Source organism: Rhineura floridana, chromosome 19 (genome assembly GCF_030035675.1).
Source record: "Rhineura floridana isolate rRhiFlo1 chromosome 19, rRhiFlo1.hap2, whole genome shotgun sequence".
Taxonomy (NCBI): domain Eukaryota; kingdom Metazoa; phylum Chordata; class Lepidosauria; order Squamata; family Rhineuridae; genus Rhineura; species Rhineura floridana.
Genome location: NC_084498.1, coordinates 21004537 through 21148715, shown reverse-complemented (window position 1 = coordinate 21148715; position 144179 = coordinate 21004537). Strand labels below are relative to the sequence as shown.

Sequence of the window (144179 nt, the reverse complement as noted above, 5' to 3'; positions counted from 1 at the left end):
CTCTGCAAACGTGGCCTATTTAACTATCACAAGCATCCAGGCAGAAGATGAGGCCGTTTATTACTGTGCTGATGCTTACGGCAGTGGTAGCAGCTGGAGGTTAACACGGTGATATGATCAGATGCAGAACTGAGGCAAAATTGTCTTCCTACACTTGCTTCAATGAACAGTTTGACAATTTGGAGAACTGAAATCTTTGCTCAAGATTTTTTTTAATAGCAAGAAATGTTTATGGGTTTCCCCCCCTTTCTCTTAGAGAAGAAAACAAAAGCAGTTCATGCATTATCTTGGGCAGCCAACTTGTATCTATAAAACAGGGCTAGGGGGCCTTTTTGCAGCATGAGGGCCGCAATCCATTCTGGGAAACCTTCTGGAGGGACTCCTGCTGGTGGTGGACAGGATGCGTTTCATAGTGGGCAAAGGAATTGATACAAATTTTACCTTGGTGCAGCAGGCTAGATTCTACTCCCACTTAGACACCCCTCCCTCCTCCATCCAGGCAAGCCAGAAGGATGATCAAAGTTGAAGTACGCACTCCAGCCAGGCAAAAACACTCCAGGAGGGTGCAAAGTAGGGAGAATGTGGGGTGTGGTCTGGGAAGAGTTATTCATTCAGCCCACGGGGTTGAGATTCCCCACCCCTAACAGAGTAGTTCATCCAAATCATCCCAAAGGCAAGTGGGGGTGTGACCCACAGAGGGGCATGGCCTGGACAAAATACCTAGGGCCAGATATAAAGGCCTGGTGTCTTGCATTTGGCCCCAAACCTGAGGTTCCCCACCCCTGGCTTGGATATAAAGGAACACTGTGGATGATAAAGTAATGTTCACACCAGAAATGATGATGGAATTTCTATCAAAGCAGATACAACCATTAGAGGGAACTCTTCAGCTAAGATAGTTCTGCAAACGATATAGTAAACAGAAAGTGAGTGACTTGCCTCTCACCGGCAAATGACTGAGCCACAGAACCTGACTGACTAATGTGGCTCTGGGCATGTTGACACTAAGGATGGAATTTGTTTTTGCAAAAATCGAATCTGATACAGAAATATGCCCCGTTTACATGTTTATGAATATTAGCGAGAGAGAGAAAAGGCCTGAATGACAGTGTGAGAAATGAGATATATAGTTTGGGAACTCTAGTATGCAGTGTTAATATGACACAGCAGAAAATGGATTAACCTGATTTAACTTAGAAATAGAAAAGCAAAATTTCTCTGTGGATACTAAAAGTGCCTGTGAAGGCTAGATGCTCAGTTGCTGTTTGATACTAAATGCTAGTTTGCTCTCCTCATGTAATTGGACGCCATCCAAGTAGATAGTGGAAGGAACAGCGTGAGAAGTGCTGAAGGTTCCATAGCTAGCTCAACGCAGGACAATGCCTCACTGAGAAATGTTGCTAACAAGCAATAAGGGAGGGGCTGTGTGTAAGGAGAACTTGGGAGCCATATATCAATGTAATCTGTGTAGCTATGCTTTCAGACGGGTTTTCAGACGCGAGTCGAATACCTAGCCTCTCTTTTGCAAAAGACAATAAAGGTGTTGTTTTATATTACTGGTTTCACATCTGGTGTGATTATTGGAGCTTCCTCCAGATGAAAAGAGCCTTTTTGCGTAACAACAGTTTCAGGTTTCATTGCCTAACTTTGTTCCGTCAGCTCTGGAAATGTGTGTTCCTTTCAATTATGTGTTATTGAGGTGCTGTTGGAAACAGAACACTAAGATTTAAAATGAGAGGAACAGAGTGCTTCTGCTTGAAGATTGCCTGGTGGCAATTAAGGGCCCCAAAGACCATAAAGAAGCATTCACTACTGGATGCGAAACCAGTTATGAATTCTCAGAAGCTGCAGCATCTAGGGCCAAAATTACTATCCAGATACAAATCCAAACAGCTTATGGAACAGGATTCACAGAAGATCAAACGAAGCAGTGAACCAACGTTGCACAATGGACAGTTAGTTCCCTCGCTCATCCTCTCCAGGACCTTCACTTTTACACACACCCACATTGACAGATAGCAACCAACATTTTCAGTAGGTGCTAGAACCATTAAGCTCATGTCCTTGGCCAGACTTCTTTTTGAGGCTTTCATTGTTGGTATTGTTTTAAAATATTTTTCGTTTAATATAAGAAACCACGGTGGTGATTTTGTGCTATGTCACGCCTCCGCAGCAGCCATGTTGTGACTGGTGCTCACAACACTTTCTCAAAATTGCAAAAAAAATTGGCGACCTCTGGTGCGTTCTCCATTCTAGGAAACATTACTCCAGCATTCTTCAGTCTCCCTGGCTTCCTGAACTGATAAAGGCCAAGGGTTGGTGAGTCCTCCTGGGACGTAACTGAGGTGTGGGTACCCAAGAGGGCTGCAGACAGCAGAGAGGGCATTCTGCAGAATGAATAAAAGGACACTCACAAGCACAGCATAGCTACTTCAAAAGGCAGCCAGGCAGCCAAGAACACTGCAATACACACAGAGAGACACACACAAACGCCTGCACACACCTTAAGCACTTACGCCAAATTTTCTCTCCTCTTTGATAGTTTTCTGAATGCAATTTCTTTTCTTGTTAATAGATTGATGGGGAATGGCTTGGGGGAGAGAATGCAGGAGACTTTTTCAGCACAACACTAGCTATAACTAATTGAGACAGCACATCTTTCTATTTCAAAGTCTTCTTCAGCCATCCTGGAAAGGCAGCCATAAACCAGCTTCATGGACACTGGTAATCCAGATGACGTCTGCCGTTTCCTGCATTCTTGATTATTCTGGAAATGCATTACATCCACCATTGCCAACCTGGTGCACCCAAGTGTTTGGGGCTACACTTCTGAAACTATACCGTGGGTGCTGCATGCAAATTCTTTGGGGAGCAAGTGCGTATATAAAGGGCAAGTGATGTAGGACATTTTCAGTACAAAAGAAATTGTGCCTCCCAGAAGTCTGAGAAGCCCTTATCATGTTGGGAGGAGCATCCCTCATTGTCCTCTTGGGGACATGGTGCACAGGTGAGCAGAGCAGGCCATGCTTCCTTCAAGCTCATCCTTTGGAACAGCCAATCTGTCCACAGAAACTAATGGTACATTCTTTTCCCCAGTCTCCAGAGCCCAGCCTATGCTGACTCAGGGTTCTTCCATGTCAGCAGCCCTTGGACAGACAGTAAAGCTCTCCTGTTCTATGAGCAGTGGAGCACTGACATCCTATTCCCAGTTCTGGTACCAACAAAAACCTGGCAGCCCTCCCAGACACCTATTTTATTACTTCAGCAGTGCATCTGCAGGTTCTGTGGACGTCAGCCGGTTCTCTGCTTCCAAGGAGAGCTCCCGAAATACTTGGTATTTAACCATCAACAATGTGCAGGCAGGAGATGAGGCTGATTATTACTGTGCTGTGTGGTATGAACCAAACAAAGCGTTCCACAGTGAGGCAGATCTAAGAGGAAGTGGGACAAAAACCTACAATGCAGATCAAACCAGACCTTTTTCAACCCTGTGTTTCCATTTGCACCAGCTATATATTTGCAAGGATGCATAGTGAGCTCGTCTCAGAAGCTCAAAGGTAGTCACTGTTTATAGGAATTCCTGCCTGAACATCATGTCTCGCTTTCTGCCATTCTGTTAGTGGCTTCATCAGACCTCCAGGCCAGAGGCTCTCTTGAAGTGTCCCTCAGTGCTCCTGCTATGATTCACTCCCTCTTCACTCTTTGTGGTGCACTCAGGGATATGGGAGAAACCTGCCAATCTCAGCTACCAAAAGCACACTCACCTGATTACATCCAATTGGATCATGATCTGGATTTAATCAAGAGCCCACTTCTGAATCTGGAGCCCTGTGCATTCCTTTACAAGGTGATCTGAGTACTGTGACACTGCACATCTCTTCCTCTGCAGTGTTTTGAAAAGACAATCTGGCTGCCTAGAGCCTTGGAGCGGTCAGCACCGGGGGCTCCTTCCTGCCACACACTTTGTAATGAAATGCTGCAAGCCCGATGGGACTTGGAGATGTGAAGTTGCTCTCAGAGGAAACTGTACAGAAAAATAAAAATGCAAGCAGCCATGCTATTTCTGTTCAACTCTCTCTGTGAGTGAGTGTGTCAATGGCTGATGTGGGTGCCTTCCCCCCATTGATTCAGTAGCTGATGTGGAGAAGCAGGCCTGGGTCCACCAGTAGGCTAGGTGGGGCACTGGCTAAAGGCTCCATGATCTCAGAGGGGGCCCTCACTGGCCCCACCCCAACACAACTGGCAGATCCAGTTTATGGATGTCACTATAATATCCAAATTTATTTATTTATGTACTTTGCCTATGCAAAAATTTTATCTCCAAAAAGGAAGTGTGAACAGCTTTTGTAGTAAAGGGGCCCAAGGGTTAATTTTAGATGTATGAGAACAGTATCTCCGTTCACCACTCATCACTGAAGAAATTGCACTCATCATTTCAATAGTTCAGAGTGTCGTATTGTTTTTGTTTGACAGTAGATGGTTGCCATATTGGTCAAAATTTGTTTTATCTTGAAGAGGTGGAGCCAGGTGGGAGAAGGAATGTGGTTTGAGGAGAAAAGCAATGGGACAAGGAGCCCAGGGGCCCAGAAACATGGAGTCAGCCCTGTAGAGGGAGGTATGCCCACACACGTTTATCACCCTGTCTCTTTTTTTTTTGGTATGTTGCAGCCATTTTGGTGTTATAACATCACCCCCACAGTGGTGATACTGTCTTATGTCACACCCCACTGGAAGCCATTTTGTGACTGGCATCCACAACAGTTTCTTGAAATTCCAAAAAGGTTGGCATCCTCTGGGGCATTCTCCTTTCCAGTAAACATTCCTCCAGCATTCTTCAGCTTCCTGATCTGATAAAGGCCAAGGGGACGAGAGTCCCCCTGAGCTATAATTGAATTGCAGGCACCAAGGAGGGCTGCAGACCACAAAGAGAGCCCTGGTGAGATGGTCTGCAGGATGAATGGACCCTCACAAGCACAGCTCGGCCACTTCAGAAGGCAGATAGGCACCAAAGAATGCTGTAACACATGCGCGCATGTACCCCTTCAGCATTTAAGCAAACTTTCCTCTCCCTTTTTATAGTTTTCTGAATGTAGTTGCATTTCTCATTAATTGATTGATGGGGAATGGGGCAGCCCTCCCATATTTGTAGTGTACTACTACAGCTCTCCTAAGACAGGCTCTGGGGACTTCAGACGGTTCTCTGCTTCCAGGGAGAGCTCCCAAAATACTTGGTATTTAACCATCAGCAACATCCAGGCAGGAGATGAGGCTGATTATTACTGTGCTGTGTAGTATGACTCAAGTAGCATGTTCCACAGTGATGCAGACCTGAGAGGAACTGAGATAGAAACAGGCAGTGCAGATCAAATGCCCTCATCCTTGCAATTAGACTCTCTGCAAAATGGTAAACAAGACTACTGATCCAGTCCTCCAGGCTTGATCTTGGGCATCCTAATCTATCTGTCTGTCTGCCTACCTGTCTGTCTGTTGGAGACAGGTGGCTCTGATGTCAGTTGGGCAGTGCATTCGCTCTGCGTTTTAATCACAACTTTCAAGGAGCTGTCGAAAGCTCCTTGGAAATTCAGACTGAAACCTGGTGCAGACATCAGAGCCACCTCTCTCCTCTAGGTGGCTTCTTCTGCCCCAGATCAAGCGCTGTACAGCAGTGTTGTCATGTCCTGCGTGCAACTGCCCTTTCTATTCATACTCTTCTGAAGTTCTCAGTCTGTACAGAGAAGAGGTGGGGAGCCTCAAGCCCAGGGACTGGATGTGGCCCTCCAGGTCTCTCTGTCTGGCCCTTAGAACTCTCCCCAGGCCACACTCCCTCTCCCTAGGACACACCCCTCACTAGCCCTTCCTTGCACCCTCCTGGAGGGTTTCTACCTGGATGGAATGCACCCCTGGAGTCTGAGAATGCCTCTTGCTTGCCTGGATGGTTTATTGTACTTCTAAACCCCAAGAAGAAAGAGCTCTAGCTGAAGCATAGAGGATTGAAACAAACCATGTCAACTAATGCCACTAGAGGGCAGGCTTGGTCTACCAATAGAGGTGATGAAATGCAGTTTCCCGATAGAGTTGAGCCAAAATGTCTCAAAAAAAGAGTTTTTTCCCCTGAGGGAACATCTGAGAACTTACTTCTTGCCTTGTTCCCGAAAAACACAATCATTTCGCATAATATTTTCTGCCTTTTTTTTCATAGTGTTTATCACACATACACAGAGGGCCCTTCCAGATTGGCAGCAGCGTTTGTGGGTGTATTCTGCTACATGTAATTGATGAGAAAAAAATAGCACCTTAGTAGTGGATTTATACTGGACTGTCCACATCAGTCTGCTTTATTAAATGCTTCCCCAATGTTACCGTACAAACAGCAGCAGGAGGAGGAGGAGGAAGAAGACGAAGACGAAGAAGAAGAAGAAGATCTGCATAATCTCGAGGGGAACAATCCAAAATAATTCAATACTGATTGGCTACCCTTTATCACAATTTTACCCTTTAATCAGTACCCACAATCAGAGGTAACAATGTAGACCAATTCTTTTAATCCAATTGCTGGATAAGAAGGGAACATAAATAGAGCCTGCTGGGTCAAGCCAATGGCCCATCTAGTCCAGCATCCTGTTCTCACAGGGGCCAGCCAGTTGCACATGGGAAACCCTCAAGCATGACCAGAGTGCAAAGAGCACTCTCCCCTCCTGAGGCTTCTGGCAACTGGGATTTGGACGCATACTGTATCTGTTATGCGTTAGTGATTTGTGAGTATGCAGTTCAACGAATTCAGTTTACTTGAAGCAAAGAACCAGAATGTGATATTACGTACCTGGTGCATATAATTGTCACCTTGACCCCAAAAAGAACACCCTATCAAGCAGGTTTGAAACAAAATATTCCAGCACATCCCTCCTGAAATGTAGGTCACAGCTCCAGCAGAAACAAAAGGCAGCCCTTGTTGTAGGTATGGGGGACCTCTGGCCCTGCAGATGTTGTTGGACTACAGCTCCCATCATCCCTGACCGTTGGCCATGCTGGATGGGGCTGATGGGAGATCCAACCACATCAGGAGGACCACATGTTCCCCACCCCTGCCTTATTAAGACAGAGCGAAGTAAAACTGATCAAAGGCTGGCATATCAGCCTTTAAGTAGCACTAAGTTCAGAGCAGAGCTGATTAACATGAAGGGGGAGCACAGACGTTCCACCTGCTCACAAAAAAAAGGATTGATATGCAGGGCAATTGCCATAGGGACTTGCAGTGTCATAATATTCACTTTCTTTTCTTGTGGGAACTTCGGCTCTCTTCACAATGTCCTGGTTTCCCATGGCTAGCTTTTTAGTGATGTGGTGCACAAGTGAGGGCAGGCCGGATGCCCATTATAACTGACAGCAGCGACTGAGTGTGACAATCTATTAAACCTTCTTCCTTTCCAGGTTCAAAGTCCCAGCTCTCTCAGCCACGCTCCGCCTCTGTGTCCTTGGGAGGCACAGTCAGACTCTCCTGCACCTTGCGCCCAGAAGACAGCATCGGTGGCTATCGTGTGTCCTGGTACTAGCAAAAGCCGGGGAGTCCCCCACAATTCCTCTTACATTACATGTCATATTCCAGCCAGTGTCAGGGCTCCGGAGTCCCCCCTCGTTTCTCTGTTTTCAAAGACTCATCCTACACCTGCTACTTAACCATCGCCGGAGCCCAGGCAAAAGATGAGGCTGTTTGTTACTGGGCCACATGGTATTCGCCTTGCCACAGTGATGTCGTCTAATGGGGAAGTGGGAGAAAAAACCTTTGCTTCTGTTCCCTGGGGGGGGGGCTGAACTGGGCACCTTTAGGAGCCCCATCAGAGCAATTGAAAGGCATTAAAACAGGGGTGGGGGACCTTTTTCAGATCAAGAGCCACATTCCCTTCTATGCTAACGTCCACCTGGGCGGGACCAGAAGCAAAAATGGGTGGATCAGAGAATGTAAATTTTACCTTTGTACAGTCAGCCAGTTTCTACACAAACACACACATACTAGTGGAGACTGGTCCAGTGGGGTGTAATTATACAAGTATAATTAATTAATTAATTAATTAATAGCGTGTGTTTTATATCGTTTTAAATTTTTAAATGTGTTTTAAATTGCTTTTTTAAAAGATGTATCTTAAATTGTATTTGTCTTTAGTTACTGTAAACCGCCCAGAGAGCTTCAGCTATGGGGCGGTATACAAGTATAATAAATAAATAAATAAATAAAATATGGAGCACTGCCTCACCTGCCTGATGTACAAAGGAAGAGATCCGTTGCACGGGGTGGTTAAAAGCTCAGCTTGGTGGAATGTACTTATGCAACAGACACTGTGAAATGCGACCCATGTCACAGCATGATGAACCTGCTGTGACTGCTCTTGAAACAAGAAAGAATGTGGCAGCACCCTAAAAGACAAAACAAATTTATGAAGGGAGTAGGCTTTCGTGTACTACAGGCTATTTCATCTGATGCACTGAGTGCAGTAAGAGAAGAACATAATAATGGTTCATCAGATGCACTGAGTGTAGTAAGAGCATAAAAAGAGCCCTGCTGGATCAAGCCAAAGGCCCATCTAGTCCAGCATCGTGTTCTCACAGCGGCCAACCAGATGCCTATTTGAAAAGCCCACAAGCAGGACTGAGCGCAACAGCCTCTCTCCCCACTTGTGAGTCCGGGCAAATAATATACAGTTGCCTGTAAGCCTGTATAACACTGAAAGGACCAATCAGATCACAACAAATTAATATGAAGGCGGAGCACAGATGCTCCGCCTTCACAAACCCCACTGATATATAGGACACCTGTAAGAACATCCAATGTCATGGGATTCATTTTTTTTTCTGGTTGGAACCTCAGACTTCATCAAAATGTCCTGGTTTTCCATTGTTAGTGTTTTTGTGATGTGGTGGTGCGCAGGTGAGAGCACGGTGCAAGCTGCTAAAACTGCTACTGCTGAGGAGCAGAAGGTGACAATTTATTAGGTATTATTTTGTTTTTCCAGGTGCAAACTCTCAGTCAGTGCTGTCCCAGCCACCATCAGCTTCAGTGTCACCGGGGAATACAGTGAAACTCCCCTGCGTCATGAGCAGTGGAATCAGCATCAGTGGCTATGCTGTGCACTGGTTCCAACAGAAGCCTGGGAACCCCCCACGATTCCTCTTGTGGTATAGGTCAGATTCCAGCAAGCAGCAAGGCTCCGGGGTCCCCCCTCGTTTCTCTGGCTCCAAAGAAGCCTCCAGTAACACCTGCTATTTAACCATCGCTGGAGCCCTGGCAGAAGACGAGGCTGACTATTACTGTGCTGTGTGGCACAGCGATGCTTTTCACAGTGACACAGTTCAATGGGGAAATGAGGCAAGAACCTCCGCTTCTATTCCCTAAAGGGGCATGAGGTCATGCTGCATCTGATGCAAAGATCCCTTCAGAGTTACTAAATATTATAGTTAAGGGAGATTCACATTATAATTCTTTTCAACTGAGGAGTGATTTTTTAAAAGGGTGACTTATGTATGATCTATACCAGAGGTGGAGAACCTTTTCCAGAGGAAGGGCCACATTCTTCTCTGGGCAACCTTCTGGGGGCCAAATGCCAGTGGTGGGTGGCGCCAGAGGCAAAAGTGGGTGGAGAAATGAATGTACAGTAGGGTGCAGTAGGGTAGTTTCTACACATGCTCACAGACCCCTCTCTATCATCCATCTAGGCAAGCAAGAGACATTACTGGAGTTCAAGGATGCCAGCCAGCCAGGCAAAAGCACTCAGGAGAACAGCCTTGCTGGATCTGGCCAAAGGCCCATCTAGTCCAACATCCTGTTGCTACAGCAACCAACCAGATACTTCTGGGAAGCCTGCAAGCTGGGCCTGAAGTATTCAGCCATGACTTTTTTGTTACTTTCAGGAGATGTGATTGAGGCAAAAGCACTGCCCCACAAAGATTAGATCGGGGAGAGGAAAAAATTAAGAGCTTTCTGCTGGGAATGGGCTTGCCATTAAAGACAAGGTGGCCAAGGATCCTCAGCTCCATTTTTTTCAACAAAAAAGTTTTGCCACCACTTCAAACTTTGCAGCCCCTCAAAGCAGCCACTTGCCTGCCCTCAGCAATATTGGACAGAATGTCCCATGGGAATGATGGTAGGTCATCATGTTGTGTCATTCCCAAGGCCATTCTTGTGCAGGAAGATGCTTGTCCTCATGGACCTTATTGATGTTCTTCCTAGCAGAGATGGGAGAAGCAAGCTCCCTGTGAGCTGTTCCTTCCTTGGCCAATGAATGGGGTCAGGCTGGTTTTATTCTAGCCATCAGAGACCCAGTGACATGTAATGGCTAGGGTCTCAGACTCGGACCTGGGAGACCAGGGTTCAAACCCCCGCTCGGCCATGAAGCTTCCTAGGGGACCTTAGACCAGTCACTGTCTCTCAGCTTAACCTACCTCACAGGGTTGTTGTGAGGTTAACTTTGGGAGAGGGAGGACCATGTTTGTACGCCACCTTGAGCTCCCTGGAGGAAAAGTGGGATATAACTGTCATCATAACATAAATAATAAATATTCGCTCTGGAACAAATACTAAAGAATCCAGCAATGGCTTATTGATGCTGTTGGTGTTGTTGTTTTTTTCTAAGGCTCCAAGACTGGTTAGAGTTCATACAGAACTGAAGACAAGAAACCTGCAGTGAAGCCAGAGCGAAGCAGAAGCCGGAACTCCGAAGGACCACACACTAAGACATATGGAAAGTTGCTTTAGACCAAGCCAGACCAAGGACCCATCGAGGTCAGCATTGTCCACACTGATTGGCAGTGGCTCCCCAGAGTTTCAGACAAGAGGTCTCTCCCAGACCTACCTGGCAATGCCAGAGATTGAACCTGGGACCTTCTGCATGCAATGCAGATGCCCTTCCATTGACCAATGCCCCCTTGCCCTTAAAAAAAAGTAAGACGATAGTCCTCATGGTTCTAAATACAGGTCTGAATTAAATAGGAACATAGGACGTGGCCTTATACGAATCAGAGCACTGGTCCATCTAGCTCAGTCCAGTCAACACTGACTGGCAGTGGCTCTCCAGGGTTTCAAGTAGGAGAACTTCCCAGCCCTACCTGGAGTTGCTGGGGACTGAACCTGAGAATCTGCACAAGTATGTGCTCTGCCACTCAGCTATGGCCCTTCCCTTCCCTGTCATGACATGCCCTGTCTTTTATGTATCCCTACAGTCCTAAGGGCCAATTGGGTTGAAGTTGATGCACATTAAGGCGGAGCACAGATGTTCCACCTACCCAGTTGGGACTGATTATAAAGGGCAGCCGTTGCAGAGCCTTCCAGCATTGTGAGTTTAATTTCCTCTTCTCCCTGAAAACGCATCATCATGTTCCAGCTTCCCATCCTGACTCTTTTAGTGCTGTGGTGCAGAGGTAGGGGGAGGTTAAATACACGAGAGAGTTACGGTGAAGTGAGAGTAGTTGTTTGGTAGGCTGAGTGTGACCATTTCTCCAATTTTCCCAGGTTCGGATTCTCAGCCGGTGTTGACTCAGCCACTGTCATCCTCAGTGTCACCGGGGGACACGGTGAAACTCTCTTGTGCCATGAGCAGTGGATATGTCATCAGTGGCTACCATTTGTCCTGGTACCAGCAGAAGCCGGGGAATCCCCCACGATACCTCTTACGGTATAAGTCAGATTCCGACAAACACCAAGGCTCCGGGGTCCCCCCTCGTTTCTCTGGCTCCAAAGAAGCCTCCAGTAACACTGGCTATTTAACCATCGCTGGATCCCTGGCAGAAGACGAGGGTGATTATTATTGTTTGACCTATCATGGCAACTCTGCGACTTTCCACAGTGGTGTGGACTGATGGGGAAATGAGACAAAAACCTCTGCTACTATTCCCCAAGGGGGTTCTAAATTGGGCATGTGTACGATGCACAAAGAGGCCTTATCAGAGCTACTAAAACCATCATACTTTGGGTTAGAGTCACCTGTGCATGATCCGGATTTCGAAAGCAAAAACGACACAAGTTGCTCACTGAGGCTCATCTTGTTTGGGGCAGAAACTTTTAGTGCCAAATTTTAGCATTTATGATTTGGAAATGTCCTCCTCTAGGTGAGCTGGATGAAGAGAAGTTGCACACACAGCTGGAAACACTCACTCTGCCACTCATATACAGGGTGGCAGTCTCTGTGGCCAATCAGGAGGGAGTGGATTTGCATAAAGGGAACATTCTGCAGCTTTGGCGGGGTTTAAGAGATTGGAAGGAAGCTGGCTCAGGTAAGGGAGCTCAACACCAATGTCCTCCATGGCCTTGTCTCCTGGTCTCCTTCTCATCCTGGTCCTCTCATATTGCTCAGGTACTGAGATTGGTTTATCCGTTATTTTAGATCACTTTCCCTATTCTACAAAGAAAGAATTGTCATCCCATTGAGCATGTCTCGATGTTTGAGGCTGGAGTCATGTGGTCTGATTAGTGGAGGGGGTGATGGACCTTGCCTTGACCTGGGATGTATGTAGAGAAGATGTTCATTTAGTTCCAAAGTGTCCCAAGTGAGCATGTCCTCTACAGGCATCCCAAGGTAAGGTCATGGACCCATTCGTTCTGTGGTCTTACGATTCTTTTTCTTTGTATATTGCTCCTTTTCCAGATTCTGTTGCTCAGTACGTTCTGAATCAGCCGCCATCAGTATCCGTGCCTCTGGGACAAACTGCAGAATTCACATGCTCAGGAGAGAGGGTTGATAAGCACTATGTTAGGTGGTACCAGCAAAAACCTGGCAATGTCCCAAAGGCAGTTATATATAAGGACAAAGAAAGACCTGCTGGGGTTCTGGACCGATTTTCCGGCAGCAGCGCCGGTAAAACAGCCACCTTAACCATCGCTAATGTCCAACAGGAAGATGAGGCCGATTATTACTGTGAAGGGCGGGATAATGCTACTGCCTCTCAACACTGTGGTACATACAGAGGAGGAAGCGAGACATAAACTCATATCCTCAAAGGGGACTGCATTCGTTGCACCTTCTTACTAGGTGACTGGAGACGCTTCCTGTTTGCTTGCTGGGAACACGCTCCACGCACAGAGGTACAGCCGGGTGTTGCTGCTCCACTGCCTGTGCCATTGCTAAAATCACCCTCTGACCTTGAGATGAGATGAGTCTGCCAGTCACTGGTGGCTGGTGCCCATTGGGACTGGTAAGGCAGAAGGAGACCATCAACAGACGGAGCCAGAGACAATGAATGGGCAGAGCCAATCAGTGATGCAGGCTGATGGGGAAGCAAGGGAAGAACCTCCTCAAGGGTGATTGCGCTGGAGAGACACATGACATTAGGGAAGCTGGCACCTTCCGAGCCACTAGCGCTCTTGGTAGACAGCTGGTGCAGCAGAGAGAGAGATTTATTTATTTAGTTATTTAAAACACTTCTAAACCACCATCCATCCTTTGGGTTCCAAAGCAGTGTCCCGTAGGCATTAAGAAGGTATTCAACTGAAGCGGAAAGTGTCACTATAGTTATTACTTTGCAATCAAATGTGTGTGATTTCCTTTAACTTGGAGATTGCTTTGTATCTGAAGTAGTCTTCCGGTATTTTGGCTTGTTCTTTGGTGCGTAGGTGGGATACACACTTTTAAAACAAACATTTAAAATGTTATGAAATAAGATGCCCCGGGGTTGTAGCCAGTGAACCTTTGCTCAGAACCTTTACTAAGTTATGCATGCCCATTGGTTTCAATGGGTCTACCCTGAGTAGGACTGATCTTGGATACAACCTTCTGCCGTGAACTCCTAAGAACATAAGAAAAGCTTTGCTGGATCACAGTGGCCGACCAGATGACTATAGGATGCCTGCAAGCAGGACTCTAGTACAACAGCACTTTCCCCACTTGTGATTCCCAGCAACTGGAATTCACAGATATACTGCCTCCGACAGTGGAGGAAGAACATAGCCATTGTGGCTAGAACCCACTGATTTATCCTCTATTGTTGTTGTTATGTGCCTTCAAGCCAATTATGACTTATGGCGACCCTTTGAATCAGCGACCTCCAAGAGCATCTGACATGAACCACCCTGCTCAGATCTTGTAAGTTCAGGTCTGTGGCTTTCTTCATGGAATCAATCCATCTCTTGTTTGGCCTTCCTCTTTTTATACTCCCTTCTGTTATTCCCAGCATGATTGTCTTTTCTAGTGAATCATGTCTTCTCATTATGTGTCCTCAGTTTTATCGTTTTAGCTTCTAGTGATTGTTCTGGTTTCATTTGTTCTAACACTGAATTATTTGTCTTTTTCACAGTCCATGGTATGCGCAAAGCTCTCCTCCAACACCACATTTCAAATGAACACTGCATTTCAAATGATTATCCTCTATGAATGTGTCTAATTCTCTTTGAGAGTTATCCAGCGTCCTATCAAGAGGCAAAAAAGTCAAAAATCTAAGACATCCAGACCTCTTTCAGGACCTTGGAGAGCTCCCATTGGCCTGCTGAGGCAGCGATACAGGCTATTGCCTCTACAATTGGAGCAGTCACAGTGGTGCCCATTATATCTTGCCTTTCTTCCATCGTGGGACCCAAGGAGGCATATATTGTACATGGTCCCCAGATGGTCATCCATTCAGGCACTGACCAGGCCCAGGTTTGCTTAGCTTCAGCAAGATGGTGGCCACATGCGCCTTCAGACCATGCGCTGGGAATATATAATGTTCGACCTTAGAAATCATATATGGTTTCCCATGTGCAATACACACACCCTTTTGCATACCTTTACTTCAGAGCTTTTGGTGGGAATATCACGATTTTAAGTGTAGAAGTGTGCACTTTTGTTTGTTAGTTTCAGACAAGGGAAAGGCATCGCTCGGTGGTAGAGCATCTGCTTTCCATGCAGAAGGTCCCAGCTTCAATCCCTAGCATCTCCAAGCAGGGCTGGCTCCAAAGGGCAGCCAGGTGGGGCCCTGGCCAAGGGCGCTGTGGCCCACAGGGGCCCCTGAAGTGCCCCTTGTTATGGTGGTGGAGTAGCTCTCCCCTTCTGTGGTGGATCGCTGGGAGGGTACTGCCCACCCGCTCACTCGCTCTACCCCCCGCCCACCTGCCTGTTCACTCGCTCACCCTCCCCCCACCCGCTCACCCTCTCCCGCCTGCTCACTCGTTCATCCTCCCCCACCCCTCACTCGCTTGCCCTGCCTCCCACCCGCTCGCTCACTTGCTTGCCTGCCATCTCACCCCCCGCTCACCGCCTGTCCGCCCACCCAACCTCCTGCTCCTCCACCCGCCTGGTAGGTAGGTAGGTAGGTGGGGCGTGTGGGTGCCAGGGCCCAGGGTAGGCTGGTACCCAAGGACCCCAGCATACCTGGGGCCAGCCCTGTCTCCAAGTAGAACTGGGAATACCCCCCATCTGAAACCCAGGAAATCTTCTGCCAGTCAGAGTAGAAAATACTGAGCTAGATGGGCCAATGGTCTGATTCACCTTAAGGCAGCTTCCTATATTCTTATATCTTAAGGGAAAGCTCACAGCCCAGTGTTAGAGCATCAGCTTGATCCCAGGTTTAATCTTCAGCTAGGGCTGGGAGAGTCCCTGTCTGAAACCCTGGACAGCCACTGCCAGTCAGTGTAGACAATATTCAGCTAGATGGACCCATGAATCTGACTCAATATAAGACAGCTTCCTGTATTCCTAATATGTGTGGCAAGTGGTAGGACTGCAGAAGGCCATACTTAGGGCTTCAAATAGAACCCTGTCTGAAATCCTGGAGAGTGACAAATCTGGGCATGTTTAAGCACATGGTGGGTGCTTCCAGGTGAATTGGTTGGTTGATGATCAGGAATCAGAGTGAAAATGACACTGGGAGCATGGGTGCCCCTGTTTCATTAACTGGTAGTCCATGGAGACTGATGGGGCTCATGGGCAAAGGAAGTAGAGAATCTGGTGTGCTAAAGCAGCAGTTGGACCTCTAAAGCACATCAAGGGCCTCTTTAAATAAGCTACTTCCTCCTGGATTTCCTGTTTTCTGGCTACTTTCTCGCATCAAAGCCATATATGTAAATGTTGTTCACCCTACAATACTTAAGGCAGGTTGGCAATGGATTTTTAAGGATTTAAGTCTTTCTTTCTAGAGATGACTTAGATAACACAGTCCATTCCTGTGTGCAGGGGTGTAGTCATCCAGGGTCTCGGGGGGTCTTAGGCCCCTTACTTTTTTGGGAACAGGGTCCCAGAAGGGTCCCTGTGTCTCCAGCTTCTTACAAGCCAACCAGCATGAAAGGTGTAGCCACTGAGAAGAATCTTGAGCAAGGGGTTGGATGCGATGGCCTTATAGACTCCTTCCAACTCTACGATTCTATGATTCTGTTCTATGATTCTAACATGCTTCCTTGTCCTTTCTTGCTGATTGGCACCAATCAGAGTGAAAGGAGATGAGTCAGCCACTGAGAAGACTGTTCTCAGTAGCTAACACGGTCCCCTTTCATGCTGATTGGCTTCTGGGGACATCTGTTGTTGTGGGAGAAGGCACACACACGAAGGACTGAGGTGTGTGGAAATGACGGCAGAGAGCAAGCCAGCAAGTGAGCTGGTGTGGCTGTGAGGGGGTGTGGCATCAAGGGAACCTGCACTTCTGAATTTGCCACTACACTACTGCCTATGACATGTGATGTAAGAGCAAAGGATCAGGCATGGCAGGGTTCCACACAAAACAAGTCCCCAAAGCTGCTAAGACTTCTTTAGAGGAATTAAAACCAAGAGTTCTGGCCAATGGCTGCTGATTGGATAGCAGGCATGGGCAGATGTTTGTTTGCTTGATGCATTAAGTGCTGAGCTGACTGGTGGTGAGCCAAGAGCAAACGGTGTTTCAGCATCAGTACCCTGAAAGGCTCACTTCTCAAACTTAAACCAGAGGAAGACCCCGAGGCCCCCCAACCCTGACTGTGATGAGACCAAATCTATGCCTCCACCAGTGAGAGCTGGGAACTAATATGATTTAATGCCACCAACTAGAGATGAAAGGGAGGATTCCGGTTGGGTGACACTCAGAATTCTGCATCAGACCAAGGAAGAGTTGGATTTCAGATATTGTTCCCTTCTAAACATCTTGAGAGGCATTGAAGCACCTTGGGGTTGAAATAATCATGGCACCTGCAATTATGACCACTAGAGGGCAGCTGTGATCTATTAAGCTCTGGAGCTGCTGAAAGATTGGCTCTGTGCAATTTACTGAGCTGGTGCATAACACCCAACAGCATTTTTCTGTTTTGCACAATCCTTCTGCATCTCCCTTGAGGAAGGTGAGTTGGAGAGAAAAAAATGTGGTCTGGGACCAGGTTTTTTAAAGGGGCACCTGCATCCATATGTCCATGCCCTAAGATCTATATTGAGGGTCCTACTCACAGCCCTACTTTTAAGATCATTTATATTGGTGGGCATTGAGGACAGAGCCTTTTCAGTGATGCCCCCAATCTATGGAACTCCTTCCCAAGTGTGGTGCAATTGACCCCATGAATTTTAGCCTTTATAACAGCTTTGAAGATTCACTTGTTTCGACAAGCTTTTCATGGAGATGATTTTATTGATGAGCAGGGTTTTCTTTGTGCTGGCTTGAGCTGTGCTTTAAATGGTTTTATGTCATTGGCCTTTTTGAAATGTTGATATTCATAACTTGGGTTTTTAACTGGATAGTATTTCAGGTGATTGTGTTTTATAATTTAATCTGGTAGACTGCCTTTAGAGGGGCTTCTCCCAAAGGCAACCTAAACATATCCTAAACCAGGGATGGGGAACCTTTTGCAGTCCAAGGGCCATATTATTTCCTGGGCAACTTTCTGAAGGCCACATGCCAATGGTGGGCAGGGCCAGAGGCAAAAGTGGGCAAAGCAAAGAATACAAATTTTCCCTTTGCACAGCAGGCTAGTTTCTACACATATTCACACACCCCTCTCTATCCTCCATCCAAGAAAGCAAGAGGCATTATCAGAGTTGAATCCAGGCGAAAAAACACTTGGAGTGTAAAGAGGGACCAGTAAGGCCTGGGGAGAGTTCTGAGGGCCAGACAGAGTGATCTGGAGGGCCACATTTGCCCCCTAGGCCTTTGGTTCTGCACTCTTATCTTACAAGGTTTTACATCTTTCTAAAACCATAAGACACCTTGCTTTAGAACGTCACATTGGTTATACTAGCTACAGTTCACACATCATCAAGCCAAAATGAAGCACCGCTCAGCCAGGAACGGTACCTCCTGCTTTTAAGGAAGCCCACAGTCATAAAGGCCAATCAGATCACAGCCGATGTCCATGAAGGCAGAGCTCAGATGCTCCGCCTCCACCAAAAAGCACTGACATAAAGGGCAATCCCTGCAGGAAACCTCTACTATGGTGAGAGTTCTTTGTTTTCTCATTGGGGCTCACAATCTCCTCACCATGGTCCGGCCTTCTATATTTTGCCTTTTAGTGATGTGCTGCTCAGGTGAGACCTGCTTCAGTGCATATTAAAATTGCTAGTGTAAACTGCTCACTTTTTTAACTGCTTAGAAGCCTATTTTGGCATCCAGCGGTATATCAATTTAGAAATGATGGGTTGATGCAGAAGCTGGGTAATAGAACACTTTTGCCAATATCCTTTCCTTACAGGTTCAAGCTCTCAGCCCACGCTGTCTCAGCCACCATCAGCATCGGTGTCATTGGGGGAAACAGTGAAAATCTCCTGTGTTGCAAGCAGAGAATTCGTCTTTGACAGCTATGTGAACTGGTATCAGCAAAAGCCTGGGAGCTCCCCACGATACCTTTTAAGATATTTTTCAGAATCCTACAAGAACCACAGCGCTGGGGTCCCCACTCGTTTCTCTGGTTCTAGAGATGCTTCAAGCAAAACTGGATATCTAACCATCGCAGGAGTCTTGGCAGAAGACGAGGCTGATTATTATTGTGCATCGTGGCATAACAAGACGGAGTGCACGGTGCTCTGGTCTGCTGGGGAAATGAGACAAAAACATCTCTTCAGTCCCCACTGGGAACCTCCACTGCACATGCAGAGAGCATGCAGAGTTATTAAAGTTGTGGAAGGGCCATAGCTCTGCGGCAGAGCTTCTGCCTTGCATGCAGAAGGTCCCAGGTTCAATCCTCAGCATCTCCAGGTAGGGCTGGGTTCCCTGTCTGAAATCCTGCAGAGCCACTGCCAGTCAGAGAAGACAATAGTGAGCTAGATGTACCAAGGGTCTGACTCAGGATAAGATAGCTTCCTATGTTTCTGCTGGACCAGAGCAGAGGACTATCTTATCCAGTGGCCATCAAGATGCCTCTGGGAAGCCCACCAATGAGATGTGAGTGCAACAGCTCTCACCCACTGATGTGAGTAGGATTTATGCAGAGGCATATTGTCTTTGACCCTGGAGGGAGCATCGATAGAGCCACCTTACGCTCTATGAGTTTGTGTAATCCCCTCGTAAAGCCCTCTAACATTCGTACTTGGCTTGTGAGTGTTCAAAGCGCTTCACATACATTATGTAGAAATCATCCTTACAACCATCCTCTAAAGTAAGTTGAATCCCCAGCATCTCCAAGTAGGCTGGGAGAGACTCCTGCCTAAAACCTTGGAGACTCGCTGCCAGTCAATGTAGACAAAACTGAACAAGATGGACCAGTGGTTTGGCTCAGAATAAAGCAACTTGCTATGTTCCTAGAGGGTATGAAGCGGTAGTCAGGAGTGGACACGGCAACCTCTTGTAATGCTAGTGGTGAAAGAGTATTGATTCAGCTTCTTCTAACTCATTCAAACTGTTGGAAGTGGGGCAAGAGCAACTCCAGTTTGGGCTCTTTTGTTTGTATTCCAGAAGGAAGATAGAGTTTGGGTCCTCCAACTGGCTAGGCTTGCCTACCTTTCCCTGTGCTCTTCTCTACCTAACTTCCTTCCGTTGTAAACTGATGTTTTCAGGGAAGCTGACCTGCCCCTCCTTCCTTTGTCTTCTTCGACTGTCCAAGAGAGAGGAGACATCTCTGATTTTGCGCTCTCTCCTGAGCCATGAGGGCAATACCCAAGTCTGGGCATTACGCCTCCAACTTAGTTAGAACTAGATATGCCTTTCCTACCTACTATGTATTTCTGTCAATAAAGTCGCTTTTCTTATTTTATTAAGTCTTAAGTCTCAGTGATCTAAATGCAGAGTAAAAGCCTGCTACTTAGGTAAATACACAGGCTGGCACACACACAGCTCAGACTACTGAGGATCTCTGCATATATATATTTCCATAACACAAACTTGGCAGCATTTTCCTGTTGGCGTGTGTGCATTGTTGCGTGAAACAGCATACATTACGTTGGAGTTAAGTTGCTCAAGAAACTGCTCAGATGCATTAGATCAGGCTAAGAGTCTTTTATTAAGACATTATGGCTTAAGGCTTTAAGATCCCCCCCTCAGGAGAGAAGTTCTCAGTTCAAAGACATTACACAGAAGACAAGCTCTCAGTTCAGAGGCAATGCACAGAAGACACAGCTTAACACAGATAGCTGCTAGAACTTTTCCCGGTCTATCGCGATGGTTACCATAGCAACGGCCTTGGCAGTCCGTTCCCAGACTGGGCAAAGACATAACTCCCCCTAGTTACAGTTTTTCAGACTTGATGGAAAACAAACTCAGTGACAGTGCGGTTCAATGGTCAACAATCCCCCCTTTTTCCCATCATGTCTGTAACTCATTACAACAATAACAACAATACATTTCTCCAATACATCTTGCAATACAGCTTACATTTCAGTACAGTTCAAAACATCTCTGTACATTTAGCTAGAACTTTATTCAATCAAACTTTCAACTCATTCCAAGCCTTGTCGCCAGTTTACCAAATTTCTCCTCACACAAAGGCTTGGTCATTATGTCAGCCACCATGTTGTTAGTGTCACAAAATGTCAGGTTAACGAACCCCTGCTGCACACAATCCCTTACGTGAAAGTATCTGACACTAATATGTTTTGTTCTTTTGGTATGAGCTTCTGATCTCTCAGCCCCCCCATCTGTGCTTGTGCTTGGCACAGCCTGCGCAGGAGATTCCATTTCCTCAGCCTTACGTTTAAATGTTTGCGGTTGTGTTTGTGCTTGTGTGTCACTTGATCCTGTGAGAATGACTGTTTGCCTTTGATCCCAAGGCTTTTCTGCAACTTTAATGCTTCTGCTCAGAATTAACTGCTGTGTTTCTGGCATCCAAACAAAACCTTGTGGTGCTCTGGGTGCAAGCCTGCCTCTTCTTTTTCCCTGTGGAATGTGTACCCGGCTGCTTTGCACTCTCTTAGGCATTAATCTGATTGCATTACATGAAGATTCCATGTGAGCAGTAAACACTGACTGTGTGCCTTTTACAGCTGTCTTTTTACGGCTCTGGCGGTCATTCCCTTTCCGCCCCATTAAACTCAAGACATCAGCACACTTCACACCCATGGTCATTCTAAACTGCCCCTGTGTCATGAATCCCTGGCAGACAACTTTGCCTCTTTTCTGCACAAAACATTTTCCTCTGTCAAATGTTACACAATACCCAGAATTCACCAGTTTTTGAACTGACAACATGTTATGATTCAGTTCTGGAACAAACAAACATTCTGACATTATCCCAAGTTTATTAAATCTCACCAGTCCTCGGGCGTCCACCCTTTTATGTGATCCATCCGCAAGTTGCACAAAATCCTGCACTTCTTCTGAAGCATAAAACAAACTTCTGTCTTTAATTAATATATGGCTCGCCCCGCTGTTGACAATCTAGTTAACAGGTCCTAAATCTTGAGACTTCTGTTTACAAACAAAGTTCACACTGCCCTGCTTCAAGCCTCCGTCCCTGGAGTTTTGCTTGATTGCACAGTCTTTTCGGAGATGCCCACGAGCCCCACAGGCATAACAAGACTTCAGCCTTTGATGCTTGTAATCCTGTTTGCTTTCGGCTGCCTCCTCCGGTTCGGCACTTTTCTCCTCCTTGCTTCTGACAGCCTCCATCAGCTCGGCTCTCTGCGCCTTCTGCCTCCGCTGCCATTCCTGGGACAAATCCTGCAACGCGTCCCACATCTGTTTAGCCGACGGCTCATCTCTCACACACATCAGCTGAGAATCCGATAGAGCCAAGATTATAAACGCCTGTGCCCTCTGGTCTCGACGCTTCCAGGCCGCGGTCGGTACCGCTGGGGGGTTTCCATCAACAATGTCCCATAAATCCTCTGTTATCAGCAAAGCCCGCATCCTCGGCTCCCAGCTGCCATAATTCTTTTCATTAAGTCGTTCCATCAGCAAGCCTCCAGACATGTTTATGGTAGCCATCCTGCTCACCTCTGTCTGGCACAATCAGTCAAGCTGCCCTCTCTGGAACTCCGTCTGCCGTTCAGACCAGCAACTTACTCCGGTGTAATGCGCTGTGGATCTGGGCCCATAACCCTATTGGCGTGTGTGCGTTGTTGCGTGAAACAGCATACATTACGTTGGAGTTAAGTTGCTCAAGAAACTGCTCAGATGCATTAGATCAGGCTAAGAGTCTTTTATTAAGACATTATGGCTTAAGGCTTTAAGATCCCCCCCTCAGGAGAGAAGTTCTCAGTTCAAAGACATTACACAGAAGACAAGCTCTCAGTTCAGAGGCAATGCACAGAAGACACAGCTTAACACAGATAGCTGCTAGAACTTTTCCCGGTCTATCGCGATGGTTACCATAGCAACGGCCTTGGCAGTCCGTTCCCAGACTGGGCAAAGACATAACTCCCCCTAGTTACAGTTTTTCAGACTTGATGGAAAACAAACTCAGTGACAGTGCGGTTCAATGGTCAACATTTCCCTGCCCCCACTTTAGCACACTGTCTGGTGTGCTAAAATAGCAGAGGCACCTCTAACCACCTGCAACCTGTCTCAGGCTTCCTTAAATAAAGCAGCTGACTGGTGGATTTCATGTTGTCTGGCTACTATTGCTCATGAGAGCCATATATGCAAACGCTGATGTCATAAGAAGAAAATTCATTTGAGACACAACTCAGGACCTGGATGCCTAAGCCCTTATACACCCAATCAGTCATTGTGCTGTGTATGAGAAAGCGCCCTGTAGATACCTTTTCATCAGGATGTCTGTTTTGTACAATGCAGAAATCAGGCCTTTATTTGTGGCATTCCTAGCTATAGAGCTTTTTTTGTTTAGAGAAAAGGCTAGTAAGCAGTGACAGGATACAAGTGCGTAGAATTGTGCATGACGTGGAGAAAATAGATAGAGAAAAGTTTTCCCCCCTCACTCTTAACCCTAAAACTCATGGACATCCAACGAAGCTGAATGTTGGAAGATTCAAGACAGACAAAAGAAAGGACCTCTTCACACAGTGCAGAGTTAAATTGCAGAATTCACTCCCGCAGGAGGCAGTGATGGCCACCAACTTGGACAGCTTTAAAAAGGGATTAGCCAAATGCATGGAGGAGAAGGCAATCAGTGGCTACTAGCCATGATGGCTGTGCTCTGCCACCATAGTCAGGCAGTATGCCTCTGAATACCAGTTTCCAGAAAATGCAGGAGAGGAGAGTTCTTTTGTTCTCAGGTCCTGTTTGCGGGCCTCCCTTCAGGGCACCTGGTTGGCCACAGTGAGAACAGGATGCTGGATTAGATGGGTCACCGGCCTGATCCTGCAGGCTCTTCTTATGTTCCCTCTACATATCAGACAGACAGCATCTCTATTACTTATTGTTGATTTATGATTCAATTTACGTCCGTCCCTTCCTCCCAAAAGAAGCCCAGTGTGGCAAACAGCAAGCGATGACACCATAAAGGCATCTACTTAAAAGGCTTGTTGAAAGGTGAGATAGCTTTTGCAGTTCCTTTTGAAGGTCTTCCTGTTCCAAAGAGTCTTTTAAGTGGGGATCTTTATCCCAGCTTTTATCCGCATTGGATTAGAAATGACATGTGAATATGTCCTTGCTGCTATTTTTATCGGTAAAATCGCTTCAGGATGTTTCATGGGAAGCGATTCACACATAAATAAGATACGCCTGCACACCAAACAGGATGATGGTGGTGGTGGTGGTGACTGCCATTTCTACGCTGCCGAATACTGTATATAAATATATCTCTGAGCAGTGTACAGGAAAATGTTTCAAAAGTACACAATAAAACCATTAATACAAATTATAAATGTGTACTGATGCAGTGTACTGATGACACACCTTCCCCACTCAGCACCTTACCCAGGACTCCAGCTGTCCCCCTTGGCTGTCCCCCAGGGCCCAAAGAAACTCACCGATTGCCCCACAAATCCCAATGAAAGTCACATCCTGCTTTTAAGCCTCCCTGTGATCATAGGGACCAATGAGATTAAAGCTCATTAACATACAAAGGATAGACACAGATGCTCTACCTGAAGGACTTCTATAAAGGGCAAAAGTTGTAGGGACATCATGTGTGGTGGATTGTCTTTCTTTCTTAGGGCTACAAGTAATCTGCTCACACCATGCAGTGGGCTCCCATTGTTACCTTCCTAGTGATGTGGTGCTCAGGTGAGGGCAGGTCACGCACACTTTAAGATTACTGCTCAGGTGAGTTCAGCTGCAGAGCACGGTGAGGGTGACCACTTCTTCCCTTTTTCTTTTTCCAGGCTCATCTTCTGAGCCCACCGTGTCTCAGCCAACATCGGCGTCCGTGTCACTGGGGAGCACAGTGAAACTCTCCTGTGCCGTGAGCAGTGAAGTCAGCATCAGTGGCAAAGGTGTGTCCTGGTTTCAGCAGAAGCCGGGGAACCCCCCACGATTCGTCTTACGATATGAATCAGATTCCAGCAAGCAGCAAGGCTCCGGGGTGCCCCCTCGTTTCTCTGGCTCCAAAAATAATTCCCGCAACACTGGCTATTTAACCATCGCTGGAGCCTTGGCAGAAGACGAGGCTGATTATTACTGTACTATATGGGGCACAGCGGCTCATCACGGTGATGCTTTCTGACAGGGAAGTGAGACAAGAACTTCTCTTTCCGTCCCCAGAGTCTGTGGTGCACTGTGAGAGGTTGTCATGACGTCTATATGAGGGTTGTCAACTGCAGCCCCCTTCAGATCTTTTCCATGCTAAATGTAAACACATGCAGAAAGGGAAAGTGGACATTGTCCCCTTCCTCAGATGCCATGTTTGCTACTAGCCATGAACCCTTGGAGTACCCACACTCAGCACAAAGTCACCATTCGTGTTGCTGTAGATCGCAAATAAACGTTACTGTTGCTATGAGCATTGGGTTCTGTCCAATGAGAGTCCTACTCAGACTAGACCCATTGGAATGAATGGCCTTGGCTCACTTGATTTCAGTGATTTCTACTCTGAATAAAACTCTCTTGGATACAACCCAACGCGTTCAGCTTTTCAAGCTAGGTGGTCTAGTGTCCTCAGAAGGCCGGCAATTCCCTACATATCATTTTGAACACCACTTCCTATTTCATAATTCTATCCATGGCAAAGGGTGGTCAGGTGCCAAATTGGGGCACACTCCTGCACCTATAATGGTTCTATACGAGAGGGGATTTTGGCAAGTGTAGCTTCTTACGGAAGCCATACTTTTGTGCCTCTAGATGTTGTTGAACTACCTTTGAACTGCCAGATGTGGTTGAACTACAGCTCCCATCATCCCTGGACATTGGCCCTGCTTCCTGGGGCTGATGGGAGTTGTATTTCAGCAAATGTAATTACCTTTGTTTGTTTGTTTGTTTAAACTGTATTTTTATGGTTTTTGCTGTACATTTTTTTATTCATTGCAAACCACGTTGATTTTTAAAAAAATGAAATAGCAGTATACAAATATGTTTATAAATATATAAATAAACAACATCGGGGGGCAGCAAATGTTCCTGACACCTGCAATGAATGCTGAAATCCCCTCTTCTTTTGCATCTGGGCAGAGTCCAGAGTGAAGCATCCCTTGCCAAAGAATGGCGTGTCACCTTGCCTTTAAGTATCCCTACAGTCAGAAGGACCAATCAGATTACAGCTGACTAAAAGGGAGGCAGAGCACAGATGCTCCACCTCCATAAGCAGGAGTGATATGAAGGGAAAGGATTGTATTGGCTTCCAGTATTCTGGATTTTATTTTCTTTCCACATCGGGGCAACACAATTCTGCCATGTGTTTGGCTTGCCTTGTTAGCCTGTTGGCGATTTGGTGCGCAGGTAAGAAAGTTTTCTACAGATTAACATTATTGCTAAGGAAAGGGGGCCTGATCTGACAGACTGATGTGACACTTTCTGCAATATCCTTGTTCCAGGTTCGAATGCTCAGCCTGTGCTGTCTCAGCCAACATCAGCATCCGTGTCACTGGGGAACACAGTGAAACTCGCCTGCACCATGAGCAGTGGATTCAGCATCAGTGGCTATGATGTGTACTGGTACCAGCAGAAGCCGGGGAATCCTCCACGAGTCCTCTTATGGTATTATTCAGATTCCAGGAAGCGCCAAGGCTCCGGGGTCCCCCCTCGTTTCTCTGGCTCCAAAGAAGCCTCCAGCAACACCGGCTATTTAACCATCGCTGGAGCCCTGGCAGAAGACGAGGCTAATTATTACTGTGCAACAGGGCATGGCTACACTTTTCACAGTGACACAGTTCAATGGAGAAATGAGACAAGAACCTCCACTTCTACCCCCCATGGGTTCCTGTGTTGTTCATGTCAATGCAGGGACCCTGTCAGAGCTCTGAAAGCAATTAAACTGTGATAGGAGGAGTTCCAATTCTTTCTCATTGGAAAAATGGAAATGGACTGCCTTCAAGTCGATTCCGACTTATGGCAACCCTACGAATAGGGTTTTCATGATAACCAGTATTCAGAGGTGGTTTATCATTGCCTTCCTCTGAGGCTAAGAGGCAGTGACTGGCCCAAGGCCACCCAGGGAGCTTCATGGCTGTGTGGGGATTCGAATCCTGGTCTCCCAGGTTGTAGTCCAACACTCTAACCACTACATCACACTGGCTCTCATCATTGGAAAGGTGGCTTTTACAGTCAACTCACAACAGATCTACGGAAACATAATGGGGCATGTGTAAAGACTCGCGTATGGTGAGGCGACAAGCAATGCAAATACAGGGAAACCTTATTTTTATGAGTTGATAAAGTCAGTAGGTATGGGCAAGAAATTGGATTCAGTTTGCATTTCAAGCCGAATCGATCAAATTTGCACTTTCTGAAACAATATGAGATCCGAAATTTGGCACTTACTCAAATTTTGCAATGCAGTTTGCCAACCAAACAATGTTTACCCAAATGCATATGTTAGCAAGAGTGTAGTCATCCAGGGTCTCAGGGGGTCTTAGACCCTTTACTTTTTTGGGAGCAGGGTCCCGGCAGGGCAATCAGCATGAAAGGGGAATACGCTAGTCACTGAGAAGAGTCTTCTAACATGCTTCCTTGTCCTTTCCTACTGATTGGAGCCAATCAGAGTGACAGGAGAAGAGTCAGCCACTGAGAAGACTCTTTTCAGTAGCTGACACTCTCCCCATCACGCTGATTGTCTCCTACTGACATCTGTAATTGTGGGGGAGGGCAAGGATCTCATTCTTAACCCAGCAGCAAAAGGGGGAGAGTCTGTGGCTGGGACTATCTTGAAGGGACTCTGCCCTTCTGAATTTGCTACTACACTCCTACATGTTAAGATGAAAGTGTGCATAAAAAAAGAATATGTAAGTGAAAATAGCATACAAAAATGCTTTATATGATGAGAAATTGCATACAAAACTGCGTACATTAGACAAAACTGCCTACAAAAATGTTTATTAGGAGAAATTTGCACTAAAATGTTGGAGAATTTTCATGAGGATTTTTTAAAAAAATTGCATATTGCTGCAGAAATGTGGAGAGCTGAATTTAAGATTGGAAAAATGAGAAACCAAGAGATCCAAAACTGACAGATCTTTCCATCCTCTTGTCACCATGCAGATCCTATCCATCCCTCTCCATCTCTCTCTGTTGAAGGATGATGCCTCAGTACGCCTCAAATTGCGGCTGAAAAATAACCGTGCACTGCAATGTTAATGAATGTTCACAAGGATGTTAACAAAAATTCTAAAGTTATGGAGGCATGTGCAAAACTGAACATAGAAGATCCTGCATCCAGCCAAGGGTGTTAAAGGAGACAAACTACAGTAGTCTTCGACCCTCAAATAAAAATAAGTAAAATGTGCGTTGCAGATTGGAATTGGTAAATCAGAAAACTATCCATTTTACCTTTGTACAGTTGGCTACTTTCATTTCATTTATTTCATTTTTTTCCTTTTTAAACCGCCCATAGCGAATAGCTCTCTGGGTGGTGAACAAAACAAGATTAAAATACAATATTACAATAAAATTACAATAAAATCAGCAACAAGTTAAACGGAAAAAAAAATTAAATGAAACACATTGAACATTAAAATGCCTGGGAGTATAGCCAGGTCTTAACCTGGCGCCTAAAAGAAAGTACCGAAGGCGCCAGGCGTATCTCCACAGGTAGGCTGTTCCACAGTTCGGGGGCCACCACAGAAAAGGCCCTAGATCTAATAACAATCCTCCGGGCATCCTGACGAGTTGGTACCCGGAGGAGGGCCTTGGATATTGAACAAAGTGAACGGGTAGGTTTATAGCGGGAGAGGCGTTCCACAAGGTATTGTGGTCCCACACCGTGTAAGGCTTTATAGGTCAAAACCAGCACCTTGAATCTGGCTCGGAAACAAATAGGCAGCCAGTGCAGGCTACACATACTCATACACCCCTCTCCATCCTTGCCAGCAAGAGGCATGATGAGAGCTCAAGGGGACAGTCCAGTCTGGCAACAACACTTGAGGTGTGATTGAAGCAGGACCAGAGAGAGATGTGGCCAGGGAGAATTCGAGGGCCAGACAGAGAGCTGCATTTGGTCCCCGGGCTTCAGGTTCCCTGTCCTGTTTTGTGGCAATGACTTTGTGTTGCAGGGTGAGATCTCTGAACAGATTTAAGCATGTTGTGGGCACTTCCAGGGAATTAGTTTGCTGATGATCAGGAATCAGAGCACAAAGAACATGGGGGGCACCCCTCTTTCATTTGCTGCTAGTCCTCAGAGACAAACAGGAGTGTAGTGTTCTAGGGTGGTCTTAGACCCTTTCCTTTTTTGGATGCAGGGTCCCAGCAGGGTCCCTATGTCTTCAGCATCCTATGAGACAATCAGCATGAAAGGGGAGTATGTTAGCCACTGGGAAGAGTCTTCTAACATGCTTCCTTGTCCTTTCATGCTGATTGGAGCCAATCAGAGGTGAATCAGCCACCGGGAAGACTCTTTTAGTAGCTAAAACTCTCCCCTTTCATCTTTATTGGATATCTGTTGTTGTGGGAGTAGACATGAACAAGGATCTCATTCTCAACCCAGCAGCAAAGGGGGGGCATGGCTGTGACTACCATGAAGGGATCCTGCACTTCTGAATTTGCCACTATACTACTGGAAACAAACAGAACTCTCTAGCTACAGAATCAGAATGCCTAGTGGGCTAAAGCAGCAAGAGTACCTCTAAACCACCTGCAACATGTCAAGTGCTTCTTTAAACAAACCAACTTCCTTCTGGATTTCCTGTTTTCTGTCTGCTCTCGCTCATCAGAGCAATATATGCAAATGCCGACTTCTTACAAAGTAAATGCATTTCAGATTTGCCTGCAAACCAGGCAAGTCACAGCCACACACACCCTTTTTTGCTCCTGAGCTGAGAATGAGATCCTTGCTAATACCTCCTCCCACAACAACAGACGTCTCTAGGAGCCAATCAGCATGAATAGTAGTGTTATCTTTTCAGTAGTGTTAGCTACTGAAAAGAGTCTTCTCAGTGGCTGACTGACCTTTCACGCTGATCGGCTCCAATCAGCAGGAAAGGACAAGAAAGCATGTTGGAAGACTCTTCCCAGTGATTAACACACTGTTTTCATGCTGATATGTTTCTAGGATGCTGGAGACATAGGGACCCTGCTGGGACCCTGCTCCCCCCAAAAGTAGGACTAAGACCCACAAAGACCCTGGACGACTGCACCCCTGATCTTGCCTTCAAAAGACAACCTCCTAAGCCTTGCCCCAGGTCTCATTAAAAGAAATGCATATAAGAAAACCAGAGTGAAGCACCACTCACCAATGGATGCCACATTCTGCTTTTAAGCCTCCCTGTTATTACAGAGAAGATCCTCTGTGGCGCAGAGTGATAAGCGGCGGTAACGCAGCCAAAGCTCTGCTCACAGCCAGAGTTCAATTCCAACAGAAGGAGGAAGTCCATGTGGAGGTGAAGCGCATGTGGAAAGGGGGAGTGTGACCCCTCCCCTGACATCACGTTTGTGAGTGGCCATGCACACTTCAAGTACACACACTCAGTGCCATGCCACCATTGGAGCTGCTGCAGAACACAGTGTTGCTTTTACTGTTATCATGTACATTGGGTTGTATCCACCATAACTCATGCTCACTTAGGCTCGTTGATTTCCATGGGTCTACTCTGAGTAAGACCCTCCGTGGCACAGAGTGGTAAGCAGTGGTAACGCAGCCGAAGCTCTGCTCACGGCCGGAGTTTGATTCCAATGGAAGGAGGAAGTCGAATCTCCGGTAAAAGGGGTCGAGGTCCACTCAGCCTTCCATCCATCCGTGGTCGGTAAAATGAGTACCCGGCATATGCTGCATGGTAAAGAAAGGCCGGGGACGGAACTGACAATCCCACCCCATATATACGGTCTGCCTAGTAAATGTCGCAAGACATCACCCTAAGAGTTGGAAAGGACTCGCACTATAAGTGCGGGGACACCTTTACCTTTACTCTGAGTAAAACACTGTCGTCTACAATCCAAAGGGTTCCGCTTTGCCAGCTTGGGGATCAAGTGTCAGCAGAAGTCTGGGGATTCCCCCATATCACTTTTAACACCACTGCGTATGATGCCTGGCGCAAACAACTAGAAGCCAGGCTTTCAGTGCAGTGGGCCCAAGTATATTAGACAGGCACCATCTCTGTTATCTTTTGGGCACCTACTGAAGACCGTATTCTTTCAACAAGCCATTTAAGTAGAGACCTTATCCCTTATGCATCTGTGTTGGGATTGCTTTTTAAGATGTTTTAAAGCTTCTTTTAAAAAGATGCTTTGTTTTAATATGTTTTTAAGGATATTTTGTTGTAATATATTTTAAAGTCTGTTTTTATGATGCTTTAGAGTATTTTTAGTGCTTTTGTTTGCTGCCCTGGACTCCTACTGGGAGGAAGAGCCTGATCTAGATCTAAATCTAAATCTAAATGCTTAGAAATAATAATAATAATAATAATAATAATAAAGACTGTGGAACTCACTCCCACTGAGGTTAGACAGGCACTCTCCTTGCTGAATGTAAGATGCATGGCTAAGACTTTCTTGTTCCCACAGGCATTTTAAGGTAGTGTTTGGTGTTCTGATTTTATTGTCTCATTTTTGTATGGCTTGCCTTTAGGTACACTGCTTAGACAAGTGAATGACTAAGTGGTATATAAATGTCTTGAATAAAGAGATAAAATATTCACTGATCCTGCCTGTGGCATAGGGTGGCCAGGTGCAAAAGAGGAGAGAGCTCCTGTACAACAGGGGTTTTCAGCAGGTATATTTTTTTATGGAAACCATACATCAAAACTGGGGACCCTTTGGCCATGCAGATGCTGCTGAACTGCAACCCCATCATCCCTGGCCATTGGCCATGCTTGCTAAGCCTGATGGGTGTTGTAGTCCAGCAACATCTTCCCAAAACCTACTATACAGGATGAAATTCCTGCTTGTCTCCGTTCGCACCTGGGCAAAGTCCAGAATGAGACATCACTCACCAAAAAAATGGCACTCCTTCTTGCCTTTAAGAGTCCCTGTGGCCCAAAGGACCAATAAGATTACAGCTGATTCACACGGAGGCGGAGCACCGATGCTCCACCTCTACAAACAGGAGTGATATAAAGGGCAGACGAATCATCGCATGGATTGCCAATGTGGTTGGGTTTTCTTTCCTCTTTGGGGCTATGCACTTCATCATGATTTGGGCTTGCCTTGTTAGCCTGGTGGCAATTTGGTGCACAGGTGAGAAAGAACATCATCACATTACACATTCTTGTTTAAGTAAGTGTGTCTAATCTGATAGACTATTGTGACAATTTCTCCAATACTGTATTTTTTTTCCAGGTTCAAATTCTCAGTCAGTGCTGTCCCAGCCACCATCAGCTTCAGTGTCACCAGGGAACACAGTGAAACTCTCCTGTGTCATGAGCAGTGGAATCAGCATCAGTGGCTATGCTGTGCACTGGTACCAGCAGAAGTTGGGGAACCCCCCACGATTCCTCTTGTGGTATAGCTCAGATTCCAGCAAGGGCCAAGGCTCCGGGGTTCCCCCTCGTTTCTCTGGCTCCAAAGAAGCCTCCAGCAACACCGGCTATTTAACCATCGCTGGAGCCCTGGCAGAAGATGAGGCTGATTATTACTGTGCTGTCTGGCACAGCAATGCTTGTCACAGTGACACAGTTCAAGGGGGAAATGAGACAAGAACCACCACTTCTATTCCCTATAGGGACCGGTATTGCACATGTCAATTCAGAGACTACATCAGAATTAGCACCTGCTATTTAACCATCGCTGGAGCCCTGGCCGAACACAAGGCTGATTATTACTGTCCAGTCTAGTGTGAAAGTTCTTCACAATCACACTTAGACACAGTTCAATGGGGAAATGAAACAGGACCCTCAACATCTATACCTTATGGGGGCCTGCAGTAGCGTAGCGGCAAATTCAGAAGTGCAGGGTCCCTTCATGATAGTCACAGCCAAGTGCACCCACCTTTTTTTCTTTTTGCTGATGCTGGATTGAAAATGAGATCCTTGTTAATGCCTCCTCCCACAACAGATGTCCCTAGGAGCCAATAAGCATGAAAGGAGAGAGTGTTAGCTACTGCAAAGAGTCTTCTCAGGGACTGACTCACCTCCTTTCACTCTGATTGGCTCTAATCAGCAGGAAAGGACAAGGAAGCAGTTAGAAGACCCTTTGGAAGGGCTAACACTCTCCACTTTCATGTTGCTTGGCTTGTAGGATGCTGGAGACAGGGTTCCTGCTTCTAAAAATGTAAGGGGTCTAAGACCCCCTGAGACCCTGCACTCCTGCACTCCTGGGGGCCTATACTGTATGTGTCAATTGCAGGGACCACATCAGAGCTATGAAAACAATTAAATGTTGGTAAGAGTCATGTTGCAATTATATCCCTTTTGAGATGTGACTTTGGCAAAGAGAGTTTGACACATGTGGCACTGGGCCATGCCCTCATGAGCCCTGGTGGCATGTAACTTTGACACCTAGAATTCTGCCTTGGGTCACAGGTGTTAGAAGATGGGAACTTTGATCCTAAAGAAAAGAAGAAGAAAGGGAGTGAAGAGAGTAAAATATGGTTTGAAAATTGGGAAAAACAGCAGTTTGGCAGCTGCATCAGAACACCTCAGGGCTCAATAATCATGTCACTGGACACCACTAGAGGGCAGCTGAGATCTTTAAAATACCTGTGCTTACATGATCAGTTCTCTGCAGCAATTTGTGAGGGGGGGGAATTCCTCATAAATACTCTTTAGCATTTTAGTGCAGATTTCTCCTAATAAACACATGTTCATATGCAGCTGGGATTAATGCACATGTTTTTGTAAGTCATTTATCCTGATGTAACACATTTTTGTACGTTCTTTTCACTAATATATGCATTTTTGTGAACATTGGTCGGTTGGAGAACTGCATTGCAAAATTTGGATAAGTGCAAATTTCAAAGGATGGTTGTGTCTCAGTTCTCATTGTGTGTTGGAAAGTCTGAAATGGATAGATTCCGCTTTAAATGGGAATGGCATCAAATTTCTCCTCCATCCCTAATGTTTTATGGGGACTAACATGCCCTCATGGTAGCAAACAGACTTATACTTTTCACCTGGAAGGATAAATACCCACCACCTATTATGCAATGGCCTGAAAACCTTAACCATAAATAGTAAAGACAGAGTGAAGGATCTTTCAGTAAATGATGGCACATCTTGCCTTAGAACGACAACGTCTTGATACTTATCCAGGCCACAAACAATAAAAGAAAAATACGTCAGAATGCGGAATGAAACAGCAGTTACCAACGAATGTCGCGTCCAGCGTTTAAGTCACCCTATACTATCGGGACCAATGAGCTTAAAGCTAATGAATATATGAAGGCGGGACATAGATGCTCCACCTCTACAAAGAGGAGTGACATAAAGGGCAGGCCAAGTATTGCGCTGACCACCAGCGTTGCAGGGTTTCCTTCCTTTCCTTGTTGGGGCTTCAGATTTCACCATGTTGTGGGGTTGTCTTGTTAGCCTGTTGGCCGTCTGGTGTACGGGTGAGAGACAGTTATCTGCACATCAGCTGTATTGCTAAGATAAGTGTGTCTGATTTGAAAATCCAGTGTGACAATTTCCCCAACATTCTCTTTTTCAAGGTTCAAATTCTCAGCCTGTGCTGTCCCAGCCACAGTCAGCATCCGTGTCACTGGGGAACACAGTGAAACTCGCCTGCACCATGAGCAGCGGATTCAGCATCAGTGGCTATCATGTGTACTGGTACCAGCAGAAGCCGGGGAATCCCCCACGATACCTCTTACGGTATTATTCAGATTCCAACAAGCACCAAGGCTCCGGGGTCCCCCCTCGTTTCTCTGGATCCAAAGAAGCCTCCAGTAACGCCGGCTATTTAACCATCACTGGAGCCCTGGCAGAAGACGAGGGTGATTATTACTGTTTAACAGGGCACAGCGGTGCTTTTCACAGTGACACAGTTCAAGGGGGAAATGAGACAAGAACCTCCTATTCCCCATGGGGTCCTGTGTTTCATGTCAATGCAAGCACCGCATCAGAGCTAAGGGAAAAAATAAACTTTGTAGGAGTCACGTTAGTTCTTTCCCTTTTGGGAGGTGGCTTTGCCAGTGGGATTTTGCCAGACCTGGCACTTGGCCCTGCCCTCATCTGCTCTACTTGGTGTAACTTTCACACCTAGAATTCTGCATCAGGCCACGGGTATGAGAGGAGATGAACTGCAGGTAGCTTTTGATCCAGAAGAAAAAGAAGTTTGCACATTGGGAAAAAGCCATTTAGCAGCTGAAACTGGATTGTCTCAGGAGTTCAATGGTCATGTTGTTGTTGTTGTTTATGTGCCTTTAAGTCGATTATGACGTATGGTGACCCTATGAATCAGGGACCTCCAAGAGCTCAATGGTCATAGCACTGTCAATTCAGACCAGTAGAAGGCGGCTGAGATCTGTAAAACACTTGAGCTCATAAAAGTGGCTTTCTGTGGAAGAGGGGGCGAGTAGGGATGATCCAGATGACTATCCTGTAGGACACTTAATTCACTGGAGAAAAAATAAACTCTGTATGTGTGCATGCGTGCATGTGCACTCGTATGCACGTGCACAGAAGAGAGAGTAACTTTGTGTCACGTGTCACCCTTTAAGTGACAGACACACAGCTACGGCCCATTATGCAATGCAGAGGCAGCGCAATCACTCATCCATCGAAGATATGCCTGCAGACCAGTCCAGAGGAACATACACATTCCATGACACTTAATCCCCATGACCCAGTGGGCAGAACAATCCAAATCTGATGCACTGCATGGGGTTACCATATAAGAAGGATCTGCCGCCCTCCGCTGAGCTCAGGCAGGATCAGCTGACAGAGGACCTCTGCCATTATGGAGGTCACCATGGCATCTGCCAAACGTGCAAGTCAAGGCTGCTGCTGGTGGTCTCCCCATCGTGAAATTGAGCACTTCGGGGAGGGGGGGTAAGAGGGCAAGAGAACCAGAGTTGGATCATTATGTGCCTAACATACATCTCACCTCCCTTTTCAAAACAAATACTTTTTTAAAAAAAAATCACATGAATCCCCACCTTGAGCATTGTTCATAGTTTAAGCACACCTGTCATAACGGAGCCCTTCTAAGAACAGAAGGAAGCATCTTTCCATAAGAATGGCACATCTTGCCTGAAAATGACAACTTCCTGAGACTTATTCCAAGTCACAAGCAATGAAAGGAATCAATGCCACTTCCTGCTTTTAAGCCACCCTACAATGATAGGAACCAATGACATGAAAGCTAATTAACATATGAAGGCAGGACATCGATGCTCTGCCTCCACCCAAAGACTGCTATAAAGGGCAAGACGTTGTAGGGACATCCAGTGCAGTGGATCTTCTTTGTCTTTTCTCCGTAGGGACACAAAACCTCTCACCATGTTCTGGGCTCCCATTGTTACGCTCTTAGTGATGTGGTGCTCAGGTGAGGGCAGGTCATGCACACCTTAAGATACCTGCTAAGGTGAGTTCAGCTGGAGAGCCGGAGGAGGGTGACCGTTTCTTACCATGTTCTTTTTCCAGGTTCACATTCTCAGCCCACGCTGTCTCAGCCAACATCCACATCCACGTCTCTGGGGAGCACAGTGAAACTCTCCTGCGCCATGAGCAGCGGATTCAGCATCAGTGGCTACACTGTGTCCTGGTACCAGCAGAAGCCGGGGAATCCCCCACGATACCTCTTATGGTATTATTCAGATTCCAACAAGCACCAAGGCTCCGGGGTCCCCCCTCGTTTCTCTGGCTCCAAAGAAGCCTCCAGTAACACTGGCTATTTAACCATCGCTGGAGCCCTGGCAGAAGACGAGGCTGATTATTACTGTGCTGTCTGGCACAGCAATGCTTGTCACAGTGACACAGTTCAAGGGAGAAATAAGACAAGAACCACCACTTCTATTCCCTATAGGGACCGGTATTGCACATTTCAATTCAGAGACTACATCAGAATTAGCACCTGCTATTTAACCATCGCTGGAGCCCTGGCAGAAGATGAGGCTGATTATTACTGTGCTGTCTGGCACAGCAATGCTTGTCACAGTGACGCAGTCTGATGAGGAAGTGAGACAAGAACTTCTCTTTCCATCTCCACCGTATGTGCTAACAGGTGTTCATTAAATGTATTGTCTACTACTATTACTACTACTACTACTATTATTATTACTATTAGCCGCCCTTCACCCAGAGATCACAGGGCAGGTTACTACAATTTTAAAACACACAATTAAAACAGTTAAAAGCAACCTAAACAACATCACAGAAAATAGGATAGGTCCTAAAAATGTACACCTCAGTTGTCGAAGGCCAGGGTAAAGAGGCACGTCTTCAGCATTCACTGAACGTTGTACAATGAAGTTGCCAGATGCAACTCAGTGGGGAAGGAGTTCCACAGCTTAGGGGCTGCCACAGAGAAGGCCCTCTCCAGGGCCACCACCCCCTGAACCTCTGAGGTTGGCAGAACTACCAAAAGGGCTCCTTCTACTGATCTCAACACTCGAAAGGGTCTGAAGGGAAGGAGGTGGTCTTTCAAATATTTGAGGCCTAAGTTGTTTAGGACTTTAAACTTCGTGAGCACCTTGAACTGGGTCCAGAAACAAACTGGCAACCAATGCAGCTGTTTTAAAACAGGGGTTATGTGAGTTCCAAAAGGAACCCCTGTGTATCGCCAAATGCTTGGCCCTTGCCAAGCACAAGACGAATTAGTTCAACATTTCAAAAGGACAATGAACACTGCTGGTAGTGAAGAAGTTAAATGGCTGATTAGCAAACTTACATCAAACTGTCATTTGCAAGCAGTAAAACACTACAACGAAACTAATAGCTAGCAGGTCTCTGCCTTCCCCCCCCTCCCCCCGCGCCAGTCTGTAGTTGCTCTTGTCTTACATTCATCTCCCTGCATGCTGGAAGCCTGTGGAACAGCTGCAGTGAGGGTTCTTGTCTGGGAGGGGACACAGCTCTTGATTGATGTTCTCTTCTTGATGGTTTCCTGGAGGCTTCTTCAGCCCCCTTGAGGCTTAATGTCCCCAGTCTAGGAGTCCCTTATTTATACCTAAAACACTCTTGGGAAGGGGGTACTCTATATCTGTTGTTGTTATGTGCCTTCAAGTCGATCACGGCTTATGGCGACCGTATCAATCAGTGACCTCCAGTAGCGTCTGTCGTGAACCACCCTGCTCAGATCTTGTAAGTTCAGGTCTGTGGCTTCCTTTATGGAATCAATCCATCTCTTGTTTGGCCTTCCTCTTTTTTACTCCCCTCTGTTTTTCCCAGCATTATTGTCTTTTCTAGAGAATCATGTCTTCTCATGATGTGTCCAAAGTATGATAACCTCAGTTTCATCATTTTGGCTTCTAGTGACAGTTCTGGTTTAATTTGTTCTAACGCCCAATTATTTGTCTTTTTCGCAGTCCATGGTATGCTCAAAGCTCTCTTCCAACACCACATTTTGAATGAGTTGATTTTTCTTATCCGCTTTTTTCACTGTCCAACTTTCACATCCATACATAATTACTTTTTTAAAGTTCTAGTTATTATTTCTAACTTTGGCTTCAGGTGTATTCATACTTAGAGCAGACCAGTGGCTCCTACACTTTTCCCCAACAGACCACTTGAAAATTCTGGAGGGTCTTGGCAGACTATTTAATTATTGTTTCTGCCTCTTAGAGCAATTGTAATGAGCTTTGCTAGAAGCTGCATGAGTTTTTTAATGGAATCAAGGTTAAAACTCTTAATTCCACCCTCCCATTAACTTAGTGATTAATTCTCTCTACACCTTTTAAGTGCCTCCTCCCCCGATCACTTCCAGTCCATCCCACCCACTTTGTGCGTGGTCCATCAGGTTCTAAGAATGACAGAGCAATTGCTGCACCCGTCATTCTTCACAGACACACTATGTACCACCTGAATGAAGTTCATGGTGGTCCATGGACCACAGTTTGGAAAACTCTGGAATAGACCCACTGAAATCAATCAGATTTACTGACTGAAGTCCTATCGATTTCAATCAGACTACTTTAAGCCTAATGGATAATGCTGCAATCCTAACCCCACCTAACTAAGCACAACTGAATTCAATAGTAGTTACTTCTGAGTAGAAATTGTTAGGGTTACGTTGTAAGTCAGGAACCAATCCCTTGTCAAGAAAATAAGATCAGCAGATGGCCTGTTGACCATCATTTAAAAATAACTTTATGGGGAAATGTTTCAGATGACAATGCCCTAAAATACTGGGTATACCCTATTCACAAAATGTCCTACGTTGATTCCATGTAGAAACATGAAAGAAAAAAATCACTGCAAAATGTTCTTTTCTTCATCCCTAACCATGTGATCAACTTAATAAAATGCATAACAGTGGGTGTGATAGATCTTAGAGATCTTCATACCCCAGTGGTAATTTCTTCACATTTGGTGAAATTGTCCTAAAATTATGTGCTGGGTTTTTTTGCTTGCTTGCTTTTATGTTTTGTACGGAAGATTGTGTGGAAGCCCACAAAGAGGAGAAGAGATCAATAGCACTTTCAACCTGATCTTCAACAGAAACAATTGTTTAAATGCATCTGCCTCTGATATACATCCATCGTAAGTAATCCTCATCCCGAAAGCCTTATCCTCTGTGCTTTTTTCTAATCCTCCCCTTAAAGTAATCTACGTTGGCTGGCAGCCCATCACTACATCCTGTGGCCAACAACTCCATAATTTAACTATATGTTGTGTGAAGAAGTACTTCCCTTCAACTGTCCTGATCTCCAACTTACATTAACTTCAGAACTGTGAGAGACAACCTGGAAATATGGTGAAATAAGAAACTAAAAGCCCTCGTGGCATTTCCATTATGGACCTCTAGAGGGTGCCAATGATCTATTGAGCACCGGAGTTGAGAAGATTAGCTTCCTACAACCAGGAGGAGGAGGCTGACCCGCATGATGCTGCATGACACTAATCCTAACCCCTCCGGCTTTCTTGCATGATTCCACCACCACCACTGCATGGCCCTTGGGACAGATTATTCGTGGGGGACATGTGAAACGGGAACATGGGAAACCACTTTATATTGAGTTAGATCACTGGTCTGTCCAGTGCAGCATTGTCTACACTGACTGGCAGCCAGTCCTTAGAGTTTCAGGCAGGAGACATTCCCAGATCTACTTGGAGATGCCAGGGATTGAACCTGGGGCCAGATGCTCTGTCACTGATCTGTGGCTCTTTCCCCAACACGTTCTCTCTCCCCGCTAACGAGAGATGAAGTACGCTTGCCTCTTTTTCATTTGACACAGCATGGCAGCACGGCAGTGCAGCTCTGCTGCTATTGCAGCTGATGTGGATTCAGGGGTGTTGCTGATCAGAAAACTGGGGTAGGGCTCACATAATTAGAACAGTGAGGCCAGTGAGCTCAGACACCCAGCACAGAGGTTTGTTCAGTGCCACTGCTCAGCCAGAGCGAATACCAAAGGGAACATAGGAAGACTACCTGTCTGGGGGCAAATGCATAAGGCGGGAAGCAACAGCACCAGTAGGGCCTCCAGGCTTTGCATTCTGGTGAGGATGACATACTAAAGGGGCGTAACTCAGGGACAGAGCATCTGCTTTGCATGCAGAAAGCCCCAGGTTCAATCCCCCACAACGCCAGGTACGGCTGGGGGGAAAAAAACCCTACCTGAAACCCTGGAGAACTGCTGCCAGTCAGAGCTATACAAACTTAGAAAATCAGACCATTGGTCCATCTAGCTCAGTGTTGTCTACACTGATTGGCAGTGGTTCTCAGCGTTTCAGACAGTGGGGTCCCTCCAAGTCATTCCTGGAGATTCCAGAGACTGAACTTGAGGTCTTCTGCATGCAAGGCAGATGCTCACCCGCTGACCTGTGGCCTGTCCCCATGTCAATTGTGGCAAAGTCAGCACCCAATCAGCAGGGAGCATATTTGCATAAAAAGAACCTCCCGGAACCTTGCTGGGGTTTAAGGACAAGAAACAAAGCCTCCCAGATGCACCATTTGTCACTGCAAAGATCATTCCTCTGCAATGTCCATCATGGGCTGGTCTTCCTTCCTTCTGGCCCTCGCTTACGGTTCAGGTGATGAGAGGGCCCATCCTGGTTTCTCTTTTATGCTAAATTTTGATTTCTGCTGCCAACAAATTCTGAGCACAAAGAATTGTCATCCCATGGCCCCCATCTCGGGTCTGCAGTCTGGGCCACATGGATTGATCTGCCAAGGGGCTATGTCAATTGCCCTCTCTTGCGGAGGGGTGTGTGTGTTTGTGTACCAGATGTTTTTTGGGACCATCACATCTCTATGGCACAATTATTGTTTTTAATGATTATTATTTATCTTTTCCTCTTTCAGGTTCTCTTGCTCAGTATGTGCTGATCCAGCCACCATCGCTCTCTGCGTCCCCGGGGCAAACTGTGGAACTCACTTGCTCAGGAGAAAAGTTTGATAAGTACTTTGTGCACTGGTACCAGCAGAGACCTAACAATGCCCCTCAGCTGGTTATATACAAAGACAAGGAAAGGCCTGCCGAGATTTCAGACCGCTTTTCAGGAAACAGCTCTGGCAGCACAGCCACGTTAACCATCGCTGATGTCCAACAGCAAGATGAGGCTGACTATTACTGCCAAGTTTGGGATCGTGTTGGCAGACAGAAACACAATGCTACATCCAGGAGGAGAAGTGAGACAAAAAAAAACCCTGTGTGTGTGTTCTTTCTATTATTCTAAGTTCTCATTTAATAACGAGTTGCCCAGGAGATAAAAACCAGAGCTTTGAAGTAATTAGTTACAAATAATGAATTACTTGTAATTCATTACTTTTTTGAGGAATGAGTGGGTAATTCCTTTACATTTTTTATTGTAACGGAACTAGGAGTAATTTTATTACTTTTGTGGAGTAATTGTAATGTTTCCAGCATTACTTTTGGGCACTACTTGGGGGAGGGGGGAGAGCAGGGGAAGTCTTCTGCTCCTCTGATTTGTGGATGAAGATCATGTGTCTCAAACTGGGCTTCTGTGCAGAGTCGCTCTTCCCTCATGCCCTGTGGGTGGGTAGGAGGCGACGAGGGAAGAGGTGGAGAGTAAAACGGGGTGGAGTGGTTCTAGTTATTATTTCTAACTTTGGCTTCAGATGTATTCATACTTAGAGTAGACCAGTGGCTCCTACATTCTCCCCCCCCACAGACCACTTGAAAATTGCAGAGGGTCTTAGCAGACCTTCTAATGATTTTCTTCTGCCTGTTGGAGCAATTGTAATGAGCTTTCCTAGATGCTGTATGGTGTGTTTTTTTAGTGGAATCAAGGTTAAAAGTCTTAATTCCATCCTCCCATTAACTTCATGGCTAATCCTCTCTACTTCTTTTAAATGCCTCCTGCCCCCATCACTTCTGGTCCGTCCCACTCACCTTGCAGGTGGGCCACCAGGTTCTAAAAATAACAGAGCAGTTGCTGCACCCATCGTTCTTCACAGACACACAGTGGACCACCAGAATGAAGTTCATGGACCACTGATGGTCCACGGACCACAGTTGGGAAACTCTGGAATAGACCCACTGAAATCAATCAGATTTACTAACTGAAGACCTATTCGTTTCAGTCAGACTTCTTTAAGCCTAATGGGTAATGGTGCAATCCTAACCCCACTTACCTAGGAGTAAGCACTACTGAATTCAATAGGACTTACCTCTGAGTAGAAATTATTAGGATTACGCTGTAAGTCGAGAACCAATCCCTTTGTCAAGAAAATAAGATCAGCAGATGGCCTGTTGACCATCATTTAAAAAGAACTTTACGGGAAAATGTTTCAGATAACAATGCCCTAAAATACTGGTTATACCATATTCCCAAAATGCCCTACGTTGATTCCATGTAGAAACGTGAAAGAAAAAAATCACTGCAAAATATTCTTTCCTTCATCCCTAACCATGTGCTCAACTTAATAAAATACATAAGAATAGGTGTGATAAATCTTAGAGATCTTTACACTCCATTGGTGAATTTCTTCACATTTGGTGAAATTGTCCTAAAATTATGTGCTGGGATTTGTTTGTGTGCTTGCTTACTTGCTTGTATGTTTGTATGGAAGTCCACAAGGAGGATATCAGATCAATAGCACTTGCAACCTGATCTTCCACAGTAACAATTATTTAAAGGCATGCTGCCTCTGATATATACCCATCATAAGTAATCCTCATCCCGAAAGCCTTATCCTCTATGCATTTTTTTCTAATGCTCCCTTTAAAGTAATCTACGTTGGCAGCCAGCCCATCACTACATCCTGTGGTCAACAACTCCATAATTTAACTATATCTTGTGTGAAGAAGTACTTCCCTTCAACTGTCCTGATCTCCAACCCACGTAGACTTCAGATCTGTGAGAGACAACCTGGAAATATGGTGAAATAAGACACTCTAAAAACCTTCATGGCATTTCCCATAAGGACCTCTAGAGGGTGCCAGTGATCTGTTAAGCACTGGAGTCGAGCAGCTTCGCTCCATGCAACCAGGACAAGGCAGCTGACCCACATGATGCTGCAAGGCACTAACCCACCCCTCCCACTGTCTCACATGATTCCACCACCACCATCGCATGCCCCTTGGGACAGATTATTCATTGGGGGACGGCTTTGCTGTAGTGCATTGTTTATTTTAGAAGGCAGGCATGTGAAACAAGAACATAAGAAGCCGCTTTATATTGAGTCAGACCATCGGTCTGTCTAGTGCAGTATTGTCTACACTGACTGGCAGCCAGTCCTTAGAGTTTCAGATAGGAGACATTCCCAGATCTACTTGGAGATGCCAGGGATCGAACCTGGGGCCATTCGCATGCAAGGCAGATGCTCTGCCACTGATCTGTGGCCCTTTCTCCAACACATTCCCTCTCTCCCCACTAACAAGAGATGAAGTACGCTTGCCTCGTTCTCATTTGGCGCAGCACAGCAGCACAGCCCTGGCATTGTCGACCGCTGCTGTTACTGTTGCTGGTGTGGATTCAGGAGTGGCGGTGATCAGAAATCTGGGGTACGGCTGACATAATTAGGGACTGAAGGTAGAGCCTGACACTGATTTTATGCCTTCTACATTAGATTTTACATTTGTAGTCCCTTTAGTACCACTCCCTATATATGTATATATGTGTGTGTGTATATTGTATCTTATGCATTTTAATTTATTTTCATGTTTTTGTGATTTAACTGTTTACAATTTTGTTATGTACGTGTTTGATTTTATTTTTGTAAGCTGCCCTGAGTGCCCTATTGTAGGGTAGAAAGGCGGGATAGAAATATTTTAAAATAAAATAAAATAAATAAGATAATGAAGCCGGTGAGTTTGGACACCTGGCACAGAGGTTTGATCAATTGCACTGCTGAGCCAGAGCTAATACCAAAGGGAAGAAAGGAAGACTACCTGTCTGGGGGCAAATGTATAAGGCGGGAAGCAACAGCACAGGTAGGGCCTCCAGGCTCGGCATTGTGGTGTGGATGACAGTCAAAGGGATGTAACTCAGAGGCAGAGCATCTGCTTTGCATGCAGAAAGCCCCAGGTTCAATCCCCCACAACGCCAGGTACGGCTGGGGGGAAAAAAACCCTACCTGAAACCCTGGAGAACTGCTGCCAGTCAGAGCTATACAAACATAGGAAATCAGACCATTGGTCCATCTAGCTCAGGATTGTCTACACTGATTGGCAGTGGTTCTCCAGCGTTTCAGGCAGGGGGTCCCTCCAAGCCATTCCTGGAGATTCCAGAGACTGAACTTGAGGTCTTCTGCATGCAAGGCAGATACTTTCCCACTGAGCTATGGCCTGTCCCCATGTCAATTGTGGCAAAGTCAGCACCCAATCAGCAGGGAGCATATTTGCATAGAAAGAACCTCCCGGAACTTTGGTGGGGTTTAAGGACAAGAAACAAAGCCACCCAGATGCACCATTTGTCACAGCAAAGATCATTCCTCTGCAATGTCCATCATGGGCTGATCTTCCTTCCTTCTGGCCCTCGCTTATGGTTCAGGTGATGAGAGGGCCCATCCTGGTTTCTCTTACATGCTAAATTTTGATTTCTTCTGCCAACAACTTCTAAGTTTCATCCCATTGTCATCCCATGGCCCCAATCTTGGGTTCGAAGTCTGGGCCACATGGATTGATTTGCCATGGGGCTAAGTCAGTTCCCCTCTCTTGCGGAGGGGTGTGTGTATGTGTGTACCAGATGTTTTTTGGGGGAGCATCACTTCTCTATGGCACAATTATTGTTTTTAATGATTATTATTTATCTTTTCCTCTTTCAGGTTCTATTGCTCAATATGTGCTGATCCAGCCACCATCAGTCTCTGCGTCCCCAGGGCAAACTGTGGAACTCACTTGCTCAGGAGAAAAGGTAGATGAGCACTATGTGCACTGGTACCAGCAGAGACCTAACAATGCCCCTCAGCTGGTTATATACAAAGACAAGGAAAGGTCTGCCGAGATTTCAGACCGCTTTTCAGGAAACAGCTCTGGCAGCACAGCCACGTTAACCATCACTGATGTCCAACAGCAAGATGAGGCTGACTATTACTGCCAAGGTTGGGATGATGATGGCAGCCAGCAAGCACAATGCTACATCCAGGAGGAGAAGTGAGACAAAAACCACCTGCCATCAAATATAAATGTGTGTTCTTTCTATCATCCTGTGTTTACATTTAATAACAAGTTGCCCAGGAAATAAAAACATAATAATGCAGAAGATTAAAACATAAGAAGAGCCTGGCTGCTGGACCAGGCCAGAGGCCCATCTTAGTACAGCATCCTGTTCTCACAGTGGCCAGCCAGATGACTATGGGAAGCCCACAAGCAGGGCCTGAGCACAAGAGAACAAGTGCCTGCTGTGGTTTCCTGCAATTGATATTCAGAAGCATACTTCCTCCGATAGTGGAGGCAAAGCATAGCCATCATGGCTAGAAGCCACTGATTTCCTGGTCCTCCATGAATTTCTCTAATTCCCTTTTAAAATCATCCAAGTTGGTAGCCATTACTACTCCCAGGGAAGCAAATTCCAGAGTTTATGTGCTGTGGGAATTAGTACTTTCTTTTGTCTATTCTGAATCTTCCAACATTCAGCTTCATTGGATGCTTGTCTGCAGCCTTTTTTGATATCTTGTCTCCGTTTTGGTATTTGGTAATTAAAATTATGCCACCTCATAATAATCCCTCTCACCAAGCCCCAAAATGTAAGGAATAAGAACATTAGAAGAGCCCACTGGATAGAGCCAGTGGCCCATCTAATCCAGCATCCTGTCCTCACAGTGGCCATCAAGATGCTAGCTGTACCTGGATGCAACAGCACTCTCTCCTCTTGCAGTTTTCAGCAACTAGTATTCGGAAGCAAGCTGCCTCTAACTGAGGAGGCATAGCATAGCCTGGCCATCATGACTGGTAGCCATTGATAGCCTTATCCTCCATGTATTTGCCTTATCCTCTTGTAAAGCATGCCATTTCGCCTCAAGAGTTGAGATTCATGATAATCCAGTGGATGCCCTTAATCGTTAGGAGTTACTTACGCAGGAGGAACATAAGAAGACCCAGTCTTGGTTCTTCCCCATGGACATTGTGGCATTGTTAGCACCCAATCAAGATGGGGCAGATTTGCATAAAAAGAACCTCCTGGGGTTTAAGAACAAGGAGGAAAGCCTTTCTGATGCACCATTTGTCACAGCAAAGATCATTCCTCTGCAATGTCCATCATGGCCTGGTCTCCCTTCCTTCTGGCCCTCACTTACTGTTCAGGTAACGAGAGGGCCGATCTTAGTGACTCTGGGCTCTTAGAATTTGATTTCTCCTATCAACCTCTCACCAGAAAGACTTTGTTGCACCTTTGTCTCAGTTTTATTATAGTCCAGGCAACGCCTGTCAAGGGCACTGACGAGTCAATTACCCTCTCTTAGGGAGAGAGGTGTGGGTGTAGTAAATGATTTTTGGAAGCATCACATCGCTACATCATCACCACCAACATTTATTATTATTATCATCATTATCATCAACAACATCAACAACCATTTTTTTCTTTTCCTCTTTCAGGGTCTGTTGCCCTGTCTGTGGTTGCACAACCACCATCAGCCTGTGTCTCTAAGGCAAACTGCAGAACTCACGTGCTCAGGAGGAAATATTAATAAGTACTATGTGTCCTGGTACCAGCAGAGATCTGACAATGTCCCTCAGCTGCTTATATACAAGGATAGTGAAAGACCTGCCGAGATTTCAGACTGCTTTTCTGGAACCAGCTCTGGCACCACAGCCACGTTAACCATCATTGATGTCCAACAGCAAGATGAGGCTGACTATTACTGCGCAGTTTGGAATTCTGATTTCATCCAGCAAGCACAAAGGCATAAGAAGATGGGGAAATGAGACAGAAACCTCCTGCTGTCATAGATAAATGTTGTTTTCTGTCATTTCATAAGGAGTTCCCCAGGACTGCAGAACATAAGAATATAAAAAGAGCCTTGCTGGATCAGGCCCCTGGCCCATTTAATCCAGCATCCTATTCTCACAGTGGCCAACCAGATGCCCATGAGAAGCCCAGAAGCTGGATTTGAGTGGAACAGCACCTTTCCCCACTTGAGATTCCCAGCAACTGGTATCCAAAGTTACACTGCCTCCAGCAGTAGAGAACATAGCCATAGTGGCTAGTGATAGCTTTATCCTCCATGAATTTGTGAAAGCCATCCTAGTTGGAAGCCATCACTACATCTTGCCAGGGTGAATCCCATTGCTGAACTGTGCGCCGTGTGAAGCAGTGCTTCCTTTTCACATTCCTGAATCTCCCAACATTCCACTGCATTGGATGGTCCAGAGTCCAGCTTAGGGACTGGGTAGAAAGTAGCTCATTTTGTATTTTCGTGTGAACTGTTATGGAAACATATATGTATATGCAGATATACTCAGCAGTCTGAGCTGCATGTGCCAGTGTGTGCGTTAGGTAAATCACTGCATTTAAATCACTGAGACTTCAGGCTTAGGAAAATAAGAAAAGCTACTTTATTTATAGAAATACATAGTAGATAGAAAAGGCATACCTAGTTCTAACTAACTAAGTTGGAGGCAAAACGCCCAGATGTGGGTATTGCCCTCATGGCTCAGGAGAGAGAGCAAAGACAGAGATGTCTCCTCTCTCCCCGGACAGTCAAAGAAGAAGACAAAGGAAGGAGACGCAGGTCAGCTTCCCTGAGTGTATCAGTTTACAATGGAAGGAGGTTAGGTAGAGAAGAGCACAGGGAAAGGTAGGCAAGCCTAGCCAGTTGGAGGACCCAAACTCTATCTTCCTTCTGGAATACAAACAAAAGAACCCAAACAGGGGTTGCTGTTGCCCCACTTCCAGCATGAACTGACCTAACTTCCATTTCTTGAACCAAGGAGTGAAGAGAAAGACAACTACCCTTGGAAAATGGCACTTCTGCAAGGTTTGTGGTACAGTTCTCCAGCCAAAACGTAAGCACAGAAAACACGTCTATTCATGAAAACAACATTAAGGGCATGAAGTGGAGCCAGCGCAAATGACAGGCAGAATCAAGAAATCCTACTTTTGCCCCATCCTCTTCCCAGCTGAGCACTACAAGGGCAACAGCGCAAGGAAGCAGAAGCTGATGGCAAGTGCCCCCCCCACCTCGGGACTATTTATAAGGAATCAGGTCAGGTTGGCTGAGGGCAGACTGACGTGGGTGGTGCAGGACCCCAATTGCCCTAACGGAGCAGCATTTGCATCATTTGGATGCAGGTGGGCCTTCAAGTCACCTTGTCCTGAGGAAGATGGTGCTAATTCCAAGAAGATCAATTGTGAAATTAAAAGAAGTAAGATTGTTTGCTGGAATCTTCCTGGGAGCTCTTCCTTTTCTCCGCTATATGAGTGCAGGGTTGCCTGAAGATTGTGTATCTGCCTGATGGTCTGTTAGCATGATAAAGTAGCAGAGAGCCTTGTGGCACCCGGAAGTCTAACCGATTCATTGAGACATAGGTAGGGCTGGGGAGAACTTTGATTCAGTTCTCGTTTAAAGCTGAATTTATCAAATTGGCACTTTCCAAAACAATACAAGAACCAAAACGCAGCCATCCTTTGAATATTGCACTTATCTGAATTTTGCCATGCTATTCTCCAGCCAGACAATGCTTACAAAAAATCATGTATTAGGGGAAAATGTGCATAAAAATGATTAGATTGGTGAAGACACCATACAAAAATGTATCATATCAGGAGAAATTGCTTGCAAAAATGTGTACATTTGTCAGAACTGCAGATAAAAATGTATTTAGTAGAAATTCACACTAAAATGCTGCCGAATTTTCATGAGGATCTTTTTGAAAGGAAAAAAAATCACAAATTGCTGCAGAACTGAATTTGAGATTGGAAAAAAAGAAAAACGGAGAGAACTGAAACTGACCGATTTTTTCCCTGTCATGGCCAGCCCTATCATTAGACAGACTGGTATGACTCATCCTGCCCTGGGCTACTTCTGGGAGGAAAAGCAGGATATAAATGTAATAATAAATAAATAAACACGACTGCTGTACGTGGTGGATGTTGGGAAATGAGCTGTAGCTGTGTGAGGAGAAAAAAGAAAACATTAAAATCCATTAGGGTGGGTAGATATAATAATATTAAGGGGAAGAAAGTGGGCGAAACTTTACAGGTAAGAAAGAAGAGAGAGGGAGGAAGAGTGCACAATGGTATCAGTGAAACTGGATGTGATGACAGATGTCTAATGCTGTTTTATACATATAATTGAAAACTGTTTCTGCGCTTGCTTTTTTTAAAAGGGCAATATAACTCTTCTGGGAGCCCCATTGGGAAACGAAACTGATTATTACCCTGCAACATAGCATGGCGATAGCACGTGATGTGATCTGATAGGGAAGTGAGAGGAACACCTCTTCTTCTATGCCCCATGGGGCATACAAACAATACACACACACACATATCAGTGCAACAAAGACCATGAAACATTGCAAAGCATTACACCTCCGATTACAACTGTTTCCTATTCACAGCAGGCTGCTGGCTCTTTCTATTGGTACAAGGACCCTGATGGTTTGAATGTGGGGCAGTCCTGTTGCCTGCCACTTACCCCTACTCTTTACTTTTTGCTTGCATGGGAGGGGCAGAGAGGAGGGGGGCACTGCTTTTTCAAGGGAAATGATTTGAATGTAGGGCTGGGTCACAAGTCCCACAAGTTTTAAGAGAGCAGAGAGCTGGGTCCGAATCAGAAGCTTCTGTGCCTTTAGGAAGGAGAGCTCACCTTGATTCCCATCATGCTCTGGGCCTGCCTCTTCCTCACTTATTTCTCAGGTATGAGAGAGGGAAATATCTTTGCCTGAGCAACTGAACAAAGAAAATGAATGCATCATGAGATATATATTTTCCCCTTTCTCTTTCAGGATCTTTTGCCCAGTATGTGGTGACACAGCCCCCATCAGTGTCTGTGTCCCTGGAAGAGAATGTTCAGATCACTTGTAAAGGGAACAGCATTGGGAGCAAGGCTGTGCACTGGTACCAGCAGAAACCTGACAAGGCTCCTGTACTCACAATATACAACAATAGCAACAGGCCCTCCGGGATCTCGGACCGATTCTCCGGCTCCAACTCGGGCAACACAGCCACCTTAAGCATCTCCAGCGCCCAAGCCGAGGACGAGGCCGATTATTACTGCCAGGTGTGGGATAGCAGCACAGCTCACAGTGATGCAGGCAGAGGGGGAAGTGAGACCAAAACCTCCTGCTAGCAAAAGCAAGTGTTGTCAAGCTGTGTAACAAGGACAGGAAGGTGGGAGCCCTCCAGATGCTGCAGAGCTCTAAGTCACATCATCCCTGATAATTGGGAATTGGACATCACTGGGCCACAGGTTCCCCATCCGCTGCTTACAATCCGCTTACATTGGATCTGTGTGGAAGTGCGTTGGGGACAGGCCTCAGTCGTTGCTGAGGTCACAAGTTGGCACAGGCCCATCAAAAGCTTATCTTCGTGAGCTCCCAAAGTAGATTTCCTTGCAGTTCCAAAGTAACTTGGCTCTTCCTCACACACAATACGGATCCATGTATAAATCAAAGTCACGCTTGGCTGGCTTACAGCCAAGATATAATTTGGATGAAATTTGCAGAGGTCTAAGGGCATGAATCTTGCCCAGTTTCAGACGAGCAGCAGATACAATTGTTTTCCTGCAAGGGCAGATTTGTATTAGACCCCTTTAAAGTTGATTTGAGCCAGTGTGGCGTAGTGGTTAAGGTGCTGGAGTATGACCTGGGAGACCAGGATTTGAATCCTCACACAGCCATGAAGCTCATTAGGTGATGTGGGCCAGTCAATGCTTCTCAGCCTCAGAGGAAGGCAATGGTAAACCCCGTCTGAATACCGCTTACCACGAAAACCCTATTCATAGGGTCACTGTAAGTCAGAATGGAAGGCAGTCCATTTCCATTTTTATTGTTGATTTTCAGGATGGGAAGAACTAAGAGATATTAGCTTTCCAGGGAAAATAATTCCTGCTGATTACAAGATGGGTATCTCAGTCACAACGGAGCTCTCCTACTCTGGTGTTTTCTCTCCCACCCATCACCCAAACTGGTGTTATGGCATGATTAGAAACATTATTTTCATCATCATCCTCATCATCTTCATCATCATCATCATCACTATTATTATGATTATGATTATTATCCTAGGGATTGGGTAGAAATTAGCCCATTTTGTATTTTCTTGTGAATTTCCCTAACTTGCACTTCTGGATTCAAGGAATGAAAAGCAGCTACACTTGGAAATTTGCACTTCTCCAAGATTTGTGGTATGTTTCTCCAACCAAAAGGTAAGCACAAAAACAAATCTATTCGTGAAATTAACATGAAGGGCATGAAGTGGAGCCAGAACAAATGACAGGCAGAGCCAACGAATCCTAGTTTTGTCCCCCTCCTACTCCCAGCTGAGTTCTACAACGGCAACAGCGCAAGGAAGGGGAAGCTGATGGCAAGCCCCCCCCCCTCGGGACTGCTTGTAAGGAGTTAGGTCAGGTTGGCTGAGAGCAGACTGAGGTGGGTGGCGCAGGACCCCAATTGCCCTAACGTAGCAGCGTTTGCATCACTGGGGTGCAGGTGGGCCTTCAAGTCACCTTGTACTGAAGAAGATGGTGCTAATTCAAGGAAGATCAATTTTAGGAAGTTCAAACAAGTAAGATTGTTCACTGGCACAATGGCACAAGCCAAGAGAGAAGCGAGGCCAAAAAACCCTCCTGCTGTCAAAGATTAAGGTTTGTGTTGTCTTGTCATCCTGAGTTATCATTTCATAAGGAGTTCACCAAGACTGCAGACCATAAGAATATAAGAAGAGCCTTGCTGGACCAGACCAAAAAGGGCCCATCTAGTCTGGCATCCTAATCTCGCAGTGGCCAACCAGATGCCTATGAGAGGCACATCACCAGGATCTGAGCAGAGCCTGGAAAAGTGACTTTTTTGAACTACAACTTCCATCAGCCCCAGCCAGCATGGCCACTGGATTGACTGATGGGAGTTGTAGTTCAAAAAAGTCACTTTTCCAAGCTTTGGATCTGAGGGCAACAGCACTGTTGCCTCCTATGGTTCCCAGTAACTGGTATTCAAAGGTATTTGAATAGCTGGTATTCTGACAGTAGAGGCGGAATAGAGCCATGGTGTCTGGGAGCCATTGTTCACCTTATCCTCCATGAATTTGTCTTCTAAAGCCAGCTATGTTGGTGGCCTTCACTACTTCTTGGGGAAGTGAATTTCAGAGTTTATGTACTGTGCAAAGAAGTTCTTCCTTTTGTCCATCCTGCATCTTCCAACATCCAACTTCACTGGATGGCTGCAAGTCTGGCATAGGGGTTGGGTAGAAATTCACTCGTTTCATATCTAATGTGAACCTATCTAATCTGCATCTCCTGAGCCAACAGGTGAAGAGAAAGATAGCTATCCTTTGACATTTGCACTTGACCGAATTTTACAGTGCAGTTCTCCAACCAAAAGGTGTGCACAAAAATGTATATATTGGTGAAAATAGCATATACAACTACATTGCATTAGGGAGAATTGCTATCCCACATATGTGTACCAGGCAAACTTGCATGCAAAAATGCATACTTTGGAGCCATATCCTCCAAAATGCATATAGATTTTCATGCAGACTTTAAAAAGAAAGTTTCACAAACTGGTGCAGAAATAGGGTGAACCAAAATTACCGTTTGCAAAATGAGAAACTGAGAAAAAATGAAATCAACAGTTTCGACCATTCCGACTCCTGTCCCACCTATTGGCCAGGGAACTAATGGTCACTGGGTGCTTGTACCTCCTGCCTCCCAGGAAGAATATAATTGCATTCCTAGTTCTAATCTAGTCAGAGGCAGTATGTTTCTAAAAACTAGTTGCTGGAAGCCTCAGGAGGGGAGAGTATTCTTGTACTCAGGTCCTGCTTGCGGGCTTCCCCCAGGCACCTGGTTGGCCTCTGTGAGGACAGGATGCTGGACTAGATGGGCCACTGGCCTGATCCAGCAGGCTCTTCTGATGTTCTTAATCTCCCTGCAATGAGAGGTTTCCTCTCTTTCTGCTGGGTGTTATCCATTTCTGCTTTCCATTTTTCCAACTGCTGTTTCATCTTGGAAGAATGTGTAAAAAAAAATACAAGGGCTGTGATAGATTCAGCCAGATCCCAAATCCAGACCCAGTTTGGACCAGCAGGTGAGTGGAGGATTCAGTCCTGAAGACCGTGCCATCTCCACACGGAAGGCACTTGAGAAGCAGCACCCAACAGGACTGAACTGTTCTGCTTGCGGTGTGTTATGGGGAAAGACGACGCAACATCTCCTTCTTCCCCCACCCCTGTCTTGGCCATATATTTAATTAGGGTTTTTAAACCCCTAATTAAATATTACCCCCCCCAAAAAAATTTGATTTAGACCCAGGTCCGGGTTGGGTGTCCCCTAGGTCAGCCAAGACTGGAGGAGCTGTGCAAAGCCCTAAAAAATACCCCACTTATCTACCTATTTATTTTTTATTTATTAAAATGAAAAGTGCACTGCAAACTAGGTAACAGGGGAGTGAAACCCTTTAAAATGAAAAAAAAAACAGGTTCATAACACTGAGTGGCACAATTTGTTCTTTGGATGCCTTGATGAAGAGGAAGTTTTATTATTAGGTATTTCCAGACTCCCACCCTTTGAAAAGTACAAAACAGCTGACCTATCCCCTCCAAGACATTTGCCATAGTTTGAGAGCAACTGACACAATGCCCTTATTGAACCTAAGTGAGAGAACACTCTGACAAACAACGACACCTTTTATGTTTCAGCTCCTTGGGATCATATGGACCAATCAAATTAAAGCTGATTAAAATTAGGGCGGAGTGCAGTTGCTCCGCCTCCAGAAGCAAGATGGCTATAAAGGGCAAAAAAGTGTAGGGGCATCCAGTGCAGTGGATTGTCATTATTTTTGTCTTGGCAGGACCACAAACCTACGCACCATGTTCTGGGCTCCCATTGTTAGCCTCTTAGTGATGTGGCATACAGGTATGGGCATGTCATGTACACCTTAAAGTTACTGCTCAGGTGAGTTCAGCTGGAGAGCAGGGTGAGGGTGACCTTTTATTCCCATATTCTTTTTTCCAGGTGCAAATTCTCAGTCCCTGCTATCTCAGCCAGCATCAGCATCTGTGTCACCGGGAAACACAGTGAAACTCTCCTGTGTTGCAAACAGTGAAATCAACATCAGTGGCAAAAATGTGTACTGGTACCAGCAGAAGCCGGGGAACACCCCCCCCGATACCTCTTGTGGCATTATTCAGATTCCAACAAGCACCAAGGCTCCGGGGTCCCCCCTCGTTTCTCTGGCTCCAAAGAAGCCTCCAGTAACGCCAACTATTTAACCATCGCTGGAGCCCTGGCAGAAGACGAGGCTGATTATTACTGTGGTCTGTCTCACTACCATTACAATCACAGTGATCTGGTGGGGAAGTAAGCTAAGAACCTCTGTTTTCATCTCCAGACTCTGTTCACTAAGGTTTTTGTTGATGTTGTTGTTAATTTAGAATTATTAGTAGTAATAGTATTTCATTTATCAATAGCTCCCTGCAAGGCATCTACAAGTGATTCACAAGACAATAAAACATATGTAAAACAAGTGGATATATAAAAAGAGTTAAAACAATTGCATATATATATATATTAAAAAAATGCCCTATAAAACAATTTTTTTAAAAAAATATAATAATTAAATGTATAAAATCACTTTCAAATCCAATACACATACCAGCTGGTTTTGCCACGTGGGAGCACAATGGATTGTCTTAACCATTATTATAAGTAATGGTTTTATAATATGTACCTGAAATGGAACTTCGGAGGCTAGAGGACAGCCTCCTTTGCCAAATTCTACCCTTGCATCTCACATGACTGTGTACGTGGTTACAAGGGCCCATTGGCTGACAACAGATTAACACAAAGGTGGGTTTTGTATGCTCCTCACTAGGGATGGGCAAATCTGCTGAATCTGGTTCCTCTCTCTTTTTAATTTTTGCAATCTTAAGTTCACCTTTTTAACGTCAGTTTGCAGTTCTTTTCTTTAAAAAAAACCACAGATGAAAATTCATTAGCATATTAGTGTAAATTTTTCCCCATATACACATTTTTGTATGCAATGACGGTCCTGCCCATTTGGTAGGGGCGGGTTTGCCTACACCCTATTTCTAGGAAGGCTCGGGAAGGTTCCAGAAATTGTGTAAGAGGTCAGGTGGGGTATCTTGACCAATGGGATAAGGGTTTTGAGCGGCTATATATAGCCCGCTCCGCTTTAAGAGCACGCCTTTTTTGCCTTGCGGCACGTTACGAAAAGGCTCTTTGGGTGTCCTGCTGTTGACCGTCTTTGGTGAATTTTCCTTGTAGAGGTTTCCTGCTTTCTACCGCCGGTACCCTCGCGCCTTGTTTAACTTTGGCCAGGCGCAGGGGAGGGCTATTGGGGGGGTGCTTTCTCATCAGCTGAGAGGCGGGTGTGGGGCTTGCCTATTGGCGTTAGTGCCTCGTCTTACCTACTTCCCGGGCGTTCTTTCTGTTTGTTGCAGCCTTCCTCTTTCTCCCGCGCGTCAGCTGGGCAGCGGTGTTTGACCGGCTGCCTCGGCTTGCCGGCTGGCTCTGGCGCTGCGGCGCTGAGCCTGCACGTGGCTGCTTCCTGGAGTTCTCCCTCATCGCCTTCCTTTTGTTGGGCCCCCTTTTCCCGCGCGTCAGCTGGGCAGCGGTTGCAGTGTTGCTTGCTAGCTCTGCTGCTGCTGCGCTGAGCCTACATGTGGCTTTCTATAGGACTTCTCACACTTTGCCTTCTGTTGTTGGCCCCTTTCCGTTTGTCAGCTCTTCCTGGAGCTGGCTGTTTGCAGGTGCGTTCCAGCGCCAATCCCACCCCATTTATTTCAGGGGCCTTCCTTGCACCCTATTGGGGCCTTGCTAGAGTGGGTTTTAAGCAAGTGCTTTGCACAAGCAACCCCCCTTTGTGGATGGTAACCTTCATTAACCCCCCCCTCCATTCAGCCTGCTACATAATTCTTCCACCCCTTTTTGGATTGTGGGGAGTTGGGTTATTTACCCCTCCCCTTAGCCCCCTCCCTTGTTCCTTTTGCCTCTTTCATGGGGGAGGTGTGAGTTGCTCACAAGGGTGGGGGGGTGTCTGCTTGTTTTGTCTTATTAATTAATTATATATAATATTATTTTATTATTAAATATATAAATAGATACGTACATGAATTAATTTTCAGATATTTCTAGATATATAATATGATTTTATTATTATTAAATAAATAAATAAATGAATTCATTTTAATATTTATAGATATGTATTTAGATTCCCCCCGTTCCTTTTGCTTTTTTTGCGTAGGAGGGGTGAGTAGCTTGGAAGGGGGGGTGTCTGCTTGTTTTGATTTCTTAAATTCTTTATTATATATGGAATGATTTTATCATTATTATATGAATAAATACTTTGATAATATATAAATTAATTTTAAAATCTTTATAGATATATGGATAATCATATATAGATATATGAAGCTTATTCTGGCTGGTAGCATTGCGGATGTAGGTTTTAGATTGATCTTCGTTGTTGCTTATCCCCATATCATCTATTTTATATACTTAGTTCTGTTTGTATTCCTGCATGCATGTTTTGTATTTTAAAATGATGTTCTCGATCATGTAGCTTCATAATTTGTTGCATTTCTTATGCATGGAGGAAAAGTATAGATGCTTCTACAATAGCGTCTCTAAAGGGCAATAGTTTATTTTAAGGTGAGTATAGAAAAATCCCACATCTCATATTTCTTTTGCGGTTTTTAAAATATGTGAATAGGTGTGATTCCGAGAAAGGTAATCTATGCTATGTAAGCTTATAGGAAATGCTCTGCAGCCAGGTGAACTCATTGTTGTGGCGTTCTGAGCCAAGCAGAAAGGAAATGCCCTACAGCCAGGTAAACTCATAGTTGTGGCTTTCTGGGAGCCAATATGTTTAAGGTTAATATATATCTTTCCTTTAGTTTTAAATGCTCTGTTTTATCCCTGAAATATCTAAAATGAAACATTATGCTTAATTTGAGATTGACAGTTTATTGGTCCTTGATTAAAGTGCTCCTCTAGCATTAGGTAAATCTTTATTATGACGCTTTTCCACGGAATTTTTAAATCAATTTACCTTTATTCCACAAATATGAATTGTATACTGCCTGTTTCACAAGATGCAGGTACCCTCTTCAATCGCATCTATTTCATGGCAGTCTCGTGTACACTGGGCGCTGCTACCAATTTTCTTCAACGGCCGTTCTTTCTTCAAAGAACAGAGGACTTCCTCCTGTAGCCTGAACTGCAGGTAAGTTTTGATACAGGCTGTAGTTGATAATTTGGTGTCAATTCAGGAGCTTGGGCATGCCAAATAATGGCTGGCTGCCTTTAGGTGCCTGGGTGCTCACTATAGAATTTATTTTCTTGGATTATATTCCTACAGTGCCAGCAGTACATATGTGGCCTTCTGCCCTTCAGATCTGCATGATACGTTCAGTGCAGCACTTGGCTATGGTTATGGGGTAAATCCCCAGACCCTCAACGCTATTTGAGCTATGCGCTTTGTGCATGCGTTTATTCTGCAAAGTATAATACAATATCTATTCATCACTTGGTATGTCTGGGTTTACGTGCAGTCAGGAACCCATTTTATGAATATCACAAAGGGGTTTGTTACATTTCACTCTAATGCCACCTGATCTTATGAGGCCATTTCCCCCCCCCCCAATGAACGAATGATGTATACCTTTTGCAGTTTATTATCTACTAAAGAGGGCAGGACATTACCATTGGGAATATATCTTGCCTCCTTTCTGCCTTTGTCATTAATTTTCTGGCCAAGTGCATTAGGGAACCCATTTCATGAAAACCAAAGGGTGTTAGTTGCATTCCACCCTGAGACCGCCTGGTCATATGTGGCCATTTGCTCCGGATGTGCTATCGATACTCCTGCCTTCGATGATTCTTAGTTTCCCCCCCCCTTACAGGACAGTTGTCCTGGGCGGTGGCCTTAATAATATTTTCAGTGAGCCTTTTGCCCTGAAAAAATTAGCTTTCTGGGCAAGTCATTGTAAAATTTGAGCCCTGCGCTTATATTGCCGTGCTGTTTTTTTTTTAAGCGCATACGCTTAATATGTACCAGTGGGCTAGTGACTGAGTGGTTAAGCTGAGGAGCTGCCCATCGCCCACTCTGTCTCTGGTTTCCCTCGGATAGAGCTTTTTCTCTGTTAGGCCAGTGGGCCAGTACTATCTTTTCATATTCATTAATGGCTACGTATTGATTTAATTTTTATTATTGCTATGTTGTTCGTATGGCCATTATGTTTAGAGGTTGCATTTCTTTCATACAGGAGCGGCTGCGACAACTGCCCTAGCGGGCATGCGTTCTGGAAGTATTCTGATATTTATGCTATATTCAAAAGGGCAAAAATTAATTCTGTCATAATTATCGCTTGACACTCTCTGCGCTGGCCTTTAATCCAAGGCAAGAGGAATGCAGGATCATTCTGTAGATTTAGGGTCAGAAAGGTCCTTGAGGGTTGGTTGTGTTCCGCTCCCAAGGCCACTGACCGGAGGAGGCTAATCACACCCGATGTCCTCCTTCAGATCCTGCCTTTATTTAGGTCAATGTGCTCATCTCTGTATGAGTCGCACCTGTTCGCTGCAGTAACTCTGACGATGTTCTATGGTGCTTTTCGCCCTAGTGAAGTATTGGTTTCCTCAAAGCGCGATGTGTCCTGTAGTGCTTTATGCTGGCGATTGCACATTAGGTGCAGATTTAATGAGGTTTTCCTTAAATGTCTTTAAGACTGATCAATGGGGCCGTGGCAGTTCTGTATCTTTATTTAGTTGCCAGGTACCTGAATTATGCCCAGTTTCCGCTATGCGGCAATTTTTTGTGTGTGTGTTTCGGGCCAGCGGGCCAGCATTATCTCTTATACATGCAGATAGTTCTGCCCTGACTCAGTTTCAATTTTGGGCCGTTGTTCGGCGGGCCTTGTTGGCCAGTGGTTGCGATGCTGGAGTCTTTGGGCTGCATTCCTTTCACATTGGAGTAGCTACGGCCGCTGCCCTCGTGGGCATGAGCATTGAGGACGTCCAGACGATTGGCAGGTGGCGTTCTTCAGCTATAACTTCTGCCCTTGCTCCCAGCTCTCAGAGGGCATACCAGCGTGCCTTGGGAACGTTCAGGCGTTCCATGCCAGTAGTGCTTTGCCTCCTGCATGGCCTATCCCTGTTTCACATTTGCTGCAGTTTAAGTTACATCTGAAAGGGCAATCTCATTCTGTTTCTACCATTGCCGGACACCTCTCTGCGCTGGCCTTTATTTCCAAGGCAAGAGGATTGCAGGATCATTCTGTAGATTTTAGGGTCAGAAAGGTCCTTCAGGGTTGGTCGCGTTCCGCTCACAGGCCCGCTGACCGAAGGAGGCCAATCACGCCCGATGTACTCCTTCAGATCCTGCCTTTATTTAGGTCTTTGTGCTCATCTCAGTATGAGTCGCACCTGTTCGCCGCAGTAACACTGACGATGTTCTATGGTGCTTTTCGCCCTAGTGAAGTATTGGCTTCCTCAAAGCGCGATGTGTCCTACCGAGCCTTTTGCTTTGGTGATTGCACGCTAGGTGCAGATATAGTTAGGCTTTCCCTTCGAGTCTCTAACACTGATTAAAAGGGCCGTGGCAGTATTATTTCATTGAGAGTTTGCCAGGTCCCTGAATTGTGCCCAGTGGCTGCAGTGCGTTTATTTCTGTCAATGAGGCCAGCGGGCCAGCGTTACCTCTTTATACATGCGGATGGTTCTGCCCTGACTCAATTTCAATTTTGGGCCATTGTTCGGCGGGCCTTGTTGGCCAGTGGTCGCGATGCTGGAGTCTATGGGCTGCATTCCTTTCGGATTGGGGCGGCTACGGCCGCCGCCCTCGTGGGCATGAGTGTTCAGGACATTCAGGCAATTGGAAGGTGGCATTCTTCCGCTTTCAATCTTATGTCAGGTATTGATTCTGATTTATTGTTTTTTCTTTTCTTAGTGTGCTGAGCCTTCCTGTGCCTGCGAGGGTCATCATGTGTGGCCACTCTATTTTATTTTGGGCACATCGGAGAGCCTTCTCTATGCTTGCCGGGACACAGCTGCAGCTTTCCGCTAGAGCAACGGTTGGCTGGGTGGTCAGAGGGGCATGCTTTGGGATGCGCTCATGCATTTGGTGTGTCGCCTTATGGCATCGCTTAACCGGCCACATGTGTTGGTGGTTCATTTAGGGGAAAATGACTTGGTGCAGCGGCCAGGTATGGATCTGCTGCTTAGGATCACCCGGGATTTTAATGCTCTTATCCAGTCATACCCGGACCTTGTTATAGTGTGGTCCGACATGCTGGTGCGACGTGTTTGGAGGGTTGCAATGCACCCCAACAGGATCGACATATCCAGAGAGTGGGTGAATAGGAAAGTTAGGAGTTTAGTTTTGTCATTGGGTGGGGCATATATTCCTCATGACAGAATCCGTTTTCATGCACCGCATCTGTTTCGAGATGATGGTGTCCATCTTTCGGATATTGGGTGTGATTTGCTATTGGAGGATTTTAGGTTGGGTTTGGGGGCTTTGTTTTCTTTGGGTTGAGGGGACCAAGCTTCAGCTGATCCCCTCTTGTGGCGTTGGATTCGGGCAGGTGAGGTAATTGGGGTTAAAAATGGAGGTGGATGAGGCATTTGGGTAAAGGGCACTCCCTGGTGAAACATCAAGGCGTAATGCCTGGTGTGGATCCGGGGGGTGTCCACATGGGACCGGCTTACGCATCATGGTGAACGCCTGTACGGTGGGGCCAGGATGCAGAGGTTGGAACCACAAACCTGACTCCGATTGCAAGGAGGGAGAAGTTTTCCCACATCCTTGTCTGGGGAGTTGCAGTACGATGTGACTGACTTGCCTCCTGGTTTGGAGGGTCTAGACCCTCATAGATAGGTTGAGCCTCACCTGCCCGAAGGATTTGAGATTATTAATTGGCGGATTGGAATTTGATTGATTATGTGTTATATTTTAATAAATATAACATTTCAACCATACACGTGTCACGAGTCTTCCTTGGTGTGTTGGCAATTTTCCTTTATATATGCATGTTTACACAGCATTTATGTCTAATACAAGGCATCTTTGTGTGTTATTTACACAAAGACATGCATTTTAATGCACATTTCCCCCTAATATATGGATTTTATGATGCATTACTTGGCTGGATTAACTAGACTGCAAAATTCAGAGAACAGTGAATTTCAAAGGGTAGCTTGTTTCAGTTCACATGTTCATTGGGGAAGTGTGAATTAGGGCGCTTCACCCTTAAATGTGAACTGAACAAAATGCCCCCCTCATCTCTATTTTTCATCCACTCCCAAACACTCATTGATGGTAAAGTGTGAACAGTTCAATAATATTGGCTGTGTAACTCTCCAGGAAAGCACGTCAGGAAATGAAGCTGATGATTACTGTGCAACACAGCATGGAGAGAACATGTGATGTGGTCTGATAGGGAAGTGAGAGGAGCACCTTGTCTTGTATTCCCTGTGGGGTATGAAAACAATGTAAAGACACACACACACGTCCGAGCTACAAGACCGTAAAACATTAAGAGGGGCCACTCCCAGTACAACTCTTTCCCATTCAGAGCAGGCTCCTGGCTCTTCCTAATGACACAAGGCCCCTGATGATTTTTTATTCTTATTATTTAATTTCTATACCGCCCAAAGCCAAAAGGCTCTCTGGGCGGTGTACATAAGAGTAAAACAGCATAAAATACAAAAGCATAGAAATAAATAGCAAACTCAACAGAACAAGTAATTAAATAGCATTAAAATACAATAAAATACAACAGCAGCAGTCCAGCAGGAAGGGGGGTGGTGGTGCAGCAGCAGATGACAAGGGGCTCTCCCTCCCTGGCAGTGCAATGTTCCTCTTCCTGCAGGCAGAAGGTCTCCCAGGCCTCTCAGCCAGCCAGCCTATATATCCCTCCAAGGAGGGACAGGTGGAAAAGGTTAGCCACAGCTGGCTGAGTACCTGGTGCCTGGGACCTGGTCCTGCAGGGCGTGGCGGCTGTTAATAGCAGCAGTCCAGCAGGAAGGGTGGTGGTGGTGACCGCCAGGGGAAGCAGCCCAGCAGCAGCAGACGACGAGGGGCTCTCCCTCCCTGGCAGCGCAACGTTCCTCTTCCTGCAGGCAGAAGGTCAGATTTGAATGTGGGGCGGTCCTCTGACCTGCAATTTCCCCCCCGATTGTGTACCTTTTACTCACATGGGTAAGGCAGAGAGGAGGGGGGCACTGCTTTTTCAAGGGAAATGATTTGAATGTAGGGCTGGGGCACCAGTCCCACAAGTTTTAAGAGAGCAGAGAGCTGGGTCCGAATCAGAAGCTTCTGTGCCTTTAGGAAGGAGAGCTCACCTTGATTCCCATCATGCTCTGGGCCTGCCTCTTCCTCACTTATTTCTCAGGTATGAGAGAGGGAAATATCTTTGCCTGAGCAACTGAACAAAGAAAATGAATGCATCATGAGATATATATTTTCCTCTTTGTTTTTCAGGATCTTTTGCCCAGTATGTGGTGACACAGCCCCCATCAGTGTCTGTGTCTCTGGAAGAGAAGGTTCAGATCACTTGTATAGGGGACAGCATTGGGGGTAAGCTTGTGCACTGGTACCAGCAGAAACCTGACAAGGCTCCTGTACTCACAATATACAGCGATAGCAACAGGCCCTCCGGGATCTCGGACCGATTCTCCGGCTCCAACTCGGGCAACACAGCCACCTTAAGCATCTCCAGCGCCCAAGCCGAGGACGAGGCCGATTATTACTGCCAGGTGTGGGATAGCAGCACAGCTCACAGTGATGCAGGCAGAGGGGGAAGTGAGACAAAAACCTCCTGCTACCAAAAGCAAGTGTTGTCAAGCTTGTATGACAAGGACAGAGTAACTGTGGCCCTCTAGATGTGGTTGGACTCCAACTCCCATCAGCCCCAGCCAGCATGGCCAATGGTCAGGGATGATGGGAGTGGGATGGAACCCAAGAAATATCTGGAGGGCCCCAAGTTCCCCATTCCTGCTTCCCAATGAGATTGGGAGACCTTTCTCTGCAGCTTTCGTTTTCATGGGAGAGGGCTGAGTCCTTCTTCTAATAATTCTTTCACTACCGTTCTGGTCCGTTGTCATGCAAGGGTTATTGTGTGGCAATGGTCACTTAACAAACACCCATCTTTCCATGTGGAAGACCCAGTATAAAAGACGACTGCGTTGATGTTGAACTTCTGCCCGTCTTAATAGATTGTATTCAGAAACTCAGTTTAAATTTTGGAAATGTCAGGCAGGGTAAGCTTATTTCCTCTGAAAAACTCAAATGGGCTCGGTGATGTATCTGTTTGAACAACTAAAATATTAAATGTAATTTTATTATATAATAGCTAGCAATCATAAAATATTATTAAAACCCATCATATATGACAATAAAATATGGTCAATACATTCCTTGCACTCAAATCTAGTTCTAAATCTTTCCCAAATGCGTTTCAACCTATAAAAGTCTTCTTCAGTGGGTACTTTGGAGTTTTGGTAGCTGGATGTTCCTGAGATCCTTAGATGTTTTGGGATAGTAAATCTGACCTACAACATATACAATGTATATCTTGCTTAGTCTTTTGATTTGGACTAATGAATGTTAAAAATCCTTGATGATGCAGGCCTCTCAAATTCAATAGAGTTACTTATTTTGTCAGCCAGCTTCTGGATCTTGGGGAACTCTGCTTTCTACATCCCTCCGTTAGGAGAACTGACCATTTATTCCTACTCTCTGTTTTCTGTTTCCTAACCAGCTCCTGATCCACAAGACAACCTGTCCTCTTATTCCATGACTGCTAAGCTTACTCTTTGGTGAGCTACCTTGTCGAAAGCTTTTTGAAAGTCCAAGTACACTATGTTAACTGGGTCACTTCTGTCAATATCTTTGTTGACACTCTCCAAGAACTCTTAACAGGTTAGTGAGACAGGACTTACCCTTGCAACAAGCCAAGCTGGTTCTACTTAACAAGGCTTGTTCTTCTATATGCTTGATTATTTTATTTATTTATTAGATTTATATCCCACCCTTCCTCCCAGTAGGAGCCCAGGGCTCTTCAACAATACTTTTCATCAGTTTTCCTGGAACAGCCATTAAGCTAACTGCCCTATAATTTCCAGGATCCCCACCCCACCTGATCCCTTTTCAGAGATTGGTGTTACATTGGCCACTTTCCTCAGGTATGGAGACAGATCTGAAGGGCAAGTTACATATTTTTGTTCAGAGACCAGCAGTTTCACATCTGAGTTTTATCAAAGATGCAGGAGCCTTATCCTATGCTGAATTTCCCTCTTCTATACCACTATTAAAGTTTCAGGAGCCCTATCCTCATTTGCATTTGGCCACTCTGCAAACCCTCTGTAATTCCTGATAAAAAATGTAGTTTCTTCAAGTTGCTACAGGAGACAGTAAATTATGCATCTGCATCTGACCTCTGCTGGTGATTGTGTGCTTTCCTTATCCCCACTTTTATCTGGAAGCTGAAGCTTGGAAAGGTTTGCTGCTTTCTGCATCTCCTTAGTTCTGCTGCCATCTTCAGGCTTCTCCTAAGCAGGAAGAAACCTCCAGCGGCAAGCAATCGGCAAGCTCAACATGTAAGAATATCCTCCAATTCTACTCTGATTCACTAGATGGCGATGTGGGCTAAAAGTAAGTTAAGTTGGGTTGGCCTGTCCATTTCACATAAGGATGCTTAAGGATTTCATCAAGACTGCATTTGCACCACACATTTAAAGCACCATCATGCCACTTAAAACAGTCGTGGCTTCCCCCAAAGAATCCTGGGAACTGTATTATTATTTATTTTATTTATTTAATTCAATTTTTATACCGCCCATAGCAAGGCTCTCTGTAGCTTGTGAAGGGATCTGAGAGTTGTTAGGAGACAGCCCTATTCCCTTCACAGAGTTACAGTTCCCAGAGTTCCTGTTAACTGTATTTTGCAGATATGGCCTCAGCTGGGAACTTTAAAGAAAACCAACTTGATTTGCACTTCTCACTATGCAGATCAAAACGCAGTCATCCTTCTGTGTTTGCACTTTTCCAAATGTTGTGTTACAGTTCTTGGCTCAAAAAATGTACCAAAATGCTTATAAAAACTTAGGATAAAAAGTGTACCAAAATGTGTCCTTTTTGTGAAAAAATATGTTCAAACGTAATGCAATATAATATGGAGAAAGTTGTTAGGGAGAGGTTTTACTCCCTCTCGGAATACTAGAAACCATGGCCATCCAGTGAAGGTGAATGTTGGAAGACTCAGGAGAGACCAAAGGAAGTATTCTTTCAGAATATGTCTTTCTAAACGTAGTGTCTCTCAAAATATACACTTCTAAACATAATTTGATGAGGTTTTTCTGCTGAGTACTGCACTGCAACATTCGGGAAGTGTCATAGTAAAGTAAGCAACAGGTGAGCCTCTCTCTGAAGGAAAGCTCCACAGTTTCAGCTCCACTGAAAAGACCCCCTCCTTGGTCAACACCCACCTGAGACAATGGGGACCCCCCGGTGCCGGTGCCAGTGCCAGCTTTTAGAAGCCCTTTTGGGGAGGTGCCCTCAGTGGGTCTCCTCCTCTCCAGGGCTCTGCTGCCCACTCATTTGACCTCTCCTTCTAGGCCCAATCTGCTCCTTCACCCAGAGGCGGCTGCTGTTCCACCTCCTCACTCTTGTCATTGGCTAGATACTTGGAGAGGGCAATTAAACAAACAGTGACAGCAAGGAGGGCCACATTCTTTTGCAGATAATCCATCAGGGCCTATATGCTAATGATGGGTGGAGCCAGAGCTAAAGTTGTGGCCGGGACGGCTCAATGAGCTGCTATTGTTCCATTCCTCCTCTTTGTCTCCCCTGGCCTTCCTCCTTTTCATGATGTTGGTAGTCAGCCTGCTTTCCACCCACTCACATGCCTCTTTTCTTTTTCTTTAGCACCGGCAGCACCGTCAAGCAGTAATGTACTGGCAAATTCAGAAGTGCAAGATCCCGTCCTGATAGTCACAGCCACATCCCCTCCTGCCTTTTTTTCTTTTGCTACTGGGTTGAGAATAAGATCCTCGTTCATGCCTTCTCCCACAACAACAGATGCCCCAGGACCCAATAAGCATGAAAGGGGAGGCTGTGTGTTAGCTACTGAGAAGAGTCTTCTCAGTGGCTGACTCACCTCCTTTCACTCTGATTGGCTTCAATCATCAGGAAAGGACAAGGAAGCATTTCAGATGACCCTTCTCAGTGGTAACAGACTCTCCTTTCATGCTGATTGGCTCATAGGGTGCTGGAAACATAGGGACCCTGCTCCCAAAAAAGTAAGGGGTCTAAGACCCCCTGAGATCCTGGATGACTACACCCCTGGTGACAAGGTCCTACTCCTACTCCCTGTTCACCTGCCTCAATCTAGAAAGGGCCAAGGGGATCTGTCACTCTCCACTTGACTTGTCAACTGAGTTGACACACACCTGAGGAACAGGACCTGAAGTGGTGGGAGGCAATGACACTGAGAGCATCCTTGGAGAGATCGAAGGGCAATGTCTGAGAGTGTTCTCTCTGGGTCCCAGCAGGGAAGAGAAGGAGGAAGCGATCTGTGGAGGAGAACTACAGGCAAAGAAACCAGGACAAGGAGAGAGATTTGTGATGGAAAGAGGAGGCAGAAGGGAAAGAGGTAGGCTACAAAAGGAATTTGGGTGGCCTCAACAAGGAGGGGAAGGGGTTAGGGTCTACGGTTGTCATCCCTCGTGGCGAGCCAGAAAGGGTGAAGGGGTGACAAGGTAGGCAGAAGAGGAGAAAGTACAAAGGGAGTCCTGTGAAGAAAGGGGGCAACAGAATGCTTTGATCAAGTCCACCACCAGGGGACACTCTGAGAACAAGAGACCACCCGGGTTTCTGAGGACTCCTGGGACCAGAGGCAGGGATAGAGTTGACGGGGGTCCTTCCTCAGAGTGACGCATTCTAGGTGGGGTGGCTGTGTGACAGGCCTGTGGCACTTCTGCAATGTGCTGCAGCTAAAAAGATGTCTAAAACCAAAGGGGGAATATCATTATTATTTAGTAGTAGTAGTATTTACCCGCTCTCCACCCCAAGGTCCCAGGGCAGGTTCCCACAGTTTAAAAATGCATAATTAAAAACAATTGACACAACTAAAAATCACAACATCAAAAAAATTGGGTGGGTCCTAAAAATACACATCCCAGGCCAGGGTGAAGAAGTGTGTCTTCAGCATTGAAGTTGCCAGATGCACCTCAGTGGGCAGGAGGTTCCACAACTTAGGGGCTGCCACAGAGAAGGCCCTCTCCTGGGCCGCCACCACCCCAATTTTCTGAGGGCCATGGAACTACCAGAAGGACCCCTTCTGCTGATCTCAACGCCCAGGAGGATGTACACTGACAGTAACTTTACACTTTCTTCTCTAAGGTTAGGCATCATATTTTAGGGTGCTACAGCAAAGTACCCATGGGGTGCAAGCTGCCACCTTGCCCAGAATGCCCCCTTGTTCCTTCTAGAGCAAGGGTGGAAGGGAAGATGTGGAGGGCCTCACCAGGCATCTGGTGGCCATGACAGGCCAGAGGAAACACATAGCAGACTTAGGGGTGCCAATTCACCGCCACCCTGCATCAGCCACCTAACAGAAGGACCCACCCTGCAATTGCCCCAGTTCACCTAACAGGAGGACTGGCCATGAGAGGTGAGGCCAAAAGTAAGTTCAGCATCCTTCTCTCTCTCTCGCTCTCTCTTGCTTGCTTGCTCACTTGCTCTCTGTCACCCTTTTTTGCCATCCATTTCTCTCTCTTTTCTTTTGTCCACCCCTTTCCCTTCCATTCCCTCCTATTTCCCACCCCCATGAAGTTAGGCCAAGGCCCTTTGGTCATAGGCTACCCGCTCCTAATGTACAGCTTCAAAGTTAGGTGTTTGTGTCCAACATTAAATATATTAGGGCATTTGAGCATTGAGTTTTCCCCTCCCCATTTCTCCCACAAGTAAACTGTCCTCTCACAAACATCAGTGCCAGTGTAAGGAATTACGACGGAGTCGGTATGGGGGAGAAACCAGATTCAGTTCACATTTAAAGCCGAATTTACCAAATTTGCACTTTCAAAAACAATATGACAACCAAAACCCAGCCATCCTTTGAAATTCGCACTTATCCAAATTTTGCGATGCAGTTTGCCAACCAAGCAGATTGCGCACATGCACGCACACATGCACACACACACATCCCCTAAAATATGTATTTTTGTATACATTTTATCAGAGGATATGCACTTTCACAGAAAAAGTGAATTTTATACGCATTCTTCTACTTTTTTTGTTTTGAGTGCAAGAACCACGTTGCAAAATTTGGAGAAGAAAATCAAAGGATAACAGCGATTCTGCTCTGCATATTAATACAGGAAGTCTGCATCAGGCGGGTTCACTGAAAAATGCAGACTGAATGAAATCCTTGAGGGTACCTAACAGAACTCTATGAAGATCTGCTGCCGCAGGTGTGCATCTCCAACAGTTTCTTCTAATAACTGTCCACGATCACCCTCCCACCCCTTTCTAACCACCAACTGTACACCCTGACAGATGTTTCAGTGATTCTGTGAATGGACTGGGGAAGAGCCAACGGTTTTCACTTCATTTGCACACAGAATGCAAAGTCAGACCATAGAAAGCTGCACATGCCAAAATCATGTGCTCTGTCATTTCAGAAAATGCCGGTTGGGCATGAGCCACACTCCGTTGCTGAAGCATCATCTTCTTTTGAAGCACTTATCAAATTTAGTGCTACTGACGATGAGTGCAATGTGCTTATGTTGACTTGTGCACGCAGCCGACACATGCATGTTCTTGAGCCCTGAGGACCTTCTTTTGAAAGTCTTGTGGACCTTCCGGATGTGCCGAAAATGGAGCCGACTTGGCCATACATTGGAATCCATTTTGATCAGAGGGTTGTCTTATGGATATTTATGGAGTGAAATGGAAGGCAATCGGATATCCATGGTCATTAGGTTGCAGATTTATCAAACCGTGTTTTTCAGGTAAGCTATGGACAACGATCTGGAAATATTAATAGATATGACAAGTGCAACAAAATGTTGCAGTGTGGAGCACTCCTGTTCAGGATACTCCATTCCCCCTCCTAACCACTTTTTCATTTGGTGGGGGAAAAATGGGCCTCCCCTGATTTTCCATTTGATCATCCAACAGTTCATCAGTATTCAGCAGCTCCTGAGAGCACTCATCTTCACTGGGCTATTTTGGGAGTTCTTTAGTCCATTTTCACCTCGTTTTAGTTTTTACTTCTGCAAACCTTGGAGTTTAGTCAAGCCTGCTCTGTCTTGTGTGTGGATAATGCCATTTTGGCTATATAAGGGCCATCACTTAGAAAATCAAGATCGCCATAATGATATTAGCCGGATTACATAGAAGCAATGGTCTGCTCTGGAAAGATCACCTGTCTACAACGTCAGAAGCTTGCTTTTTATTGCCAACTTGACACTTGGGAAATAGTCTAAAATGCCTATCCCTACCTGTTGGAAGTCTTGCATATGCAAGAACGAATTTCCTGGATAGGAAACGGATGGTTTCTACAGACTTCTCTAATTCTTCCTCTATTATGGGATGTTGCAACCACATCAATTCTCATTTGGAAATAAACTCTTTGGAATTATCTGGGGGAGCAGGGTTTTGCATGAAAGCCCTTGAGATCACCTGACTTAAATCTCAGAGGCGGCGGAGGTACACAGTGGAACTGTGATTCTGGTAAGCAGAGTTGTAGCTTCATCTAATTTTTGTATGTCAGATTAAAAAAAACTAAGCAAATCAGTGATCAAAGCAGCAATTTGAAACAATTATTGGATAAATACTTGGGAAAGGGCTGAAGTTCAGGGGTAGAACAGGTCCCGGGTCAACTCCTGGCATCTCCAGGTAGGACTGGGAGATATTCCTACTTGGATAGCCACTGCCAGTCTAGATAGTACTGTGCTAGTTGGACAAATGGATTTAACACTGTATAAGGCAGTTTCCTATGTTCCTGATGATGGGGCAACATTTTGGAAAGGACCCAAAAGAGACATGAAACCCACTCTATTCTATGGAGCTTGGTGGAGCAAAGTTGTACTTTGGGGGTGTCCCTCGTGTTCTGTGGAGTTGAGTTATTCTGAAAAACAGGACAACCTCTTACAAATGTAACAGCAGCAGTTGACTGTGTTGCCCTGTTGCAGATCACATATACATTCAGACAAGGAGGTGATGTTGCCTACAGAATGGCCGTGTGTATTATGTAGGATTATGTAGGAGTTGCTAGAGAAAGCATTCAAGGCCAAGCATGGTTTTATTTAAGCAAGTCTATTAGAGGGGAAGTCTGCCCAAATCTCTCATGGATGCCTTAGCAGATCTAGTATGCAGAGAGAAGATCTGAGTCAGAACTCCTCTAGATTCTGGCATGATGGGACTACTAGAAAAACACAGTGGGAGACTTCAGACTATTACAGGCAAAAGGTGAGGTTAAAACAGATTTGATTGATATGTTGGGTTGTATCAAATCTTAGTCGTTCTCAGAATAGACCCATTGAAATTAATGGACCGAAGTTAGTCATGTCCATTAATTCCAATGGGTCTACTGAGAGCAGAACTTAGTCGAATACAACTAATTGTCCCAAAAGAAACCTATACTCGCTCTATACATATTTACAGAAATACCATCTGGATACTGTAGAACAGACTTGGGAGAAGAAAGTGAATTAACATTTCACAGCAGGGGAGAATCCGGTTTTTAAGCCAAGACTTCCCTAGTGGTTAAAGGTGGTATCCAATCCTAGTCTTACTCAGCAAGGGAGGCCCATTTTTTTATTTTCTTACATTTCTATCCCTCCTTTTTTATCATAGAATTCAAGACAGCATACATGTGGTTCCCAGGCAGTCTCCCATCCAGGCACTGACCAGACACAGATCTGCTTAGCTTCAGCAAGGTGATGGTCTCATGTGCCTTCAGGCCATGCCCTAATTTAAATTAATAGGACTGACTAATTAACTGAGGCACATTAATTTCAATGGGTCTACCCTGAGTAGGACTGGTATTGGATACAACCCCAAGTATTCTGGTCCCAGTGGCCTTTGATCCAATATGTTGCAATGCAGCACAGCATTGTGTGAAGCTAGTGTTGTGTGTGGGTTTAAAAAATGAGCAAATCTGCCCCAGATAGCATATCATCTACCTTAAGAAATGGATCGGGGAAGTGGATTGACATCCAAACTATGCTGGGGTGATGGTGCACATCCCTCTGAGCATCTTATCCCTGCAGATGTGCACCTATGTCTGCACAAGTAAGTTGGCTTAGGCATGTATAGACCTATCCAATTCCAACTGGATATGCCTAGGAGGTGAAACTTGGGGTCTGCCTTTTTTCCACTTGCAGCTGGATCCTTTGCACACAGGGAAGGGAGAGCAATTTGGTTCACATTTCAATGTGAGGCTGTCTAATTCGCAGTTCCTGAAACAATATGCAAAGCAAAGCATAGGTATCCTTCAAAATCTGCACTTCCCTGAATTTTGCGATGCAGTTCTGCGACTGGAAAATGTGTACAAAAACAAATATTTAGGAGAAAGTGTGCGTAGGAATAATTATCTTAGTGAAAATATCATACTTGGGGGGAAATGTGCATATCAGGCAAACTTGCATGCAGAAAATATGTATGGTTTCTCTTAAGCCTTACAGGAGGTTTACAGTGGGAGAAAGATGCGTTAAAATGGCAATGAGTTTTTTTAATGTGGAAAAGTGTCGACCTGAAGATTGGAAAAATGAGAAGGTGAGAGAGAAATGGAAATTGACAGATCCGTCAATTGTATTAGCATTATATTAGTGGAAATTGCTTGCAAACATGTGACTATTAAACCAGGGGTTCCCAAACTGGGGTCCATGAGCTTCATTCAGGTGTTCCACAATATGTCTGTGGGTTTGTGGTTAAAGAAGAGAGGCGGCACATCCATCGCATGGAATATCATATTGATTTTGAATTGCCTTTTTATTGCTTCCTTCGTTCCTTATTTGTATTTTATGGTATTATAATTTGAACTCTATGACATTGCAACTGCTTCAAGAGGCAGGAATATCAGGAAGTAGTCCACCAAGTCCCTCAGCAATTTTCAAGTGGTCCATGGAGGAAACAATGTTTGGGAACTACTGGCATTAGGAGAAATGCAGACTGAAATGCTGGTAGATTTTCATGAGGACTTTCTTTTTTAAAAAAAATAATAAATCACAATCCGTCGTGCAAATGTGGCAAACTGAACTTACTCCTGGGCTTCTGCTGGGAGGAAGGGCAGAATATAAATTTAATCAATAAAAATAATAACATATGCTTGGGAAAATGAGAATACTACAACTGGCAAATTCATCCACCTCTGTTTGCAAGCTTGTGAGCATGGAACAGCTGTTTGCACACTGCTCAAGATTCCCTATGCCATAATCATTTTTCCAGACTGGGGTCGGCTCTCTTTTCTTCCATTGGATTACTATTCTCCATCAAATCACACCATGCATTTCTGCACGGAAGACACATGTAGGTCCCATCTCCCCACGTTTTTACTGCATCACCCTCCCCATCAGATTCATCACTTACCTAGGGGACCCTGTCCAGAAAACAGAAAAACTTCCGGTGCGGATATTTTTGTAGGGCCATAAGTCACTGTGCGTATATCTTCGGCGGCGGGACCCAGCTAAGCATCTTAGGTAAGTCACATTAAAATGCTTATACAATTGTTTTCCAGTCGGCTTTTGTTTTAATTTCTGTCATTTTTCCATCCAAACTCTGTCTCTGGGTCAGACAGGGAGTCTTTTGCCTATTACATTGAATCGTCTTAGATGGTCAGGATGTCTTCTCTCTTGTGTGAATTAAACGTGAACAGATTAATCAGTTTGTAGGATGTTTTTTGTCCATTTTATGTGCTGATCAAGGCTGCAATTCAATGCAAAATTACTGGGAGTAAGCCCTGTTAACAAAGTGGGACTTAGGTACTGAGTAAACATGCATAAGATCGCCCTGCCCTTTCACATTTGTAAATGTTTTTCTTTCATGAAATGGTTGCATTTAGCTAATGGAGGTTGGTTTTGATAACATTCTAACCATTGGATGTTTTGGGGAGTCACCTATAGCATGTTCACATTTTCCCATTGTGGGAAAAGAACATCCAGGTAAGGTTACCACAAAATGAAAAAGCAAATAATTATGTTGTCATTTGTTACAGGGTTTTTTTAAAAAAAAAAATATTAGGAAGCTCTTATATTGTGTTGGCAAAAGTAGGAATGATCTAACTTTTTTTTAAAAAAAGTGAATGTAACAGGTAATGATTAAAATTAATTGAAGATCAAATTCTTTTAGAAATGGTCTTGTATTATCACACTGGATACTTCTTTCCCCTAAATTATGCCTTAATTTAGAAAGCATTAGGTACCATAAATTAAAATAAGGAAACAGGGTAAATAAGCTTGCAATTATTTACCTGCGAGTCAGCCCCATTGAAAATGGGCTTACTTCTGAATGGGATTGCACTGGACAGTAAATGTTCTCTTGATGTGAAAAAAATGCTTTGCAGGCAAGCCTTCATGCAGTAACAGGTTTTACAAATAGGATGATGCATTTGGTTGAATGTTAAAAGTAAGGTGCAAAACAGATTTTGTAAATCGTAAGAATTTTCCACTCTGAATATCAGAATGTTCATCTCTCTCTCTCTGAATGCAAAGACCGATTTCCACTGAAATTAGTCTAATATGTAAAAGAGAGCTCACTATTCCCCCACATTCTGAATACTTTTCCTTTAAAAATATGTCCCAGTGAAGACACTGCAACTCTTTTCCAAGTAACAGAGTTGGAATTTGTCTTCGATCCATGAGTGGTCATTCTTTAAAAAGTAGAGCAAGAGATTTCAGATAGCCGTGTTGGACCATTTGGAGAAGAGAGAAAATCCTAGTCATCAGCAGAATGATCCCTTCATTTAGAACAAACAAAAAAGTCACAAATACTCGTGTCCATCAGTGTTCTTCCATCATGCTGGAGGGTTTTTAGCAAAAACAGAGGGGTGAAGAAAATTGTGGGGGAGAGGATGTTTTAGAAAAGGAGTTTTACCCAGAGAAGACCCATTTACATTAATGGCTTAGGTTAATGTGCCTTAATTTCAATAGGTCTGCTTGCAGTACAACTAACATAGGATATAACCCAGTCTTCTTAAGGCACATAGGATCTGGGTTGGATTCAGCTAAGTCCTACTCAGAGCAGACCCATTGAAATTAATGAACTCAAGCTACTTGTGTCCATTTGAAGGATCTGCTCTGAGTAGGACCAACACTGAATACCACCCTCTGTAACAAAATGTTGCCGTGTGGAGTGTTCCAGGTCAGGATGCCAGCCAGCCAGCCAACCTGCGATGCCTTGTTTCAGGATATTCCACTCCTTCTCCTGGTTTTCCATTTTTTACCCCTTTCCAACAGTCATTCAGCATTCCATGGATGGACAACATGTTCACTCCTGGTTGAGTTGTTTTTATTTTTTACTGAAAATATTTAATACTTTAGCAAACTTCAGGGTTCCTCTAAGCCTGACAAGACCCCCCCCCTTCTGCATAGAAGATGCAATTTAGACTACATAAGAATCCTTCCTTTGGTGGAATGGAGTTTGCTGTTACTATGAAAAATAGGATGAAATGGACAGGTCTGTGGCAGACTATGGGTGATATTCAATGCTAGTCCTATTGAGAACAGACCCATTAAAGTGAACGGACGTGACTAACTTAGGTTTGTTAATTTCAGTGGGTCTACTCTGAGCAGGACTTAGTTGAACACAACCCTAGAGCTTTTCATCTAGCCCAACACTGCATTTATCTCTTTCCCCACCCAACCTAGTGTTTTACTCCTGATTTAAAAAAACCTTATTAAATTCATAACATTGATACAAAGCTTAAACATTAAAATATTTTAAAGATTTAAAAATTCTGGATTTTGTCGTCGCCCCCCCCCCCCCCGCTATTTCTTTGCTGCACATCCAGCCTGGGAAAGTAGTTTGATGAACTGAGAAATGCTTGTTCACTGCTTTGTGGTTTTTGAAAAAGTTAGACCTGATAAAGATATTGCCCTTCCATTACTTTTCAGTCTTTCAAAGGTGTCGCTGATGGGACAGAGGCAGTTGCCCTGCCTTGAGGCCATCAGATTAGGGAAAGTGGTGGTTTGGGACCATAGGTCCCACTGAAATACTGGAACTCTATCTCTCATTTAAATCTGCACTGAGGTTGGCTGTAGAAACCCTGTCCAAGTGCCTGGAGTCGGTGAGTGGCTGGATGGGAAGGAATAAACTGAAGCTGAACCCTGACAAAACCGAGGTACTGTTTGTGGGAGACAAGGGAAGGCTGGGGGATGTGGACCTGGTGCTCAATAGGGTACGATTGCCCCTGAAAGACCAGGTCCGCAGCCTGGGGGTCATTCTTGACTCCCAGCTGACCATGGAAGCTCAAGTCTCGGCTGTGAGCCGGGCGGTGCTGTATCAACTCCATCTGATACGGAGGCTGCGCCCCTACCTTCCCAACCATCTGCTCCCACTGGTAGTACATGCCCTGGTCACCTCTCGCCTAGATTACTGTACTGAAAACGGTCCGGAAGCTGCAACTGGTACAGAATGCGGCGGCTCGTCTGATTAAAGGCAGCCGCCGGCAAGATCACATCACTCCAGTACTGAAGAAGTTGCACTGGCTACCGGTTGTTTACCGGGCCCAATTCAAGGTGTTGGTTTTGACCTTTAAAACCCTATACGGTTTTAGCCCAGTCTATCTGAAGGAGCGCCTCCAGCATCGTCAGGGATGCTGCTCAACAAGATCAGCCTCAGAAGGCCTTCTCTCGATCCCACCGGTTAAAACAGCTAGACTGGTGAGGACTAGAGAGAGGACTTTTTCAATAGTGGCCCCCACCCTGTGGAACTCTCTCCCAAATGATCTCCGCCAGGCCCCTTCTATGATGAGCTTCCGCCGGGCCTTGAAGACCTGGCTCTTCAGGCAGGCTTTTGGGGTGGGTTAGGTTTTTATTGTTATGGTTTTAAATGTTAACGTTTTAATGTATTGTTTTTATCTTGTACGTCGCCCAGAGTGGCTGGACAACCAGCCAGATGGGCGACTAATAAATTTAATATTATTATTATTATTATAACTCGAGGACATTCAAAGAAGCTGAATGTTGGAAGATTCAGGACAGACAAAAGGAAGTACTTCTTTACTCAGCGCATAGTTAAACTATGGAATTTGCTCCCACAAGATGCAGTAATGGCCACCAGCTTGGATGGCTTTAAAAGAAGATTAGACAAATTCATGGAGGACAGGGCTATCAATGGCTACTAGCCGTGATGGCTGTGCTCTGCCACCCTAGTCAGAGGCAGCATGCTTCTGAAAACCAGTTGCCGGAAGCCTCAGGAGGGGAGAGTGTTCTTGCACTTGGGTCCTGCTTGCGGGCTTCCCCCAGGCACCTGGTTGGCCACTGTGAGAACAGGATGCTGAACTAGATGGGCCACTGGCCTGACCCAGCAGGCTCTTCTTATGTTCTTATGTTGTTCTTAAATCCCATTCACTTCAAAGAAGCATATGCCAGATGTCTTTAAGGCAAATATTGCTCCATGTTGCTTATTTTGTGCTTGTGTTAGGGAAACTCCCCACACTACAAAGTGTTGCATCTAATGCTAGTCCTACTCTGAGTAGCAGACCCATTGAAATTCATAGACATAACTAATTATGGTTCATGAATTTCAGTGGGTCTACTCTGAGTTGTAACATGACCTTAGGTTCCTTCTTTTTTTAAAAAAAAGAGTTGATGACAGAAGTATGTGTATAGATAGATAGATGGCCACCAACTTGGATGACTATAAAAGAGAATTAGACAAAATCACGGCTATCAGCAGCTACTAACCATGTTATGTTTTTCTTCTCGGTCAAAGGCAATATGCCTCTGAATACCAGTTACTAGGAATCCCAGGTTAGGAGGGCTGCTGTTGCACTCAGGTCCTGCTTGTGGGCTTCCCATAAGCATCTAGTTGGCTACTATAAAAGGGTCCTGGACTAGATGGGCCATTGGCCTGATCTAGCAGGGTCTTCTTATGTTCTTACAAATAGGAAATGTGCTTTGCATGCAGCAGGTTCCAAGGTTAATTCCTGGCATCTCCAGGTAGAGCTGGGAACGTTTCCTGTCTGAAACCTTGGATATCCACTACCAGTGAGGCTGGGATAGGCAATGTGGATCCATCTCTAGATGTTTTGAACTACAGCTCCCATCAGCCTCAGCTAGCATGCCCAATGGTCAATAATGAATGGGAGTTATAGGCTGAAACAATGCTGAGCTGGGCCAAAGGTCTGACTCGGTACAAGGCAATGTCTTATGAGTTAGGGCAGGTCTTCATCATACATTTAAAACACATCCAACGTACATTTAAAGCACATGACTTCCCCCACAGAATCATGGGAACTGTGGTTTGTTAAGGATGCTGGGAATCTGTAGCTCTGTGAGAGGAAAGCCACCGTTTCCATGATTCTTTGGTGGAAGTCATGTGCTTTATATGTATGGTATGGATCTGCCCTTACTATTTTTGCTGTTCATAGGCTTCCACCTGAACACAATATATATGCATGATGGTACATTAGCATGGTAAACTAGCAAAGAGTCTTGCAGCACCTTAAAGTCCAGTAGATTCATTGAGACATAAGTGAACGTGGACTCAGGGCCAGTCCTCGTGTTAGGCAGGGTGAGAGGACTGCTTCAAGTGATGGCACTATGGAATCCTGCATGTGATTATTCCCCACCTCCAGTGCAGCTTTGTGCACCGCTTGGAAGTCCAGGGTGGGGGGAGTGGAAACCTAGGGTTGTAGCCAATGTTAGTCCTACTCAGAGTAGACCCATTGACATTAATGGGCATGGCTAACTTAGATCCATTAATTTCAATGGATCTACTCTGAGTAGGATTTGTACAACCCTTATTTCAGCTCATAGATTTCCACCACTCGATCTTGGCTGTGCAGGTTGAGTTCCAGCAAATAAAGTTTCCGTGATGCCTTTTGATGGGCCACTGGACTTGTGTCGTATGTTATCTTTTCATTGCTATGAAGGAGCAAGGTCTGATTCATCCAACAAATGTGTGTGGCTGATGTTTACACAAGTATCATGACGACATGGATGTGTATGAACAAATCATCCTCTTCCCAGACTATGACCAAGCATGTCCTGAAATAGCTTGAAAAGTAGCATGGGATACCATCCCATCTCATCTTAGGTGAACCTAAAGCCATCCCACTTCTTTCCAGGTGGACCTAACTGAGTATGGGACAACCTTCTCACTTCCATATTCTTGTTTTCCCCTCTCAGTTTGGGCACTGGGCAGAACCATCTCTACAGCCAAATCAACTGTATGGTTCAAATAAAGTGGATAGCAAGAGTGTGCAAGGATGCATGCCATCCATCTCTGTGAGGATCAGAAACCTATTCTAAAACCCATCAGTGAGTTCAAGGGCACCAGTTGGAATTGCTTTTTATATCAAATCCTCATAATTATAAGAGAATTATCGTGTTCCCCATTTCTTTTAAGCAGGCAAACAGCACTTATAATTATGAAGAATAGATATGAAAGGCAGCTGAATAAGGATACTCTGGGCAGAACTGAAGTGGTGCCCTTGGGCTCACAGAAGGTCAGGGGTTCCTAAACTGTGGTGTCTGGGACACCAAAGTTTTGCTGTCTTCATTCAGGTGGTCTGCAACATGTGTGTGTGTTTGTGGTTGAAGATGGGAGGCAGCCCATCAATTGCACTGAATATTCACATATTCATATTGGGTGATAATCCATGCTAGTAGACCCACTGAAGTTAACAGACATGAATAATGTAAGGTTATTTGTTTCAACGGGTCTGCTCTGAGTGGAACTTAGAGCCCATTGATTTTAAATGTATATTATGTCTTTTTCATGTATTGTATTTTATTGAATTGCAGTTTGAACTCTGTGGGATTACAACAGCTTCGACACGCAGAAAAAAACATTAAATGGTCCTCCAAGACCCTTAGGAGTTTTTACGTGTTCCATGGGGATGGGGGTGGAATTGGGAATCTCTGCCTTGCACAACAGAAAGAGGGGAGGTGGTTTTTGTCTATCCCTCTTCCTCCACGCAGGCCTCAGAAACAACTACACTCCAAAAAAAATGGTCTCAAGAGAATTGGAGGCCCTCTGAACATTGAAGGAGGCATGAGGGTTGAAGGAGGTGCGAGGTTTGGGTCGAAGGTTGACTTGGCAAAAATCACTTCCCCTCTTCTTCTCTTAGTGGAGAACAAAAGTCCTTTTGTGAGTGCAAGGGCGCAAATGGGATTCGAATCCCTATTTTAAAGTTCTGAGGTGGGTCAAGAATGGGTGTGATTCCTGTGTCACCTACACTGAAAGAATTAAAACTGCATTGTCAGCAAAGCTAAAAATTTCCAGAAGCTTCTGTGAGTGGAATTTTTCCTTGTACCTAGAGTTTCTCCAGGACATAATGAAAGATGCTACCATTCCAAAGCATGGAGTACTTTGCCTTAGTTTCCGAACATAACTCTAAAGGCAAATGGTCCATACTTTCACTCAACACCTCCGTTTTAAACTTTCATCCCTATTCATATCTATCTGCAACAAGTCCCTGCAGTCCCTGAGATGCTGATGTCATGTTTTGTTGCCACCCTGTGATGTTTTGCTGACTCTGACGATCATGAACAAGCAGTTACATTTCCATGCAGCAATAAATTTTGGAACTAGGTTGTGATTTCTTTAGGAACCTTACTGCTTCACTTATTTGTTAATATTCCATGTAGATGAATAGTTTACAACCAGATTTCCACTTGACTTCCAGGTCAGCCAACAGCACCTCCGACTCTGAATGTATATCCACCATCCCAAGATGAGATGAAGACCTCAAACAAAGCCACCGTGGTGTGTCTAATTGATGGCTTTTACCCGAGTCCCATCCAGGTTAGCTGGCAGGCTGATGGCAGAGCCATCTCGTCTGGAGTGGAGACAACCAAAGCCACCAAATTGAATGATAAGTATGTGGCCAGCAGTTACCTGAGCATGCCTGTGGGAGACTTTGAAGAGTGTGACATATTCACCTGCCAAGTGTCGCATGAAGGGAAGACCTTCCAGAAGTCAGTGCAGAAATCGCAGTGTTCCTAAACATTGGGTGACTCAGTGGTGGTCCCTGTGCATCCATCCACCAGGAGCAAAGAGTCCTTCCTCCAAGGGGGTGGGGGGAAACTATATTCTCTGATATCCTCCTAAGGCTAGTGTGACCCACAAAGTCTGGTTCCTTCCCTAGATAGTTCCATTTCCCCACACACACAAACCCTTCCTATTCTCCTTGGAATTCCCTTTGTATGTTAGCTTCTAATGTTAGCACCTCAATAAAAATTTGATACATTTCACTGGTGGTGTGTCTTTTCCCAGTTATTTAAGAAATGGAAAAAAGCCCTGCTGGGTCAGACTAAAGGCCTATCTAGTCTAGCTTTCTGTTTCTCACAATGACCAATCAGAAGCCTCCAATAAGGCCACCAGCAGGGCATGAGTGCAATAGCCCTTTCCAGGTGTTGTCCACCAGGGTGGTGGTTGTTACGAGTACTACTACTGATGACGACGATGATATTTATTAGATGTATTAGTCACTTGATACCGGAAGGTCCCCAAGTGACTTACACAATGTCAAAAGAAAAACAAATTAAACACACTATGAAAACCTAACAATAAACAACTGCAAAACAATAGCGATAGTACCCACACACATTGGGTTGTATCCAATGTTAGTCCTACTCAGAGCATATCCATTGAAATTGATGGGCAGAACTAACTTAGGTTCATTAATTTCAATGAGTCTACTCTGAGAGCTTAGCTGGATACAACCCTCAGTGACTGGTGTTCAAGGAATGCTGCCTTTGATCCAGGATAGGGGAAGACAACATTTTACCACCCAGGTGTTGTTGGGCTACAGTGCTCATCCTCCCTGACCATTAGGCCATGATGGTTGATGAGACTTCCATCCTGAGGGTGACATATTGGCTGCCCCTGGTCTATATGCCAGTTATGAGTAATAGCCCTTGATAGCCTTACCCTCCAAGAATTGTTCTAATCCTGTTTTATAACTATCTAAGTTGGTGGGCCATCACTTTCTGTGGAAGAAAATCCCATAGTTTCACAGTGTGTTGTGTAAAGAACATGACATATTCTCCTGCAAGACATTAGCTACCACTCATTCAGAGCCCATTTAAAACATGTGGCTTCCCCCCCAAAAATTCTGGGTATACATGTAGCTATAATTCTCAGCACTCTACAAACTACAGCTCCCGGGATTCTTTGGGAAAGATATATGCTTTAAACGTGCTTTAAATGTATGCAGTAGATGTGATTTGAGATGTGAAGACTCAAACAAAATGGGGGGAAATTAGAGGGAGGAGTGTTGGGGGGTTTCCTCCCAATTTTCCAGAGTTTTTCTGGGCCTTCACATCTCTAAATGTAGCCAAGGTCAAATATACTAATAAGCTGAAGCTGCAATGCTATAATCACTCACTTAGGTGATGTAAGCCCCGCTGCATTCATTGGGACTTACTTCTGAGTAGACATTCAAAAATGCATATATTAGGGGAATGTGTGCACACAATGAATACTTTGGTGAAAATTACATACAAAAATGCATTCCACTGGGATAAATTGCTTGCAAAAATGTGAACATTAGTCAAAAATGCATACAGAAATGTATTTATTAGAAGAAATTCGCATTAAAGTGCTGAAGAATTTTCATGAGGGTTTTTTCTAAAAAAAATCCTCAGATTGCTGCATAAATACGGAGAACCAAATTTAAGATTAGAAAAATTAGCAACTGAGAGAACCGAAATTGACTGATGGTTCTATTCCTAGCTGGAGACTATGAGCTGGAGACTATGAGCCTGCCTGAGTTTTGTACACAGGGCCACTGCAAGGCAGTCTGCTAATGAAATGGAGTTGTTGACCTTCTTGTAAACTTCAACCCGTTGCACCCCAAGACAGGTAGATATTGCTGCTTTTGATCCCGATGGCTCAGATTTTATATACATATATCTAAAAAGTTGGTGAGCATCTCTGGAGGGAAAGAGTTATCACGGGCCATGGAATTGTGCCTGACTGCTGCTGAGGCAAGGGTACCCAATATGGTGTCCTCCAGACGTTTGGAACTCTGACTCCCATCATCCCTGATCATTGGCCATGCTGGCTGAGGCTGATGTGAGTTGTAGTCCAAAAACTAAGGAATACGTGGATAATGGGTGTCACAAGCATTTCTCCCCCTGAAGCTCATCATTTCTTCACCATCAACCTACATGTTACACACACACACACACACACACACTTTAGGTTCTGTCTTTTTTAATATCAGCATATAACATGAGCCCTGTTGGATCCAAACGTCCACCTAGTTCAGCATCCTATTTCCAAAATGTCTGTCTCCGGGGTCAGGAACCCCAGGCCCAATGACCAACCACGGGGATAGAGTGTCTCCCTATGGGGACAGGTTGCAGCATTTGGGGCTTTTTCATTTAGAGAAAAGGTGAGTAGGAGGTGACGCAATAGAAGTCTATAAAGAACATAAGAAGAGCCCTGCTGGATCAGACCAAAGGCCCATCTGGACCAACACCGTGGCCAGCCAGATGCCTCTGGGAAGTCTGCAAGCAGGACACGAGGACCATAGCGCTCTTTCACCCTTGTTCCCCATTGACTTGCTCACTGAATACTTCCTACCACCTTTCTGGAGCAAACAATGTGTGATGAACAGGGGCCACCGTCCATTCCTTATTCCAGGATATCACAGCTTACCATAGTATAGGTCAAGGTGTAAGGGTAACAAAAGTCATAAGAACATAAGAAAAGTCCTACAGCTGGATCAGGCCAGCGGCCCATCTAGTCCAGCATCCTGTTGTCACAGTGGCCAACCAGATGCTTATGGGAAGGCTGCAAGACGAACCTGAGCGCAACAACACTCTCCTCTCCTGAGGTTTCCAGAAACTGGCATTCAGAGGCTTAGCGCCTCTGGCAGTGGAGGCAAAATACTGCCATGGGGCAGTGCAATTGTCATCCAAATGCACTTGCACAGAAGCATCCAAGGCCTTACAATATTAGACAGGACATGTGACAGTGCACATGGGAGAAGTCAGAACAGGTGTCGGGAACCTTTGGCCATCCAGATGTTGCAGGACTATAACTCCCATCATCCCTGCCTATTGGCCATGCTGGCTGGGGCTGATGGGAGTTGAACAACATCTGTAGGGTGCCAGGTTCCCCATCTGTGCCACAGAAACATTCTAGAGTTCTAGATACATACTTTACTTATGCATTAGTGGAAGCACACATTTCACCCCAAATAAGTAAAATTCAGGGGCAATCCTCAAAACCCAATGAACAAGTTCATTTCTTAAATCTGATTTATCTGAGACATACTAGCAGCTAATTAGGGAAGTTCATACCCTCAAAGGAACGGTCCAATGCTTTGAGTTTAATTTACTTTTTTAAAAAAAAACAGCTATTGTGGCATAGACAAAGCTTCATTGCCTACAGACTGAGTCACTTGTGAGGCCTCTTGTAAGAAACATATTAAACATCAACTGGATTACATAAGCCAGTGGTACCAATTCTTTGGTTCTCTGATACCGATCTAGCTATAATGACCAAAGCAGAAGTAGCCAACTTGGTGCCTTCCAGATGTCTTGGACTGCAATTCCCATCATCCGCAGTTTGGATATTCAATGATCAGGGACGTTGGGAGTTGTAATCCACAGCATCTGCAGGACTTCATTCTGGCTACTCCTAGACCCCAAGAACGCATCTGTCACACTCTCTAAATCTAGAAATGGATGATGGGGAGTTAGAACCACTTGGAAGACCTGAGATTTTTATGGATAAGAGACCAGGATTCGCGTCTTCTGTGCCCAGAGATGGACCAGGTAAGTATGTCATTTACTTCTTCCACAATACAACACTAATTACATCTTTTCTTTGTATGTTCCATTGATTTTAAGTGGATTTAAAATGGTGTTTGTATAGGCTGTTTTGATTTGTTGTTCGTACACCATTTTGTGATGAATTTCTCTTGAAAAAGCGGCTTATAAATTTGTTAAACTGGAGTTATTTGGAAATGGGGGGAAATGGCTCATCTTAAGGAAAGCAACAGCTGTCTATTGCCCACTCTAATCCCAAATGGGACAGGATCGAAGACCTTTCTCTGCTGTGAAGAAGCAACAGGTTTTTGTACAGCTGTGTGTCACTGTGGTGGATCTTCGGAGGAGGAACCCAGCTGACCGTCACTGGTAAGTCACTGAATTTATCACAACCATTTCAATCTCTGTGTCAATATTTTAACATTTCTGTCATTTTTGCCCTCTTTTCCTGGTCTGGCTTAGAGTTGACTTTAGGGTTTCTGTCACCTAGTTTAGGATGATGCGTTTATGTGAACTATGTTTGTAACCCTAGACAGAGTAGTGTGGTGCAATCCCATTTTACATGCCTCTTCCCTCCTTCCCAGGAACATTGGAAAATTATTGATGGGGGGGGGGTCTCTTTTCCTTAGCCTACATCAAGGTTGCACTTTTTTGAAATCATTCTTTGCAAATATCCTTTGTGGCCAAACTCAGATGAGAAATGGGGAAGAAATTGGACCAGTTCGTATTTAAAGCCAAATTTATCAAATGTGCATTTCTGAGACAATATGAGAACCCAAACACAGCCATCCTTAGAAATTTGGACTTATCCAAATGTTCTGGTGCAGTTCTCCAACCAAACAATGTTTACAAAAAATTTGCATATATTAGGGGAAAGCCTGCACAAAAATTAATATGTTCATGAAAATAACTTACAAAAAGGCATTATATTAGGAGAAATTGCTTGCAGAAATGTGCACATACATCAAAACAGCTTACAAGACTGTGCTTATTAGGAAAAATTTGCACTAAAATGCTGATGAATTTCCATGAGGATTTTTTTAAAAAAGACAAATTGCTGCAAAAATGTGGAGAACCAAATTTAAGATTGGAAAAATAAGAAACTGAGACCCAAAACTGACAGATCCTTCCATCCATATTTTTACTGCTGAATACAAAAGATGGCAGAAAAGTGAATTTAAGTTGTGGTGTTCCACAGGTACCCAACATGACTTAGAGGTCAGACTGGATCATTTTCCAAATTGCGTTCCAAAATCCAAAATCCATATTAGATCAATAGCTTTCTTTGGCCAACCAAAATGTACGAAAGTTTGTGCAAGCTTTCAAACTCTCCAGAACTCTTCGTTCTAGAGAACTCAAAAGTTTGCATACTATTTTGTGATATTACCACAAAATCCCAAAATGGATTTTGGCATGTTTCTTATGAGCCAACATACCTTTACTTTTTCTAATTTGGTGACTTCATTTTTGGACTACCTAAGTAGAATAATAGAAGAAATGAAATGAGTGAAGGCTTGGTAACTCTGCGATCCAAAGCAACAGGCTCTCAATCTACTTTTTAAAAGTAAAAAGCAGCAAAATGTTCAACGTTTTACTTGGTCATCACACATCCGTGAAATACAATGAAATCATCTTAACTGTCTAATCAGGGGCTCCCAAACTGCTTCGTTCAGGTGGGTCCATGGCATGTCCGTGGATTTCTGACTGAGGATGAGAGGATGGGAGATGAAACATCCATCACATTGAATATGCATTTTGGTTTTTAATGTATTGGATTGCTTCTTTTATCTCTTATGGGGTATTTTATTGAATTACAAGTTGAACGCTATGGGATTGCAATGGCTACCAAAAAAAATTAAGTGGCCGGCAAGACCCTCAACAATTTCCAAGTGGTCCATGGGGAAAATAATTTGAGAACCAGTGGTCTAAATAACACTTCACCAAAGCTAAATGGGGTACGGGTATGAGAGTGTTCTGAGGTTTGCACCATAAACCTGCATACACAGTGCATCAAAGGGCCAGAATAAACCTAACACAGATCTCCAATCAGATCCCCTAACTTCCTCCCCCCCATTTCTTTTAGCCTATATCTCCTACCACCCTTTCCCCAAAGCTCAATACCTACACCTTGCTATTGTTCCCACTGGGAAAATATTTGGGTACCTTTCCTTTCAATTTATTATTGTTGTTGTTGTTATTGTTATTTTGGTATTTGCAAAGATAACCAAAAGAAAACTAAAAACATTGGGCGGCATCCAATCCAGCTTCTACTCAGGGTAGATCCGTTGAAGTTAACGGGCATGGCTAACTTGGGTCCATTAATTTCAATGGGTCTACTCTGAGTAAAACTAAGATTGGACCTAACTCATTCCTAGCTAATATGAACAGTAAGAATATCCCACCAATTCTAATTTAAACTTGTAGTTTAATATAGGCAGCCCATACGTCCAAATAGGTGAGAGTGATGATTATATAAGCCAGGGGTTCAAACATATGCCACCTTTACTCCAGGGAGCTCCAGGTGACTGTCCCAAGGTCGCCCAGAGAGTTTCGTAGCCGAGCGGGGATTTGAACCTTGGTTTTCCAAGTCCCAGGCCAACCCTCTAACCATTACACCACCCTTCCAGTCTTGTACTATATGTCTTTTAGCCACCTTAGAGGCTTACAAAAACCACTTGCCAATTACTGACAAGCCTAGTTCACTCACCCTACCCAATTAGGGCTAATAATAACTTTGGGGTGGGATAAAGAAAACAGCATGGGAGAGAAATTGTTAAGAATATGGTCACTTGCACTCTCTTGCCCTCCCCCCCCCCGATTGCTGTCCTCATGAAAATTGGAGCCTCTCTCCCTCTCTCTCCAGTTATAGATTTCCCACATTGTGTCTATGTTAAGTTCTAGGTGGTCCTATTGAATTATGGTAATGCTAACTAGATCAGTTCTGGAGTCTGTGGGACTTGGCTCTGAGTTTTAGTTGTTCATCTCCCTAGTAAGGCTAAGCTCTGCTAACCACTTCTTGAAATTTGCACTTTTTGAGATGCAGTTTCCGACCCAAAAAGGTGTACCAGAAAAGCATATAGTAGGGGAAAGCGTACATTAAAATGCATATACGTTCATGAAAATAGCACACAAAGAGGCATTATATTAGGGCAAATTGCGTGTACCAATGTGTATATTAGGAGAGACCCTGATGGACTTTTGTGAGGAGCTGTTTAAAAAAATCACAAACTGATCTGAAAATGGGGCAGACTGAATTTTGGCCCAGAAAAATGAGAAACGGAGGCCCCATTTGCGCTAGGTATTTAAAGCAGTATCATACTACTTTAAACCATCATAGCTTCCTCCAAAGAATCTTGGGAACTACACTTTGTTAAGAGTGCGGAGAATTGTCAGGAAACCCCTGTTCCCCTCACAGAGCGACAGTTCCCAAAGTTCCCTGGAAAGATGGATTGATTGTTTGATTACTCTGGAAACTCCAGCTCTGTGAAGGGAACCTTCACCACAGCTCAGTCATAGCAAGTGTTGCTGTTTAACTTCATATACACCATAAGATATATTGCATGGACGCATCAAGGGTTTCATTGGCCAGCCCACTCCATCTCTGCCACACACCACCTGTTTGGATGCTATGAAGGAATAAATTCAGATTCACCCAGCCAATTTTCATACAATCAGAGAATCACAAAGTTGGAAGGAGCCTTGTGCAAGGCATCTAGTCCAGCTTCCTACATGTCCAACGTCAAGGTCCTCTTCTGAAAAACAGCTGGGTCCAGGAGCCACGATTTAGATGTTCCCACAATGCCTCAGAACAACGTTACATCAGGGGCATTGTGGGAAATTTCAATGGCAGCTCCCAGTTATTGCCACCACTATGAGACAAGAACAGAGGAAGCTGCCTTGTTCTGAATCAGACCATTGGTCCATTTAGATTGGTATTTAAGATTTCGGGTTTTTTTCAACATGTTTTTAAAGATGTTTTGTTTTAATATACTTTAAAGTCTGCTCTCATGATGGTTTAGAGTGTTCATAGTGTTTGCGTTTGCCGCCCTGGGCTCCTACTGGGAGGAAAAGGGCAACATAAATTTAATAAATTAAATAAATAAATACATAAATGACTGGCAGGGCCTCTCTAGGGTTTCAGGCAAGGGGCTTTCCCAGCCCTACTTGAAGATGCTGGGAATTTAACTCTGGACCTTCTGCATGCAGAGCAGATGCTCTGCCCCTGAGCCACAGTCCTTCCTCAATTATCTAGTTAAGCTAGAAGAGGCCACCAGAAGACCAAGATTCCCCTCAGTTCTGAAGCCACCTCTGATGCAATGCAGTGATTAATGGGGGAGGGGGAAATTAAGTTCTCTTACCACTTTGCTGAGACCATGAACTGACACCCCAAGCTATCTGGCTGACTCAACATAGGAGGTATAGCATTTTCTGGAAATCAAACATAGGTAGGGCTTAATTTTAACTAGGTTTCACAGGAAATGAGCTCCAGAATCTGCTTTTAATTGTTTCTCTCAGTCCAGAAGAAGGTGTCAGAGGGCTTCAGTTCCCAGAGTTCCCTGGGAAGGCAGACTGATTGCGAAACCACTCTGGGAACTGTGAGAGTAATAGTGGTCTCCTAACAACAACACCTCTGTTAGGGAAATAGAGGTCTCCTAACAACTCTCAGCACCCTTGGCAAACTACTGTTCTTTGGGGTAAGCCACGGCTATCAAAGTGGCACAATAGTGCTTTAAAAAGATGGTGCAGATGTGGCCCAAGCAGTGTCACATATGACTTTAACGTTTTACTGCCTTGGCAGGCCTTGTGTATGCAGTTATGTACTGGAGCAACAAGTCTAATAATGAAGCTAACCACTTTCCCAGTGTACACACTTAACACACTTAACACACATGTACACACTTAACAAGATTTCCACTTGACTTCCAGGTCAGCCAACAGCACCTCTATTCATATCCCTATTCATATCTATCTGCAACAAGTCCCTGCAGTCCCTGAGATGCTGATGTCATGTTTTGTTGCCACCCTGTGATGTTTTGCTGACTCTGACGGTCATGAACAAGCAGTTACATTTCCATGCAGCAATAAATTTTGGAACTAGGTTGTGATTTCTTTAGGAACCTTACTGCTTCACTTATTTGTTAATATTCCATGTAGATGAATAGTTTACAACCAGATTTCCACTTGACTTCCAGGTCAGCCAACAGCACCTCCGACTCTGAATGTATATCCACCATCCCAAGATGAGATGAAGACCTCAAACAAAGCCACCGTGGTGTGTCTAATTGATGGCTTTTACCCGAGTCCCATCCAGGTTAGCTGGCAGGCTGATGGCAGAGCCATCTCGTCTGGAGTGGAGACAACCAAAGCCACCAAATTGCATGATAAGTATGTGGCCAGCAGTTACCTGAGCATGCCTGTGGGAGACTTTGAAAAGTGTGACATATTCACCTGCCAAGTGTCGCATGAAGGGAAGACCTTCCAGAAGTCAGTGCAGAAATCGCAGTGTTCCTAAACATTGGGTGACTCAGTGGTGGTCCCTGTGCATCCATCCACCAGGAGCAAAGAGTCCTTCCTCCAAGGGGGTGGGGGGAAACTATATTCTCTGATATCCTCCTAAGGCTAGTGTGACCCACAAAGTCTGGTTCCTTCCCTAGATAGTTCCATTTCCCCACACACACAAACCCTCCCTTCCTATTCTCCTTGGAATTCCCTTTGTATGTTAGCTTCTAATGTTAGCACCTCAATAAAAATTTGATACATTTCACTGGTGGTGTGTCTTTTCCCAGTTATTTAAGAAATGGAAAAAAGCCCTGCTGGGTCAGACTAAAGGCCTATCTAGTCTAGCTTTCTGTTTCTCACAATGACCAATCAGAAGCCTCCAATAAGGCCACCAGCAGGGCATGAGTGCAATAGCCCTTTCCAGGTGTTGTCCACCAGGGTGGTGGTGGTTGTTACGAGTACTACTACTGATGACAACGATGATATTTATTAGATGTATTAGTCACTTGATACCGGAAGGTCCCCAAGTGACTTACACAATGTCAAAAGAAAAACAAATTAAACACACTATGAAAACCTAACAATAAACAACTGCAAAACAATAGCGATAGTACCCACACACATTGGGTTGTATCCAATGTTAGTCCTACTCAGAGCATATCCATTGAAATTGATGGGCAGAACTAACTTAGGTTCATTAATTTCAATGAGTCTACTCTGAGAGCTTAGCTGGATACAACCCTCAGTGACTGGTGTTCAAGGAATGCTGCCTTTGATCCAGGATAGGGGAAGACAACATTTTACCACCCAGGTGTTGTTGGGCTACAGTGCTCATCCTCCCTGACCATTAGGCCATGATGGTTGATGAGACTTCCATCCTGAGGGTGACATATTGGCTGCCCCTGGTCTATATGCCAGTTATGAGTAATAGCCCTTGATAGCCTTACCCTCCAAGAATTGTTCTAATCCTGTTTTATAACTATCTAAGTTGGTGGGCCATCACTTTCTGTGGAAGAAAATCCCATAGTTTCACAGTGTGTTGTGTAAAGAACATGACATATTCTCCTGCAAGACATTAGCTACCACTCATTCAGAGCCCATTTAAAACATGTGGCTTCCCCCCAAAAATTCTGGGTATACATGTAGCTATAATTCTCAGCATTCTACAAACTACAGCTCCCGGGATTCTTTGGGGAAAGATATACGCTTTAAACGTGCTTTAAATGTATGCAGTAGATGTGATTTGAGATGTGAAGACTCAAACAAAATGGGGGGAAATTAGAGGGAGGAGTGTTGGGGGGTTTCCTCCCAATTTTCCAGAGTTTTTCTGGGCCTTCACATCTCTAAATGTAGCCAAGGTCAAATATACTAATAAGCTGAAGCTGCAATGCTATAATCACTCACTTAGGTGATGTAAGCCCCGCTGCATTCATTGGGACTTTCTTCTGAGTAGACATTCAAAAATGCATATATTAGGGGAATGTGTGCACACAATGAATACTTTGGTGAAAATTACATACAAAAATGCATTCCACTGGGATAAATTGCTTGCAAAAATGTGAACATTAGTCAAAAATGCATACAGAAATGTATTTATTAGAAGAAATTCGCATTAAAGTGCTGAAGAATTTTCATGAGGGTTTTTTTAAAAAAAAAAATCCTCAGATTGCTGCATAAATACGGAGAACCAAATTTAAGATTAGAAAAATTAGCAACTGAGAGAACCGAAATTGACCGATGGTTCCATTCCTAGCTGGAGACTATGAGCTGGAGACTATGAGCCTGCCTGAGTTTTGTACACAGGGCCACTGCAAGGCAGTCTGCTAATGAAATGGAGTTGTTGACCTTCTTGTAAACTTCAACCCGTTGCACCCCAAGACAGGTAGACATTGCTGCTTTTGATCCCAATGGCTCAGATTTTATATACATATATCTAAAAAGTTGGTGAGCATCTCTGGAGGGAAAGAGTTATCAAGGGCCATGGAATTGTGCCTGACTGCTGCTGAGGCAAGGGTACCCAATATGGTGTCCTCCAGACGTTTGGAACTCTGACTCCCATCATCCCTGATCATTGGCCATGCTGGCTGAGGCTGATGTGAGTTGTAGTCCAAAAACTAAGGAATACGTGGATAATGGGTGTCACAAGCATACAGAAATGTATTTATTAGAAGAAATTTGCATTAAAGTGCTGAAGAATATTCATGAGGGTTTTTTTTAAAAAAAATCCTCAGATTGCTGCATAAATACGGAGAACCAAATTTAAGATTAGAAAAATTAGCAACTGAGAGAACCGAAATTGACCGATGGTTCCATTCCTAGCTGGAGACTATGAGCTGGAGACTATGAGCCTGCCTGAGTTTTGTACACAGGGCCACTGCAAGGCAGTCTGCTAATGAAATGGAGTTGTTGACCTTCTTGTAAACTTCAACCCGTTGCATCCCAAGACAGGTAGACATTGCTGCTTTTGATCCCGATGGCTCAGATTTTATATACATATATCTAAAAAGTTGGTGAGCATCTCTGGAGGGAAAGAGTTATCAAGGGCCATGGAATTGTGCCTGACTGCTGCTGAGGCAAGGGTACCCAATATGGTGTCCTCCAGACGTTTGGAACTCTGACTCCCATCATCCCTGATCATTGGCCATGCTGGCTGAGGCTGATGTGAGTTGTAGTCCAAAAACTAAGAAATACGTGGATAATGGGTGTCACAAGCATTCCCCCCCCGAAGCTCATCATTTCTTCACCATCAACCTACATGTTACACACACACACACACACACACACACACACTTTAGGTTCTGTCTTTTTTAATATCAGCATATAACATGAGCCCTGTTGGATCCAAACGTCCACCTAGTTCAGCATCCTATTTCCAAAATGTCTGTCTCCGGGGTCAGGAACCCCAGGCCCAATGACCAACCATGACCTTCCAAGTCTTCCATGTGGCCGTTGGGATTTCCCCAAGGGGATAGAGTGTCTCCCTATGGGGACAGGTTGCAGCATTTGGGGCTTTTTCATTTAGAGAAAAAGTGAGTAGGAGGTGACGCAATAGAAGTCTATAAAGAACATAAGAAGAGCCCTGCTGGATCAGACCAAAGGCCCATCTGGACCAACACCGTGGCCAGCCAGATGCCTCTGGGAAGTCTGCAAGCAGGACACGAGGACCATAGCGCTCTTTCACCCTTGTTCCCCATTGACTTGCTCACTGAATACTTCCTACCACCTTTCTGGAGCAAACAATGTGTGATGAACAGGGGCCACCGTCCATTCCTTATTCCAGGATATCACAGCTTACCATAGTATAGGTCAAGGTGTAAGGGTAACAAAAGTCATAAGAACATAAGAAAAGTCCTACAGCTGGATCAGGCCAGCGGCCCATCTAGTCCAGCATCCTGTTGTCACAGTGGCCAACCAGATGCTTATGGGAAGGCTGCAAGACGAACCTATTGTAGCATACATACAGTTTCGCAGTCTGCATGATCATCTGTGAGATCACTTCTAAGGCACATATTCTACATTTACTGGATGTCCCATTGCTACCAATTTTATGCCTCTCCCAGACAGGTAGGGATGTTTGACTAATTCATTCTTTGAGTGTTCCAATACAAATGGACCTGATCCTCACTTCGCCAACTAACGTGCAGATTAGTTATCCTTTGGATTTGGTATTTCTCCAATGCACTTCACAAATGTCTGCTTTATTCTAAAATCTGTTTAGAAATGCATGATTTGAGAGAAAAGTGCATTTTGAGGGGGGGAAGCATTTAAATGTGCATGTAAATACTAATGTTTGGGGTGGATTTTAAAAATAGTAATAAACAGAGATTAATGTGGAAATTGAACCTAATGGATTTATGAATGAACACATCTGAAATTGACATGGGCTGGAAATAGACTGAGCCATTCATCCCTACATACTGGTCAATGGGCTTGGATAAAGGACCTCATCTATCATGATCCCTCAAGCAAATATAGACTGTGTGGGCAATGAAAGACCTGCAACTAGTAAGATTTATGAAGGAAGACATAGTTACCATTCTTATAAATTGTTAACAGGACCCTTATCATTTTTGCTCGAAGATGGACCAGATAAATATTACACCATTAACTATGGCTTGTTTGGACATAGAACATGATTCTTTTAGAACAGTTGTTCCCAAACTCTTTTTTTCTCCATGGACTTCTTGAAATGTCTGAGGGTCTTGGAGGACCATTTAATGATTTTCCCCCTGCCTTGAGTTGCAACTGTACTGTGCTGTGAGAGACACTGTATGATTTTCAGTTGCATCTTTATTGCTTCTTTTATTTCTGATATTGCATTTTAATTGTGTTACAAGTTGAATTCCACAGAGGTCTATAGAATTCACACTGTAAGTGTTCTTCACAGACAGGCTGTGGACCACCTGAATGAAGCTTGCAGAACACTGGGGGTCCACAGACCACAATTTGGGAACCCTTGTTTCAGAGATCTCAAACAACTTTTGTCCATCACCCACTCATGCCATGGTGGGGACCTCAAGGAGGATGTGAAGCAATGCCAGTGAGGGATGCCACCTGAGGAGAGGGGATGGCCTGGGGAGAGTCCCAAGGGCCAGACAGAGAGGCCTGGAGCATAGATAAAGCTTCACTGCCTACGAGTTCATCTGTGGAACCTCTTATATTATGAGAACCATATTCTATATTCACTAGACTGGATTGATACCAATTCTGGGGTTCTCCATCCACTAGACCAGATGAGTTGTTGGTACCAATTTTGAGGTTCTCCTATACAGGTCAAGCAAAGGATCTATCTTGCTCATTCCCCCTAGGCAAAGACTCTGAGGGTCAGAAGTACCTGCAAGAACTGAATATGGTAAGATACACTAACAATTTGGCTCTTGACATGAATAACTAAAGGATCCTTCTCTTCTGTTTCCAAGCAGGTCCGTATGCTACATGTCCAATATACCATTAACTAGTACAGCTTCTTTGGAAATTGAAAGTCTTCCATTTTGGGAAAGCAAAAGTTGTCCTATTGCTTGCTCTTCTTTCATGTGAGATAGGTGATCTCCTCTTCCAGGAAATAAAGTTGGGTTTTTGTACAGCTGTGTGTCACTGTGCTCATCTTTGGATGAGGGACCCATCTGACCATCCCTGGTAAGTCACTGAAGTCTGTCATGTTTCTTTCCTTCTCTCGGGCAATATTTTATTTTAACATTTTCACCATGTTTTGCCTTCCTCTGACTTAAAAGTTGATCTTATGGGGTTGTATCCAACAAAGTTGTACTAAAAGTAGACCCATTGAAATTGATGAACCCAAGTTAGTCATGATCATTAATTTCAATGGGTTCCCTCTGAGCATGACTCACATGATTAGATTCAACCCATGGATTCCATCATTCAATCCAGACTAGGGATAGGAGAGAAATTCAATTTTGTTTGCATTTCCTAGGAAGCTACCTAATTTTCACTTCTCAAATCAACATGTAAACCAAAACACAATTATCCTTTCAAACTTTGTAGTTCTCCAAATTTTGTGATGCAGTCTTCCATCCAAATAATGTATGCAAAAATGCATATATTAAGGGGAAATGTGTATTGAAATGCATGCATCAGTGAAAATAATGTACAAAATATTAGGGGAAATTGCAAAAATATGCATATTAGTCAAAACTGTGTGCAAAACTGTGTGTACTGTGAGAAATTTCGCACTAAAATGCTAAGGAATTCTCATGACTTTTTTTTAAAAAAAAATATCATCAAATTGCTGCGGTCATTTGAAGAACTGGATTTAAGTTTGGAAAATTGACTGATTTGTTCATCCGTAATTCAGACTGATCCTGAATTTTAAGCACAGCCAATTTTCAAATCCCATTTTACCATTTTGCTCCAAAGTTGTGGAATTTGCTGGTGAAAAAAATCAAGGAATTCCCATCCTTTTCTTTGAGTGTGCCAATGAGATAAAATCTGCAGGTCTCTTCTGTGGCTAGAGTCAAATTCTTGGCATTCCCTTTTTGTTGAGTGTAATATGCATTGGAAAAGTGAACTTGAGTGATATCTAAAACACCAGAGCTTATTAGGGAATGCAAGTCCTGCCCTTATACAGGATGGCGGGGCTGGATTATTTCTGATGGGAACTTTTAATTCTTTGATTCCATCCTTAGACCTCAAAGCTAGCATTTTCAAATGAAGTAAAATTCAGTGCTACTGTACTTTATAACTTAGGGATCCAAATCAACAAGCTCCCAGCAAAAATCTCAGAGGGCGGCTATGTTTTGTTGGAATAAAAGGGGTGCATGTCATTTTATTTTAAAGTTCAGGTCAGCTTTGTGAATGACACGACACCAAAACTAAATGACAGATGTCGCCTAGTTACAGGGAGAACTGCAGCTCAAAGCCCATCAGAGTTTTAAGTCAATGGGATTGCACTGGCTCAGATAGATTGTGACCTTACATGCTGTTCCTAATGAGACTGGATGAGTGGGATTTGCTTCCAGGTACTGCATGTAGGACCAAAATGTAAGGCTCTAGGAGACAATATTTGTTTTTTTTTAAATGTCAATATTGTGCAATATTTCAATATTATGGAGGTGCCACTTTGTTTCTTTCATTGTTGAAATGCATAACCTACAGCACATAGATAAGAGCTGGCTGACAAATAATGCAAGCTCTATTTTTCTACTATTCATAATTGTGAACATATGGATCTGTATGGATGCATATTAGTATTAGTATTAATATTAGCAGGATGCTTGGACGTACAGCTGGCTGAAGCCATTTCAATGATCATAGTAGCCCCTTTTATTAGGGGTGTGCACTGACCACAAGATTTGGTTTGCCCCCTGATTTGCACTTTGGAAAATAGCCAGACTCAGACCAAGATGCTTCATAGGCTGTCCAATTTGGCCCAGAGTCTGTCCAAGCCTGTACCATTCCCTGCACATTCACTATTAGGAAATCAAAAAAGACAAAAATGTTTTCCTTTTGACAGAAGTGGAGGGAATTTGCAGGCATAGTAGCCCCTCCAGAGTAGATAAAGCCTGCCAAGTTACAGGCAAAGCAATCTAGAGGCTTTTGTGATGAACTCCATCTTGTGTTTTTTTTTCCGTTTAATGAAACTTTTATCACATTTTTTTATTTGGGGGCGGAATTAGATGAGGCAAGGTCATCCTTTCTGAAGGCATTAATCCTGTCAAATTCCAGAATGATAGCTGCAATGGTTTTCCTGGAAGGTCAGTCATTACAGGTTTGGGATGGGTAAAATAATGAATCATTTAATCTCTCCTATGGTTTTGTGAGCAATTGGCCTGAAAACTGCAGAAACAAGAAAGGTGCCCCTAAGTTAGAAACCTGCCAAAAAGGAGACAAATAGGTCCAGGCCCTTTTGTGCTTGTTACCTTTAAAGTTGATTTGGGGGGGGAGAACTAAAACGGATTCACTTTCTGAGTAAAAACATTTGCTCTGATTACAGAGGGGTGGGGAATCTTTTCTGGCGAGTGGGCCAGATTCTTCTCTCCCTACCCCTGCTAGGCCAAATTTGACAGGTGTGTGGAGCCAGCCACCTGTCAATCACTTGATGTCACTCTGATGTCAAATGATACTGTGCTCTTAAGCCCCAATTTGTTGGGACTTCAAAGCACAGCACAGGCTATTTGAAAGCTCTTTTGCAACCAGTCCCATGCTGCTCTTTAAACCTTAGAAAATCAAAGGTTCAAAGAGCAGCACAGGGCTCCTTGCAAAAGGGCTTTCAAACAGCCCCACACTGCTCTTTGAGCCTCAGGTTTTCAGAAGTTCAAGTCGCAGCACTGGGAGGGAGAAGCCGTTTCCATTTAATGGAAACCACTTTCCTCTCCTGGGGCAAGGCATGCCTTGCTTCAGCAAAGGAACAGTTGGGAGCACACTGCCATCATGTATGACATCAGGTGTAGGTGGGTGGGCATGACTTGCTGAAAACAGCTTCATGGGCAAAATGGGAAGGTCTAGTGGGCCAAGTTTGGCCCACAGACTGAAAATTTCCCACTCCAGTTTACAAGCTTGACCAGCCAGTCACAGCAGAGCTCTGCCTCCATCATCTCTCCACTCTAGTGCTTGTTCTCCCTTCCCCCATTACCCCAGCATTATTACTTATATGGGCTGCTCACAAATATTACTATCTCTCACTATCCTCCACTCAGGCAGTCAAGCAGCATTATCAGACTTCAAAGGCACAGTCTAGTCAGGCAGAAACATTGAAGGAGGGTGTAAATAAAGGATGGTGAGGGGTGTACTCTGTGGAGAAGAGGTGTGGCCCGGGGAGAACCCGATGGCCAGATAAGAGAAGCCTGGAGGGTCACATTCAGCCCTTGAGTCTAAGGTTCTCCATCCCTGATCTAGAACCATTTACTGTTAAGAAGATAAGAAGAGCCTCGATGAGGGATCAGGCCAATGGCCCACCTAGTCCAGCATCCTGTTCTCACAGTGGCCAACAAGATGCCCCAATGGGAGGCCTGCAAGCAGGATGTGAGCACAGCAACACCTCTCCCTACTTGCAATTCCCAGCAAATGGTACTCAGAGGCATCCTGCTTCCAAATACGGGGTTAGAGTATTTCCTGTTCCCAATCATGTCAACATGGGATGGTTGTGTGTGTGTGAGGGGGGAATAGAGCTGAGAAGGAGGGTTTTTTTCCCCTGAGAGAAGGTATCCAATTTTTTCCCCATATCCCTGGGGGGGGGAAGAGTGCCATTTGAATAGTTATTTTATAACTTTTCTCCACATGTAGACAAAGGAAAGTGCTTCTTCACACAGCACAGAGCTAAACAATGGAATTCACTCTCCCAAGAAGAAGTGATGGCCACCAACTTGGATGGCTTTAAAAGGGGACGAGGCTAATTCATGGAGGAGAAGGCTATCAAGGGCTACCAGCTACAGTGGCTATGTTCTGCCTCTGCTGTCGGAGGCAGGACGCTTCTGAAGACCTGTTGCTGGGAGTCACAAGTGGGGAGAGAGCTGTTGCGCTAAGGCCCTGTTGAGCTCATGGCCATGGTGAAAAACAGAGTGCTAGAGTAGATGGGCTCTTATGATTTTATGTCCTCCACAGTAAACAGAAAAAGAAGAAAAACTGGGGCGAAAAGGAAGAAGCCAGGTTGCTGCTGCTGCTGCTAATGGTGAACCTCGCCCCGAGAAACTGTTGGAGAATTTCTCCACTCCCTGGAGAATATTTGGTGAAATGGTCCCTTCCATTTTGCCATCCACAAATAGGATGGGGGATTTGGGGAGGCCATTTTCCTTAAGCTCTGGGGGGGAGGGGAAGCAATTAGGCCCAATGGGCTACAATCCAACATACAGTTAAATAGGCTGTAGCCAATGTTAGTCCTACTCGGTGAAGACACTCTAAAGTTCATGGTAATTTAGGTCCATCAATTTCAATGGGTCTATTCTGACTTAGAGACAACTCAGTGTTCTTAAGATCACTGACACAAGTGGGCTGCTTAATCACACCTAACTTGGATTGTGGCTCATAAATCTATTTTGTACATGTATTCCTTACCTTTCTTCAATGGAGTTCAAAGCAGCACATGTGGGATTCCTAGGAGGCCTTCATCCAGGCACTGACCAAATCCAGACCTGCTTAGCTTCAGCCATAGCCTTGGCCATAGTGTCTAAACAGTCATTGGCCAACTGTGACCCAGAGCCGCATCACAAGGCAATCACGCAACTCTACAATGGGACTATAACACACATGGAAAAAATGGAGGTCAAGAACTCCACCCAAGAACCCCTCCAAAAAAACTGAAATAAGGTCCTATTGAATAGTAGGTGGACAGCCAAACACCTTCTAGCAAACCTCTGCAACCTCTTCAGTAATTCCCTCCATGAATACATAGAACAGGGGAAGCCAACATGGTGCCCTCCAGATGTTGTTGGACTCCAACTCCCATCCTTCCTGGCCACTGACCATGCTGGCTGGGGCTGATGGGAGTTGGAGTCCAACACCGTGTGGAAGGCACCACATTGGCTATCCCATAGTGAGGGTGGAGCAGGGCTATGTACACTGGTTCCATCCCCAGCATTGTCACCTCCATTGGCTCCATCCTCTCCACCTCCATGCTTTGAGTAGAAAAGGAGAAGCCTTTGTGCATTCAGCCGGACATATGCAGATTCAAGAGTCTCAATTGCATGGAGGAGCCTATATATGCATGCATACATGTGCAGAATCCTCCTTCAGACCTTAGCTGAGTGTCAGGGTAGAGCCAGAAGGGACAGCAATGCTGGGAGTGGCAGTAGGAATATTGCTCTGCTCATTTCCTCCCCACAGACATTCATAAACCTGTGGAATGGATGGGATTTCTGGACAGGTCTTAAGCCAACTTAAGTTGTATAGGCAACTGCCTTTCCTCTGTGAGATCAAGAGGGTGATTCTGAAAGTAGATGAGGTTCCCTCTCCGTAGCTCTCTGGCCAAGCTTTTGGGTTGTTTGCCCGGGCCCTGAGATCCTCAGGAGAGGCCCTTCTCTCAAAACCCACATTCTCACAAGCACGACTAGTGGGGACACGAGATAGGGCCCTTTCGGTGGCTGCCCCGAGGCTTTGGAACTCCCTTCCTAGGGAAGCAAGAATGGCCCCCTCCTTGCAGTCCTTCCATCAGCAAGCAAAGACTTTTTTATTTCAACAAGCCTTTGGAACTGAAAGCTGTTAAGGACAGGACTTGAAGGGTGCTGCATTGCTATTGTCTAATTGTATTATTTTAAACTGAGTTTGAATTATTCTAACTGTATGTATGAATGGTTTTAATACTGTAAATTGTTTAATTTGATTTTAATCTAGACTTTTGTATGTTTTTAATTATATGTGTGCTTTTATCTGGAAGCTGCCGTGAGTTCCAGTTTTGGAAAAAGGGCGGGGTAAAAATAATGATAATAAATAAATAAATAAATAAATAAATAAATAAATAAATAAATAAATAAATAAATAAATAAATATTGTTTTGTGTTGTTGTTTTTTTAGGAGATCCCTGATTTTACCCAAAGGAAGAAGACTGCAAATGTAGCATAGATAGATCCCAACAAAGCATACCAACCTATTAGGAACAAGAGAGATTTTGTGTCCAAATCAGCAGAAAGAGATGATAGGGTGAGATGGTTTCAAAAGACCGCTGTGGTCACTAGACCACATTTCATTGCTTTTGTCCATTCGGTAGCCAGCCTGGAAGATACAGCTGTGTTTATAGTTGTCCCTGCACTGTCATGGGCTGAACTATGCTGTGAGAAGGTATCATTTTCAAGAGGAATGATGTGGTGCAGAATTCCTCTCATTATTGCACCCATTTGTAGAACTGGCTGGATAGATCTGTGGCATTTCAGATGTCCAACCAACCTACAGGTAATGCTGACTGAACAGGTTGACTGTACATGATCATGTATCCAATGGACAACTGAACCTGCAGGTGTGTGCTAGTGCAAGGACAGCCTTCAAGGAGTGGAGCCACCAGGCAGCTCCTTCCAGAGGATATCAACAAACAAAATGTTGGCCCTGCACTGGTCCTGAGGAAGCAAAATCCTCACCCTGGGAACAACTCAGGCCACTTTACTGTAATCATTGTCACTTGCACATCTCTTCTGGAATCTCACCTGTAACTTTGGCAACTTGGCAACGAACCATTAGGAGATGCTCATTTCCTATTTTGCCTCTTCTTGGAGTCATGCCTTTGCACGGAAGGTTTTTGCATAGCCGTGTTCCACTGTGGTACATCTTCGGTGGAGGGACCCAGTTGAATGTCCTCAGTAAGTAATATTCCAAATTGCCTTTTTTCCACCTTGCCGTTTTCAATGTTTATATTTTATGCTCTCTCGCTCTTGCTCTTGCTCTTGCTCTCGCTCTCGCTCGCTCGCTCTGTTTCCCATCTAAGTAGCATATCAGCAAAAGGTTTGTGTTTATTTTATTGACATTGTTTTCCCTTCTTGTAACTCCCTCATTTTTATTTTTATGGTCTGGATAGTGGCATTGTTTTGCCCCACTGAATCCTTCCATCTTCTATACCAGGTGACTTTCCTCTGGTCCCCTTTCATACCATACATTTAAAGCACTCATATACCACTTAAATAGTGGCGCAGAATCCTGGGAACTGTAGTTTGTCAAGAGTACTGGGAAATGTAGTTCTGTGAGGTCAGCATCCTTAACAAACTACAGTTCCCAGGATTTTCCATGACTGTTAAAATGGTACTTCAAAATCAAAATCAAAATCAAATTTTGTTTTAAACTTTCTAGTTAAATCAATGGTATATCGGGTCTATCAACCGCACAATAAAATTAAAATGGTACTTAAATATATGGTGCAGAGGTGACCTATGTACATGTATTGTGAAGGGTGCCATTTTTAAATTGAATCTGTAACTTGGTGTGTGTGTGTATTGTTATAGAGGAGCAGAAAATCTACAACCTAATCTTAGTGTCATAGACCAGTCATTTGCCATGCAAGTCCATACATGTCTACTCTGAATCATGTCCCACTGAGTTCAGGAGGACTTACTCCCAGGTAAATGTGTATACTGCAACCTTACCCAAGTCCTCCCTCTGATCAAAGCTCAGAGGGTATTGACAAGGGAGAGGGCAGGTTCAGTTATGGCTCTCCATCTGTGGGATACGCTCCCTAGTGAGGTCCGTCTGGGGCCAGATAAAGACTTATCTTTTCCCCCAGAATAGACTAAGATTATGATGTTTGTATTAGTGTTCTGCCAAAGCTTTCTGTGCCTACATGGGGGTGCTTGTCCTTGATTTGTTATTTTGTTTTACGCCATGATATATTTACCTCTGTTTGTTAACAGTGCTGTAAGTCGCTTGGAGTCCTTTGGGTAACAAGTGGCTAATGACAAATAATACTAATGATACGTGTATAGCAGGAGTGGGAAAACTGTGGTCCTCTACCTGTGGGTGGACTCCAACTCCTTTAGGAGAAACTTCTTAATGGTGTGCTAAGTTCAACAATACAGCCAATCACCCGGCAGGGGAAGGTAGGCTATCTATCACTGGAGATCTAGCAGAGGTGAGCAACTATCTGTCGAGGATGCTCTTATTATGGATTTCCTGTAGCAAGCAGAAATTGACTATATGGGCTACAAGGCCCCTATAGGCCCATTGAAATTAACGGACATGCCTAACTTAGCTCCATTAATTTCAACAGGTCTGCTCTGACTAGGACTAGCATTGGATGCAACCCTATGAGTGATATTCAGTGCTAGTGCTATTCACCCATTGAAGTTAATGGACATGACTGATGTAGGTTTATTCATTTTGGTGGGTCTGCTATTCCTGTATTGGCTACTTGGATTTGCAGAGGATCTCTGGGATCTCTATACCTGCTCCCTGAGATATTTTAGCTGGATCTGTTAGAGCAAGGAAGGGGAACCTGTAGCCCTCCAGATGTCATTGGACTCCAACTCCCATAATCTCTGCCCATCAGGAATGCTGGCTGGGGCTGATGGGAGCTGGAACCCAGCAACAACTGGAGGACCAAAGGTCTCCCACCTTTGTGCAGGGATGTAAGGATGCAGCAATTTCTGTCCTGTCCTATTGCAATCTGCACTCTTTCCATGGTGATACAGTTTGGCTTCTGCTATGGCCAAAACTAACATAATTTGTTATATAATTAATTACATAATTATGTTAGTTAATGGACATGACTGATGTAGGTTTATTCATTTCGGTGGGTCTGCAATTTCTGCAATTTCTGTCCTGTCCTATTGCAATCTGCACTCTTTCCATGGTGATACAGTTTGGCTTTTGCTATGGCCAAAACTAACATAAATTGTTATATAATTAATTACATAATTATGTTAGTTAATGGACATGACTGATGGAGGTTTATTCATTTTGGTGGGTCTGCTATTCCTGTATTGGCTACTTGGATTTGCAGAGGATCTCTGGGATCTCTATACCTGCTCCCTGAGATATTTTAGCTGGATCTGTTAGAGCAAGGAAGGGGAACCTGTAGCCCTCCAGATGTCATTGGACTCCAACTCCCATAATCTCTGCCCATCAGGAATGCTGGCTGGGGCTGATGGGAGCTGGAACCCAGCAACAACTGGAGGACCAAAGGTCTCCCACCTTTGTGCAGGGATGTAAGGATGCAGCAATTTCTGTCCTGTCCTATTGCAATCTGTGCTCTTTCCATGGTGATACAGTTTGGCTTCTGCTAAAGCCTATGTCTCGCTATTTGCTATGGCCGAAACTAACATAATTTGTTATATAATTAATTACATAATTAATTACAATGCTTTTCAATGGAAGGAAAACATCAAAAGCATGTGGAAAATGCATAATTATTTATATGACATTTGAGGACTAAAAGAAAGAAAGCAAATGTCGCTCATATTCACTGGCATGATTTCCATTCCTGGCCTCTGATGAACATGAGAACTGTGGTAATTTCCTCTTCTGTTTCTGTTTCTGATAGAATTCTCCAACATCCCTACCCTTGTGTTAGAGATATATGGGGAACCATTGGCCCTCCAGGTGTTCCTGAATTGCAACTGCCATCACCCCTGGGCATTAGCATGCTGAGGCTGGTGGGAGTTGTGGCTTGGCAACATCTAGAGGGCCAAAGATCTCCCACACCTATGTTAGAGGCTGGCCCTGGAAACTTCTACATGCAAAGCAAGTGCTCTACCACTGAATTATATGTAAGATCATGCCTGAACATTAAGCTAACATGCGTAAAAAGGTAATTGGTAGATCTCTCCTCCATTAATTTGTCTAATGGTTTTTGTAGGAAAAGGCTTAGCTTCTGGACATTGCCATGCTTTGTAGCTGTTACCTTTGTTGAATTTTGAAGAGGACAGCCTCCTGTTTGATGCAGGAAATCCAGAGTTAGGAGGACATCCCCAGAATTCCAGTGAAAGACACTTAGAGATTCATTCTGTCTTCCTCTTTTTTAAGTGAAACTTTGAGTAAAATGTTTTAGCACCTCTTGATTAATACTTGATAGTCATTGGAGTCATAGGGGGTAAGGAAATCTCATCCACAGGTAACCAGCTGACTATCCCTACCCTGACTAGTGGCCACCTTTGATGTAAGCCAGGGATATGGAACCTCAGGTAGAGGTGGGCAAATAAGGCCCTCCAAGCTTCTCTTTTTGGCCCTCAGGACTCTCTCCAGCTCATGCTGCCCGCCAGGCTACACCCTCCTGCCTGGAATGTGTTCTTCAACTGTGACAATGTCTCTTGTTTGCATGGAAGGAGGATGGGAAGACTAGTGTATGTATTATGTAGGTATGTAGGCAGCAGAAGAAACCTCCGACTTTTACATATTTGGTATGTAACCACCTATACAAAGGTCAGATTCACATTCATTGCTGTGCCTGCTTTTGCCTCTGCCCCCGCCCACCACTGATATGTGGCCACCGGAAGGTTGCCCAGAAAGTAATGTGGCCCTCAGGCTGAAAAGAAAGATTCTCCTACTGTGGAATGTAGCCTACTGTACAAAGACAAGGGCCACTTCCTTTGCTCTGCCTCACTTTTGCCTCTGGCTCCAGCCCACCACTGGCATGTGGTCCCCAGAAGGTTGCCGAGAAGGGAATGTGGCCCTTGGGTTGATAGAGATTCTTCTGATAGAAGCAGTGGCTGTTAATCAAGCCCAGAGAATTAAGAGACAAAATAAATCAATAACAGAAAAACCAGTGCTTCTTGACAGGAAGAAGGATATAGATCCTGGAAGTTGAAAAGGCTGTCCAGGCATCTTTTGGACAGGGAACCTGTAACACTCAACATTCTTGGACTCCAGCTCCCATCAGCTCTAACTAGCATGCCCAGTGGATAATGGGAGTTGGAGTTTATCCCCATCTGGAGGGCCACAGGTTCCCCATATCTGATTTAGTGGAAGGGTACGCTTTCTTACAATAAATGTTTCACAAAATAAAATCTATGAGTGCCCTCTGACTCTTTCACTCTTTGCCCTATTCTGATCTAGTTTACTTGGACATTTAGGTGGATATGCTCACAGCCTCTAAATTGTATTGTTTCAGCTGAAGCCAAGACTCCTCCTACCATACATCTCTTCCCTCCATCCTCTGAGGAGATAGAAACCCAAAAGAAGGCCACTTTAGTGTGTCTGGTGGACGGCTATTATCCTGCCACAGCCCAAGTCACCTGGAAAGCTGACGGCACTGAGATCTCAGAGGGAGTGCAGACAAGTAGACCAACCAAACACAGCAACAACCTCTTTGCGGCCAGCAGTTACCTGTCCATGAATGCCACCGATTGGAAGAGACACGAAATCTACACGTGTCAAGTTACACATGAAGGGGAGAACTTTGAGAAGGCAATCAATCATCTGGAGTGTTCGTAATTCTTTGCTGTTTACCGTCACTGCCAGTTCCTGAATCTTTGGAAAGTTGGGATCATTCATTCTGGAAATTTCCCATAGTGCTGCTGGATCAGTAGCAAATACAATACCATTTCCAGATACTTTTGCAACCCATTATGTTTTCTCCTCGGTATTCTTTCTGCTTTCTTAGGCTGTATCCAGTGTACTCTGTTCACTTGCACAAGGGCTGTTGCGCTAGCAGACGGGTGAGTTTTAATATCGCGCAGCAGAGGAATCCAACCCAACAGTTGTGCTAGTGGAAACCCGTTGCATCAAGCATTGTGCAATCTATTGTGCAACCAAGTTACCAGCAACCTGCTTATGCATTCTCTTGCGCAACCATGTTCCGCCAGCACAAAACTTAAGTGGCTTTAACTTAGCGATACTCTGGGTACAACCCTGAGTCTTTGACACAGCCTCGTGCTAATTAGTACACTGATGTTCACAGAAGCATTCAGTCATCGCAGTCTCCCTTATTATGCTTACCCCCTCCCTTTTTGGACCCTTATGTTGCTTCCATAACCTGCAAATAAAATCTAAACAGTTATCATTCAATATTTTTTTCTGTGTGCTGTGAACTGTAGCATAAATATCTTCCAAGTATTATCAATGCACTGTGATTCCCAGCATCTGACTATGCCTATGGAAATCAAGACTTCACTCGATTGGTCAGCAGAGAAATGGTAACAGAGGCCTGCAACGTCCTCAATTGTTAACCGAAAAAGCTCTGAAAGATTTAATAAGGGGAGTAAAGTAATGGGAGCACAATCCAGTCAAACCTAAGCACTTAATGGAAGAGGCAAGCTATGCTTTAGTGATTGGCATTTAAAAGTATTTAATTTTTGCTGGGCCACTGGCTCTACTTAATACTCACTTTCTGTCACAGTATTCAGTTATACATGAAACAATAATGCTGTTGGTTGGACCCAGCGAAAGCATGAGAACATAAGAGCCCTTCTGGGTCAGGCCAAAGGACCACCTAGTCCACCACTCTGTTCTCACAGTGGCCAACCAGATGCTTATGGCAGCCTTTCCCAACCTTTGGGTCCCCAAGTGCTGCTGAACTTCAACTCCCATCTGCCCCAGCCAGCATGGCCAATGGTCAGGAATGATGGGAATTGGAGTCCAGCAATATCTGGGAACCCAAAGGTTGGGAATGACTGGCCTATGGGAAGCCCATAAGCAGGACATGAGTTCAACAGTACTCTAATAGCAAATTCATTGTCCCTGTGCCGAGAGGACTGGATCCAAAACGGGGGCACGTCAGGCATAACGACATATTAGATAGTTGCTTGCAACACTGTCGGGTTGTGGGGTCTTTTAATCCTAGGTATGAGGGGTCCAACTTGTCATCAGCACCTCAGTGCACAGGGAGGGGAGTTTGAATCCTACCCTCTCTTATCATGATCACACCAAAAAAGAAAAAAAAGCTCCCATTGACAGAAGAAAAAGTTCCCATTGATGCCTACGGGAGATTTATTGCTGTTGCCAACTGCTCGCGGATGGCAATATTTGTTATGATCACAGCAGAGGCAGAAAGGGTTAAATATCCTCTCTCTGCATGCTGTGGTGCCTATAGAAATCAGCCTCCTTCTTATGCCTAGGAAACCATATCCCATGAACACTGCAAGAGATACACTTAACGTAAGTTTTGGATTAGTCCAAAAGCCTATCTAGTAAGAGTGTGCAAAAGATTCAGACAAATCCCAAGAGGGGATACTTTGGACAGATTCAGGCCCTGACCAAGCCGAAGTGGCATCTCTCTGAAGCACCCCAAAGAAAAACAGGGATGTCTAAAGCACTTTGAGATGCTTTGGAGACGCAGATGCTTTAAAAATGCTGTGTGTGCAAACTTTCAAAAGTTTCTCCCCAAGCTTGCCATATCACTAATGTATCCAACTTGGTGCCCTCCAGATGTTGTTGGACTACACTTCCCATCAGCCCCAGCCAGCATGGCTAATAGCCAGGGATTATGGGAGATTGAGTCCAACAGCATCTGAAAAGCACCACAATGGCTACCTCTGATATATATGGAAAACAGCAGGATGAGGAGACCTCTTTGGTAACTGTCAAGTCTTAGCTTCTAATCAGAGGGAATCATTTAATGGCACTCTCCAAACAGTGCTGTGGGAAAGAGAGAATGCTGAAGTGATGTATCACCCCGCTCTTGCTTGCTGTGCTAGTGGTGCTTGCTTGGAAAGTGCAGTGCATTCCAGTCCTTCAGCCTCTGCCCCGTGCCCACACACCCACACCTGTCAAATCACCTTTACACTTAGGCCCCATCTTCTTCTTTACTCAGCACATAGTTAAACTATGGAATTTGCTCCCACAAGATGCAGTAATGGCCACCAGCTTGGATGGCTTTAAAAGAAGATTAGACAAATTCATGGAGGACAGGGCTATCAATGGCTACTAGCCATGATGGCTGTGCTCTGCCACCCTAGTCAGAGGCAGCATGCTTCTGAAAACCAGTTGCTGGAAGCCTCAGGAGGGGAGAGTGTTCTTGCCCTCAGGCCCTGCTTGCAGGCTTCCCCCAGGCACCTGGTTGGCCACTGTGAGAACAGGATGCTGGACTAGATGGGCCACTGGCCTGATCCAGCAGGCTGTTCTTATGTTCTTATGTTCATCTGCACTATACAGTTAAAGCACCCTTATACCACTTTAAACAATCATGGCTTCCCACAAAGCATCCTGGGATCTGTAGTTTATGAAGGGTACTGAGAGTTGTTAGAAGACCCCTATTCCCCTCACAGAGTGACAGTTCCCAGAGTTGTTTAACCATCAGTTTGTCTTTCCAGGGAACTCTGACTACCAACTGGGCTGTTTCAAGGAGCAAAATCAGCTATGGAGTTTGGCATTTGTGAGAACTGGATATCTTTTTTTAAAAAAAGAAGAAATCCAGTCCATTAAAGACAATGGGTGATATCCAAAGTTAGTCAGAGTAGACATCTTGAAATCAATGGGGTAAAATGGGTCTATGATTTAGTTGAATATCACTCGCTAATCATTTTTAGCTACGGTTGATTTCAATGGGAGAGCTTCAGCACACACTCAGATTTCTCCCATTGACATCAGTGGAGCTCAAAAGTGCTTGAACTTGGCCCACTCAGAAACAACTGGCTTAGAAAAGTAAACACTGAAAACAAAGAGTTTTTAAAAGAGTTTAAAGGTGTGAACCTTTGCTGTACTTCTATAAAATCAACATAGTCTAAGCCATCTATAGAATTTGAGGTTCGCATACATCCTTCCATCTTAGGCACATACTGTTTTTGATCTGCACAAGGAATGTGTGACCAAACCAAACAGGCCACGTAGACAAGACTACGATTCTGTGGCAGGTGCTGACGTGTCATCCGGCCCAACACGATCAGAAACTAGCACCGCCAATGACGGTTAACTGAAGGGGGATTTCCTGTGGCTTCATGCGGGCAGCTGTGAGATGCATGAACAGCTCAGAGCCGAAAGAGAAGACGTGGACGGAAGTGACTGCAATGGAAAGAAATGGTCTTTCAGTTCCGAGAATAGCTCCATCCATTCGCAACCAAGATGTGAGAAGACTTAGCAAGAGGAGATTCAGGAGGGGCCCAGGCAACCTGATGTAGGTTGAGCAGGAAGGAAGAGATGGCATGCAGTATGTAGGAGTGTATGTGCGTAGATTTAGGGCCAGCTCATCATTGCCTTGCTGCAGGTGTTAGGCTGAGCTATTTGGGGGGTTGGAGGGGGGGGAGTTACAGCAAGGTGCACTGCTTTTGTTCTGCTCAGCAAGCTGGTGTTATTGAAGCTCATGGCTTGATTCCACAACGGACGAGAGCAGCAGAGCCTCCGATGTTTCACAGACAAAAATAACTTGTAACACATCGCTTTACACACCAAGGATTATTAGCCAAGTGTGGCCTGCCCCGATGTACACGCCCATGCGCACTGCTTAGTGGTCTACTTTGTCTTCTGTACTCTGCAGTCACCTGCCCTCCACAAACAGAAATGCCCAGAGGGTGCTTGTTCATCTGGTTATACTAGAAAGAAGCAATTATCCTACAGCTTGATCTTTACTTTGATTTATAACTTATTACATTGACATTGCAACTCTCATCCAAGGAGCACATGGAGGTGTATGTGGCTCTCCACCTCCCCGCTATTATCCTCACAACAACCCTGTGAGGTGCGTTAGGCTGCGAGAGTGACTGGCCCAGGGCCACCCAGTGAGCTTCTTGATTGAGTAGGGGATTTGAGCCCCAGTCTCCCATGTCCTGATCCAACATTCTAGCTACTCCACACTGGCCCTCTACAGCTCAAAACTATGGACAGGAGAGATTTTTTACTCAGTCCTCATTCAAAGCTCTCAAATTTGCACTTCCCAATACAATATGAGAACTGAAACACAACCATGCTTTGAAATTTGCACTTATCCGAATTTTGCAATGCAGTTCTGCAACCACTGTTTACAAAAATGCACATATTTGGGGAAAGTGTGCATAAAAATGACTATCTTCCCAGGAACTTTTGGAATTGTAGCTCTGTGGGGGGAATAGGGGTCTCCTAACAACTCTCAGCACCCTTCACAAACTACGGTTCCCAGGATTCTTTAAACATGACTGTTTCAAGTGGAATAAATGTCTGGTGTGGATGTGGCCGAAGACAAACCCATGACAACAGGAGGAGAGGAAAATGAACGGCCCACACCAAAGGCCTGTCTAAGAACCTAGGCCTTAACTCAGCATCTGAACATGTTCAGTGCTGGTGCTAGGCGGGGTTCCCTAAGGAAATCCTCAGAAAGCTACAATTCCCAGAGTTCCCTGGGAGGAGGGACTGACTGGTAAACCACTCTGACAACTGTGAGGGGAAAAGGGCTCTCCTAACAACTCTCAGCACCCTCCACAAACTACACTTCCCAGGATTCTTTGTGGGACACCAAGACTGTTTAAAGAGGTGTTGGAGTGTTGATGGGATGACATTGAGCCTCACTTGCTCTGAGGAATGGAAGAGGGAAGGGTGCATGAACCACAGCTGATTTTCCAGGACAGTTAGATATTCTCTTTCAAAATTGTTTGAAATGTTTACGTTACTTTAAACTTTAAACTTGCAAGTTTGGGGAAGGGGGTTAAAGAGTGTCTAGCCACCCTAGAAAAGTGGAGGTGGTGCATGCACTGTCCTGGGCTGCCTCTCCCAGAATGCCTCACTCTGAGGAAAGACCTCCTTTTACATGTGTTCATTCATTCTTTCCTGTTTTCACCCTGTTTTTTTTTTAAAAAAAATCCTCATGACATTTTGCATTTAGATACAGATTTAAATACACATTTCTCACAAAATAGGCATTTTTAAATGTGTTTTCTCTCAAAAGAACACATTTGCAACGCATTTTGATTTGCTTTTAGTTTTTATTTCTAAGATACAAAAACAAACAAGTATATGAACCTGAACACTGCATAATATATCAAACAACTGAACATCGGAGATGAAAATGCATGTACTGAAAAAGAAAAGGGCATGAGGGCAAAGAGAGGTAGGGAAGATGGGGTAATGAATTTAACATATCTTCCCTCTGCATTCACACTACACATTTATTCCACTATTATTAATAGGGAAATAATGGTTTGATGTGCAATGCTTGCCATTTCTGCAAGCACCATCGTCTAAGACTGTGAAATAAGAGGACATGACCACCACACACTGATAAACTTTGCTGATTGCAATTTCTCCCAACATTTTGTATTATTTTGCATTTGTTATCCTTGCCAGATGCACCGGCATAGCACAACACAATGCATTGTGCAGTCCAAATAATATCTGTGTCCCAATCCATGTGTTTTTCCAGGAGGTGCATAATTTGTACCTTAATTCACAAAGACCAAATTCCTCAAGCATTTCTACTGGGTGCTTGACATTACTTGAAGGTGAGGCACTTTCCCCATACACTGGAGATGAAAAGAAGGCCGCAATCCAAAGCATTCTTCCTTGAAAATTAACCATCAAAATCAGTAGGACTTGATTCACAGAGAATGCATTCATGGTGGGGGTATTAATGTGAAATAAGCCCTCATTTCTCTTTCAAAATGCTAACATGTGCTTCCCCCCATCCCAATCTATGTCCTTTGTCCCTTTTGGGTCCCCCCTTTTGGGGGGCCACCACTGACTGTCTTGACATTCCTACCCAGCAACTCAGCTCCTCAGAAGGGGTACCACTGAGAGTGCCATATGCCCTTGCTATTGTGTTTTAGACACCTGCTGAACACTTTTTTTGTTTTGGCAAAGCAAGGGTGTTCTAAACTGGAATTTAATCCATAATGCATCCCATAAAGTCAGGAAACGTTTGGGGAGCTGTCACCACTGAACGTACAAAAGGATAAACTGTTCCCCTGTGCACATCCCACCTGGGTTTCAGTGCAGCTGCACAGGCTGTGGGGAACTCCCCAGTTCTAAAATTATTCCATCTCTCTCGAGTGGCAAATCAGATACTAGAACCCGCCTGCCAAACATCTCCAGAAAAAGAAGTGAAACTGTGTAAAGGGACCAGTGACTCATGAAAGACAGAAAAGAAAAGAAAAAAAGGATGTGCTGTGCTGCGTGGCATAACTGGAAAACACATACACCCCAATAGACACAAACCACCTGATTTCACATCTTGCACAGCAACAATTAATTAATTTGTTTTCTTTCACTGAATAGCTATTTTACATGATGTGAACAAGCCTTAAAGTTGGATCTACGTTGGGAAATCTATAGAGGTACATAAAATGCCCTTTGATCTTAAACTTGGTTTACGGGGGTTTTTTTGTCGAGCTTTGTCTCAGCAGATTAAAACAAGAAACGTGGAAGAACAGCTCTGTTGGATCAGAGTAAAGTCCACAAAAATCTATGATTAAAACCATAGGATTTTAGAGTTCGGAGAGACCTGCAGGTCATCCAATCCAACCCACTGCTCCGTGCAGAATCTTGCAATCACAAGATGCATCTTGTACAGTCTTACAAGATACATGTTGTATAGTCTTGCAACTACAGGATTCATGTTTCATAGCCAGATGCCTGGCAAGACCCATCTTGTAAAGTCATTTATCTATAAGATCCATGTTGCACAGCCTTGCGACTGCAAGTTTCATGTTGTGTAGCCTTCCAACTACAAATTTCATCTTGTACAATCTTACAACTACAGGGATCCATTTTGCACACTGCTCCTAATGGTGGACAGTCACATGTTTCTATGTATGTACACACAAGGTGTGTTCCAGACTTCATTATGAGTGCCTGGAGGAGAGGTGCATATGACCTCACAGCCCCATGTGTTCATATCACCAAGGACTTGAAGTCAGGGGAAGGGCCATAGCTTAGTGGCAGAGCATCTGCCTTGCATGCAGAAGGTCCCAGGCTCAATCCCTGGCATCTCCAGGTAGGACTGGAAGAGACTCCTGCCTGAAATCCTGGAAAGCTGCTGCCAGTCTGTGCAGACAATACTGAGCTAATGGACCACACTGGTCTGGTTCAGTATAAGGCAGCTGCCTATGTTCTAGGAAGCTTACATGCCTGGCAGGTGAAAGGGGTGAGCAGTGCCAGCTCCAGGTTTTGTGGTGTCCTTGGTGGGCACATTACAACCCACATTGAAAGCAATATTCAATAATATCAACAAGATATCAGTCAAACCCAACAACAGTAGCAAACAACCCAGAAAGTCCTGTGGTACCTTTGAGATATATTTAGTGTGGCATAGAGTCCACTTCATCAGATGCATGAAGGGTTCTCCTAAGTTCACCTGCTCACAACAGTGGCTGACATGATGAGTTCCCTTCACTGGTGTCACTGCAGTCTACCTGGCTGGGGCTGGACTGGGGCACACACACCAGCAGAAGCACTGGATTGGCTCCACTACTGTGTCCATGCAGCCCCGGCCTGTCCCAGGCCTGTCTTGGTAAGTGGAAGCTATTCCGATGATGGGAGGGTGGCTCCACCCAAACACTGCCTGCTCGTCTTTCAACACAATATGTGCCATCATCTCCCAACAATGCTCTTCGGCATCCCACACTGGACATAACATAAGAAGAGCCTGCTGGATCAGACTAATGGCCCATCTATTCCAGCATCCTGTTCTCACAGTGGCCAACCATATGCCTAGCAAGCAGGACCTGAACACAACAGGTCCCCTCCTGCCCTTTCCAGCAACTGGTATTCAGAAGCATACTGTCTCTTTTGTTGCCACCGCTGCTAGGTAAGCCTGGAATGTCCCACCAATGAAGGATACTTTTCAGAGGGCTTCCTCAAACCTAGAGGTGTCCTTGGTTCTATGGACACACGGGGCTGTGGGTCATATGTACCTCACCTCCAGGTACTCATAATAAGGTCTGAAAAGACCCCTTGTGTGTACATACACAGAACTTCTCCATGCAACTGGGATCCCTGATTTGTCAAGGAACCCAACTGCACAGAGAAAGACCTATATGCATTTAGCTGTACAGATGGGGCCTCTTTCAGGTCTGGAGGCCACGGCAGATGTGCATGATCCTGTTTCTCATTACCACCAATATGCTCATGTAAAGCAGGGGTGGGCAACCTTTTTGATGATGTCGAATGATTAACAGGCTGATTAGTTCCTTCTACAGTGCTTCCCAAATGCCCAACAGCCAGCTGGTTCTCAGGTGCTTGGGAACAGCAGTGCTAGGGGCTTCTCCAGCCCTGTGCTCTGCAAAACACCAAGTAGAGGGCTGGCAAAGCTGCTTTTGGCAGGGATCAGCTGCCCAGTTGAGCTCTCCATGGGCAACTGGGTCATGTAGCTGGTCCAGCAGAGTTAAACTCAGCACCATCAGCTGATGGGTGGTGGCTTCAACTGTGCTTTCTGCAAGGATCAGCTGGGAGACTGAGTCATGTCTCTACCTGCCCCACACCTGATGCTACATATGACCTCAGGTGCAGGGCAGGTGGGCATGGTTTGGGGAAAGAGCCTCACAGGCCCAAATGGGAGCCATATTGGGCCAAATCTGGTTTGCAGGCCAGTCTCCTATCCCTGATGTATCATCTCAAAGGGCATCTTCAGTCAATTCAGTTGCATATAATCTATGAAATAGCAAGCAAATTGTACAGGTTGCCTTCTCAGTTGCTTGAGGGTTTGCTCTTGTAACAACCAGCAGGTGGAATCTGTAGGACATGTTCTTTTGTGTCTTAATCTTTATGCTGCAGAAGTCACCAAATGATTACCCCTTTACTGGCCAAACTACCAAGAAGGCCAGCTCAATTTTATGTTAACTACATGCTGAAAGACAAAATCTGATGGATGTCATAGGTGGTGGCAACATTTTTGTCAGTGGCTCTGAAAACAAGGAGGCCACTAACCATCTGAAGCTGGAAGGATCATTTGAAAGGGGCTACTTAGGTCATTTGTTATCCTGTATATATGTATACTTATTTACTTAAGAGATGGATGAATGTGTTGATTTTGGTTGTCCACACCATACATTTAAAACACATCCAGTGCACATTTTAAGCACTTGACTTCCCCCAAAGAATCATGGGAACTATTGTGCTGGGAATTGGTAGCTCTGTGAGAGAAAACCACAATTCCCAGAATTCTTTGAAGGAAGGTGTGTGCTTTAAATATGTGTTGGATGTGCTTTGAATGTATAGTGTGGACCTGTCATAAGGTTCCCATCTGGAGAACTTCATCACAAAATTCATAGACGTGTGAATGTCAAAAGAAGATGTGTTTTGGTCCACGTATTGGATAAAGAAGTGTGAATTAGGTAGTTTCTCATGAAAATGCAAACAAAATCCAATTTCTTCCCCATCCCTAGACAACTAGATAATCATAGGGCATTAAATTCCAATAAAACAATTGTGTAATTGTACATTAAACAATGTACATTAAACAATAAAGGTAGTCCTACAAAAATTGCACTTGAGCCAATTGCATGTATGTTATACCTTGCTTTGAATGTTGTTCTGCACTTAAAATTATGGTGCATTGTATTTATATAGCCTTATTTCTGATCTGATTGTGAAGATTGATATAAACACACTAGGGGTTATATTCAGTGCTAGTTCAACTCAGAGTAGGCCCACTGAAATTAATAGGTATGACTAACTTAGGCCCATTAGTTTCAATGGGTCTACTCTAAGTTGGACTAGCATGGGATACAACCCAACAGTTGACGGAAATGTAGAAGATGGTTAGAAAAAATGGGTTGTTCTACTCTAAGCAGACCCATTCAATTTAATGGACTTATGCTAGTTAGGTGATCTAATTGCAATAGTCTACTCTGAGTATGACTAACATTGAATACAACCCAATGTTTTCTTTCTCTCTCGTGCACATGCGCACATGCACACACACAATCAAAGTGAGGCATCCTGGGAATGTATAATATATAATAACAATTCAACTGGGGAGATGTTGAGCAAACTGTAGTATCACGTTTCTGTAAGCTGAGAAAAAGGAAAACTTTGAGCAGGAGAGGACAAAAGCTGGGTTTTAATCAATTTATTTGGGAGATTAGTCAAGTAAAGGTTTCCTTAATTCACCAGTGAAAGTCAATGTTAATCAATTGACATCCATAGATTTTTTTAAAAAATGAGAAATATGGGGAAAATGTAGTTTGCTGCATATCCATCTGGCTCTTCCACTCTTCTTAAGCCTCAATGTGCAGAGAACAGGCAAGATCCAACCAAAGCAAAGCACTTTAGGCTGAAATCCTATGCATGTCTACTGAGAAGGAAGCCCCACTGAGTTGTTACCAGGAAAGTGGACAGCATAGGAGCAGAGGAATCTGCCTTGTACAGAGTCAGACTATTGGTCCACCTAGATCAGTACACTGACTGGCAGCAGCTGTTCATGGTTTCAGATAGGAATTCCCTTTTCTATCCCTACCTGGAGATGCCGGGAATTGAACGTGGGACTTTCTGCACACAAAGGAGATGCTCTACCACTGAGCTATGGTCCTTTCCCAAATACACAGAGCATAGGATAGCATGCTTAAAGCTCCACTGATTTCAACAGGAGAGAGTTATGCATATTCCCAATGTAGACCAAATTGCACCAAGGGTAGCCAATGGGGTGCCCTCCAGATGTTGTTGGGCTCAAGCTCCCATCAGCCCCAGCCAGCATGGCCAACATTCAGGGACGATGATTGCTGAAGTCCAACAGCCATCTGGAGGGCACCACGTTAGCCACCCCCATTGATACTCCACACAGATACTGCCAGATCATAGAATTGATAATGGACATTCATTTCGAGCACCAAGAGGGTGAAAGGAGAATGCTTTTCCCATGAAAAATACATTTGCATATCTGTGTCAAAATTAGAACCAGCTAGCTTGACACCTGAAGAGCTGAAAGCTGCAGCTGTCTGAAACCATCCAAGAAAGAAAGAAAGAAAAAGATGATGATTTTGATCAAAGTGGCGAAATACTTTAATTTTTCACTTAGAAATAACACTGTCCGTTCTTTGGCAAGATTTTTTTTCTTTTTAATTGTTGGTCTTTTCAGGAAGGTAAGGGCCCAGTCCTTCCCCATGTATATACAACTCCATGGGTTGTATTCAGCATTGGTCCTACTCAAACTAGACCAGAGCTTGGAAAAGTTGCTTTTTTGAACTACAACTCCCATCAGCCCAATCCAGTGGCCATGCTGGCTGGGGCTGATGGGAGTTGTAGTTCAAAAAAAGTAACTTTTCCAAGCTCTGAACTAGACCCGTTGACATTAATGAGCATGGCTGACTTAGGTCCATTCATTTTAATGGATCTATTCTGTGTCTATTCTGTCATGGTCTATTCAGACCATGGTATTCCCGATCTCTATGTATGGATGTGAAAGTTGGACAATGAAAAAAGCAGATAAGAGAAAAATCAACTCATTTGAAATGTGGTGCTGGAGGAGAGCTTTGCTCATACCATGGACCGTGAAAAAGACAAACAATTGGGTGTTAGAACAAATTAAACCAGAACTATCACTAGAAGCTAAAATGAGGAAACTGAGGTTATCATACTTTGAACACATAATGAGAAGACATGAAGGGAGTAGAAAAATAGAAGGGAGTAGAAAAAGAGGAAGGCCAAACAAGAGATGGATTGATTCCATAAAGGAACCCACAGACCTGAACTTACAAGATCTGAACAGGGCTGTTCACGACAGATGCTGTTGGAGGTCACTGATTCATAGGGTCGCCATAAGTTGTAATCGACTTGAAGGGACATAACAACAACATTTTGTGTAGGGTTAATATCAAATACAATCAATCCCATGTGTGAAAAGGGATAGACATACGGCTCAATCGAGTCTTCTTCTGTTCTTAAGGACATAAGAAGAGCCTGCCTGCTGGATCAGGCCAATGGCCCATCTTGTCCAACATCCTTTTCTCACAGTGGCCGACCATATGCCCATGGGAAGCCCACAAACAGGACCTGAGCATAACAACACTTTTTCCAATATCAGATTCCCAGCAACTCTATTCAGAGGCATACTGTCTCCAACAGTGGGGGTACAGCATAGCTATGGTGGCTAGTAGTCATTAATTGGTTAGCGGCTCTAGATCTGGAAGGCTATTGTCCCTGTCTTAGCAGCATGGAATATACCCATTTGTATAATTCACATCTCTGCTATATGTAAAGCTGACATTCTAACCCCTGGGGTAAGTCCCACTGAATTCAGTAAGACTTACCTCAGAATGAGCATGGTTAAATTGCACTCATCAGGGTGGGAACTTTTGGCCCTCCAGATGTTGCAGGACTCCAACTCCCATCAGCCCCAGCCAGCATGACCAATGGTCAGGGATGTTGGGAGTAGCAGTCTAGCCACATCTGGAGGGCCACAGGTTCCCCATCCATGCTTGATACAGACTAAGGAAGGCCCTCATTTTTTTTATTTTTTTTGTTTCATTTTTAAACCGCCCATAGCGAGTGGCTCTCTGGGTGGTGTACAAAAGATTAAAATACAGAATATCACAATAAAATCAACCTACCAACAGTAAACATAAACAGCAAACAAAAAAAGATTTAAAATTATAACATTAAACGCTTAAAATGCCTGGGAGCATAGCCAGGTCTTAACCTGGCGCTGAAAAGATAGAAGCGCCGGCGCCAGGCATACTTCTTCGGGGAGGCTGTTCCACAGTTCGGGGGCCACTACAGAAAAGGCCCTAGATCGAGTAACTGTCCTCCGGGCTTCCTGATGGGTTGGTACCCGGAGGAGGGCCTTAGATGCTGAGCGAAGTGACCGGGTCGGTTCATAGCGGGAGAGGCGTTCCACAAGATACTGCGGTCCCACGCAGTGTAAGGCTTTATAGGTCAAAACCAGCACCTTGAATCTGGCTCGGAAACAAATGGGTAGCCAGTGCAAACGGGCCAGAACAGGTGTTATATGCGCTGACCGGCTGGTCCTCGTCAGCAGTCTGGCTGCTGCGTTTTGCACTAGCTGAAGCTTCTGAACTGTCTTCAAGGGCAGCCCTACGTAGAGCACATTACAGTAATCCAACCTAGAAGTTACCAGAGCATGAACAACTGAGGCGAGGTCATCCCTGTCCAGATAGGGGCGTAGCTGGGCTACCAACCGAAGGTGGTAGAACGCATTCCTTGCCACCGAGGCCACTTGCGCCTCAAGAGACAAGGAAGGATTGAAAAGAACCCCAAGACTATGAACCTGTTCCTTCAAGGGGAGTGTAACCCCATCTAAAACAGGGTAAACATCCACCATCTGGGCAGGGAAGGCATTCACCAACAGTGTCTCAGTCTTGTCTGGATTGAGTCTCAGTTTATTAGCTCTCATCCAGTCCATTATCGCGGTCAGGCAGTGATTCAGCACATCCACAGACTCACCTGTAGAAGATGAAAAGGAGAAATAGAGCTGCGTGTCATCAGCGTACTGGTGGCAACGCACTCCAAAACTCCTGATGACGGCACCCAGAGGCTGCATGTAGATGTTAAAAAGCATGGGGGACAAAACCGACCCCTGAGGGACTCCACAATGGAGAGTCCAAGGTGTCGAGCAATGTTCCCCACGTACTACCTTCTGGCGACGATCCGCCAAGTAGGAGTGGAACCACTGCCAGGCAGTGCCTCCAACTCCCAACTCCGTGAGTCTCCCCAGAAGGATACCATGGTCGATGGTATCAAACGCCGCTGAGAGATCAAGGAGAATCAACAGAGTCACACTCCCTCTGTCACTCTCCCGACAGAGGTCATCATACAGGGCAACCAAGGCTGTTTCAGTGCCAAAATCAGGCCTAAAACCGGATTGAAACGGATCCAGATAATCGGTCTCATCCAAGAGCACCTGGAGTTGACCGGCGACCACCCGCTCCAGAACCTTGCCCAAAAAGGGGACATTCGCCACCGGTCTATAATTGTTCAAGTTATCTGGGTCTAAGGAAGGTTTCTTTAAAAGAGGTCTCACTACTGCCTCCTTGAGACTACTAGGGACTACTCCCTCACTCAAGGAGGCATTTATCACTTCCTTGGCCCAGCCGGTGGTACTAGTCCTGCTAGCCTTCACTAGCCAAGATGGACAAGGATCTAGAGCAGACATGGTCGCCCGCACCAATCCAAGCACCTTGTCCACTTCCTCAAGCTGCACCAACTGAAACTCATCCAATAATGAAAGACAAGACCGTGTTCTGGACACTTCAATGGATTCATGACTGTTAAGAAGTAGAGTAACATCCATCCATCCATGGAACTGATTTCACTGTGATCTCAAGTCGTCAGCTGAGGTGTTATGAGCCCTCAATCCTTCTCCCTTCCTCCCAAGAAGAATTTGGGGGTACAAACAGCCCTGTTCCTGATATTTCCTACAAAAAGGGTGTTCCCCAATGTTCTTAGTTCCTTGGCGTAAGCAAGGAGCTTCCATAGCTGACTAGCAAGCAGCAGGGATCGTCACCCACCAGAGAACGGCTATGAGCACCTTCCCAAACCCTCTGCTTCCAACTCTCCTTCACCTCTTCTAGGCCTTCGGTCACAAGGAACAGTGTGGTGTCGTGGTGAGAGTGTCAGACTGAGATGTGGGTTAGGCCAGGGTTCAAATCCCCACTCGACCCATGAAGCCCACTGGGTCAGTCACTATCTCTCAGCCTGACCCGCCTCACAGGGGAGAACTGTGTACACTTCCTTGAGCTCCCAAGAGGAAAGGTGGCATAGAAATGTAATGAATAAATACAGATAAACAAAAGTCACATGTGAGTTGGGTCCTTGGATAGGAGGGGAAGGCTAGATGAGTGAATGATCAGAGGAAAGATGGGCATCCGGTTCCATGTAGTGGCTACCATGCCATGGAATGTCGGCAGCAGAGTCAGAAAGGACCTCGAAGGTCATCTATTTCATTGTTCTTCAGCCTTGGGTGCCCGGATGTTTTCAGACTACAACTCCCATCATCCCCAACCAATTTTCTATTGTTATTTTAATTCATTTTTTCATGGAGGATAGGCTACCAGTTGCTACTAGCCATGATGTCTGTCAGAAGCAGTATGTCTCAGCTGCTGGGACTCACAAGTAGGGGGAGTGCTGTTTCCCGCAGGTCCTTCTTGCTGGTTTCCCAGTAGCACCTGGTTGGCCACTGGGTTAATAGGATGCTGGACTAGATGGATCTTTGGACCAAGCCATCGGGGCTCTTCTCGTGTTCTTATGCTTAACTTTGGCTGGGTCAAACCGATCACATTATTTATTCATGTATATCTGAATATTGTGAAATAAAGTTAGTAAGTCACACCAGTCAGTGAGCCAGTCATAATTAAGCACTTTTAAACGCCAGTCACTAAAGCATAGCTTACATTTCTTCCATTGGAAGCAACGGCACTAACAAGTGCTTAACTTGGGCTGGATTACACTCCCATCCATTCGCTCCCCTTCTCAAACCTCTAAGAACTCTTTGCAGTTAACAGACAATTGAGGAAGTTGCTGGCCACTGTTCCACTTCCCTGTTGGCCAATCAAGTGAAGTATGGTGTGTTTTTCTAGTATGGTGTGTTTTTCTATGACTCTATGTTTAGGCTCAAACTATACACCACATTAATCACACGTTTTTCCTTCTAATGTTTTCTTTTGTTTACTTAAAACAGCTGTTCAGGCTACAGTCTTTGGTACGGTAAGCTAAAACCAGGTCAGGAAAAGCCTGGGCAAAAAGATTTTTTTAAAAAATGTATTTAATAAAGGTTTTCCCAAAAGATCTGAAGCAACTGATGGTTGCTGCTTCATGTATGGCAGAGGGAATGGCAAAGCAGAGGGGCAACAGCAGACAATGCCTGTTTTGGGGGCACTGCCCTGTGATTAGGGATAGAAAAGAATTTCGATCCAGTTCATGTTTCAAACAGAATTTCTCAAATTCGTGTTTTCTGAAACAATAGGAGAACCGAAACACAGCCATCCTCCACAATTCGCTCTTATATTTACAATATTTACAAAAATGCATATATTAGGGGAAAGTATGCACAAAATGAATATTCAGCAGTGAACAATGTATTGCGTTATGACAAGAAATGGTTTGTAAAAATGTGTACATCAGTCAAAACTCCCTACAAAAATGTTTTTATTAGGAGAAATTCATACTAAAATGCTGGAGAAATTTCATGAGGATTTCTTTTTTTTAAAAAAATCATGAATTGCTGCAGAAATGTGAACTGAATTTAAGATGGGGAAAATTAGAACCTGAGAGCGCTGAAATTGAGAGATATTTCCATCCCTACCTCTAATATTCTGCAGGGTGTTCTGCCACATGAGTAGAATTTCTGACCCTGCTTAGCTTCAGACATTCCTTGACCCAGTTTTGCCTCTGAGCCCTCCAGACTTTCCCTCCCAACACCCCTGGCCTTTGGCCATGCTAGCTGAGGTTGATGGGAGTTGGAGTCCAAACAGCATCTTGGGAGCCACTGGTTAACCACCCCTGCTTTAACATAGAGAGAAAGCAGCATTGCTTGAGCAGGATGAGGGGGCCTTCATCTGGAAAGGACCATTGTGATGCGTCCTTCCCTGGCTCTCCCTGTCAGGTTCCTACCTGCTCATGGTTACTGCCTGTCTCTAGGCACCACCAGGGACTCCACCAGTCCGGACCGCACTCTCTTATGGTTTACCTATCCGCTCTAGCACAGATCTCAACAGATCCCCCTGCTAGGCAACCACCAGTAACGTCCCAATACTAGTATTCCCAGAGACTCTGAATACTGGTATTGTTATTCTCTTCACCGCTGCCACCATTTGTTACAGTTCCCCTTCAGCCTTGGTCATTACCTTACCCTCCCTTCTGGTCTGTGAAACCCCAGCCAAGGATCAGGCCTTTGGTAAACCAAATTAAGTATTTATTACAGATAACAAAGCTAACAAGATTAACAAGATTTCTTCTTAAGGCACATAAGCATATGGTTTTACTCAATACTAATCCGAACTCCACCTCCCTCCTGGTAAACAACTCTCTAAACCCCACCAAGCAATCCACTCTTTCTCTTCTCCCTCCAGATTCCACAATTCACCACCTCACATTCACCCAGATTTACCTGTCCTCCTTTCATTTATACTGTCAGCCATTTTAAACATTCAGCCAATCATCAAGCATTCTATTGCCCATTCACTCCCCCTCCTCTTTCACTACTTACCATGTATACTCTAAACAACCAGCACTTACCATATATACACTAATATATAGGAACATCACAACCATGATCACACATTAAGACTCACATTGCAGCCGGAGCCACTAAGCAGGACTTAAATCAGACTCAGCCTGAAACATGTGGCACGGTGGCTAGAGTATTGGACTTGGATTAGCAGGGGATCTGGGTACAAATCCCAACAGCTCAATGAGTGGCCTTCGGACTGTCACTGTCTCTCAAACTAACCTACCTCACAGGGCTGAACTGTGAGGAGAGGGAGCCCACAAGTAACCCGGGGAGGACTGAGCATGCTCAGCAGTCACAGAATGCTGGCTGATTGTTGGGGAGGGGATGGATGGGGGAATGGGGGAATGGGAAATGGAATGGAGTAACCTGGAAGGTGGTGTGGCTGGCAGGCACCCTGAACAGGCAGGTGACAACACTGAGGATGTTTCGGTGCCTACTAAAAACATATTTTATTTATTTATTCAATTAATTCAATATATGTGCTCCTAGGCCTTTGAAAGTGCATAATTGTTATGAAAGGATGGGAGACTACCAATTTCAGTTTCTGTCAGTTTCTCATTTTGCCAGTCTTAAATTCAGTTCTCCACATTTCCACATCAGCTGGTTATTTAAAAAAAAAAGGACCTCATGAAAATTCCTCAGCATTTTAGTGCAAATTTCTCCCAATATACACAAGTTTTATGCAATTTTGCCTGTTACACAATTTTGCAAAACAATTTTCTCGAATAGAATGAGTTTTGGTGTGTTGTTTTTTCATGATTATGTGCATTTTCATGCAGACTTTAAACTTCTGTACACATTTGTGTATACATTACTTGGCTGGAGAACTGCATTACAAAATTTGGAGATATGTGAATTTCAAAGGCTGGCTATGCTTTCTTACAGCCTTTCTTACCATTCGATTTTTAGCCCTAATATGTGCCAGAAGCTAATATACAGGAAATAAATTCTCAGTCAGAGCTTGCAAAAGGTACTTTTTTGGACTACAACTCCCATCAGCCCACTCCAGTGGCCATGCTGGCTGGGGCTGATGGGAGTTGTCATTTAAAAACGTAACTTTTCCAAGCTCTGTTCTCAGTCCGCTTATTTTTCAGTGGACCTCGAAATTGAAGGTACGTGATTGATCTTACACACATACATGCATGCACCTTGCAATGTAGAGGCGAATGCTGTGGTATGCTCTCCTTAGTGAGGCCCGCCTGACTTGGACATCCTTTTGGTGCCAAGTTCAGCCCTTCCATTTTTCCCTGGCATTTGATGAATTATGAGCAGTTATCATGGCCCGTGTACTGCTGATGTTTTTGCTGTTACTGTTGTTGATTCTTGCGAGGTTCTTGTTTTGTTGGTGTCTTGCATTTCTATTCTGTTTGTGAGTTGCCTAGTGACTATTTTTGTATGAGGTGACTAATAAAACAAATTAATAGCTGTGAGGAGCATCAGGCCAGTCTCTTTACAAAACAGGATGCGGGACTAGAGGGTCTGATCCAGCAGGCTGCTGATGATGATGATTAGACAGCTTAATGATGAAGAGGTCTACTGTTTACTATTAGCCACCCATGATAGTTAAATAGAACCTCCATGTTTGCCAGCAGTGTACCACTGAATGCAAGTTGCAGAGGAGCAACATCAGGGAGAGGGAGTTAACCATCCCTCCCAGAAGAAGGGATGGAAGAATCAGTCGATTTCAGTTCTCTCTGTTCCTCATTTTTCCAATCTTAAATTCCATTTTCCACATTTCTACAGCCATTTACACATTTGTTCTTTGAAAATCCTCATTTCAGTGAGAATTTCTCCTACTAAACATATTTTTGAATGCAATTTTGACTCACTTGACCCACACTCAGAGCTTGGAAAAGTAACTTTTTTGAACTACAACTCCCATCAGCCCAATCCAGTGGCCATGCTGGCTGGGGTTGATGGGAGTTGTAGTTCAAAAAAAGGAACTTTTCCAAGCTCAGCATATGATTCATAAATGGTATCAGGAAATATGGAAATTAGCACTTACAGAAAAACTAACACATAGTTCAAAAGCAATGAGACAAGGAACAGATGCAGACAAGTTCTATGGTAAAGCTTTAGTGTTTTTGCTAGTCAAAGTGATGGGGCTTGCAAGCCTCCAACCTTGCATGGTCAGATTTGGCGGTCCACATTGGGATAATTATCTGGAAAACAATACAGGACATTAACCATTTAATATATGCTTACCTCCCTAGAGCATTATAGGTACAATAACTCCTCTTGTCAACTGTACTATTTTCTCTCATTGTTGTATAAGCTATTCTTGTTTTGTATTCTGTTCTACCCCAAACCAATAAAAACATTATTTTTAAAAAATGCAGTTTCGACTAATCTACACATTTGTCCAAGCAATTTCCCCTAATGTAATGCAGTTTGAATGTTATTTTCACTAATATATTCATTTTTATGCACACTTTCACCTAATATATGCATTTTTGCAAACATTGCTTTGTTGGAGAACTGCATAGCAAAATTCGGATATGTGCGAATGTCAATGGATGGCTGTGTTTCGGTTCTCATGCTGTCTCAGAAAGTGCATTTCAGTTTGAAATGTGAACTGAATCAAATTTCTCCCTCATTCCTACCCGGAAGGCACACATATCTTATGGCCCCTCACATTAGAACATTTATGCTGCATACACACCGTACATTTAAAGCAAATGGGATGGGATTCAATACTAGTCTTACCCAGAGGAGACCAATTAAAGTCAGTAGATATGATGAACTTGTAACTTTAAATGGGTCTACTCTGAGTAGGTCAGCCTATAGCTCTGTGAGGGGGAAACTACAGTTCCCAGGATACTTTAGGGGAAGTCATGCACTGTAAATGTGCTTTAAATGTGTGGTGCATGCACAGCCTGGGTGTTATTCCACAGAGCTAGTCTTCTATCATCATCCTTTTCTTCATGGCTTGGGTTAAGAAGATGGAACCAACATGCCAAATTGCCATGCAAACTGAAAATGCACTAGAAATTATGCCCCCCAAAATGTGCATGCCTTTCTTTTAATCCTAGCCAGGATCTGCAGAGGTTGCAAGCAGAGTTCTGAACCACCCAAAGATTGTTTTTGCACCTCTTACTGTTGCTAAAATTACAGCCTGCCAGGAAACCAGAGAGGCTGCTTCTTGTGGCCAGCAGATGGCTCCTAAAAATAGGACACCAAAAAGCTTTTTTTTTTTCCTTGCACATACAGGCCCATGTCATCAATATGTTGTGTTTTTCTTTCAAATCGAGGACTTGTTTACTCAGTCAAGAACCAAATATTGTTGCTGGTGTGTATTTTTTTAACAGAAAATACTCTTTAATATAGATATTTTTTAAAAAAACATTGTTTTTAAACTGTGCAGTCCTTAATGTGTTTACTCAGAAGTACATCCCACTGAGTTCAATGGGACTTACTCCTAGTAGGCAAGTGTGTGTAGGATTGCAAACTAATTAACAGGGTCCATTTTACCTGGGATGTGAGTTAGAATAGGAAAATATGTAAATGAACAGATTAGCATCAAGGAACAAAATCAGAATCAACAAGAGTCATAAAAAAGTATCATAGTTTTGCAAAGGTACATGTATAAAATAATTCATTCGCTAATATGCCATCCAATCCATTTATTTGTCAAAAGGCCCATCCATGCTATAACACTGGACAAGGAAACCTGAGACCCTGCAGATGTTGTTGTTGTTGTTGTTGTTGTTGTCATCTTTATTTATACCCTGCCCTTTTTCCAAACTGGAACTTAAGGCGGCTTCCAGATAAAAAGTACACATAATTAAGAACATACAAAAATCTGCATTAAAATATAATTAAACTATTGAAATATTAAAACCATTTAACATTTAAAATACTGCAAACTCAATTTAAATAGTCATACAGATAAAACAATGACAGTACAGCACCCGCTTCAAGCCCTGTCCTTAAGACCTTCAGGTCCCAAAGCCTGTAGGAAAAGTCTTTACCTGCCGACGGAAGGACTGCACAAAGGAGGCCATTCTTACCTCCCTAGGAAGGGAGTTCCACAACCTAGGGGCCGCCACCGAAAAGGCCCCATCTCGCATCCCCACCAGTCTAACTTGTGAAGGTGTTGGGACTGAGAGAAAGGCCTCTCCTGAAGATCTCAGGGCCCGGGCAGGTTCATATAGGGAGATATGGTCTGAAAGATAGCCTGGACCTAAGCTGTATAGAGCTTTATAGGTCATAACCAGCACTTTGAATTTTGTCCGGAAACAGACTGGCAGCCAGTGGAGCTGTTGTAACAAGGGGGTTGTATGATCCCTGTAACCAGCCCCAGTTAGCATTCTGGCTGCAGCTCGTTGCACCAGCTGAAGTTTCCGAACAGTCTGCAAGGGCAGCCCCACATAGAGCGTGTTATTGAACTACAGCTCCCATCATTTTCCAAAAATTGGCCACGCCAACAGGAGCTGATGGGAGTTTCAATCCAACATCTGGGCCAGGTTGAAGGCTGTTGTTTTGATAGACTAAGGCCTGAACAATTTGGGCCCAGGACACCAAGATATGTGAGCCCTTCTATCCCAACCCAATCACAGATCATCCAGAGGAGCGCTGTCAGTTATCCCTAGAGATGGAAGGATCTGTCCATTTCACTTCCCTCAATTTCTCATTTTTCCAGTCCAGTTATTGACATTTTTACAGCAATTTACAAATTCTGCAAATAAATAAAATGGCCTTGCTCTCAACCTTGACCTTCGGCCCTATTTGCACTGTACAACATAAAGCAGCATGACACCACTTTAACTGTCATGGCTTGTCCCCAAAAATGCTGGGAATTGTAGTTTGCTAAGGGTGCTGAGAGTTGTTAGGAGACACCCCTACTCCCCTCACAGAGCTACAATTCCCAGAGTTCCCTGGGAAGAGTTAAACCACTCTGGGGATTGTGGCTGTGTGAGGGAAAGGGGGGGGTCTCCTAACAACTAAGTAAGCATGGAAGATCTGCTATTTTGGGTTCTCTCCATTTCTGATCTTCCCAATTTTAAATTCAGTTCTTCACATTTCTGCAACAATTTGCCATTAAAAAAAATATATGGTCATCAAAATTCTTCACCACTAAGGTGCAAATTTCTCCTAATAATTACAGTCTTGGCTAATAGACACATTTTTGCGAGTGATTTCTCCTAGTATAATGCATGTTGTATGTTCTTTTCACTCCTATATGCATCTTGAAGCACACTTTCCACTAATGTATGCATTTTTTAAAACCTTATTTACCTGGAGAACGGCATCTGAAAATTCCAACAGGTGCAAACGTCAAAGGATGGCTGTGTTTCAGTTGTCATATTGTTCTGGCAAGTGCGCACCAGACAAATTTGGCTTCAAATGTGAACTGAATCAAATTTATCCCCCCCTCCCCAACTCTGAGTGTGACGAACATTGGATAAAACCCACTGTACTGGAATTTGCTTGTAACCAGCTTAGGAGGCTATCCTGACTGGAAAGAGAGGTCACTTTAAACATAGCAGCTTTGAGTTATTTAAATGTTCAGTAAATCGTTTGAGATGTGGGATATGCAACTGTACTAAAAACCAAAGTAATACAAATTGGATGCACGTGCCATGGAGAATATAATGGGTGAACAGGGACTGATTCGACACTGAGCAACTCGAGCTATTAAGAGCACCATGCTGTGCATGTCTACTGAGAAATAAAGCGCCACTGTGTTCAATGGGGCTTACTCCCAGACATAGGTATAGCAGGAATGGGGACACTGCAACCCTCCAGATCTTGGACAAGTCCCATCAGCCCCTGCCAGCATGGCCAATGGTCAGGGATGATGGGAGTTGTATGGGGCAACAAGGGCACAGGTTCCTGAAACCTGGAGTATAGGATTGCAACATCAGGTTGTAACCCTAGCCACCTCTGACATGAGGATAGAGAGAGGAGAAGTGGGTTAAATAACATTTGTGCTGTTGAACTCAGTGGGACTTGCTTCTCAGTAAACATCCATGACAGGACAGAGTTGCATGTTATGGAGATGGTTGCAAATATCAGCTGATGAAACAGTGAGAAAGTGATAGTAGATCATTTCTTATACAGTCCACACTAGCATGCACACACATGCATGGAGCATGATTCTAATTTTTTTTTAAGTCCACTTCATCTCAGTGAATCAAAGCACATCTCCTCTTAACCAGGGATGGAGAACCTGTAACTCGCCAGTTGTTGTTGGACTACAACTCCCAGCAACCAACAACCTGGCCAATGGTTGGGAACGATGGGAGTTGTAGTCCAGCAACATCTGGAGGGCCCTTGCTCTTCACTCTCTGCTGCTGAAACCAATGGAACTTAAGAGAAAGAGCCTAACTTTGTAACAAGTCAGATTGAACCTCTCTGTGTAAAACCTGTAAGTTGCTACTGGAGTGAATAACTTTGTGAAACTGATCAAAGATTTCACAGTTAGCTGGGTACAAGACTTGGAATATCCTGTGCATTTTAAGATTTTGAGAAAATATCTGGATGTATAGCATAAAAATGTATTGCTTTGGGCTGACAAAAGGAGTTGTTTTGATAACTAAGTGGTGAACCACACCTCAAAAGATTGTTTCAGATCACAGGCCCTCATGATCTTTTACACTGTAAATGTAAGTAGGACGGAGGGATACTGTCTCATCTTTGGTGAACTTCTCTACTTGGTAAAAAAAATATTTCAGAGCTTGGAAAAGTTACTTTTTTGAACTACAACTCCCATCAGCCCAATCCAGTGGCCGTGATGTCTGGGGCTGATGGGAGTTGTAATTCAAAAAAGTAACTTTTCCAAGCTCTGGTTTTGGTGCTGGAAGAAAGGAACAATGGTTGCTTTCCCTTTGAGAACAGAAAAGCAAGCTGTTATTTTGGCACCTGGAATATGGTCAACCCGATTTAGACTTCAGCCTTCTACTTCACTGGGAGTAAGCCCTATCTGAACACAGTGGGGGTTACTTCTGAGTAAGTATGCATAGGATTCTATGTTCCACTGATGGAGGCAGTATTCTGGGAATCACAACAAGTGCAGAGACACAACAAGTGTTGCACTTATGGCATGTTTGTGAGCTTCCCTAACGCATCTGGTTGGTCACTGTGGTAACAGGACACTGGACTTGATGGGCCTTTGGTCCTGATCCATCAGGGCTTTTCTTATGATTACATTGCACAGCTGCAGAAAAAAAAACCCTACTCCAGCTTACAAAGCACAGATGAACCCAATCCATCACTGTGCCTAGGTATTTCCCCCCTCCCAATTTTGGGTTTATTCATTTATACCAGGATGGATGGATGGATGGATTTGATTTAAATCCCACCCTTCCTCCCAGCAGGAGCCCAGGGCAGCAAACAAAAGCACTAAAGACACTTCAAAACATTATAAAAACATCCTTAAAACATATTAAAACAAAACACCTTTAAAATATTTTTTAAAGCTTTAAAAACATCTCTTTTATTTTTCAAAAAAGTTTAAAAACATCTTAAAAAGCAATCCCAACACAGACGCAAACTGGGATAAGGTCTCTACTTAAAAGGCTTGTTGAAAGAGGAAGGTCTTCAGTAGGCACCAAAAAGATAACAGATATTTAATATTTAAATAAATAATATTTAAGGGGAAGGAATTCCAAAGGGTAGGTGTCACTACACTAAAGGTCTGTTTCCTATGTTGTGTGGAATGGACTTCCTGATAAGATGAAATCTGCAGGAGGCCCTCACCTGAAGTATATAAATCTTGCCAAATAAATATAAATAAAAAATTCCAAACAAAATCAGGATATAGTTTGAATAAAACAGAAGAGGTGGGCCCCACAAAAATACCTTAAAACAGTGATTCCCCTACTTGTTTTCCCCATGGACCACTTGAGAACTCCTGAGGACCTTGGCGGACTACTTAACGATTTTTCTGCCTGTTGTAGCAATTGCAATGCATGGCTCTAAATGCTGGATGACTTTAAATTGTATTTTTGTCATTTTATGTATGTTGTATTTTACTGTATTCCAATTGGAATCCCATAGAATTCAAATTCTAAGTGTTCTTCACAGACATGTCATGGGCCACCTACATGAAACTCTGTTAAAAGTTAAAAGTCTGTTTTTATGATGTGTTTAAGTGCTTTCAGTGCTTTTGTTTGCCACCCTGGGCTCCTACTGGGAGAAAGGGCAGGATATAAATCTAAATCTAAATAATAATAACAACAACAACTCACAGACTACTAGTGGTCCATGCACCACAATTTGGGAACCCCAGCCTTAAAGGTTGCATCAGTCATACTCAGATGAGACACATTAAACATGATTAACTTAGGTCCATTATTTTCAATGGGTCTACTTCAAGTAGAATTTAGTTGGATGCAACTCTGTCAAAATCAAGAGGCACATCTTTGGCATACATCAGACGCTGGACAATGAAGATGCTAGATGCACAAGTTCCTCAATTTGCCATCTAACCAAGAGAACAGCTATGGTGACTTTTGGAATCTGGAATCTCTGTATTCCCGTTGAAAAACATACAGAAAGGTTATTGACAATTGCTACCTGACATAGCAGCAGGAGACCTAGTGCGCCACCTAGAGGTGAATGACATACACACCCACAATTGTAAAATGGGAAAATAGGATATACGAGTGTGCCATTACTGCCAAATTAGTACATTATGTCAAAATAAAATTAGGCAGACAAAAATGTGATCAATTTAATGAAAACTGGCATATCGGTGGTAGGAGACATTTTATTTATTTTCATACTAAGTTGTCAACTCATAATATAGGTTTTATTCATTTGTTTCCAAGAATCTATATCCTACTTTTCTATCTGAAGGTACTTCTAGCTGGTTACTGCTAGGGATGGGGGAGAAATTCGATTCAGTTTGCATTTAAAGGTGAACTTACTTAATTTGCACTTTCTGAAACAATATGGAAACCAAAACACAGCCATCCTTTGAAATTTGCACTTCTCTCGAATTTTGCAATGCGATTCTCCAGCTAAGCAATGTCTGCACAAATATATTCACGAGGTGAAAGTGTGCGTAGAAATTCACACAGTCACACAAATAACATACAACAATGCATTATACTCGGGGACACTGCTTTGCCAAAATGTGTACATTAGGCACAATTGCATACAAAAATGTGGATATTAGGAGACATTTGCACTCAAATGCTGATGAATTTTCATGAAAGCTTTTTTTTTAAAAAAAAATCACAGACTGATGTGGAAAAGTGGAGATCTGAACTTATGTTTGGAAAAATGGGAAACCGAATTTGACAGATTAGCCCATCGCAGCATAGACTGTGAACATAAAAGTCTGTCACCACTTTGTTCCCCACCCTCCCATTTTCTCGTCTCCTTTAAAACATCCCTTGCAGATTCCCATTTATAGAGAGAGAGAGTCTTGGATTGGGACTTTGGAGACAGGGTTCAAATCCTCACGTGGCCATGAAGCTCACCGGTTGACCTTGGGACCGTCACTGTCTCTAGCCCTAACCTACCTAAGGGGGGCATTGAGAGGATAAAACTGGCAGAGGAAGAACCTTGTCTGAACCACACCTTGAGCTCCTGGGAGGAAAAGTGGGATATGAATGTAATAATAAAATAGTAGATGGCGCCTGTCTAATATTTAAGGGGAAGGAATTCCAAAGGGTAGGTGTCACTACACTAAAGGTCTGTTTCCTATGTTGTGTGGAACGGACTTCCTGATAAGATGGAATCTGCAGGAGGCCCTCACCTGCAGTATATAAACCTTGCCAAATAAATATAAATAAAAAATTCCAAACAAAATCAGGATATAGTTTGAACAAAACAGAAGAGGTGGGCCCCACAAAAATACCTTAAAACAGTGATTCCCCTACTTGTTTTCCCCATGGACCACTTGAGAACTCCTGAGGACCTTGGCGGACCACTTAACGATTTTTCTGCCTGTTGTAGCAATTGCAATGCATGACTCTAAATGCTGGATGACTTTAAATTGTATTTTTGTCATTTTATGTATGTTGTATTTTATTGTATTCCAATTGGAATCCCATAGAATTCAAATTCTAAGTGTTCTTCACAGACATGTCATGGGCCACCTACATGAAACTCTGTTAAAAGTTAAAAGTCTGTTTTTATGATGTGTTTAAGTGCTTTCAGTGCTTTTGTTTGCCACCCTGGGCTCCTACTGGGAGAAAGGGCAGGATATAAATCTAAATCTAAATAATAATAACAACAACAACTCACAGACTACTAGTGGTCCATGCACCACAATTTGGGAACCCCAGCCTTAAAGGTTGCATCAGTCATACTCAGATGAGACACATTAAACATGACTAACTTAGGTCCATTATTTTCAATGGGTCTACTTCAAGTAGAATTTAGTTGGATGCAACTCTGTCAAAATCAAGAGGCACATCTTTGGCATACATCAGACGCTGGACAATGAAGATGCTAGATGCACAAGTTCCTCAATTTGCCATCTAACCAAGAGAACAGCTATGGTGACTTTTGGAATCTGGAATCTCTGTATTCCCATTGAAAAACATACAGAAAGGTTATTGACAATTGCTACCTGACATAGCAGCAGGAGACCTAGTGCGCCACCTAGAGGTGAATGACATACACACCCACAATTGTAAAATGGGAAAATAGGATATACGAGTGTGCCATTACTGCCAAATTAGTACATTATGTCAAAATAAAATTAGGCAGACAAAAATGTGATCAATTTAATGAAAACTGGCATATCGGTGGTAGGAGACATTTTATTTATTTTCATACTAAGTTGTCAACTCATAATATAGGTTTTATTCATTTGTTTCCAAGAATCTATAACCTACTTTTCTATCTGAAGGTACTTCTAGCTGGTTACTGCTAGGGATGGGGGAGAAATTCGATTCAGTTTGCATTTAAAGGTGAACTTACTTAATTTGCACTTTCTGAAATAATATGGAAACCAAATAAATAATAAAATAGTAATAAATAGATTCATAAATAAGCAAACCCAAAGCTCACCATGGCTCATTCACGGATAGGGTTCATGGATAGGAAGTCTGTAGCCCTCCAGTTCTTGTTGGAGTCCAACTCCCATCAGCCCCAACTGGGGATGGTAGAGAAGTTTGAGTTTACATTTAAAGGCGAACCTACCAAATTTCCACTTTCTGGGGGGAAAATACCCAAAACACAGCCATCCTTCAAAACTGGCACTTCTCTGTGTTATGCAATGCAGTTCTCCAATCAAGTAATGTGTACCAAAATGCATATAGTAGAGCAAAGGATCCACATTAGTGAAAAAACATTAGGGGAAATTTGCTTTGCAGAAATTAAGTGCTTCAAACCCAAGAGCTTGAGTTTAACCCCGCCCTGTTCACCTATGGCTGCCCGGCAATTTGGCTCTCAAAGGGTTGGGCAAGGTTTGAATCTGGCCCCTGGGCTGCAAGTGCTTCTCTGCACCTGATCTAGAACATAGGGTCTGTCACACGGGCAGCTGTAACTGAAGGTCGCTGATCAAAACCCTTCAGGCTGCGAGAGCATTGCTCACATCCCACACTGAGATTCCTTTCCAACCTTTTCTTGCAAGGTGAACCAGCTGCATATGCACCAAACCAACGGCACCTCAAAAAAAATAGCCTTTGGGTTTTTTTTATTATGACTATTATTCCTCTTCCCTCCTTTAGCCTTCACCTCAATTAAATCAGGTTAGACGTCTTTTTTTCTTTCTGTTTTTAATTGCTCAACGTCTTCCAAACGCTCACAGGCCCTTTGGCTACTTGGCCTTACATTCACCTTCATATGTTTTTCCATTAATTGGCTCTCTGGACTTCCCTTTCGTTCCCTCAATCGTTTCTTTTCTTTTTATTTTTTAAAGCACTGTTTGCTCTTTTTCTGCTTTCAGCCTCCCCAGCAGGGGTGGTTGGCAGCAGCTGCAGGCACAGGACTCCTGGCAAGGCAAACGTATAATGGGTTGAGCCATCAGTGGACTAGGCTTCCAACAATAGCCTAGATCAGAGGGCTTGGAGGCTTCTGAAACAGCCTTCTCCAACCTGTGGCCCTCCAGATTTTTTTCAAGACTCCATCTCCCTTCATCCTTGACCAGATTGGGTGGAGCTTGATGGGCACTATAGTCCAACAACAACTGAAGGGCACCAGTTGTGATGTTCATTAGAAAGCCTAGAATGTAGAAAGCTGCCTTATACCATAGAAAGATGCCTTAGTCCAGCCTTTCCCAACTAGTGGGCCACCAGATGTTGTTGGACCACAACTCCCATCAGCCTCAGCCAGCATTGCCAATGGTCAGGAAAGATGGGGATTGTGGTCCAACAACATCTGGTGGCCCACTAGTTGGGAAAGGCTGCCTTAGTCCATCTAGCTCAGAATTGTCTACATGGGCTGGCAGCAGCTCTCTAGGGTTTTAGATGGGGGGACATTCCCAGTCCTATTTGGAGATGCTGGGGATTGAATCTGGGGCCTTCCTTGAAATGAATGGACCTAAGTTAGACATGTCCATTGATTTCAAAGGCTTGTCTTCAATTAAGTCCTACTCAGAGTAGGCCCATTGAAATTAATGAAACTAACTTAGTCGTGGCCATTAACGTCAATGGGTCTGCTCCGAGTAGGAGACAACCCATAATTTTACACATCCTGATCATGTCTCCTCTTGTTCTTTTTTCCTCTGAACTGAAAAGCCCCCAGAGTTGTAAGCTTTCCTCATAGAGGAGTCGCTTCATCTCCTTGATCATTTTGGTTGCCCTTCTCTGGACCTTTTCCAGCTTCACAATACCCTTTTTGAGGCACAGCCATAGGGATGGGTGAAAATTTTGATTCACTTCACATCTCAAGCTGAATTTATCAACTTCGCACTTTCCGAAACAATTTGAGAACCCAAACACAGCCATCCTTAGAAATTCGCATGTATTAGAGTTTTGGGATGCAGTTCGCCAGCTAAACAACATTTACAAAAAAGCATATATTAGGGGAAAGAAAATGTGCATAAAAATGAATGCATGGGTGAAAAAAACATGCAAAAAAGCATGAAATGATGAGAAATGGCTTGCAAAGACGTGTCCCTTTGTCGAAACTTCCTCCAAAAAGGTGTTTATTGGGAGAAATTCACACTAAAATGGTGGAGAATTTTCATGAGGATTTTTTTAAAAAAAAAAATCGCAGATCACTGTAGAAATGTAAAGAACTGAATTTAACATTGGGAAAATTAGAAACTGAGAGAACTGAAACAGACAGCCCTTTCCATCCCTACACAGCCACCAGAACTGTACACAGTATTCCAAATGCGGCTGCACCATAGATTTGCACAATGTCATTATGACATTGGCAGTTTTATTTTCAATAAGTTTCCTAATGATCCCCATCATAGTGTGGCCTGGTAAAGTGAACAACTATGCCAGAGGAAAATAGCCACAAGTGTAGGTAGGGAAGCCCTACGCTATGAAATATAAGGTGGAAAAGAGGTCCTGTGATGAAAAGGAACTTCCAAGCCCTAGTGGTATAGTTCCCACCAGGTAGTCTCTGAAGCTAAGCGTCAGCCTGGGACTCTGAGGATCATTGGACCTAAACAGGGAGATTTATGACAAATGTAGGGTGCATAGATATTAAATATAGGCATCTGGTTGGCCACTGTGTGAGAACAGGATGCTGGACTAGATGAGTCATTAGTCTTCTTATGTTCTTGTTGACGCAGACTTGCAGAACTTGCAGAACGCCTAATGGTCCCTGGCATTACACTGGCTGCAAGAATTGGCCAGACATCAGTGCCACCACCCTCTCCAAGATCATGCGATCCTCTAGTTGGAACCATTCGTTCCTGATCAATCATGGAAAGAGGACCAATGGAAAGTTTAATTTCTGAATGTCCTGGAGCTGCCTGCGTCTCCAAGCGTCCCCTGCCCTACAACGCCCTTTGTGTAATGAGGCCTTTTCCAACCCAAATGATTAGGCTGGATGGAATGTAGTAACGGCCGTTACTTGCCCTAATGAAAGCATTAAGGAAAGGTCAGGCGTGAAAATGTCCTTCCCCCACCCCCTATTCATTTCCACGAATTGCAGCAACTTGGCCTTCATGGTAATTCTGGAGTTGGGTAATTACTAACAGTGACCCTGAAGGAAAATTCATTGGCCAGTCCCTGGAGGGAGGGGGAACGGAGGGAGAATCATAAGTAGGGATGGGTAAGAATTTTGATTCAGTTCGCATTTCAAGCAGAATGTATCAAATCTGCACTTTCCAAAGCAATATGAGAACCGAAACACAGCCAGCCTTCAAAAGTCACATTTATTAGAATTTTGGGATGCAGTTTGCCAACTAAACAACATTTACAAAAATGCATATATTAGGGGAAAGTGTGCACAAAAATGAATACATGAGTGAAAATCATATGCAAAAAGGCATGGAATGATGAGAAATGGCTTGCAAAAATGTGTCCCTTTGTCAAAACAGCCTACAAAAATGTGTTTATTTGGAGCAATTCGCACTGAAATGGTGGAGAATTCTCATGAGGATTTTTTTTAAAAAAAAAAGAATTCACAGATTGCTGTAGAAATATAGAGAACTGAATTTAACATTGGAAAAAGAGAAACGGAGAGAACTAAGATCGATCTTTCCATCCCTAACCATAAGGAAGGCGCTCCAGAAAACTGCATGTCTATTATTTTATCTTACATTTGAGCTAAACTGGGGGAGAGAGAGAAGGAAATCCAGGCCACATAAAATGCACGTGCCCATTTTTGCAATAGCTAGGACCATGGGAACATACAAAGGTGTCTTCTGCTGAGCCAGGCCATCGGTCTATGCAGCTCAATGTTGTCTACTCTGACTGGCAGCAGCTCTCCAAGGTTTCAGGCAGAAGTCTGTCTCCCAGCCCTACCTGGAGATGCCAGGGATTGAACCCGGGACCTTCTGCATGCAGGGCAGATGCTTTACTACTGAGCTCCAGCCTTTCAGGGGGAGTGTGAAACAGTGTATCAACGAAAACTAGATAAAAGAGATTTTATTCACCTTTGGAGGAAATGTTGCACAGCAAAATGTTATTGGATAATGGTAGCCAACGTACTGAAAGACATTTTCAGATATGATATCCCCTTAGACTCCCCCCCCTTAAAATTATCTGTACAATCGGGGAGGGTCACTTAAAATGCCTGCTGAAATGAAATAAAAAGTCTTCACCAAGTGCTACAATTTCAACAGGAAGAGTACCTGTCTGATCTCAGCGAAGAGATAGTTCATCAGAATCGGGCCCACACTGTGGTTATTCCTCGTAGATGTAAGCCATGCATCCAAACCATGGGGGAACTGTGACTATCTCAAAGACATCAGTGTCTGGGCAAGGACATAAGGAATCAGGGGATCCTTAAGCTACCCAGGACCAAAGGCCTTGTAAATTAATTTGCAAGAGCCTTTAACTTGGCTCAGTAGCATATAGACAGCCAGTGCAAGCTTTTAAGCAATAGAGTTATGTGCTGCTGGTCAGGGGTGCAGTTTTCCAGTGTCTCGGGGGGTCTTAGACCCCTTACTTTTTTGGGAGCAGGGTCTCAGCAGGGTCCCCATGTCTCCAGCATCCTATGAACCAATCAGCATGAAAGAAGAGTGTCTTAACCATTGAGAAGAGTCTTCTAATATACTTCCTTGTTCTTTCCTGCTAATTACGGGTTCTCTGATCGGATGGTGGATATATACCCTGTCCTGAACGGGGTTACACTCCCCCTAAAGGACCGGGTTCATAGTCTGGGAGTCTTTTTAGACTCTTCCCTCTCACTTGAGGCTCAAGTAGCCTCGGTGGTTAGGAATGCGTTTTACCAACTTCGGTTGGTAGCCCAGCTACGTCCCTATTTGAGTAAAGAGGACCTTACATCAGTGGTACATGCTCTGGTAACCTCACGTTTGGATTACTGTAATGCGCTTTACGTAGGGCTACCTTTGAAGACAGTTCGGAAGCTACAACTAGTGCAAAATGCGGCGGCCAGATTGCTGACAAGGACCAAGCGGTCCGAGCATATAACACCTGTTCTGGCCAGCTTGCACTGGTTGCCAATATGTTTCCGGGCTAGATTCAAAGTGTTGGTATTAACCTATAAAGCCTTATACGGTGCGGGACCACGATACCTTGCGGAACGCCTCTTCCGATATGAACCGGCCCGTGCACTACGTTCTGCTACGAAGGCCCTCCTCCGGGTTCCAACTCACAGGGAGGCCCGGAGGGTGATGACAAGATCTAGGGCCTTCTCAGTGGTGGCCCCCGAACTATGGAACAGTCTCCCTGAGGAAGTACGCCTGGCGCCGACTCTGCTCTCCTTCCGGCGCCAGGTCAAAACCTTCCTATTCTCTGAAGCATTTTAAGTTACACTGATTTAATTTTAAAAATGTTTATTGTGTTGGATTGTTGCTTGTATTTTAGTATTGTTTTGTTATTTATTGTATTTTTATGCTGTTTTATGTTCACCGCCCAGAGAGCTATTGCTAGTCGGGCGGTATATAAATTTAATAAATAAATAAATAAATAAATTAGAGTGAATCAGGGTTTAAGGAGGTGAGTCAGTCACTGAGAAGACTTTTCTCAGTAGCTAACACTCTGCCCTTTCATGCTTATTGGCTCCTAGTTGTTGGAGAAAGCATTAACAAGGATCTCATTCTCAACCCAGAAGAAGAAAAAAAGAGGATGGATGAGTGGCTATCATGAAGTGACCCTGCACTTCTCAATTTGCCACTGCACTATTGCTGGTGGTAGACTGTCCCTGCCAACAGCCCAGTCACAGAGTTTTGCACCAGCTGGCACTTCCAGACTGGGCCCAAAGGTAGCAGAGAGACCTTTTGTCTTCAAAGGCAGCATGCAGTCTGAATGCTGTTTAGGGGACAGAGGCATTAGCAATTGAGGGCTAATGACCAGCTTGTGAGCTTATTGCAGTGATGGCCACCAACTTGGATGGCTTTAAAAACAGGATTAGATCAATTTATGGAGGATAAGGTTATCAATGACTGCTAGCCTCCATGGCCACGTTCTACCTCCACTGCCAGAGGCAGTGTGGCCCTGAACGCCAGTTGCTGGGATTCACAAGTGGGGAGAATGCTATTGCACTTGGATCCTGCTGGTGGGCTTCCCATAACTGGCATCTGCTCAGCCACTGTGAGAACACGATGCTGGAATGGATGGGCCATTGGCCTGATCTAGCAGTGTTCTTTTTATGTTTGTACAGTCCTGGGAGCATCTGGGTGGCCGCTGTGAGAATGCTGGAGCGGTTCAGCCTCTGGCGATGTCGCAAGCCTCCTTGCTGTGTTTCATTGTCCTTATGTTTGTTAGTTGTCTTTGAGTCATGTAACCAGGGTGACTTTCCCCTCCCCTCCAGGAAAGCACTCAAGGGATTGCAGCAGGTGCAAGCACCTTGCTTGTCACCTCTAGGGAATAAAAGTCAAGAGGAGAAGGGGGGGTTAACTATTAATTTAGAGGAGGGCAGAGAGTCTTCAAAGGCTCCATTTCCCATCCGACTGGAGCAAGAATTTCCTAGACTAGGCTTGTCCAAACTAGCTATGGCCGGTCACCTCAGCCATTCCATCTCCCTTCCACTTTTCAGCAAAGGTTAAGCAATGGAGTTTGTTTGAAAGGGGCAGTATTCCTAACTAACGTTTCCAGAAAGGAGGAGGAGGAAATTTCATTACTACATTATAAAGCATCCTTGATCTTTTCGGGAGTGGTGGATGTGAATTCTCAAAGGAAAGGACTTCTTTAAGCAGAGCCTAGTTCAGTTATGGAATTCGCTCCCACCAGAGGCAGTGATGGCCACCAGCTTGGATGGATCGAGAGGATTAGACAAATTCATAGAGGAGAAGGCGATCAATGGCTTCTAGCCATGATGGCTATGTTCTGCCACCACAGTCAGAAGCAGTATACCTCTGTATTCCAGTTGTTGGGAATGGCAACTGGGAAGAGAACTGTTGTATTCAGGTCCTGCCTGTGGGCTTCCCATTGGGACATCTGGTTGGCCACTGTGACAGCAGGATGCTGGACTAGATGGTCCACTGGCCTTATCCAGCAGGTTCTTCTTATGTTCTGATGTTCTTGTGATCTTCAGGAACAAAGCCAGAAAATCCATGCTTATTCAAAGCACTAGGACAGGCAGGACATATTACATCAAACAGAACATCACCTGCAGGTCCTGCAATATAACTAATGTCAACGGATGCAAAAAAACAGGATGTCATATCCAATCTGTAGGAAAAAGTACAACTGACCTATGCACATGCTTCAGACACCACAAATTGGCAAACTTGACAAAAAAAAGGAGAGCAACCATAGAATCATAGAATAGTAGAGTTGGAAGGGGCCTATAAGGCCATCAAGTCCAACTTCCTGCTCAATGCAGGAATCCAAATCAAAGCATTCCCGACAGATGGCTGTCCAGCTGCCTCTTGAATGCCTCCACTGTTGGAGAGCTCACTACCTCTCTAGGTAATTGGTTCCATTGTCATATGGCTCTAACAGTTAGGAAGTTTTTCCTGATGTCCAGTTGAAATCTGGCTTCCTGCAACTTGAGCCCATTATTCCATGTCCTGCACTCTGGTACGATCAAGAAGAGATCCCGGCCCTCCTCTGTGTGACAACCAGTTGTAGAACATTTCAGCACTGAGGACCACAGCCTGTTGGACTTTTCTATAACAGCTGTAGAGATGCCAACAGATCCAGCAGCACTGACTAAGAGGGAGAACTTTTGGATATACTCTCTGGACACATTGGCACCACATGGCCTTAACCTGGAGGACAGTACAATCACTTAGCTTCTGCAAATGAAGCCCAGTAGTAATAGTAGACCACCTCACGTCAAACTGCTATGCCACGCCCCTTTTGACTTTGATGGGTGATGTCAGCGGAAGCCCCCCGGAAGGCCCACCCCGGAAGGCCCACCCCGCGATTTCCGTTTCCCCTGGTGACCTCACCGGATATCCTATCCCCCAGAAGCCCCAGCCCTCGTGTCCCACCCCGGAAACGGTAGCCCTGTGACCCCCCAGGAGCACGTGGTCCTCGCTGGACCATTGGGCGTATTTTTACTCAAAATGGGGTCCCGGATTGGTCCCTATAGGGGCATGTGACCCCTCTATGAGCATGTGGTCTCCAGGGGACCAATCTGAAGAGGTTTAAAACCCCAAAGGTGAAAACAGGGTACCGGAATTGCACCCCAAAGGGGTGAATTTCTGCCCCCTCTCCAGACTGCTCCCTATAGGGGCATGTGACCCCTCTACGAGCACGTGGTCTCCAGGGGACCAATCTGAAGAGGTTTAAAACCCCAAAGGTGAAAACAGGGTACCGGAATTGCACCCCAAAGGGGTGCATTTCTGCCCCCTCTCCAGACTGCTCCCTATAGGGACATGTGACCCCTCTACGAGCACGTGGTCTCCAGGGGACCAATCTGAAGAGGTTTAAAACCCCAAGGTGAAATTAGGGTGCCAGAAATGGACCCCAAAGGGGTCCATTTCCACCCCCTCCTCTCCAGAGCAGCCCAATAGGGATAAGTAACCCCTCTACAGTTACGTCACCCAAGGGGGGAGGTTTTGAATCCTCAACCAATCAGGAGAGGGGACGGTGAGACCTGGTACAGAGGTGTATTATGCATGCCCAGACACGCTCTGAGGATCGAACATGGAACCAGCATGTGAATCAGTATATGGGCTAGTAGGTTTTTCCTATCCTCCAGCCCCTTTGAAAATGCGCTCAAAAAGGCGGGTAAAGCCTCAGAGATTATCGTTTCCACCAGCGAGTATAAAAATTAGCAGTGGAAAGGAAGAATCAAAGCATTTTAGAAAAAAACGGTCTGTTTCAACCCCAAACTTACCTGTAGCGGTGTTCATGGCCAGACAGTATCCAGACCCTGAAACCTCATTCCAGGCAAATTCTAGTGAATCCATGTCCGACACAGAGTGTGATTGTGGGTGTGATCTGAAGGCTCATTTCCTGAAGGAAGAACAACTTATGAAATCTGCTGAGGTTGTGGATGGAAGTGTACTTTTTAAGCCCATGGTGGAAATGGAGGCTGAAGAAAACGAGTGGCTGGAAGATTTAAATGAAGGCATGGAGCAACGGTGTCTACAGGTAGGTGTTTCTGAGCTGTATTTTTATGATATGGTAACCTCTAGATTGGACTACTGTAATGCACTCTACGTGGGGCTACCTATGAAGACGGTTCGGAAACTTCAGCTAGTGCAAAATGCTGCAGCCAGAGTTCTCACTGGGACAAAGAAATTTGACCATATAACGCCTGTCCTGGCGCAGCTGCACTGGCTACCGATATGTTTCCGGGCCAGATTCAAAGTGTTGGTTCTTACCTATAAAGCCCTAAACGGCATCGGACCGCAATACCTGATGGAGCGCCTCTCTCACTATGTACCTACCCGTTCACTACGCTCGACGTCGAAGGCCCTTCTCCGGGTCCCAACCCATAAAGAGGCCCGGAGATCAAC

The 144179-nt window shown here is 44.5% G+C and overlaps 2 protein-coding genes across 2 annotated transcripts in view; both read left to right on the top strand.

Moving 5' to 3' along the window:
* LOC133373460 (immunoglobulin alpha-2 heavy chain-like) overlaps positions 1 to 7550 on the top strand; it is a 10430-nt gene extending 2880 nt beyond the window's left edge. The window contains exons 3-5 of the mRNA XM_061603240.1: positions 1 to 86; positions 3097 to 3420; positions 7429 to 7550. The exon at positions 1 to 86 is cut by the window's left edge and continues 220 nt beyond it. Coding sequence (XP_061459224.1) covers positions 1 to 86; positions 3097 to 3420; positions 7429 to 7550 — 532 coding nt within the window. The remainder of the gene's footprint in view (positions 87 to 3096; positions 3421 to 7428) is intronic.
* A 33265-nt stretch (positions 7551 to 40815) lies between these two features.
* Positions 40816 to 106758, top strand: LOC133373459 (uncharacterized). Its single transcript, XM_061603239.1, has 12 exons — positions 40816 to 40883; positions 41155 to 41481; positions 45082 to 45357; positions 50201 to 50521; positions 54603 to 54728; positions 55875 to 56183; positions 62915 to 63210; positions 73104 to 73137; positions 80292 to 80609; positions 89631 to 89874; positions 101509 to 101627; positions 105863 to 106758. The coding sequence occupies exons 1-12, from the start codon at positions 40832 to 40834 to the stop codon at positions 106183 to 106185; spliced, it is 2745 nt and encodes a 914-aa protein (XP_061459223.1). The 5' UTR covers positions 40816 to 40831; the 3' UTR covers positions 106186 to 106758.
* The last annotated feature ends 37421 nt before the right edge of the window (positions 106759 to 144179 follow it).

What these genes read in the sequence shown, in the direction of transcription:
- LOC133373459 (XM_061603239.1), top strand. Translation starts at nt 40,832, where the DNA reads ATGTCCATCATGGGCTGGTCTTCCTTCCTTCTGGCCCTCGCTTACGGT. An exon ending in TGATGCAGGCAGAGGGGGAA is followed by an intron (nt 50,522 to 54,602) that starts GTGAGACCAAAA and finishes GGCATTATTCAG; the next exon opens with ATTCCAACAAGCACCAAGGC. An exon ending in CGAGGCTGATTATTACTGTG is followed by an intron (nt 54,729 to 55,874) that starts GTCTGTCTCACT and finishes TGTTTGTTGCAG; the next exon opens with CCTTCCTCTTTCTCCCGCGC.